Raw genomic sequence first — 109,435 nt, 5'->3', positions numbered from 1 at the left:
AAGAAGCCAGATGGTTAGAACTTCAACAGTTATGACATGTTTTTTTAGGAGCATCAGGAACAGGCTTATAATCATTGCTTTTATTCACACCTTCCTTTCCATTCCTATTTTTCCTAGATGATTTTACCTTGTTTGCATTCTTAACTTCTTTCAGCTTATACTTAAGCTGCTTCTTTGTCATTAAGCCTACGTTTACTTCAGTTGTCTTTTCCTATTTTAGTTTGTCAGAAGTTAATTCCTTCTTAACTTCTGATTTCTCAGTATCAGACTTTACAGCTACAAACTTAACAGGTTTTAACTTTGGCTTTTGTTTAACAACTACAGGCTTAATATCTACAGTTCATTTATCATTCTTATCCTCTCCATAACCTAAGCCCTCTTTCCAGTTTTCACTACTTAACAAATTCTGAGTTGTTCTGCCAGAGTTAGTCCAAGTCCTGATAATCTCTCTTTCCTTTTCTAACTCAACTTTTAGAGATTCATTCATTTTAAGCACTTCATCCCTAACATAGAAAGCATCATCTCTATCTTTCTGAGTTTGATGGAACATGACTAACTCTTTTTCTAAATAATCATTCCTCTTTTTGCAAGCAATATTTACAGAAGTTAATCTTTCACATGTTAAAGTTTGATCTCTATAACTAATGAACATGGTTTTAAGATATCTTCTCAACTCATAATATCATCAGTATGAAAGGCATAAGTAGTTTGAGGTACCTTTAACTCAGCAGCTTCAGAACTGCTTTCAACACTTGCCGTATCAGCATTTGCCATCAGGGCATAATTCTCCTCACTTTTAAAATCTGAGGTGTCTGTCCATCTTTTCTTCTTTGTGACAAGAGCCTTGCCTTTATCACTCTTCACTTTCTTGCAATCAGGAGATATGTGGTCTTTCTCACCACAGTTGTAGCATTTGACATTTGTATAATCTCCTCTGTCAGACTTTCCTCCTCTGCCCTCAGATTTTCTGAAATTCTTCTTATCAGAACTTGTGCCTTTCCTGGAAAACTTCTTTCCCTTCCTGAACTTCCTGTATGCAATCTTTGTGATTCCTTTCACCATAAGAGCACACAGCTTCATCATCTCTTCATCAGCATCCGTCTCAAGCAAGCTTTCAGATTCTGAGTCATCATCACTTTCAGAACTTGATGACTCAGTATCAGACTTTGTGAAGAGAGCTTTACCCTTGTCTTTCCTTGAGGTAGCTGCCTTGGGGGATTCTTCTTCAGCCTTAAGAGCAACTGTCCTTGACTTTCCTCCTTTCCTCTTACTTCTTTGTTCCATCTCAAGTTCATGAGTCTTGAGCATTCCATAAATTTCATCAAGAGTTGTTTCATCAAGATTATAGTTGTCTCTTATTGTTGTTGCCTTCAAATCCCAGCTTTCAGGAAGAGCCAACAGGAATTTTAGGTTTGAATCTTCAAGATCATACTCCTTATCAACCAGTGATAAATCATTCAAGAGTTTGACAAATCTATCATATAAATCAGTCAATGACTCATTAGCCTTTGAGTCAAAGTGTTCATACTCTTGAGTGAGTATTGTCTTCCTGTTCTTCTTGATCGAATCAGTTCCCTGGCATCTTGTTTCCAAGGTATCCCATAACTCCTTTGCAGTCTTGCAGTTTATTACCCTGTTTGACATTACATTATCAATAGCACTATGCAGTAAGTGTCGTACCTTAGCATCCTTAGTAATTGATGTAATATCTTCAGCAGTGTAATCACTCTTCTCCTTTGGTACAGACTTTGCTGCTTCACCTGCAACTGCAACTGCGAGCTTAGTTGGTTTGTGAGGCCCTTCCTTGATTCTATCAAGATATTCTGGATCTGTAACTTCCAGAAACATGGTCATCCTCACCTTCCATATGGGATATTCAGATGGTCTCAATATGGGAACTCTAATAGTCTCATATCGGCTTTGAATTTGTGTCTTTGGAGGTTCTTCAGCTTTGGTGGGCTTAGTTGGAGTTTCTGCTTCAGACATGATTGTGTTTGGATCTTAAACTGTTTGTGTGTTAACAGATAGGCTCTGATACCACTTGTTAGGTCACACACACTGTAGAGGGGGATGAATACAGTGTATAGCACAATCAAATCGAACTCTAATAACTCAAGTAACAGAAAACAAACTTTATTCAAAACAATAAACTCTGTTACAGTATGGAACTGTCCTTTCTCAGTGATGAACAAATATCACGAGAGCTGCTAGGGTTACAATGAATAATCTTCTCGATTATGATAACACTTATAGTGTAAACCCTATGTCTGTGTTTATATACTACACAGTTACAAGATAATCGCTAATTGATATGGAATATAATTCTGCTTCCTAAAATATATCAATCAGATATCTTTTCTTCCAAGTATTCTATTCTTCATAGAATTCCTTCTTCATGCATATCTCTTCTTATGTTTTTCTCGATCTTCTCTTCCTGTGAATCAGCTGTCTTCCTTATCTGAACGTTTCTTTTAAGTCCTGATATTATCTTCTGATAAATATCTTCTGAACCTTAAGTACTGATGACTTAAGTTCTGACTTCAGTATAAGTGCTGATTTCAGTTAAGTACTGATTTGTCCTGTTTAAGTAAGATCTATAAACTAAACATAAATCACATTAGTCATGACATTATCAAATATATCTAACATTATATACACGTATTTTATTGAAGAGAGTTTATAGTTTGAGTTGTAAACTTTATCATTGATTTGTATTGTTCAAATTGTATTGATTAGTTGCTGGATAAGTTGGCTAAGGGAAACAAGGGTTTAATGGTACTTGCTAGAGGAGTTTGTACTACGGGGTAGTATAGTACTTAGAGAGCGGGTTCTTAAACAGGGTTTCAGCAAGCCATTATCAGCAGCTGGGATAAAGGGAGATATATTGTTGTATCTTGTAGTTGTAACCTTCATTGATCAATAATATATTCTCTTACCAAGTTGGTAAGGGACCAGGACGTAGACCATAGGGGCTTAGGGGTAGCTTAGGGGTCGAACCTGGCTAAAATTCTTGTGTGTTCTATTTATTTTTCTGCACATTATTTTATGCATTGCATTTAGTCATCTCAGCTTACTATCATTGTCAAATTATAGTTCTGTTGGTAAAATCTCAGTAAGCTATTATCGGGTAATTTTTAAAAGTAATTCTAGTTAGCCATAATCACATATTCACCCCCCTCTAGGTGTAATTTCATACTTTTACTCGATTAACAAATAATTTGTTAATTCTTAGATTTATTTTTATTAGCTACGCTCCAACCCCTAAAAACTCTACGTGCAATCCACCTTCTACGACAACCAAACCACCAAATCATACCTCCAAAACCCCCTTACTCAAATTATATATAGGATATAATATAATATAATTAGATACTAGTTTTATACCCGTGCAATGCACAGGCTAATTTATAAAAAAATTATATAAAAAAATTTCTTGCAATTTTACACTTACTTTAAAAAAAATTATGTTTCTTAAATTAGCATTATGATTTAATAATTTAATTTTAATATTAGTAATACATATATAAATTATAATTGCACATTCAGATGTTAACCCATAATAATAATAATTTTTAATGATATTATATATTCAAGTATTAATTTTTCTATTATTTTAATTTGTATTTTATTTATTATATATCTTTTTGTTGTTAGTAATTTGAAATCAACAAATATTAAATTTTTATTGTTTCTGCTCAATATAGTGGTATATATACATGACAATTCTTTTATTTTTTCTAAATTAACTATTTTTTAAACTTATTTATAACTAAACTATTGCATTTATGACTGTTACAAAAATAATGATTTGAATATATATAAATATATACATTTTATATGATTTTGTTAGATATTGTGATTTGTGATTAGTATTTTAATATATATATATATATATATATATTAAGAATATATGTATCTAAAATTTATAATATAGAAATCTCATGCCTAACCTTAACTATGATATGATTTCATAACCGGTTATTTTACTTCCTATAATAAAATTTAATTTCATATTAATACAGTGCAAAATAAATTTTAACATGTGAGGCAATATATTTTATATATTATTTGTTATTTATTTTTAATTTCAATCATGCCTATGTATATAAATAATATAAGACTTTGCTATAGTGTTTTCACACCTATTATGATTTTTAATTTTTTTTTGTTTTGTTTTAAAAAAAATAATTAAATATTTATTTGTTGTAATATTTGATGTATTAAATAATTAATGTAATTTATTTATATAGTTTTTAGTTTTTTTATTTATGTATTTATGTATTTATTTGTTCATTATTTGTTGTAATATTTGATGTATTAAATAATTAATGCAATTTATTTATATAGTTTTTAGGTTTTTTATTTATGTATTTATTTTTTATTTATTCATTTGGTTCCATAGTTTTTTGATATTTGTGTAAAAATTTTATCTAAAATAACTACAATTGAATAAATTACATCTTTATTATATGAGTTCATTAGGAAAATTACTTTTAAAAAAATTGCTTTATGTACAACCTAAGCGTGTGTAAAGTGGATAGATATGTTTAGTTTTTAAATGACCTTGTTATTGTTAACCCTGACGACCAAACCATCTAATCTTACCATTTGAAGTGACTTACACTAATTATATACTAAGCGTGTGTGAAGTAGATAGATATGTTTAGTTTTTAAATGATCTTGTTAAAACCATCTAATCATACCATTTGAAGTGCTTTACACTAATTATATATAACACTATTTATCTATTTTTGTAATAATCAAAATTAGGGAATTATCGTTGAACCAAATTATCTCTATTCCAGCAATTATAATATAGTATATATTTGACTGGATTGTGTAATAAACTTTATAAATTAAAATTTTATAATTTAGACCTATAATCATTCAACTATGGTTTTATGGTACTTGTAAATTATTATAGAAAGTAAATTTTAATTCATATTTTAATAATATTATGGTTGGTAAGTTCTTGCACATTGCCTTTATAATTTACCTCACAGAGACAGCCATGCAAATGATATTATTTGGTTGGTGAGTTTTTAATTCATAAAATAACTGAGTCGGTGAAACAGTAAATTACTCGTACAATGTTTAATACTACTATTATCATAATGGTTATTTTCAGTTGAACGATGTTTTTCTATTAAAAAGGAAGTTAATCCAAGATTTGATGGAGTTGTGGAGACGGTCTTTATCTCTAATTAGTTCTAGAATTTTTTTTAATTGTGGTCAATAAAATTCCTTATTACCCGTTGACTCCACTCGTTCAAAGTACGCGTATGTAATTACATAAATCTGGGACGCTATTGACAGAAGCAAATGATTGTTTAACTAAAATCATGTGTATAGACAGCAGTTCTCTTGAAGATTCATGGGAAGACGGTTAAGCTAATGTGAGTGGATTAAGATTATGTTACTTGATAGACTGAGCAAAAGAAATGGTCATAGTGCCCATTGCCCAGCCATCTCAAAAGTATAATAATTTATTTAAAGCCATATATATCTAATACTTTTGCTTATAACTTAAAGCCATATATATCGAATACTTTTTTTGTTTGGAAAAAAATTATGATTGCTATTATTATAATCATCAGTGTCGTAAAAAGCGTAGATCGAACATAAGCGGTGAGATCACCTTCAGGCGCTTAAGCGCTAAATCAGACGCTTAAGCGCTAAATCAGACGCTTAAGCGGTTTTTAAAAACGGATCACTAATTGGATTATGAATAAATAAATAAATATGTATAAATTAAAAATAATGAATATTGTTTTGAATAAAGAGATAACATTCACGTATTATAATAAACCAATAAAATAATTATTCACAAAGTCATAATCAACTTAAAAAAAACAAGTAACATTTAAAAATATAAAATTACACCTTTTTAAAAGTTATTATTTTTTCTAATTATTTTTAATCTCCCATTTAATTGGTCAAAAACCGTTTAAGCGGTCAAAATCCACTTAATTCCGCTTAAAGTGCCTAAACTCGCTTAAACTTTACTAAACGCTTAAATATCCAATTATAAATCAATCCTAGCGCTTTTACTTATGATTCTGCTTAAATTCCCGCTTAAGCATCTTCTTAATGCGCTTTTTTTACTAACACCGATATTCATAGAGGATGTGACTATCAAACTTATTATAGGAAAGGAAAATAAAGAGGCTGCTGCATTGAGCTATTGTCCGCGGCCCAAATTTAAAAGTTCCGTATAACGGAACTTTTAAAAAATAGTAATATCTGATCAAACTGTATAACCAACTTCGATGAGTCCGTATACCTGATCAAATTATTTTAAAAATTCGAGGTTTAAGAGCATCTCCAATATTAAAAAACTCTTAGCTAAAAATATTGGTGGCATATCATAATTATCAATTAAAAAGATTTAGTAAAAAAAATATTCACTCCAATGATAAATTTCTGTTAGTTAAAAATATAGTCAACCTCCTCACGTTGGCCAAATTTGCTGAACATTTAAAAACTGTAACCAAATGCCACATCATAGGTTACCATATCAAAATAAAATATTTCATTTATAACAACTTCAAATAATGATAACATACTATTTTTAAAATATAGCTAATCATGATAGCTAGCTCCACTGAACAAAAATTTCTTAAGGATTGAATAAATTTTAGATAATCAGTATTTCACACTATTTAGCCGATCATTTTAGCCAACAAGCATTGGAGATACTCTAATAGGATTACTTTTTTGTCTAACCCGAATATGTTGAATTGATATTCTGTTGTGTGCAGTGGCGGACGCAGAAATCTTTTTTAGGGGGGTCCGAAAAAAATTTCGTACCAAACTTTCTGCGTAACATCCGAAAAAAATTTCGTGCCAAACTTTCATGCGTAAACTTTTTTATTTTACTTGAAAGTTTGAAAACCATTAATAAAAAAACTATAAGATTTGAAGAATAATTTGTATATATCACCAGTTACCATGATGCATTACCTGTTCTCCAGGATTTATATGGTTTGACTTATATAAAAATGTAAAAATTGAAGAGGTATATAAGGTAATACAGCAAAACACAAATTTAAAAAGCAAAGGTTGGGGAATGGGTTTGATCCTTTGTTTCCGGGGAGAACTACAAGACTAACAACCATCTAGGCTATAGTACCAACATTGAAATTAAACATACAAAATTCAATTATATTTGGAAATTTAGAGGGTCCAGGGACCCTGGACCCCCTAGATCCGCCTCTGGTTGTGTGTTAGTATTATATAATATTATTGTAATTCAATTTGAATCAACCCAACCCAATCTAATATATAAAATAATTGGGTTGAGTTAAAAATATATTTGAAATAAATTGATTATAATTTTACAAATTGGGTCGATGGGTCGAGTCATTTTTTTTTCTTTTCAACCCGACTCATGTTCACCTATATTGACTGTCCATGAACTGAGTAGTGTTAGTGTACATGCAGCAGTATTTTCCCTTATGAATTTCATAAATTTGAATGATTTTTTTTGTCAGAATGAATAAATATTTTCAATTGACTCAATATGTAAAGTGGACTGTACTTCATTTCATAACGAAAAGAAAAGATTATTAGAGCAATTAATTTCTATTTTAATTCCCTGAAATATAGTAATTAATAGTTCCCTAAAATAAAATCAAAATAAAATTATTTTTGCTCTCCTTATATTTTAAAATTAGTATTAGAAATTTTATTTTATTTTTCACCTTGCAATTGTGATCTATTCGTGTCAGCCATTTGCTAATTTCGTATATTTCATCGTCGCCTCGTCGGGTTCTTTGATTGAACTAGGAACTTTTGCCCGCGCTACGCGCGCTCATTGAACTTTAATTTATTTTAAAAATATTTTAAATCATACAATTTCATTAATATATTTTGTTATTAATTTATAATTAATTCAATTTAGATAGGTGTTGATATTTTGTTTATATTTCATTTTATATCGTTCACTTTTTCAGTCAATAAATATTATTTACACAGTTTTTTTAGTTTATAAATATTGTTTAAGTTTTTTTCAGTTAATCAATATTTTTTCACATATATGTTTTTCTACATATATTGCTTAAACATGTGAATTCGAAATCAATTTATGTCAATTACTCCTCTAACTGTATTTCTGTATATAAATTTCAAATAAAAAAAATTAGTTCAATATTACTCGGCGTCGCCTTACGACGACCCCTCGCTGTTTAAAATTTGGAAAATTAGAAAAATGTAAATACTTAATATGAGTTATTTTAAAACCGTTGAATTGAAAACTGCAATGTTACATTTCTATATATATTGCTTAAACATATGAATTTGAAATTAATTTGTGTCAAATATTCTCTAACTGTATTTCTATATATATAACTTAAATATATAAAAAAATTAGTTCTATATTACTCGGCATCGCCTTATTACGACACCTCGTAGTTTAAAATTTGGAAAATTAAAAAATGAAAGTACTCAATATAAGTTATTTTAAAACAGTTGAATTGAAAACTACAATCTTACATTTCTACATATATTGCTTACACATGTGAATTTGAAATCAATTTTTGTCAATTACTCTCTAACTGTATTACTATATATATAACTTAAATATAAAAAAAATAGTGCAATATTACTCCGCGTCGCCTTATGGCGACACCTCGCAGTTTAAAATTTTGAAAATTAAAAGATATAAATACTAATATAAGTTATTTTAAAACTGTTGAATTGAAAACCATAATGTTTTACCTGAATACATATACAAAACATATAAATTAGTGCATTAAAATAAAAGTCATTATTCTGCTAAAGAAATTTTTTTATTCAAAAGTATTTTATTATTATTGTGACGCCTCGTTCGTTTAAACATTATACAATTAAAATATTTTTTTATCAGCACAGACCCATATCAATGCTCTATAATTTGCAAAATGATTCTCCAGTTTTCTAAAAGATTTGTTGGAGGTCTCTTGAACAGTAGATGTCATGGAAATCACAAATTGAATCCAAATAGCTAATGGCAAGATTGCAAGCATATGTGTGTTCTGCAAATGTTTTTAAAAAATGTTAACTAAAAACATAGATATGAAACAATATACTATTCGCATTCACATCCTGATTCTAATCCTAATGCTGAATTTGCCACAATATTCTATGTGAATTGTAATCATGGGGAGTAAAAGATTTTTTTACTCCCCTATGTTTGAGCTGTGATGATTATCAAGTTGTTTTGATAACCATTTTCTTGCTGTGAGTCAAAATCGCCTTCAACATGCTTAAAACCGATATCATGTTTAAACTTTTCACATAAATCTAAGATTACCCGTGCATGAAACATCATACACAAAATAATATTGACGAAATTGTAACAATAACCAAATATCTACATAAACAGATGCAGTATATGCACTTATTTTAGATATTAACCCTATAACCTACTTTAGTTAGATAATAAAGGGAGATGAGAGCTCCAAAAAAATTATGACATTATCAAATGCTAATCAGGTTTGAAAACGACACAGATGACATAGAAGTAATATAAGTATGGTTGAAATACCTAGTCGACACAAATTTTGATTCTTCAACATTTTAATATTACTATAGTCATCTTAAAGTGACACTTCCAATTTTAAACATTATAAAATGAATTCTTCAAAAAAAAGATAATAAAATTAAAAATTTCTTTTCTTGACACAGTTTGATGTAAAAGCAATTTAAAATTACAAAAATTACATTAATTGTCAAAAGGTAAATATATACTATAAAAAAATAAAAATTATATAGTTGTATTCAAAATACGTGAATTTTGGTATACAATTTAGTTCAATATCACCCGGCCTCGCACTTTAAACTTTGAAAAAATAAATATTTATACTCTATATAAGTTATTTTAAAATATGTTATTTGACAACTAATATGTTATATTTGATGTATACAATTTGCAAAAGTATATATTAGTGTATTAAAATTATTTTGCAACGATTTTTTTTGTTAAAAATTCATTTTAATATTACACATAGCCACCTTAAACTCACACCTCCAATTTTAAACATTATAAAATTATTTATTCAAAAAAATATAATAAAATCAAAATATTTATTTTCTCAAGACAGTTTGATGTAAAAAAATTTAGAACTATATAAATTACATTACTTGTCAAAAGGTAAATATATACTATAGACAAATGAAAATTATATAGGTATATTCAAAATAATAGCTAAATTTTGATATAAAATTTAGTTCAATATTAACCGCCATCACGTTAGGCGACACCTCACACTTTAAACTTTGAAAAAAAAATATAAATACTCTATATAAGTTATTTTAAACTATGTTAATTGACAACTTATACTTGATGTATACAATTTACAAAAGCAAAATATTAGTACATTAAAATTATTTCTAACAGAATTTTTCTATAAAAAATTCATTTTAATATTACTAATAACCACCTTAACACCTCCTTTTTTAAGCATTATAAAATTAATTATTGAAAAAAATATTATAAAATTAAAATATTTCTTTTCTCGACATAGTTTGCTGTAAAAAATTTAAAATTACATAAAATATAACAATAATTTTGAAATGCAAATAAATATAATTTTTGAAAATGTAAAATGTGTATGCATATATTTTGAAATGCATAAAAATATCATATAAATATCACACTATCTCTTTTTTAATTTTTTGGAGATTTTCATTAATTCATTCAATATTTGATATTTTAATAACAAAAGATAATTGACCTCAAAATCAATATTACATAAGGTTACATAATTTATCCAAACTTTTCATAGTTTAATATTGCATGTTTATCTATCCAATATTGTTTTGTACATAATTTGAATGAACTTAATAATTTTATTAGTTAAATACAATAAAAAGTATTCATATAAACTAAATTTATTATTTATATACTATGATACTATTTAATCTGATTTTTTCAATAAAATGTAAAAATGTATAAATTTGTACTAAATTTATTATTTATATACTATGCAATTTTTGTAAGTTCTTTTTTTATAAAGTCAATTAATATATTAAAATAGAACACAACAAGCCCGATAATTCAAACCTCACGAAGAAGACATTAATACAATTATTAAACATATCAATTAGTTCAACATAACTCGGTGTCCCACACGTGACAATTTAAAATTTGAAATAAGTTATTTTAAAATATGTTAATTGAAAATCACTATGTTATATTTGATGTATACAATTTATATACAACTTGCAAAAGTAAAATATTAGTGCATTAAAATTATTTTACAACGAAAACTTTTTATTAAAAACTTATTTTAATATTACTGATATCCACCTTAAACTAACACTTCCAATTTTAAACATTATAAAATTAATTCTTCAAAAAATAAGATAATAAAATTAAAATATTTTAAAATTACAAAAATTACATTAATTGTCAAAAGGTAAATATATACTAATAAAAATTATATAGTTATATTCAAAATAGCATACAATTTAGTTCAATATCACCCGATCTCGCATTTTAAACTTTGAAAAAATAAATATATATATACTTTACATAAGTTATTTTAAAATATGTTATTTGACAACTATTATATTATATTTGATGGATACAATTTGAAAAAATATATATTAGTGCATTAAAATTATTTTGCAACAAAAACCTTTTGTTAAAATATTATTTTAATATTATTGATAGCCACCTTAAACTCACACCTCCATTTTTTAACATTATAAAATTAATTATTCAAAAAAAATAATTAATTCAAAATATTTATTTTCTCGATAGAGTTTGATGTAAAAAAAATTAAAATTATATAAATTACATTAATTGTCAAAAGGTAAATATATACTATAGACAAATGAAAAGTATATCAAAATAGCTGAATTTTGATATATACAATTTAGTTCAATATTACTCGTCATGGCAACACCTCACACTTTAAACTTTGGAAAAAAATATATATAAATACTCTACATAAGTTATTTTAAAATATGTTAATATAAAACCACTATGTTATATTTGATGTATACAATTTACATAAGTAAACATTAGTGCATTAAAATTATTTTTCTAACGGAATTTTTTTATTAAAAACTCAATTTAATATTATTTATATTCACCTTACATTGACACCTCCTATTTTAAGCATTATAAAATTAATTCTTAGAAAAAATATTATAAAATTAAAATATTTCTTTTCAAGACATAATTTGCTGTAAAAAAAATTAAAATTACATAAAATATAACAATAATTTTGAAATGCAGATAAATATAATTTTTTTTAAAATGTAAACTGTGTATGCATATATCTTGAAATGCATAAAAATATCACATAAATATCACACTATATCTTTTTTAAATTTTTTGAGATTTTCATTTATTCATTCAATATTTGAGATTTTAATATCAAAAGATAATTGACCTCAAAATTAATATTACATAAGGTTACATAATTTATCCAAACTTTTCATAGTTCAATATTGCACTTTTATCTTCATAATATTTTTTTGTACATAATTTGAATGAACTTAATAATTTTATTAGTTAAATACAATAAAAAGTATGCACATAAACTAAATTTATTATTTATATACTATGATACTTTTTAATCTGATTTTTTTAATAAAATGTAAAAAAGAATAAACTTGTACTAAATTTATTATTTATATACTTTGCAATTTCTGTAACTATACAAACTCCTTTTTTTATAAAGTCAATTGATATATTAAAATTGAACACAGCAAGCCCTGATAGTTCAAACCTCACGAAGAAGATACTAATACAATTATTAAACATATACTAAAGAAGAACCCACTCACTATTTACATTACTATTACAATCTTACATTACTTCGTCATAATTTAGAAAATTGAAGCTCACTAAGCAACAGATTACAAATTAGCAAAAATCACCGACACTAACACTGAAATATGGCATTACATTAAACTTCAATTCATTCCTCTAGCATTAGCTTCCTCCATCATTGCCAATTGCATCAGCACTTCTTTGCATGATACATGATACAGAGTACAATATCACTGCAATTTAATAGTATTAACTGCAGCAGTCCTAGCCAAATGTATTAGCCATGTAGCCAAGAAAAGCTAGCATTGCAGTCCAACACAATGTCGACGTTACCATCAAATTTTTCTCACTCAGGTGAAATATATCACTATATGGGTTGAACTGTGAACCTTTCTTCTCTGGACTTTTGCTGATATGTTATTTATGCAGATTATACGTAGCTTTTATGTTCTAAGAACTTAGAGACATATGTTAGCTTCTATCAAAACAAGGATGATTTCTCACCAGATATGAAGATATGCAAATATGGGAAAAGGAATCTTGAATCTCAGAAGTTTAATGTGGACTGACAGACTTTTGTATATCTTTTCTTGGTAGCTGAAACCAAAATAAAAAACATTGATGCACATTTTATTATAAGGAACTGTGAAAAAACAATTCTTGAGTTATGAGTATAAGAGTGAAGAAACTTTACAGGAACCCAAGATTCATCCTTCTCAATATTTCCATGGTTCTGCTGGTGAGTTTTGTGGCCGATTCTCCTGCAGGAACTCACATTTGTAATATTTTACAAAATTACGTAATGCTCAGAGTTTCTAATTACAAGTTTAGATTGATTAACATACCATCCATGGTATGGCACAAGAATTGAAGAATATGCTATTAAATCTTGGGTTATCAGAGAAGCTTCCATGTCCACCGTGACATCAAGGACCAGATACAAGTCAACTCACTCTATAAAAATAGTTAAAACAAATGGAAAAACATGACAAAATTTACCAATCATGGCCAAGAACAAAGATTTCCCGGAACATGGTCCCCTGAGCTAGCCAATAAAAAGGCCAGAAATCCCAATTGTGCAAGTGCAATGCCATCATCAGCAATACCAAAATAACAACAAAATCTCTCATGACATAACTAACAGACCTCCAAGGATTCTTAACCCAACAATGTTTGGAAATAGTACAAACATATTATCAATACAAAAAGCAACACTAAAATTATATAAAGAAAGGAGTGGAGAGACGAATTAAAAGAAAAACAGAAAAAAGAAGAACTATGATGTACTAACCTGTTTGTTCATTAGCAAATGAAACTCAATTAAAATCTACATGTAACCTGTAAAAAGAAAGAGAAATATGAGATTCTGAGATTTGAAATTTGAGAGAAGAAGAATAACAGACGTATATATATCAATAATTTAACTCAATTTACAAATCAAGGAGTGATAGTTTCTATAGATAAGTATGAAATTCAAAATTTAAAAATATAACAAATAAAGGAGCAAATCATGCATGATTGATTAGTCTAAAATCTTTTTTCATAGATAGCTTGCTTTTTGAATTTTAAATTATAAATGTCGATTAAGAATATTTATACAAACATACCAAATCAATACAAAAAAATAATATTAAAATTACAAAAAAGAAAGAGTAAAAGAAACGACATATCAAATCAATACAAAAAATTATACTAAAATTACAAAAAAAAAGAGAGTAAAAAGTCGAATAAAAAGAAAAAAAAATGAAAATAGAAGAATGTGAGAGATAAATGTCTGATGTAATTTGAAATAGTGGTTTTTGAAGGTAGATATATTTGAATAGATAGTTTTATCGTATTCGTGGCTAAAATTGTGGATTTTGAGTAGCACACATCTAATATTAATTGGGTAATTTGAGTGGATATGAGATAATTAAGGAAATTTGAATTTCAAAAAAAAAACAATTGAATGTGTAAATAAAGAATGGGAGAGAATAAGAAAACCAATAATTATCATTGAATTAGTGTTATAACAGATATGGGAAAATCATGTAAATCTTTCCTTAGATAAGATGTTTAAATTTTAAAATTCAATTTTTTTTTCATGTTTAGTATTTTGATGGGTAAAAAATGGGTAAACTTATATGGATATATCCATGGATATATAGATTTTATATACTTAATATGGGTCATGGGTAAATTTATTTACCCATTGGGTAAATTTTGTGGATATATCCATGGATCTAGTGATTTTATACTTAATATGGGTTATGGGTAAAGAAAATTACCCATTTAGAAAATGGGTAAATTAAGAAGTACACTTTAAGAATATATAGATATATCGATTTGTAACTCTGAATGGATAATTTCGATCAATTAATTAAAATAAAGGTACTGGATGTTAAGAAACTACTATTTTCTTTGTGAATGAAGAAAAAGAAACGTAGAAATAATGGAGCGGAGATAAGATAATAGCAGGAAATGTGAGCAAGAGCTGGAGGTTGCAGGGGATATGATTTTGCTCCTTCCAACATGGGGTTGGATTTTCTATCTCCTAAAAATATTATTTTCACTTTTTAATAAAAATACTAAACTAATTCTTTTAGTCACAAAAAATATATTTAAAAAATGCCCACTTCCGTTCCTAATACATATTCATTTTCAATTTTATTGTCAATTTGACTATGATTTGATTGAAATTTACATGTATAATATAATAGAAAATTAAATAAATTATTGGAAAGTATATTTAGATTATTTTAAAATATAACTTTCAAGTTTTAAAAATATTTAATAGATATTTTTTTAATATTTTGTCAAAAATTGGTTAATTTGATTTATAGAAAATTGAAATAAATAATTAGGGACGGTGTAATAAACATTTTTAACTGTACAATCAAAACTCTTATAAATATACGTAAAATAGTCAGACTACTAGTATAATATATCCAATTTATAATAAATTCTAAATTAATTAAGTTATATAGAACATGAAAGAGTACTTAAATGGAAACTATTAGTTTGATTTGAGCTCATATTTTAAGCACCGAACTTTTAAGTGTATGTGTTTGACTTTCATAGTTTGGCAATGCGACTAGGTATGAACTGTATGAAAATGAGTACTTTTTAGACGGATTTTGTGCTATCAGGCATCTACTTACAAAGGCTAACCATTATACTTACAATTGCGTCTGGGGTACAAATTACAATTCATATCTGGTATGTAGTGTTGGTATCTGTCTCTCTATATACGACAATAGATAAATTTGTCAAATACCGTAACACTAGCGATGTGTCGGTATTTATTCTATCTAACAGTTTTCTGTGAAAAGGAGCAATCACCCATCCAGTTTAATAGATGTGACTTTTTTTGCAAGTACAGTTATGTTGTCGTTACAAGAAAAATGAATATTTCTTATTAGCCAAATTGATAAAAAAATATTTGAAAACGGTAGGAAAAGAGGTTATTTTTGACCGAATTCTGAATAACAACACAGATCGTTTATGATGTTATTTGTGATCAAATTGCATGGTCGGTTAATCTATAATTTCCAACTATTTATTGGTGGTCAAATATAAGTTAGGTCAATGAAGTGTTGATATAGTACTTGAGCTCTTGTACCCTTTGTAATAGGTCAGAAATTCGACTTCTAACATGTACGAATAATATAGGCTACTAGGCTAGTCATAATATACGCATCTCCTCCTTAAAACTTGACAAAAAAGAATCAACACTACAACAAATCAGACCATTTACGATATTTTGAACTAAAATCGTCGTAATTGAAGCATTTACGACGAAATATTTTCGTCGTTTTTCTCGAGTAGTAAGTTCAATTTTTCGTCACAAAATAGAATATCATCACAAGTTAGAAGCAGGGCCAACATCCTCAATAAAATAATAAATAAATTTATGACGAAATATATTGTCGTATGTTATCAATTTACGACTGAAGATATTGACGTATGTTAGGGACTTACGACGCAACTATACGTCATAAGTTTGTAACTTACGACGAAACCACCTTTGATGAATAACCGTCGTAACTTATGACGAAATGATCAAATCGTCGCAACTTCAAATATTTTTCATTTTTGTTTAATTGTGTCTTGCAAAATTTTATTAATAAAATATTAAACTTGCGACAGTTTTGGGTTTCGTCATAAATAATTACGACATTTTATTTTTTTCCGTCGTAAGTTGGGCGCACAATTTTTTTCGTCATAAGTTTGCCGTCATAAATGTCTGAATTTGTTGTAGTGCAGGGTACATGGGCCATGGACTCAAGACTTGGAATTTAATCTAATTATCTGTACTTCCATTTTCTCTTAACAGTATATAGTTAACACACAATTTGAAATTTATCTTAAACTAATGTGACATTATTTATGATAATTGGTTGGTTGGTTATACTTTCCGATCATTTATTAGTGGTCGGAAATAATTTGATCAGTGTCTGTTTTCTTATCATAGATATTTGTAATAAATGATCGAAAATGAGTTTATAAGAAGTGTCCGCTCTCATACAACGTACATTTGCTGCTTATGAAATGAAACGCATAATAATCTCCTCCTTAAAAATCGACAAAAAGGACCAGGGCACACAAAGTGAGACTAAGCATTTAATCTAAATATCTACAATTTTCTCCTAACAAAATACATTTAACACAAATAATTTGGAATTTATTTTAAACTAATATAAAAGTTGTACTTAATTTGAAGCGGTAAGCCAAATTTACTGGGAGAAACAGCAAGTATATATATTGGTTCAAACACTCAACATGCAATGTAACAATTATACATATGCAAGTCAGTGAACCAATTATACGAAAAATTTGACCTTGATTTGCCTCCTCATTTAAGTTTCGTGGGAACAAAACAAATTATATGTGGCATATCCATTATGTCCAACAAGAAACAACCATCCTTTTTTTAGTCATCGCTTGCCTAGACCGTCCACACACGAACCATGCACACCTCACACATTACTCATCATCTACAATATCTCTCTATATATACTTTGTAATTGTAGGCACACACACTATATCTCTCTGTATACTACTTCCTTTTACACTAGACACATTACACATAGCTAGCTTGCTAAAAGAGCTTTGTTAAGAGCTATCATCAGGTGTGTTGTATATTCAAAGCAAGTTAAGAATGGAGTTTTATGAAGATAGGTTTGCGCCGGTAAGTCCCAGTGGACAATACTTGAACAGCTCCGTCTTGTCACTCACCATTGTAGCTGTCTTGGAGTTTGAAGTTCCTATTCATGACTTGCAAACCATTTATCTACTCAAAAATCTGTTTATACCCATCAACCAACGTTTTTCTTCTATCATGGTATTTCTTCTTCACTCTCCTATTCACGTATTATACAGTTTTACATGTTGCTCATGTATGCACACCAAAAATCTCATTCTACATATACTGTAACATGATATGTTGTAACACACGTTTGCTCCTGAGCATCTCCCTGCATATACGTGCATCTTATTTATTTATTTTAGATAATAACGTTTTATGGAAAAGAAAGTTGAACTCGCTTAATCCAGCTTTATAGTAAATTCTTGCGTCAACTGAACGTGACTGTTTGATATTCTGACCTCTTGATTATTATTCCTTATGGTGTTTACATTTGTGAGTCTTTCAAACAAAGCATAAGCATTAGGCTAAACATGTGATATACAAACTTTTGGGGCAGTTGAACTTACAAAGTTTAGGCTAATCATGAACAAAAGTTTGTTGCCAAAGTGATGAAGTCTCAAGAAAGCTATAACCTAAACTTCTTCCAATAAATAAAGCCACATTTTCAAAACAACGAATAAGTTAAAAATGACGCATACAAATTAAATTAAAAGCCTCTACGAATATTAATTAACTAAATCTGAAAATTAAACTTTAATGGTAGAAATTAATTTTTTTTATTAGATATTATTGAGTTGTGTTTTTTTCTTCTATATTTTTGTGTGGTAACATAGGTGGGAGAAAAGAATGGTACAAAGAAATGGAAGAAAGTTGAAGTGAATGTGAAAGACCATGTTAGGGTTCCGATGTTCCCCGCTGGAAAGTCACCGGAATATTACGACAGATATCTCAGTGAATACATTTCGAGGATATCGTTGGAGTCACTTCCAGAACACCAGCCACTATGGGAAGTTCACGTGCTTCCTTTTCCGACTGCAAATGCAGCCGGAAACCTAATCTTCAAGCTTCACCATGCACTTGGCGACGGTTATTCTCTAATAGGAGCTCTTCTTTCGTGCCTCAAAAGAGCCGAAAATCCGGCTCTTCCTTTAACGTTCCCTGCACGCCGATTATCAAAATCTCACGAAGGTGGCGATGTTAAAAGCATTTTGAAGCGTGTGCCTCAAGTTTCATCATGGGTTATGAATACTTTGTTAGATTTTGGATGGAGTGTTTTGAAGAGCAGTGTGCTCAAAGACGACGTGTCCCCGATCCGTTCCGGTGATGTTGGACTCGAGCTTCTTCCCATGGATATAACTACTATGGAGTTTGATTTGGATCATATCAAGCAGATTAAGACCAGCCTTAAAGTGGTAAAAATAACTAAATTGTACTGCTTTTTAAATATAATATTTTGTTAATGATACGATGTGTAACTCATCTTCTAACACCTTAAGATTTTAAATTGACTGAACTTACCGGTTCATCAGTATGAGTTGGGCTTAAGAGGATCATATCATTAACAATTTTTCTTACATGTTATTTAATTTCGTGGTCTGTAAATTTGAACAGACACTAAATGATGTGATCACCGGAGTAATCCTACTCGGAACGAGATTGTACATGGAAGGCGAAGAGCAGAACTCAGGCGACTCGAATTCTACCGCACTGGTGTTACTCAACACCAGAAATGTTGAAGGTTATAAGTCCATAAGCGAAATGGTTAAACCTAAGGCAACAATGCCATGGGGTAATCATTTTTCTTTTCTGCACGTTCCGCTCCCTAAACTAAGTAGCCCTTTTCCCGGTCACGATTCCTCTGCCAAATTTAATCCCCTCGATTTCGTATATGCATCTCACCACATCATCAAACGAAAGAGAAACAATGCAGCTGCTTTACTCACCGGCGGATTGCTGGATCATGTTAGAAAAATCAAAGGCCCCGAGGTATGTGCATACTTAATCACATCTATATTTTACGGTACCAAATCTGGTTTCACCCCTGTTTTTTTTTCAAAAACGTTTTCTGTCACGTATCCTTATTGATAAATGGTTCCGCCCGGTTCCGCCCGGTCCCACCCAATTGTTATAAGTTCTAAGAAAGTGTTCAGTGTTCACTGTTCAGCATTGCATTTTTGGATAAATAGAAAATATAGGTTTATAATTTTTTTTTAAAATTTTGTTTTTCTAAATAAAAGTTCAAATATTCTATTTTTATTCAAACTAAGAATTTTTTTTAAAAAAATTATAGAATTATATTTTATATTCATCTTAAAATATATACCAAACACTCTCTCAGAAAACGATAACCGAAACTGAGAGAGCATATATCAATGGCATACAAGTGTACACATCATATATGTCATAAGAAAAAAAAAAGCATTACGTATCACATATTGTGGGCAAGTAAACGGAGAAGTCTATTTCTCAATAGGACCACAGAAGGTGGGTGTAATGTCAAAGTCGAAATGTACCTTGTACATATTATACACGACATAAATTAGATTATGCAGAATAATTCCCTACAAGTCTCAACCTAATTGTCTAATAATGACAGCTTAATGTTTAATGGAGTCGCTATACTTTGGTTAATTATTTTGGTAATGTGTGACAGACAACATCTAGATACATATACAATACATTGTCGAACTCGAGCATGGGCATCACCAACTTGATTGGACCATTGGAGCAGATGACTCTCAGTGATCATCCCATCTGCGGCTTGTACTTCGCTGTAGCTGGCGTTCCTCAGGTGCTTAAATCTCGCGAGACTGTAACAGCTCGACTTTTCAAACTATTATTCCTAAATTCAGAACTAAAAATTGCGGGATATTACAGGGACCTTGTTCATTTGCAAACAATAGTTCAAACTATTGTTTTATGATTGAATCTTGTTAATTTGCAGAGTCTTGAAATAACGATACTGAGTTACGTGGGAAAGCTGAGAATCGCGATTGCGGTGGAGAAAGATTTTATTGATTTGAAGAAGTTCAAGAGTTGCATCGGGAGCTCTTTCGAAACCATATTCAAAGCTGCGGTTCCTTCTTAAAAGTTGAAGTTGCTTGCATACAATTTGAAAGCCAAAACCTGGGCTTTCAAAAATTATCCAGTTTATAAATTTGTTGTTACTTCATAAAGAGTGAAGTAGTTTTTTTTACAAATATTGATTTGGCATCCAAAATTTGCCTTGAACTATATGTAATCGTAATTTATTTATGTAATTGTAATTTATTTAGTGAGCCAACAACATTGTGTCATTGATACCTATGTAGATGATGCTTAATCTTATATTTTCTTAATTACTTTATTGTTAGTATTCCTATATAAGTTACTGCGTCCTTTTTTACGTTTACGAGAGAATGCATGACCGCATTTTAAAATGCATATAAAGTACTTCCTCCCTTTCAAAATACAATTTCCTTTGACTTTTTATGCGTAGTTTAATGTGAACAAAAAAGAAAGTTTTACAAATCATTTTCAAACTTTCTTTTTTTAATAAAAGTATATCTATTAAATTTTAATTTAAGAAAAGAAATTTTAGAAAAAAATATACAGAACTAAGACTTTTATACACCTTAAAGTACACATAAAAAGTCAAAGGCAGGGGCGTAGCCATAAAAACAATTGATTGTTGTAGAAAAATTGAGAATAACTTGGATTATTCTGAAGTCTTGACAAACAATTTCAGATTGAAACAATTTGGTGGTTATCCAAACATTTCAACCGGATAAAATCAGAATATAAGAACAGAGAATGATGTATTTTGTGTGAATTCAACAAACAACCTTTTTTATTTTTTTTCTATATTAATGACCAAATATGTTGTAAGTATTATATAGGTGTCGAAAAGACATATACTAAGACACGTCCATACATGTCCAAAAAATATGTCCAAAAGACATGTCCTAAGAAACATTCATACATGTCCAAAAGACATGTCCTAAGACACATCCTTTGAGGTATGCGGTTGTGTCTAAAAGACATGTCTTTGCACATTAACACCAACCCCCGCCAATACCGAAAATCATAATAACTCAAACAAGCATGCACTCCGCACTCTCCCGACTTGTTTGATGAAATTTTACAATCACATTGGTCAACTAGTTAATCCAATTACACTAAAATATCTAACAATCCTCCCCCATTTTAGCGTAATCCATGATTAACTAAACAAAATCACTACAAACAACAAATTTATGCATAAATGAAATATCATGTCGATTGAATTTCATATTAGTATATTACACATTCCAGATATTCGAATATCAAGGTATCACAACTGATTGAACCTCTGTTATTCATAATGAATACATGAAGATAATATACAAAAAAACATAAATTTACATTCACAAATGTTCTCACTTGACACTATCATTTACTAGCCTTGTGTCATAATCCTTCATAAGCATAATAAAGTCAAGTCCTAACTTCTTGAAGCGGCTAAACTTCATGCTCACATAGGTAGCTCTTTTATTCTTGCAACTGCATATGCAATTTTTCAAAAGAACTATTAAGAAGATAAACTTCAACCTCCTCAACTTGCAGGTCTGAACACATACCTTGGGATGATACTATTAATGTGTTCCAATCTCTAGATGTTAAGTTTTCCGCATTGAATTCAACATCTAATGTCATATTAGATGGGAATTGGGTATCTCAACATGAGAAGTTTTAGATGGACTTTAATCCCACCCCTACAGCCGATTTGTACACAAGATCTCTTCTCAACCCTTTGGTCAAATGATCGGCTAAATTATGTTGAGTTCTTATAAACTCCACTGATATAACACCATACATGATAAGCTCTCGAATCATGCTGTGTCTAACACCTAAGTATCTAGACTTGCCTTTGTACACTTCTCTATAAGTATTAGCCAAGACAGACTCACTATCACATCTGATAGATATGGGAGATATCGGTTTAGGCCACAATGGAATTTCATAAATCAGATTTCTTAGCCATTCAGCTTCTTTACCAGCAACTGATAATGCTACAAACTCAGATTCCATTGTTGAGTTAGTAATGCAACTCTATTTTTTTTATGCCCAAGAAATAGCACCTCCCCCAAGAAGGAATACCCAACCACTCGTGGAAGAATGATCTTCTTTATCACAAATCCAACTTGCATCTGAATGACCTTCAAGAACCGAAGGAAATCCAGTATAAGTCAAACCATAATCCATGGTTCCTTTTAAGTACTTGAACACTCGGCTTAAAACTTGCCAATGATGTGAACTTGGTTTGCTAGTAAACCTACTAAGTTTACCAACAGCATAGGCTATATCTGGCCTAGTGCTTATCATGGCATACATGAGGCTACCAATCGCTCTTGAGAATTCAAGTTGAGATACTACAACTCCTTTACTAGATACTAGCTTAAGACTAGTATCAATAGGAGTGCTAACTGGAGAACAATTATTAAAGTTAAATCTTTTCAAAAACTTCTCAATATAATGAGATTGAGAAATTGAAATACTATTTTTCGTACGCTTGATCTTTATACCAAGAATCACCTCAGCCTCTCCCAAGTCTTTCATGTCAAAATTAGATGACAAAAATTTCTTGGTTTTATCCACTTGATTTTGGTCAGTACCAAAAATCAACATATCATCTACGTATAAGCAAATTATAACTCCTTTACCAGAAGCATCAAACTTGCTATATACACATTTGTCTGCTTGGTTAAGAAGAAAACTATTAGACAAAACCACACTATCAAATTTTTGATGCCAATCTTTTGGTGCTTGTTTAAGACCATACAAAGATTTCTTCAATTTACACACCTTGTGCTCACTACCAGGCATAACAAACCCTTCCGGTTGTTTCATATAAATCTCCTCATCTAATTCACCATTCAAGAATGCAGTTTTTACATCCATCTGATGAATTACAAGGTTGTGTATAGATGCAAGTGCCATCAACAACCTGATAGTAGAAATCCTAGCAACAGAAACATAAGTATCAAAGTAATCAATCCCTTATTTTTGTCTAAAGCCTTGTATAACCAATCTGGCTTTAAATTTGTCTATGGTACCGTCCACTTTCATTTTTCTTTTGAAGATCCATCTGTTTCCTAATGCTTTACAGCCAGGAGGTAGATCACTCAATTCCCATGTGTTATTATTCATGATAGAATCCATCTCATCCTGAATAGCTTCTTTCCAGAATGCAACATTCCTTGATGTCATTACTTCATTAAATGTTTTTGGATCCTCCTCAATAATAAAACAATATTGGTACTCAGACTCAATCTCAACCTCATCTCTTGAACCTTCAACCAAATAAAGTTGAAAATCAGGTCCAAATGATTTATTTTTTCTAGCTCTAAAACTTCTCCTTTGTTTAGAAGGTCCATGAACATCTTCAGTTTGAACCGGGTTCCATCTGAAAGAATTCTGAATCATGTCTCTTGGTCTAGGTATAGATGTAAATCTATTTTCATCAAAGTCAGCATCCCTTGACTCGATAATCGTATTCACAGATACATAATCATTAGATTCTAATACATAGAACCTATATGCAATTGAATGCTCATCATACCCCACAAAAATACAATCTAAACCTCTTTCACCCAAGTTTCTCCTTTTGGGTTCAGTGAGCCTTACAACTGCTCTACATCCCCAAACTCTCAGAAAACTCAATTTTGGTGGCTCTTTATACCAAAGTTCATAAGGGGTAAATTTATTCCTCTTAGTAGGAATCCTATTTAACAAATAACAGGCTGTTAACATAGCCTCACCCCAAAAACCTTCATTCAAACCCGAATATGATAACATGAAATTAGCCATCTCTTTCAAAGTCCTATTCTTCCTTTCTGCCACACCATTTTGTTGTGATGTATAAGGAGCAGTGGTTTGATGTATTATACCAGTAGATTGAAAGTATACTGGATCATAATACTCACCTCCTCTATCAGTACGCAGATTTTTAATCATAGTACTTTTATGTAGCTCTACTTCTTCTTTATAGATTTTAAATTTATCAAGAGCTTCATCCTTAGTATTCAACAAATAAACATAGCAATATCTAGATGCATCGTTAATAAATGTAATGACATATTTTTTATCTCCCAACGAAGGTGTAGCATGAAAATCACATAAATCGCTATGTATCAGTTCCAACACTTCAGATATTCTGTTTACATCCTTGAAAGGCTTTCTGGTTATCTTAGTTAACATACATGTTTTATATTTCTCATTGTTTATATCAATAGCTGGTATGAGACTCATTTTAGACATATCTTTTATTCTTTTATTATGTACATGTCCCAGTCTAGCATGCCACAATTTAGATTTATTCGAATCATTACTAGCACTATTAGAAGCCATACAAGCAGATTCATCATCAAATGAGACATTAACATTCAACATAAACATGTCATTACATAAATAACCAAAGCCAACAAAAGTACCATGCTTTGACAAGATATACTTGTCACTTTCATACACTTGTTTGTAACCACAATTATTCAATACAACACCAGACAAGAGATTCTTTCGAATTCCAGGAACATACAACACATTATTTAATAATACATATTTTACAGAAGTAACAACAAGCTTTATATTTTCTAGTCCTTTTATTGGTTCAGTTGCAACATTTCCCATCTTTAACATAGATCCATCTTCGATTGGTTGAAAATCTTCAAACCAACGAAGATCTTTACACACATGACTTGTTGCTCCAGAATCAATCCACCATGCAACATTATCATCCTGCACATAAAATGCCTCGGGATTAGTGACACATAATTCTGCCCAGAATTATAATTTTGTACTAAAATCTGACCTTGTTGCTTTTCTGGATCCTTAGATCCACTTGGACCAGCGTTATGCTTGCCTTTACCAACCCGACAATCCTTCTTGAAATGACCAGGTTTGCCACACTTCCAACATGCCAATTTTGGTTTCTTGTTGGAACAGGTATTGTTATTTCCTTTAAACTTCCTCTTCTTACCATTGTCTTTGTTTGAATTCTTAGAAGATCCACCATCTTCAACCATATATACAGAAGAGTTACCGACTTGATTCTTTCCCTTAGAATTATTCTCAATTTCTTGAGCCCTTAAAGCCTCTTCAATTCTGAAATGACTTCCAAGTTCAACCAAAGTCATCTCTTCCTTATTATATTTCAGGGTGTGTTTGAAATCTTTCCACGAGGGTGGCAGTTTGTCTATAACACTAGAAACCGAAATGGATTCATCCATTTTCATGTCGTGTTGAACAAACTGTCCCAAAATCCTTAACAGTTCATTATACTGTTCCATGACCGGTGTAGTATCAACCATTTTATAGTTAATAAAATTACTAACCAGAAACTTTTTGCTAGAAGCATATTCAGCCATGTACTTGGATTCAAGGGAATCCCACAATTCTTATGCAGACTCAACATTTTGGTATATATCAAAAGGAGAATCAGACATACCGTTAAAGATGTAACTCCGACAGATGTAGTCATCATTCTCCCATTTGCAGCGTCTTCTAGTCTGTTCTACAGTTTCCTCTTCAATCATTTCTGGCATTGGAGTACTCAAAACGTACACAACTTTTAATGTGGTTAACAAGAAATGCATCTTCTTTTGCCATCTTCTAAAGTCAGGTCCATCAAACTTGTCTAGTTTTACAAACTTGCTAGTCATGTCTTTTACAGATTCGTTGTTCGCCATCTTCAGAAAACAAATTTGTTTCAATCTTTGTTGTAGAAAAATTGAGGATAACTTGGATTATTCTGAAGTCCTGACAAACAATTTCAGATTGAAACAATTTGGTGGTTATCCAAACTTTTCAACCGAATAAAATCAGAATTTAAGAACAGAGAATGATGTATTTTGTGTGAATTCAACAAACAACCTTTTTTATTTTTTATTCTATATTAATGACCAAATCTGTTGCAAGTATTGTATAGGTGTCCAAAAGACATGTCCTAAGACACATCCATACATGTCCAAAAGACATGTCCTAAGACACATCCATACATGTCCAAAAGACATGTCCTAAGACTAGACCCGACAATTTTGGATACGACATGAATTACACGACACGAAACGACACGAAAATTTAGTGTTTGTGTTTGCATTTTTAGTACACGACACGAAAGTACACGGTCGAGATTTAGTGTCGGTTTTGTGTTTAACCTTCAAGTACACGACACGACACGAAGTATACGACATAAATAAATATTATAATTAAATTTTAATATCTTTTATGAATATATGTAGAATTATAATAAATGTATGCATATTTATTTTTAAAATATTATTTGATTTTATTATATTGTATAGATATGAGATCTAAATATATATTTTTCATATATTTTATAATTTTTTTACCTAAAAATCTTATATTTTAATTTATATTAATATTATATTTAATATATATTAATATTCAATTAGCACGACATACACAACACGAAACGACACGAAACGAAAGTAGACGAACACGAATGTACACGAACGCTAAACATGTCGGTTTTGTGTTTAGCCTTCAAGTACACGAAACACGAAAATTCACGACACGAAAGTATACGACACGAATGAATTGTCAGGTCTAATAAACACCAACCCCGCCAATACCGAAAATCATAATAAACTCAAATAAGCATGCACTCCGCACTCTCCCGACTTGTTTGATGAAATATTACAATCACATTGATCAACTAGTTAATCCAATTACACTAAAATATCTAACATTGACTGGGGCCAAAATTGAACTTATTTGATGATTTTAATATTTAGTGTATAAATTTTATTTTGGTGGGGTCAAAGTATTAATTTTGTGTGTAAATTTCGATCAAAATATGCTTGATATTATAAAATTTATACATGATTTTAAGTTGAGTGAAGTCGGTTAACCCTCTAGCCAAATACTGAGTACGCCCCTGGCCAAAGGGATTGTATTTTGGGACGGAAGAGTATGTTTCAACACATCAACCTTGTTCGCCTTCTAGTATTCTGCATAGAATGTGAAAAAAGACTTCTAGTGTTTGATTACATGCAGAATGATTCTCTTGGAAATCACTTGTTTCGCCAAAATTCCAATATTTCTCTAGATTGGAAAGCAAGGTATAACATCATGCTTGGAATTGCTAGGGGTTGAATAATCTCTACGAAAAATGCAGAGATTGTATCATCCATTGTGATATTAAGCCTCACAACATATTATTGGACAATGGTTTTAATGCCAAAGTTGCCGATTTTGGCTTAGCCGGGTCTTGACAACAGTGAAAGGAACAAGTGGATATCTTGCACCGGAATGGTTTCTAGGCGAGGCCATCACTTTTAAGCTAAGAAGCAAGGATACGGGTGCGGGGATGCAGGTGCGTATTACGGGATACTTGGATTCGGCAAAAAAAATAATATGGGAATTCGGATGCGGGGATACGACATATATATTAATATTATATATATACTTGCTGCTATGAATAATGAAATTTTCTAACAAAATTAGTATTGTTTAAGAAAATTAGATCAAATACTTGATATAAGCATCTAAAATACAAGAATTAAACTAAAATTTTGTTGGTCGTACAAATATTTAAAAAGATGAATTTTAGTTGAGATTTTTCAGCATCCGAGTATCCCAAGAATCCGAATATCCGATAGGGGGTGCTTGGGGAATAGGGCAACGAATCCCTATCCCTGCTTTCTAGCTTTTAAGGCAAATATTTTTAGCTACGGAAAGCTGTTGTTTGAGATTATACCAGAGAGGAGAAATATGGAATTGTTAGATGACGTTAACTATTTTCCAGCTCTAGTTGCAGAGAAATTAAGGGAGAAGAAGCAGTAATGCAATTCTTAGATCAAAATTTGCAAGGTGAAGCAGATCCAAGTGAAGTGCTTAAAGCCTACAGAGTGGCTTGTTGGTGCATTCAAGATAATGAGAAGAATAGGCCGAGTATGGGGATTGTGATTCAGTTTCCAGAGGAAATTTCAGAAGTTGAGATTCCTCCATTTCCTCGATTTCTCCAAGGTTTTAGAAAATAATAGTATCAACACACAATTTAACAGCACAGACGTTTGACACAACTTCTTTCATATAAGGAACGATCCTCTTTCTTGCAGTCCAATGTCTTAAAAAGTTTAAAATTTTACACCTACAAGAAATTTCCAGTGTGTAGCCAAATTAGTTGTTCAATGGGTGTGCACACACACTATTAAGAGAAAATTATATTTTAATCTTTTGCACTGCAGGCTGAATCATTATCCTCTTCTGCAAAATACATTTTCTTGAGCAACTGTAATGGTGTCTTTTACATATTAAACTGTTTTCAGTCTTTACACACAGAACTAGATAATGAGGAAAAAAACATCCCAAAATTTAGTTTGATGAGTAAATATCATATATTGCTGACCAAAATTGCTGTTTATAATTAATATTCACAGATCTTGTGTCAAAAGATATAGCAATGAGTGCACTAACTTGTTCATTCAATTCTTGCAAAACCAGCACAGCCAGGACAAGATAAAAGCAATCCTCTCTCGAACATCTGTTCATGCAGAAGGTGTAAGAAAATTAAATTAAAGATGCCGATCACAGTTATAACTCCTGCATTACAAGGGTCTAGATTACAATAATAAACACAAACACTATAAATTTAATGTCTTGCACACTAAAAGTATGTAAATTAACCAGTTTATAAATTTGTTGTTACTTCATAATGGGTGAAGTAGTTTCTTTAAAATCTTGATTTAGCGTCCGAAATTTTCCTTGAATCAAGTAATTGTAACTTCCTATATACTGAGCCAACAACATTGTGTCATTCATGCCTATGCAGATGATGCTTACTACATGTTAAAAAATAGAGGAATGGATCAACAAAGGGTGAATATAATAAGCATTGATCCCTTTCCTTTGAATAAAATGCCACAAAGTTGCCAAGTCTTGAGGCATCCCAAGATAATTACATCAACTAAGTGGCTGTTAGTCAAAAGTAAGGGACATCTGCTCAAATTTTCTACCTTAAAACCTGCTTGATTGATAATTTTTCAACTGCTCCTCAAGTCAACTTCTTCATTGCACAAATGAAACAGCCTGCAAACTGAAAAAAAACGAGTTTAATATGTCAACTCTTTGCGATAAAATAACAAACCACTTGTAATGTAAAGTATGCACAGTGGGTTTTTTTGACAATTTTGTCAAGATTTTATTGAAATTTACTAGTAAATTACATCATGAATCGTGATCAGTAAGTTATTATCAATTTTAATCGACTCGGCTAAAGAATAGGTGGCTGAGTTGGTTGACTCCAGAAATTGTTCCTTGGACTTTAAGGTTCAACAATGGATATAAATGCCTTCATCAATGAACTGAGTACCACATCTCTTCCAGCATTATACAGCATGTACCTGGTTTCCAAGAAAACATCCTTGTATCTTCTTGTTTTGCTCCTTTTTGTTCTTTTCTTTGAAACACCTCTTTATGAAGGAACCAATGTGATCACCATCGGTCAGACTCTAACCGGCAATGAAACAATATTGTCGGAAAATGGGACATTTGAACTAGGTTTCTTCACACCAGGTAAGTCCCAAAACTATTACATTGGCATATGGTATAAAAGTTTTGCTAATAAAACTGTTGTGTGGGTAGCAAATAGGAACCACCCTGTTTCAAATCCTTACAATTCAGAACTAAAACTTCTCCCAAATGGAAATCTTGTTCTACTAGATGAGTCAAAAATTCAAATTTGGTCCTCAAATTCCACCGCAGAAAAAGATAATTCAACTTCAGCCATCCTATTTGATAATGGAAACTTTGTGACACGAGATAATCAAGATTTCTCTAATATCATATGGCAAAGTTTTGATTACCCAACAGACACTTGGCTTCCGGGTGGTGGAAAAGTTGGATATAACAAGATCAAAAAGGAAAAAATTTCTTTAAGTCCATGGAAAAATGCAGAAGATCCTGCCCCGAGTGTTTTTTCACTTGAGGTGGAACCAAATGGAACAAGTCACAATTTGATATACAATAGGACTATACAGTACTGGTCTACTGGTGAATGGACAGGAACAAATTTTGTCTATGTTCCAGAGATTGACCGTAATTCTTATATCAAAAATCTCAAGTACATATCCAACGTTAATGAGAGCAAATTCACATACGACATTGGTTTTCCTAAAATTCTCACGCGATTTATGATTGATGTGACGGGACAGCTTAGGCAGTTCATATTCCGAGAAGGACAATGGGTTGCATTTTGGGCGCGGCCAGGACAGTGTGACGTTCTGAAATTTTGCGGTGCTTTTGGCACATGCAATGAGTTGAAGGAGCCTCATTGTAATTGTTTGCAAGAGTATGAACCAAAGGTGACAATGAACTGGGCACTGGGCGATTATACTGATGGGTGCATTAGGAGATCATCTTTTAAATGTGGAGTTGGACAAGGAGAGGACACATTTTTATCGATAAAGAATATGCGCTTTTCGTTTAAGGATACAGGAGATGTGCACTCCTTGGATGTTGACAGCGATAAAGAATGCAAGTCTGCTTGCTTGAGAAATTGTTCATGCACTGGCTATGTTTTTGATGGAGGTAAATGTGTAGTTTGGAACGGAGAGGTGTATAATTTCCAAGAATTGGCTTCTGATGACAGCAGAGGTGGAGTTTTTCGCATTCGGATCACAAAATCCAGAAAATCCAGAAAGAATATCGTTTGGATTGTTGTGGGAGCCATTGGCGGGTCGTTCAGTTTGCTTGGCATGGTAGCAATACTTGTACTGTGGCTGAGGAAACGAAAAGTGGGAGAATATGATGGGAAAGCAGGAGATCTGATGTTATTCAAGTACAAAGACATCAGAAAATCTACCAATGACTTCTCGGAAAAGCTGGGCGAAGGTGGGTTTGGCTCAGTTTTTAAAGGGACTTTACCAAACTCAGTCGATATAGCAGTTAAACGGCTGAAGAACTTGAAGCAGGGAGAGAAGCAGTTCCGGGCAGAGGTGAGCACAATCGGGCAAATTCAACATATTAACCTTGTTCGCCTACAAGGATTCTGCATAGAAGGTGAAAAAAGACTTTTAATTTTTGATTTCATGAAGAATGGTTCTCTTGAAAACCATCTGTTTTGCCAAAATTCCAATGTCTGTCTAGATTGGAAAGCAAGGTACAACATTATGATCGGAACTGCTAGAGGGTTAGATTATCTCCACGAAAAATGCAGGGACTGTATCATACATTGTGATATTAAGCCTGATAACATTTTATTGGATGACGGGTTCAATCCCAAAGTTGCAGATTTCGGCCTAGCCAAGCTTCTTGGCCGAGAGTTTAGCCGAGTGTTGACAACAATAAGAGGAACAAGAGGATATCTTGCACCTGAATGGATTTCAGGCGACGCCATCACAGTAAAGGCTGATGTATTTAGCTATGGAAACCTGTTGTTTGAGATCCTATCGGGAAGGAGGAATAGGGATCTGTTAGATGATGGTGACTACTTTCCAGCTCTTGTTGCAGAGAAATTAAGTAAAGGTGAAGAAGTGCTGCACTTGTTAGACCAAAAATTGGAAGGTGATGCAGATTTAAATGAAGTAGCCAGAGCTTGCAAAGTGGCTTGTTGGTGCATTCAAGATGATGAGAAGAATAGACCAACTATGGGGCTTGTTATTCAGATTCTAGAGGGAACTTTAGAAGTTGGGATTCCTCCAATCCCTTGGTTTCTCCAAGGTTTCACCGGGGATGATAAGTCCCGGCCCATAATTTACCAGCACTACACATCTGACACGACTTCATCCAATAGTTAGTTATATGTTTCAAGTTAACATGCTCCTCATAAATACAGCGCTGCAATGTAATTTTGCTTATCTTCATGTTAAACATTCATCTTTCTTTAAGGTTATATAAGAACTTCAGATTGCAGTTTTCAATAATTTATCGGAGATTAAAGGGAAGGCATACTTCTGTTAGATTTCAAATATTTCCGCAGAAGGTCAAAATGTTCAAATGATGAAGATGGTGTTGGAAAATATGGGTATAAGTCCCATATTGGTAAGTCATATTTTGAGCATTATGACTAAAAGATGTGTGAGATATGATGATATTCTCTTAATAATGGAAATTATTATTTTCCATTAGAATTTGGCTCAAATATTATGGCATAAATTAATTTGATTTTGTTTCAGATTAATTGATATGGTGTATGTTTTGATATATTTAATCTGATTCTGTTTCAGATTATTTATGGAATAGAGTAGCTTGCAAGTATTACACCGATTCCATAATTAATGATATTTAATTATGGAAAAGAGTAGCGCACAAGTCTATCTACACCTATATAAACACCTCTAAGGCGTTAGGGTTAGACACACCAAAAACATATTCGCCTTTAAACACAAAACTCTCTCTCTCTCTCGGTGATAGTTTCGTACCCGTTCAAGCTCGCTGAAGGTGCTCGTTATCCGTAACGCCGCCGCTACCTCGTTTTATCCTGGGAGGCTATCGACTCGCACATACGGTGAGAGGCGAAATAGCTTTAAGGAGACAGTTTCAACTGGACTCGAGGATCTCTCTTCTGTTTATATCTTTTCTTCCTCCGTTTGATTTCGTTTACTCACGCACACATTTGTTTGATTATATGTATTAATCGCAGATTGTATTCACAATCTTAAAGCTATTTATTTTATATACATCTGTGACTGATACATCTGTATCTGCTTGTTTTGTTGAGTAACAGATCGATGGAGAACCAAACTGTGAACGATTCGATGAACATGACGGCTGATCCCAACGCACAGATCACTGGATCTGATGGGGTTCACCAGCAGCCGATTAACCCTAACGCACGGATCGTATGATCTGATGGGGGTCAAACGCCTGTTGGACATGTGCCTTCGGGACATGTGCCTGTGGGACACACTGTCATTGGACAGTTTAGTGTTCCTCTTGGACAGATATCGGCAGGATTCACTCCTCCGATCATACCTGCGGCGCCTACTGGTGTGCATACACCTGTAGTACAGACGCACGTACCATCTGTTCCACCTGTGGTGCCTGCTGCACCTGTTATGCCAACTGTGTCTGCTGCACATGCTGAAAAACCTGAGAAGTTCAACGGAACGAACTTCAAACGTTGGCAACAAAAGATGCACTTTTATCTGACCACGTTGCATATGGATCGCTTCCTTAAGGAAGAACCACCGTTGCTCACTGCTGAGAGTAACATGCAGATTGTGTATGCTGCTGATGCTTGGAAACACTCCGACTACATCTGTCGGAACTATGTGTTAAATTGTTTGTCTGACTCGTTGTATAACGTATACAGCGCGAAACCAACAGCTAAGGTCTTATGGGAGTCACTTGACCATAAGTATAAAACCGAGGACGCTGGGGCAAAGAAGTGGATTGTTGGCCGCTTTCTTGATTATAAGATGGCAGACTCTAAGACTGTGGTCAGTCAGGTGCAGGAACTGCAGGTGATCATTCATGACATTCATGCTGAGGGAATGGTCATAAGTGAGTCTTTCCAAGTTGCTGCTGTTATTGAAAAGCTTCCACCTGGATGGAAAGATTTCAAGAACTACCTTAAGCACAAGCGAAATGAGATGTCTATGGAGGATCTTATTGTTAGACTTCGTATTGAAGAAGATAACAGAGGGTCCGAGAAGAAAGTTAATGTTGCCACTGAGAAGGCAAACATGGTGGAGCACGCTCAAAGCTCCAGGCCCAAGAAGACTAATTCTGGTAAAGGGGCAAAGCTGGCACCCAAAGGAGGGATTTCGAAGTCGAAATTTCAGGGGAAGTGCTACAACTGTGATAAAGTTGGTCATAGGTCTTCTGACTGCAAGAAGCCCAAGAAGCCCAACAAGAAGAAAGAAGCAAACATATGGTAGAGAATATCTCCAAGGATATGGGTGATATAGACCTCTGTGCTACGGTCTCTGAAGTGAACCTGGTCGGTTCTAATCCACGTGAATGGTGGATTGATACTGGTGCTACTAGGCATGTTTGCTCAGACAAGGCAATTTTCTCTAGCCTCAAAGCTTCTGATGCTGGTGAGAAGCTCTACATGGGGAATTCAGCAACTTCTACCATTGAGGGTGAAGGCACGGTGATCCTGAAGATGACCTCTGGGAAGAGTCTGACTTTGAAGAATGTACTTTATGTGCCTGATATTCGCAAGAACCTTGTGTCTGGTTCTCTGTTGAGTAAGCATGGCTTTCGCATTGTAATAGAGTCAGATAAAGTAATTTTGTCTAAGAGTGGTATGTTTGTAGGCAAGGGTTATTTAACCGATGGGCTTTTTAAGCTCAATGTAATGTCCGTTAAGGACGATAATGAAATGAATAATTCTTCTGCTTACTTGCTTGAGTCTCCTAATTTATGGCATGCTAGATTAGGACATGTAAATTATGACACTTTACGACGTTTAAGTGCAAAAGAATACATACCTAAACTTACTATCAATTCAAAACATAAGTGTGAGACTTGTGTTGAGGCAAAATTAACGAGATCATCATTTAAACGTGTGGAAAGGAACACCAAAGTGCTAGACCTAATACATAGCGACATATGTGATTTAAAATTCGCTCCAACAAGAGGAGGAAACAAGTATTTTATTACATTCATTGATGATTGTACAAAATACTGCTATGTATATTTGTTGAAAAGCAAAGACGAAGCTATAGATAAATTTAAAATCTATAAGGAAGAAGTTGAGACACAACAGACTGAGAAAATCAAAATGATACGAAGTGATCGTGGAGGTGAATATGTTGAACCATTTGGAGAATTCTGTTCACAACATGGTATAATCCATGAGGTCACTGCACCATACTCCCCTCAGTCAAATGGTGTGGCTGAAAGGAAGAATCGCACTCTGAAAGAAATGATGAATGCGATGTTGTTAAGCTCTGGGCTTCCACAATCGATGTGGGGAGAAGCCATCTTAAGCGCAAATAATATTTTAAATATTACGATGCGCAAGAATAAGGATGTAAGTCCTTATGAAATGTGGAAGAAAAAGAAACCAAGTTACCAACACCTGAAAGTGTGGGGGTGCCTTGCAAAGGTACTGATCCCTACACCGAAGAAGGTGAAGATAGGTCCTAAGACTGTGGATTGTATTTTCATCGGATATCCTCCACATAGTACTGCATATCGGTTTCTTGTTCATGAATCCAAGATTCCTGATATTCAAAAGAATACCATTATGGAATCAAGGAATGCCTCATTCTTTGAGACGATGTTTCCCTGTAATCCAGGAAACCAACAACCTACGACGTCTAAACGATCTCATGAGTCTGTAGATGATGATAATGAGAGTGACGAAAGTGAAGACGAAAATGTGGGGGTAGTGAGAAGGAGCAAAAGATAACGAACGGAGAAATCCTATGGGTCTGATTTTATGACCTATTTGCTCGAAGAAGGTGACCCAAAAACTTATAAGGAGGCGGTTACCTCACCTGATGGGCCTATGTGGAAAGAGGCCATCAAGAATGAAGTTGATTCAATTATGCAAAATCATACTTGGGAATTAGTGGATTTGCCAACTGGTTGCAAACCATTAGGTAGCAAGTGGGTTTTCAAGAAGAAGTTGAAAACTGATGGCACTATTGATAAGTATAAGGCCAGACTTGTGATTAAAGGATACAAGCAACAAAAAGGCCTTGATTATTTTGATACATATTCTCCTGTAACGAGAATAACGTCCATAAGGATGCTGTTTGCTATTGCTGCAATGCGTAATCTAACTGTACATCAAATGGATGTGAAAACAGTCTTCCTAAATGGGGACATAGATGAGGAAATCTATATGGAACAACCCGAAGGGTTTGTTATCCCAGGACAAGAAAGGAAAGTTTGTAGATTGGTGAAATCATTGTATGGTTTGAAACAAGCGCCTATGAAATGGCATGAAAATTTGATGAGGTCGTGCTGGCCAATGGCTTTAAAATCAATGAATGTTATAGTTGTGCCTATTACAAGGATAACGAGAACAACTATGTCAAGGAGAATGACAATGGCTATGTCATGATGACGTTATATGTAGATGATCTACTTATTGCCGGAAGCAATGATAAAGTGATCAAATCTACCAAGGACATGTTGAAATCAAGATTCGACATGAAAGACATGGGACTAGCAAATGTAATTCTGGGAATTCAAATTTCTAGAACATCAGAGGGTCTCGCATTAAGTCAACCATATTATGTTGACAAGATCCTTGAGAAGTTTCTTAAGGATGACTTTGAGAAAGCTAGGACACCTGTGGATATGACTTTGCACCTATCCAAGAACAAAGGTGTAGCTGTTTACCAATTGGAATACTCGAGGATAATTGGTAGTCTGATGTACCTCATGAGTTGTACAAGACCAGACATTGCATACTCAATTAGCAAGTTGAGTAGGTTTACGAGTAATCCGGGAGCTGATCACTGGAAAGCGATCATAAGGGTACTAAGGTACTTGAGGGGAACTCGAGACTATGGACTGCACTATGGCAGATACCCAGCAGTATTAGAAGGATATACTGACGCAAATTGGATATCTAGCAAGAAAGCACTTAAGTCTACGAGTGGCTATGTGTTTACATTAGCTGGAGCGGCAATATCATGGAAATCCTCAAAACAAACGGTGATAACTCATTCCACGATGAGAGCTGAGTTTGTGGCACTAGATAAATGCGCCGAAGAGGCTGAATATCTACGTCAGTTTCTGGAGGATATTCCAAGATGGCCAAAGCCTGTAACTGCAATAGGGATTCACTGTGATAGTCAATCCGCTATTGGCAGAGCACAGAGCACGATGTATAATGGAAAGTCTCATCATATACGACGACGACACAGTTCCATTAGACAATTGATCTCAACCAGAATTATCACTGTTGACTATATACCGTCAAAAGATAATATTGCGGATCCACTAACCAAAGGGTTATTAAGAGAAGTGGTTGAGAAATCATCGAGAGGGATGAGCCTTAAGCCTATTGCTTAACGGCATCATGGTGGACACCCAACCATTGCTGACTGGAGATCCCAAGAACTTGGTTCAATGGGATAACTAAATCATGATGACCAAATCACTGTGGGGGTAACCCCTGGCCTGTTCCTATGATGAGGAAATAGTGAGACCCGTAAGGTACGATGTTAAGCTTTGAGCTTTTAATGATCTTTGATGAATACATGGAGTTCAGGAGTGAACGCATGGAATTCAGTTGAGTAAACGCGGGTTACTCTATAAGATAAAGATCACCTATGTGGGAGAGAAGTGGGGCCGCTTCAAAGGAGAATTGCGAGGCACAATTCTTTAGAAACTTCTACAGAACCAGGACGATGTTCCATGGCCAAAATGGACATACTCATGAGAGCTGGACGAGTCAGAAACGATATAGTGATAAGTATATCATCGTTTACACAAACGGTCGAACAGTTCAAGGACAAGCACGTCTACTGTCTACCAGTAAAGTCGGTATGCTTACTCGAGCGAAGGTTCAAGGAGCATTCTCTACCTATCGTATGCTATATCTGATCGAAGAAACTATCACCAAGTCAAACTCCGTGTCTGTCTGTCTGTCTGTCTGGTGTGTGCTACTAAGATCACCAATCTCACCCATGTGGGGGATTGTTGGAAAATATGGGTATAAGTCCCATATTGGTAAGTCATATTTTGAGCATTATGACTAAAAGATGTGTGAGATATGATGATATTCTCTTAATAATGGAAATTATTATTTTCCATTAGAATTTGGCTCAAATATTATGGCATAAATTAATTTGATTTTGTTTCAGATTAATTGATATGGTGTATGTCTTGATATATTTAATCTGATTCTGTTTCAGATTATTTATGGAATAGAGTAGCTTGCAAGTATTACATCGATTCCATAATTAATGATATTTAATTATGGAAAAGAGTAGCGCACAAGTCTATCTACACCTATATAAACACCTCTAAGGCGTTAGGGTTAGACACACCAAAAACATATTCGCCTTTAAACACAAAACTCTCTCTCTCTCTCGGTGATAGTTTCGTACCCGTTCAAGCTCGCTGAAGGTGCTCGTTATCCGTAACGCCGCCGCTACCTCGTTTTATCCTGGGAGGCTATCGACTCGCACATATGGTGAGAGGCGAAATAGTTTTAAGGAGACAGTTTCAACTGGACTCGAGGATCGCTCTTCTGTTTATATCTTTTCTTCCTCCGTTTGATTTCGTTTACTCACGCACACATTTGTTTGGTTATATGTATTAATCGCAGATTGTATTCACAGATGGAATATCCAATTTGCTTTTCAAGAAGACAATTTCAAGATTAGTAGCCCTCAGTTTCCAGTTACCAGCCAGTATCAGAATATTAAAATATGATCTTTAGAAGTTCATTTCTTTCATACAGTTTTAAATTGTAGATGTTTCTGATTTTGGAAGCGAACTCATACCAGAATGTAGGTGACTTAACCATTGAGGCTACAACCATTAAATTAACAGCATGAACAAATATAAGGGAATATATTAACAAGAAAAAAACTACAAAGGCACAGTCCATACCAAGGAGAGACGATTGACAACACAGGAAGCAAAATATATCCAACTAGTGAACTACTAGAGTATTACAGCATGTCCTGCAAGGTTGAGGTGCATTAGAACATACTGTCACTTGTAAGTCAGTTGCAAATTAAGGATTTTAGTTAAAATTGACAGCAGAAGCAGCGCTTGACTTCTGGTGTTCCTAAATCTGAGTGGCTTGACACCACCTGAAGCCACAAATTTAGCTTGATTATTGTACCAAGAAGAAGTGCTCTCCGAACCAAGCTAGATTATATAATAGAACACATTATCCTTGTAGTTATAATGTTTAGGTATCTTAAGCGCTTTCATGGGTTTTCTTTCTAGCTTACTTGTGGAGGGAAAAGTATGATTAGATCAAATTTAGAGTGTAATGAATTTATCATATAAGAACCATGTTCTGTTCAATGAAGTTGTGTATTGCAGATTGTAGGAGGACATACTAGAAATCTATATTAGAATATACTAGTTGATCACGGCCTAGTTAATTTATTTAAATAGTTTTTAAAAATCATATTAATAAAAGTGTCATGTCAAAATTAGAAAAAATGATAAAAATAGCAGATTTTTGAAAAAAATTAACAAAAATAGTCATTCTGAAAAAAATGGTCAATTTTGGCCGATTGAATACTTCACTGTCAGTTGGGTATCCCAATTTGTATAAGATACTCCACTGGTAGTTGGGTATTTCATATATGGGATACTCCACTGTCATTTGGGTATCTTGTATAAAGTGGATACTCCGCTGACAGTTGGGTATCTCATCGGCAAAAGTTGACCAACTTTTGAGAGATGAGTTATTTTTGTCAATTTTATGTAAAAATAGACTAAATTTGTCATTCACCCTCAAAATTACTAATTTTTACTCAGAAAATCCAACCCAAACTATTGCGTACGATATTCGTGTTATGATTATAATAAAAAGATGATAATTATTATACGATTTCAAAAAATTTATTATTTCATAAAAATATACTATTGAGTCATATGGGAAATAGGATTATTGAGTTAAAATTAATATAAGAATTGCAATTAAAAAATGGGTTAAAAAATACATAGAATATTATAAGTCATATAGAAGTAAAAAAATAATAAAAATTATACATTTAGAGTTATAATGAAATTCAATAAGGGTAAATCAAAATTCGATGAAACCAAACACGTATAATATATACTCTTTATTAATAAGCGAAACCATGTATAATTTGTCCCAAATCTCGGTACTCACTAGAAAATTATACAACTATTTTAAAATTTTATGTAATAAAATCTCAATTGACAAAAATTAACTTTTACTCTCTGTATTTTCCTTAAATTTTTATTTGTTGCTGAACATCCAAGTATCGGTTTACTTTTAAAATAATCGTATAGTAAGTTAACATGTCAGATTTATATAAGTAAATAATTAGGTGCATGCATAACTAGAACTATATTGTGAAATTTTAGAGTTACACTTAACTTCGATTTTTAACTACATATTTTAACAATATTTTATATATTATATTTAGATCTGTATTTTGCACGGATTATGAGTTTCAGTTTTATGCAAATAATAATGTGATACTATTATTTTTAATTTCGGGTTCGTGCTTCACACGGGTTACCAACTAGTATATTGAATTAGCAGTACATAAGGGAATAAAGAACACAAAGCTTCCAAAATGGTGAAATAAAAATAAAACTAAACGTAATAGGTAGAAGCATAAGGAAACAAAAATAAATTTAAACTTAATAGAATCATACGACAGTAGAAGTATAAGATAACAAAAATAAAACCAAATTTTATAGAATTATAATACATGTAGAAGTATAACACATATGGAAGTATAAAGGAATAGATGGTGTAATCAAAAGTTTAGTAGAATTAAAAAACATATAAAAGTAGAAATATTATATATACATGAATGAATAAGTGAAACTAAAAGTTGGTGGTACCAAAAATTTGTGAAACCAAAATTAACAGTACCATTTAAAAGGGTTTCGCTTATTAATAAAGATTATTATTAATTAATTGTTTCCTACTTTCAAAGGACTGGCCATATCTGCTAAACACAACAAGAGTGTTGATGACAAAATGCTAATACTGGTAACACTTTGCCCCCATTGGTGTGTTGGGCTTGCTGAGCAGGCCTAACTCCACATTAGTATGATATTGTCCGCTTTGGGCCGAGTCCGTACGGGTTTGTTTTTGGGTCACTCCCAAAAGACCTCATACTAATTGGAGTTGTCTGGCTGCTTATATTCTAGCAAACTGCCCCTCCCACAAACGATGTGGGACAACTCCTAACAATCTCCCCCTCACACATCGGGCCCGACACCTGTCAATTCTGCCTCATTCAGTGTGATCAGACTCCCCCTCGACCCATACCGAAAGTCCATCTGGCTATCTACTCCCCCTAGGCCCAAATTGGAAGATCCACCTGCCTCTTCCTATGTCCATTCTGAAGTCCACGTGAGATTGTTATGGACCGTCTCAACCTGAAGCTCTGATACCACTTGTTGGGCTTGCTGAGCAGGCTTAACTCCACATTAGTATGATATTGTCCGCTTTGGGCCGAGCCCGCACGGGTTTATTTTTGGGTCACTCCCAAAAGGCCTCATACTAATTGGAGTTGTCTGGTTGCTTATATTCTAGCAAACTGCCTCACCCAGAAACGATGTGGGACAACTCCTAAGATGGTGTACTTATCTTTAATAGTTATCTAAAGCTGAATTTACCATTAGTAATTATATTTCATTGTAAGATAAACACAAAATCGTATTATATGACTTGTGAATAAAATTTCTTTTTATTTATTTATAAGTTATTATATCGTTCAGACAGTTCAACTAATAAATGTAGAATGTATAATAATAGAAAAAGACCAAAAAATAATAGACGTTTGTAGATAATATTAGACTATGAAAGTACCAAGAGTGAAAAAATCATGGATTTGGTTCAGGTTATACAGGGAATCTTAAGTGGAAAATGAAGAAGATGAATGAAAGGTTTGCCAATATAACAAAGTGAATGTACATATCTTGGACCCTTTCCTTAGACTAATATGCCACTCAGTTGAAGTATACCAAGTCTTGAGGCTTACCAACATAATTACCTCAACTGTGAGGCATATTAGTCCTGGGAAAAGACATCTACATAAGTTTCAACCTTAGAACATGCTTGATTGAGATTAAGAGTTGGCTTGACTCCAAGAGTTGTTGGTTGACTCCCAGAGTTGTTGGTTGACGCCAAGATTCATAAATAGATGGTTAAATGCCTTCAGCTCTTCATACCATATCTCTAGCAGTATTCTCTTGTCATTTGTTGTAAGACATTCTTAAACTTAAACATTCTTGGTGTTTGTTTGCTTTCCTTTAAGATGTACTACTTGAAAACCAAGGAAGCATGCTTATATCTTCTTGTTTCGCTCACTTTTGTTCTTTTCTTTGGAACCCGCCTAAATGAAGGAACCAATGTCATCGCCATCGGTCAGACTCTCTCTGGCAACGATACAATATTCTCTAAAGACGGGACATTTGAACTAGGCTTCTTCACACCAGGTAAGTCCCGAAACTACTACATTGGCATATGGTATAAAGATTTTGCTAACAAAACAGTTGTCTGGGTAGCAAATAGAAACCACCCCATTTCCAGTCCTTTTGATTCAGAACTAAAACTCTTCCCAAATGGAAATCTTGCTCTACTAAATGAGTCAAAAATTCAAATTTGGTCCTCAAACTCAACCGCTAAAAAGGAAAATTCGTCTATAGCCATCCTTCTTGATAACGGAAATTTTGTGACTAGAGATAATCAAGATTCCTCTAATATCATATGGCAAAGTTTTGATTACCCAACAGACACTTGGCTTCCAGGTGGTAAGATTGGATATAACAAAATAAAAAACGAAAAGATTTATCTAACTTCGTGGCGAAATGAAGAAAATCCTGCCCCTGGTCTTTTCTCACTTGAGGTGGAAACAAATGGACCAAGTGCCATTTTGCTATACAATATGACTAAACAGTACTTCTCCACCGGTGCATGGTGTTAGAAAATTAGGATTTTAGAGCTTAATTTAATTATGTTCTTGAAGTTAATCCTAAAATCTAATGATTGGAAATTGTTCAATGATATTTGAACTTAAATTTTCATGTATGGTTTTAAAAATTTTCTTAATGAAATCCATATGAAATGAGAGTTGAAAGTAGCTTGGAAAAGCTTGGAAAAATTTGAGAATGTTTGTCCCACACTGAAATAAATAAAGGAGGGTGTGTGCTTTATATGGTATTACCCACATGAGTAGTATACAACTACTAAGGTGTGTGATGGTCCATTGTGTTGTTGTGTGCTTCACGCGCACACACACACGCGCGCCCCACCACGCACCGGACCGGACCGGGTCGGGTCGGGTCGATTAACTTAAGTTCTGATAATAATGTGGGTGTTAATGTGAAAAGCTGTTACAAATAATTTAAATTCAAAAGCTGATCAGTTTTGATTTTTTCATTAATGAATTCAAAATCTGATCAGTTTTGATTTTTTCATTAATGAAGCAGTTTAATTCAGACATTAAGTGTGTGCACAGTTTCATTTTTTCCTCTCCTATAAATAGAGGTTAAAGTGAATGTATGATATACACTACATTCTCTTCTCTTCTCTTCAACCTCTCTGCATTTCTCTCCCACAAGTCCTGAAGTGCTGATATTTTCCGGCGACTGAGGTGCTGGTCGAAGTGGAGCTTTTGTTGCTGCTGTTAACATAAACTCCGAGCTGTTTTATCCTGGTGGAGATATTGTGCGCATCCCAAACGCAGCAGGTAGGGGCAATATTCTCTTCAAGAGCAGCCAGGACTTCGAGCAAGGCCTGGTGACTCAGCTGTGATCATTTTTCTTGGCATTTTGTATCTGTGAACCTTTATTTCAGTCACTGTTAAAAGCTATGGTTTCGGGTACATCTTTCTTTCTCTCTTCGTTATTTCAGTTACTGATTTTGTTTACCTGCATGCTTTGTTTTGTTAACTGTGGTCTTGGCCTAAACTTGCTAAATTCTTTATACACTTGCTTCTATGTTGCTATATTTGTTAGTGAGATTTACAACATTCTTGAAGAGAATATTGGTTATATAGAATTTAGCATAATGGTTAACGAAAGTGAGGTTATCGTTGGTGGTGGTAGCAGTTCGGGTGCAACTGCTGGGGCCATTGATTGGACCACCTATAGTTTCCCACAGGCTGTTGAACTAACCGGTTTACCGGAGAAATTCAACGGTGGCATTGGCTTTTCTCGCTGGCAGAAAAGGATGAAGTTGTGGTTGACTATAAAGGGTCTGTGGCCGGTTGTGGAATATGAGAAACCAGTAGTGGATCAAGAGAAGGCTGACACAGTTAAGGCTTTTGCGAAGTGGGCTGAGAAGGATGGAGTGGCTAGGGCGGCCATTCTGGCGGCACTAACAAACACTTTGTTTGATGTCTATTCTTCTGATGTCTACTCTGCAAAACTCTTATGGGAGAAGCTGGACCAGACACATAATACTGACTCACAAGGTCTAGAAAAGTATTCTGTGGCAAGGTTCCTCGAGTTCAAGCTGGTGGACAATAAGTCCATGACTGAGCAGGTGCATGAGTTCGAGATGATAGTGCATGCTTTGAAGGAGTCTGGAATGAATCTCCCGGAGAAGTTTAAGGTGATGAGTGTGATTGAAAAACTCCCGAAGTCTTGGGAAGAGTTCTCTCTCTCCCTGAAAAGACAGAAAGGAGAGATCACCTGGACCAACCTTATGCTGGACATCTCGGTGCAAGAACAACACAAGTCCAAACAGGGACATATGATGCCAACTGAACACGGTACCTCAAAGGTAAACATAGCAACTGTAGGACAAAAGAGGAAGGCTTTTGCTAAGAAAGCTAATAGTAATAAACTAAGAGTGACAAGGACAAGGCCAAGAAACCCAAGGCAAACAAATCATGCTGGTCTTGTGGGCAGGTTGGGCACTGGAGTAAGGACTGCCCTACGAAGAAAGCGAAGAAAACCGAGGTAGCGCAAGCAAATGTTGTGCTTGGAACCGCAAGTGGGCCTGTAGTGAACATGGTTGTTGGTGAGGCTACGGCTTCTGAAACCGACGTTGACCGAGTCATAGCCTGACTGTGAAGATGGGGAATGCTAGTGTTGCTCAAGTACATGGAGTTGGAAACGTGGATCTGAAGTTCCCTTCAGGACGTATTCTATCTCTGACGAGAGTGCATCATGTTCCCAACATGCGTAGAAATATAATAAGTGGAAGCTGTTTAGTTTCTAGTGGTTTTGAAATTTCGTTTAAGTGTAACTAGGTCATTTAAACTTTGGTGCTCTTAAGAACATGATGAACTTAGAGTTGATTCCAAAATATACCATAGAAAAGAATTCTAAATGTCAAGTATGTGTGTCTGCTAAACAGATAAGGAAACCTTTTCATAACGTTGTTAGGGATTCAGACTTGTTAGATTTAGTACACACTGATATTTGTGAATTTGGTGGTGTGTTGACCAAGGACCAGTTTAGATACTTCATTACTTTTATAGATGCTAGTAGTAGATACTGTTATGTTTATTTACTTAGACATAAGGATGAAGCACTTAGTAAATTCATTATATATAAAACTGAAGTAGAAAAACAAACTAGTAAGCTACTTAAAAGATTGAGATCTGATAGAGGTGGTGAGTATACGAGTAATGCTTTTAATGAATTTTGTGCAAACAATGGTATAGTTCATGAAGTTACTCCACCATACACACCTTAGTCTAATGGGGTTGCTGAGCGAAAGAACAGAACATTTAAAGATATGATTAATAGTATGCTTATTAACTCTGGGTTGCCTAAATACATGTGGGGAGAGGCTCTAAATACGGCTTGCCATATTTTGAATAGAGTCCCTCTGAAACACATGGATAAAACACCCTTGGAGTTATGGAAAGGCAGGATGACTAGTCTTAAGTATCTTCGTGTGTGGGGGTGCCTTGCTAAGGTGCTTGTTCCTGAACACAAGAGAAAGAAACTAGGTCCAAAAACTGTTGACTGTATCTTTCTGGGCTATCTTGAAACCACTACAGCTATGAGATTTTTAGTGTTAAAATCTGACATAGATGGTATAGTGGCAAACACGATAGTTGAATTTCGAGATGCGACATTCTTTGAGGATGTCTACCCTATGAAGACTGGAATACCTGAAACGACTTCTGAGGAAGATCCTTCTCACACATCAAGTTCTATTCCTGATCATGTGGAAAAGATGACAAATGTGGGGGCGGAACCTAGTAGTAGCTCTATTCCTAAGGAACTAGAGGAACCAAGGAGAAGTAAGCGTGCAAAGGTAGTCAAGGATTTTGGAGGTGATTTTATCACTTACAATATCGAGGACGAACCTTTAACTTTCCGGCAAGCTATGGATTCTTCTGAGTCAAGGCACTGGAAGGGCGCTGTCAAGAGTGAAATTGACTCTATTGTTTCTAATGGAACATGGGAGTTGGTTGATCTCCCTCCTGGGTGTTCTACTATTGGGTGCAAATGGGTCTTTAAAAGGAAGTTGAACCCTGACGGCTCAATAGATAAGTACAAAGCTAGATTGGTAGCTAAGGGTTTTAAGCAAAAGGAAGGAATTGATTATTTTGATACATACTCTCCGGTTGCAAGAATGGTAACAATCCGAATGCTTATAGCATTGGCTTCAGTCCATGGTCTTATCATCCATCAGATGGATGTAAAGACGGCTTTTCTTCATGGTGAACTTGAAGAAGAGATTTATATGGATCAGCCTGATGGATTTGTTGCATCAGGCAATGAAAGGAAAGTATGTAAGTTGATCAAGTCCATCTATGGCTTGAAACAAGCTCCCAGAGATTGGCATAAAAAGTTTGATGAAACTATATTGCCTTTCAGTTATAAGATTAATGAAAGTGATAAGTGTGTCTACACTAAAGTTAAAGGTAATGAGTGTGTTATTTTGTGCCTATATGTGGATGACATTTTACTGTTTGGAACCAATATTGAGATTATTAACGAGACTAAAGAATTCTTGAAAAGGCATTTTGAAATGAAGGATATGGGTGAGGCAAGTGTGATTCTTGGAATCAAACTGATTCAGTCCACTGAAGGAATAACCTTGACTCAATCTCATTATATAGAGAAATCTATACTTGAGAAATATGGTTATTCACAGTGTAGAATCGCTAGTACACCTTATGATTCGAAAGTTTCCCTTGTCAAGAATACTTCAGGAGTGCCTGTGTCTCAGTTAAGGTATTCTCAGATTATTGGGAGCTTGCAGTATCTTGCTAACTGTACTAGACCAGATATTTCATATTCTGTGTCTAAATTGGCTAGATATACAAGCTGTCCAAACAGAACTCATTGGGATGCTCTTGATAGAGTACTTAGATATCTAAAAGGCACAATGTACCTTAGTTTACACTACAGGAGATTTCCTGGTGTGCTTGAAGGGTACAGTGATGCAAGTTAGATAGCTAAAAAGTCTGGTTCCAATGGAGTGACTGGATACGTGTTCACCTTGGCTGGTGGAGCAATATCCTGAAAGTCAAGCAGACAGACTATTGTTACTCGGTCTACTTTTGAGGCTGAGTTGTGTGCACTTGATGCCACAGGGACGGAGGCTGAATGGTTACACGGACTTATGTCTACAATACCTGTAGTAAGCAGACCGCTTCCTGCTATTGCTATTCACTGTGATAGTCGAACAACTATCGACAAGATTAGCAGTAAAAAGCATAATGCTAAAACTAAGAGACACATCCAAGTTAGACTCAAGTCTATAAGGGGTTTAGTGACTGATAGGATCATAGCTATAGAGTTCATAGGAACTCAGAATAATATAGCTGATCCTCTTACTAAAGGACTGGAACCTGCAGTGGTCCTTAAGTCAAGGTTGGGGATGGGACTGTCAACCCATCATAATTCATCAACAGTGGGAACCCAATACACATGAGAGGAGATCCCTCGAAGTGTATTCAATGGGTAATAACAAGCTGTAAGGATGAGTTGGTAGTACCTTTGCTACATAGATGATATTATAGTATCTGAGTCTATCCCCTGTAAACCTAGAAGGTACTGACACTGCCAGAAAAGCAAGAGTGGTAAAACTCTGAATGGGATCAAGTCATTTGACGAGATAGAGGCAGTATATCTCTGGAGATGCCCAGCTAAGCGAATGTAATTGTGTGGTCGCAATTAGAGGATAGGGTTAATCCTTGAAGCATTCGACGAACAGGATCGAGACATTACCATTAATGTCTCAAAGCCGTAGATTGGCACCATAACCTTTGACTTGTCGTCGTCTATGGAATATGGTTATACTAAACGGATTAAGATTCAAGGTGAAACATTCCATCTGAGTCCGATAGCCATTGAAGTAGAGGAATTAGGAGGGTTCAAACCCGGAAGGGTACCGACTCTGAAAAACAAGTCATGATGGGAAATTGATCGCATTTCTGTATGGATTTGTGGGGGATTGTTAGAAAATTAGGATTTTAGAGCTTAATTTAATTATGTTCTTGAAGTTAATCCTAAAATCTAATGATTGGAAATTGTTCAATGATATTTGAACTTAAATTTTCATGTATGGTTTTAAGAATTTTCTTAATGAAATCAATATGAAATGAGAGTTGAAAATAGCTTGGAAAAGCTTGGAAAAATTTGAGAATGTTTGTCCCACATTGAAATAAATAAAGGAGGGTGTGTGCTTTATATGGTATTACCCACATGAGTAGTATACAACTACTAAGGTGTGTGATGGTCCATTGTGTTGTTGTGTGCTTCACGCGCACACACACACACACGCGCGCCCCGCACCGCACCGCACCGGGTCGGGTCGAAGGGCGATTTGGGAGAATGTCTCGGCGTCTCGCGTACGCGAGGCGACCTGGGCGAGGATTTTATTTATTTGATAATTATTTTAATTCGAATTTATTTATCGGTGACTGGATTATTGGGCAGGGTACTGAAATAATCTGATCTGTAACAAGTTCTGATATCAGAATCAGAACTTAAGAACTGATGAATAAAATCAGAACTTAACAAGTTCTGATATCAGAACTGATGAATGAAATCAGAACTTAACAAATTCTGATATCAGAATCAGAACTTAAGCTGTTACAAATAATTTAAATTCAAAAGCTGACCAGTTTTGATTTTTTCATTAATAAATTCAAAATCTGATCAGTTTTGATTTTTTCATTAATGAAGCAATTTAATTCAGACATTAAGTGTGTGGACAGTTTCATTTTTTCCTCTCCTATAAATAGAGGTTAAAGTGAATGTATGATATACACTACATTCTCTTCTCTTCTCTTCAACCTCTCTGCATTTCTCTCCCACAAGTCCTGAAGTGCTGATATTTTCCGGCGACTGAGGTGCTGGTCGAAGTGGAGCTTTTGTTGCTGCTGTTAACATAAACTCCGAGCTGTTTTATCCTGGTGGAGATATTGTGCGTATCCCAAACGCAGCAGGTAGGGGCAATATTCTCTTCAAGAGCAGCCAGGAGTTCGAGCAAGGCCTGGTGACTCAGCTGTGATCATTTTTCTTGGCATTTTGTATCTGTGAACCTTTATTTCAGTCACTGTTAAAAGCTATGGTTTCGGGTACATCTTTCTTTCTCTCTTCATTATTTCAGTTACTGATTTTGTTTACCTGCATGTTTTGTTTTGTTAACTGTGGTCTTGGCCTAAACTTGCTAAATTCTTTATACACTTACTTCTATGTTACTATATTTGTTAGTGAGATTTACAACACATGGACAAGAAGAAATTTTGTGTTTGTCCCGGAAACTGAGCGTAACCATCTCAAATTTTAGATATATTTCAAATGTGAACGAGAGCAAGTTCACTTATAACACTGATAATTCGAAAACCCTCACACGGTTTATGATCGACAAGACAGGAGAGTATAGACAGTTCGCTTGGAGAGAAAATTTCCCGGAACGTCGATGGATTGCAAATTGGATGCGTCCAGAACAATGTGAAGTTCCAAACGTTTGTGGTGCTTTTGGGACATGCAATCAATTGAAAACGCCTTTTTGTAACTGTTTGCAAGGGTATGAACCGAGGGTGTCAAAGAATTGGGAGTTGGGAGATTATACTGATGGGTGCATTAGGAATCCTCCTTTAAGATGTGGTGTTGGAGGAGAAGAAGACACGTTTTTATCCATAAAAGCGATGCGAATTTCATTTCAAGATACAGGGGATTCACTGTCATTGGATGTTGGGAACGACAAAGAATGCAAGTCTACTTGCTTAAGAAATTGTTCATGCACTGGTTATGTGTTTGATGGTGATAAATGTGTGGTTTGGATCGGAGAAGTGTATAATCTCCAACAACTGGTTTCTGATGACAACAGAGGTAGAGTTTTCCATGTTCGGATTACAAAATCCAGAAAAGCCAGCAAGATTAATGTTTGGATTGTAGTAGGAAGTGTTGGCGGATTCTTTACTTTGCTTGGCATGGTAACAGTGGCTAAATTACAGCTGAGGAAACGAAATGTGGGAAAATATAATAGGGCAGCTGGGGATTTAATGGTATTCAAGTACAAAGACATCAGAAAATCTACCAAAGCCTTCTCAGAAAAGCTGGGTGAAGGTGGGTTCGGATCAGTTTTTAGAGGGACTTTACCGAACTCCAGAGCGATAGCAGTTAAAAAGCTGAAGGATTTGAAGCAAGGAGAGAAGCAGTTCCGTGCAGAAGTTAGCACAATTGGACAAATTCAACATATTAACCTTGTTCGCCTTCAAGGATTTTGCATAGAAGGTGAAAGAAGACTTCTAGTGTTTGATTACATGAAGAATGGTTCACCCAAAAATTCCGATGTGTTTCTAGATTGGAAAGCCAGGTACAACATTATGATCGGAACTGCTAGAGGCTTGAATTATCTCCACGAAAAATGCAGGGACTGTATCATACATTGTGATATTAAGCCTGATAACATTTTGTTGGATGATGAGTTCAATGCCAAAGTTGCTGATTTTGGCCTGGCCAAGCTTCTTGGCCGAGAGTTTAGCCGAGTGCTGACAACAATAAGAGGAACAAGAGGATATCTTGCACCAGAATGGATTTCAGGTGGGGCCATCACTGTAAAGGCAGATGTTTTTAGCTATGGAAAACTGTTGTTTGAGATCATATCAGGGAGGAGAAATATGGATTTGTTAGATGATGGTGACTATTTCCCAGCTCTAGTTGCAAAAAAAATAAGCAAAGGAGAAGAAGGAGTAATGCAATTCTTAGATGAAAAATTGCAAGGTCAAGCAGATCCAAGTGAAGTGTTTAGAGCCTGCAGAGTGGCTTGCTGGTGCATTCAAGATGATGAGAAGAATAGGCCAAGTATGGGGATTGTGATTCAGTTTCTAGAGGGAATTTCTGAAGTTGAAATTCCTCCATTTCCTCGGTTTCTCCAAGGTTTCACAAAGGATTTTACAGATCACTCCATAGTTTACCAAGACCTCACATCCGAAACAACTTCATCTGATAGTTAGAGATATATATTGCATTTGAAATTCTACTTTAGCAAAGACCAGGTGCGGGGCTTGTCATTCGGATTTTCAGCAGAATTCGAGAAGTTGAGATCCCTCCACTTCCCCGGTTTCTTCAAGATCTTAGAAAATAATAATACCAACCTATAGTTTAACAGCACTACACATTTGACACAACTTCATTCAATTGTCCATGCGTTTTATGCAAAACAACCACAGCCAGGACAGGATAAAGCAATCCTCTTTAGAACATCTGTTAATGCAGATGGTGAAAAAAACAAATTAAAGATAGTGATCACATTTATAGCACTTGCATTACAAAAAATCAGCAAGCTCTAGATTACAATTTACAATAAATACAAACACTAGAAAAACACTGTCCTGCACACTAAGAATAAAAAACTAAAGTATAATGTTGTTTGTGGAGATTGCCTTCTTGATACGAAGAAATTAAGAAAGTAACAGGAGCAATCATTTAATCAGCTGTAAATTTTAATATATATATATATATATATAAACGGGGAATTGGGGAATTGGGATACCCCAACCGCAATGAAGGCATATGAGTGCTACCGTAATGAAGCATTACGATAGCTGTATCCCATCCAACGATGATCGGGGAACAACCACCATTATTACATTTCCAAATCTTATATTACTATATTATTAGTATTCTACTATCTCCTGTCATATGTAAAACAATCCCATACCTTCTTGCATTATATCTTTGTGCTCTTTTCTATGAAACTCGTATTTGTGAAGGATCACATGTCATTTCTGTCGATCAGACTCTTTCCGGAAACCAAACAATATCCTACGAAAATGGGACATTTGAATTGGGTTTCTTCACACCAGGTAAGTCCAAAAACTATTACATAGGCATATGGTATAAAAATTTTGTAGATAAAACTATTATCTGGGTAGCAAACAGAAATCACCCTGTCACCGATTCTTACAGTTCAGAATTAAGGGCTTGCTCCCGAGTTTTTTAACGGGAAGGAAGGAAGTGATTAGTAGGTGAAGTACTTTCATCCCATTTTTGGAGTAAAAGTTTTGGAGTGAAAGATTGTCAAATTTGCATTCATTAACACTTGTTTTCGCTCCTTTTAAAAACTCGGGAGCACGATTGCGGAAGTGAAACCACTTTACTTACCTTTCACTTGTTTTCCTTCTTTTTTAAAACTCGGGAGCAAGGCTCTTACCAAATGGAAATCTCGCTCTACGGAACGAGTCCAAAATACAAATTTGGTCCTCGAATTCCACTGCAAGAAATAATAATTCAACTTTAGCCATCCTCCTTGATAATGGAAATTTTGTGACACGAGATAATCAAGATTCCGCTAATATTATATGGCAAAGTTTTGATTACCCAACAGACACTTGGCTTCCAGGTGGTCAAATAGGATATAACAAAAATGAAAAACGAAAAGATTTATTTAACTTCATGACAAAATCTAGAGAATCCTGCCCCCTGGTCTTTTCTCACTTGAGGTGGAAACAAATGGTACAAGTATCATTTTGGTTTACAGTAGGACTAAACAGTACCTATCAACTGGTGCATGGACGGGAAGTCATTGTGTGCTTGTTACAGAAATTGAGCGTAACCCTTATATCTCAAATTTTAAATACATTTCGAATGTGAATGAGAGCAACTTAACTTATGACACTGAAATTCCCAAAACTCTCACGCGGTTTATGATCGACGTAACGGGGCAGTTTAGACAGTTTGCATGGAAGGAAAATTTCCCAGAACGACAATAGAAATTGAATTTTTGGTGTTCAGATTACAAAATCTGGAAAAGCCAGCAAGATTAGTGTCTGGATTGTTGTGGGAGCCTTTGTGGGTTTTTTTACTTTACTTGGCATGATAACATTGATTTTCCTGCAGCTGATAAAACAGATAGTGGAAAAATATAAAGGGGCGGCAGGGGATCTGATGTTGTTCAAGTACAAAGACATTAGAAAATCAACCAAGGACTTCTCAGAAAAACTGGGTGAAGGCGGGTGTGGCTCGGTTTTCAAAGGGACGTTACCAGACTCCAGAGCCAGAACAATCACTTCAAGGATTCTGCATAGAAAATACAACATGTCAACCTTGTCCGCCTTCAAGGATTCTGCATAGAAAATGAAAAAAGACTTTTGGTATTCGAATACATGAGGAATGGTTCCCTTGAACATCACCTGTTTCACAAAAATTTTAACGTTTTTCTAGATTGGAAAGCAAGGTACAATATATTGATTAGAACTGCTAGAGGATTGAAGCATCTCCATGAGAAATGCAGGGATTGTATCATACATTGTGATATAAACCCTGATAACATTTTGTTGGATGATGAGTTTAATCCCAAAGTTGCTGATTTTGGCCTGGCCGAGAATGTAGCCGAGTGTTGACAACAATAAGAGGAACAAGAGGATATCTTGCACCGGAATGGATTTCAGGCGAGGCCAACACCGCAAAGGCAGATGTTCTTAGCTATGGAGTTGCTAGATGATGGTGAATATTTTCCGGCTCTTGTTGCAGACAAAACAAGCAAAGGGGAAGAAGTATTGATTCAGTTCTTAGATCAAAAATCAAAAGGTAAAGCAGATTCAAATGAAGTGGCAAGAGCTTGCAAAGTAGCTTGTATTCAAGATAATGAGAAGAGTAGGCCTAGTATGGGGCTTGTGATTCAACTACTAGAGGGAACTACAGAAGTTGAAATTCCTCCATTTCCATTTCCATGGTTTCTCTGAGGTTTTACAAAGGATAATGAATATCAAGGCATAGTTCACCAGCCCAATACATTCCGCACAACTTCATCCAGTACCTAGAGTATCTATACATTTTTATCTGCTCTTATATTTTATGCAAAGGCCAAGTAAAGGAAAGTGTGAGGCATATGATCTAGCCTAGATATAAAAGGGAATCTCCAGAAGTTTGGATTTTTTCCAATTCCAGAACTTCATCCATCAGTTAGATGCCTAGATATACCTGAGTGGTGGCCCTAAATATCACTTTAGGTTAAAAATGTTCTAAAATATCACCTTTTTTTTTAATATCACTTTTGAAAAAAATAATCCTAAATGTCACTTCAAAACGGTACATCATGTAACGTTTATGCAACAGATCCAAAACGGTATAACGTGTTCCGTTTTGACACTTTGATTTTTTTTTATCTATGCAAAACGGTAGATAAAGTAGCGTTTTGTTATTTTTATTTTTTTTATATATGCAAAACGGAAGATAAAGTGACGTTTTGGTAGAAAAGCAACAACAAAATATATTTTTAACCTCAAAACGTTACTTCGTGTGACGTTTTTGTACTATTTACAAAACGGTACACGAAAACCCGTTATCAAGTGACATTTTGGTCCTTTATTCTGAAAAGTGATATTTTAGACATTTTTTGCTTGAATCGTGATATTTTGATCCATTTCTCAATATATGTCTAAACATGTTTTATTTTAGCAAAAATTATAACAAATAATTTCCAGTTGTAAGTCTATTTACTTGTGCATGCACTATTGCACAATCAGTTGTCTTTGTTGAGATATATATCTACAGCATTTGATTCAAGTTGTACAAGAAATTTAGACTGTTGGGAGTAAATAACTAGTCCAATTGAAGAGTAACATACTTCCTATTAGATTTTATATTTGCGGCGTAGATTTTACTAGTATGTAACAATATCTAAATGCTAAAGCAACCATTAGGGAATGTGCAACTTTTGCGTAAGCTGGCTCCGACACCTAGTTAACAAAATAAAACTTTTCCCACTGTTGAGACCCTAAATTTTTCGAGACTTCATAACTAACAAGAGAAGATAAATAATACACATTCAAACCAGCATGCTGATCAGCACTAGAAACTACAATAAATTCTTGATTCATAAACACATTAAACTGAACAAGGAAAAATAGTAGTAAGTAGTAACAGGATTTACCATTGTTTGAGAAACTGAGAAGACCACAAGGTCTGAATGTAGCATGTGAAAATGAGTTATGCCAAACCATTAGCGCAACTAGGTAATGGTGATATGGAGTTGATCCAGGACAATATTGAAAGATCATTGATCAAAATTTAATTGCATTAGTTTTTCCAGGACAATGTGATATAAAATGGCAAAATAACTTTGATTGATAAGGATCCGAGTGACTAAGCGGCTGTTTGGGCCTTGGGGCCTCATTAAATCAGCTTAAATGGGGAAAGACCAGTTTCATGTGTTTGGTCTGAGTGTTTGGAAAAATTAATGATTGATCATGTTTGGTGGATTTTGGGTTATTTTCTTGTGACAATTTCTAACAATTAGCTTTTCATTTTAATTCTCCTCACTCAGAGCCTATTTCTTTTGATAATCCCAGATCACCCCGGGACCTTCTCCTTGCAGTTTCCGAACTCAAACTCTTTCTAGGCTGTGATGACGGCCGTGTGCGGTGTAACTGTAGGGTGGAACCTACAAAACAGAACCGGAGGGGGGTGGGGTCCCCGCGGCACCTCCGGCGTGAGGATGAGAAAGGGTTTTGAGGAGAAGAAGGGCAAAGTTGGGATTATGCAGATATATTTGTGAGGAGTACGTATGTGCATGTAAATATATGTGAGAGAGGGAGAGAGAGAGTATGTCCTTGCTGGTTACCTGTAACCTTCCTTCTGTTCTACCTTTTATAGGCCTCCTCCTAGGGTTTAGGGGTTTGTCCCTTTTCATCTGGACCGTAGGTTGGCCTTTTGGACTGTAGGGCATCTAGACGTCTGGGATGCGTCAGAGTACTATCAGATCTGTACCGTAAGAACGTCCTGGATTCCGGGTGCCTGGAAGGTGGTGATGTTGCCACGTGTCCTGGGCTCCCCAAGGTCAACGCTGAATCCGTCAGAGTACTATCAGATCTGGACCGTAGAAACATTTTGGATCTCGGGAACCTGGACGGTGGTGATGCCGCCACGTGTCCTGGGGTCTTATGTTTGGGCCCTGGGCCTCTTCAATTGGGCCTGACTTATTATGGGCTATCATTTGCCCCCCACTCCCTTATGCGGGTTTACCCGGATGGGGGAGTAGAGTAATTGCCCTTGTGCCGCGGCGCATTTGTAAAATCTTGGGGGTTGTTTGATTTGCTGCCCCCAAACCCCGGGGTCAAATTGGGCTGAGATTCCGGGGTTGACTTGGTTAGTCATTGGACTTGAGCTTTAAGGTGGGATTCCTTGAAATACTTTGGAAAATTTTGGGGGTTTGATTTATTGCCCCTTAAGCCCGGGGTCATATGGGGATGAGACTCCGGGGTTGACTTGGTTAGTCATTTGACTTGAGTTCAAGGTGAGAGTCCTTGAAATACTTTGGAAAATTTTGGGGGTTTGATTTATTGCCCCCTAAGCCCGGGGTCACATGGGGATGAGACTCCGGGGTTGACTTGGTTAGTCTTTTGACTTGAGTTCAAGGTGAGAGTCCTTGAAATACTTTGGAAAATTTTGGGGGTTTGATTTATTGCCCCCTAAGCCCGGGGTCACATGGGGATGAGACTCCGGGGTTGACTTGGTTAGTCTTTTGACTTAAGTTCAAATTTTGGGCACGGTTTGGTGGGCAAGTACACTCCTGACATTTGATTTAACTGGACTCTGAAAAGCTGTCGCTGCAAACCCGGGATGCCGGGTGGCTGTTGGGATTCCAACCGGAGTCAGAGATATACACCTGTTATGCGTATCTTTTGAGTGTACAGTTTTTTGTTTCCCCCCCCCCCTTTTTTGCCTAAAAAGACGTGCCGTGACATGATTGCAGTGGTGGTAATAACTGCTGCGGTTATTAATTTGTCGCCAATCAATTGGTGCCACGTGGCCCCGACGGTTTCTTTAACCCAAAAACCGCTTACATCATTCTTCCTTCTATAAATACCACCCTCTCCTTTTCTTTTTTCATTTACGCAAACACTTCTGCATAGAGAGATAAGAGCATTTTACAGAGATTTTTGGAGCATTCGCTGTTGAAGCCGCATTTCCTTCTCCTGCTACTTTGTAAGCATCTTGATTTCTCACCTCTCTCCTTTACTTCTTTTCCATTCGTTATCGTCATGCACGTAACCATTTTGTGAGAGTTTTGCTTCGCTCTTTCGTATTCCTTGTTCGAATTTCATGACTGTCTTGTTCATTCGACCTTTAATCTCTGTAGTTTGTAGATTTTGCATGGCCTTTGCAATGGTTTTGTGCTTGATTTGCGTATTTAACACGGATTTTGGTAGTATTGTATGCGAATAAGTGGGTTTTTGTAGTGTAAATAGTTGTAGAGCCCGGGGCGTGTTCTTGGTATATGCTTTCTGTTGTATATGTATGTATATGCTGCAGATCTTATTTTTGGGATAAGATACGTACATGATTTGTTTCTAAACTTGTTCTGTTTTTTTTTGTCTTGTTTTGTTGTTGGGTTCGGGTTTGGCATTGACTCCGGGGTGCGTTTTCATAGACACGTGTAGTATATGCCAGGTAGTCGTTTTAAGCGTATTGCTACTCTTAGGAATCGGTATCCCGAGCGTCCTGTCGGGTTAGGTGAACTTAACTCCTTTTACCCCTCTTCCTCTTCCAGCTGCAGTTCAGTAGAAATGCCTCCCCGGGTTGACCCGCCTCAACAAGTTTTAGCTCAGACCCTAGTATTAGGTCCCGGGGGTACCTTATCGAATCCGGATGGGTCGTGGGAGGATGTAGATGAATATTTTGTCCAGTGCCGAGTGAACCCCAAGCCCATGAGCTTTTATTACAGAGATTTATCTGAGGCATATGGGGGCCCGGATGGTTTGGGAGGCCGGGAGCCTTATAATGAGGATGAGATAGATAGGAAGTTCTTCACCGCCCCGGGTACTAGGTATGAGTGTGGGGCAGTTCATAGAGAGGTTCAGGAGAAATACACAGACGCCGAGGTAGATGGTGCCCTTAGGCTTGCCTTTAACCTTGATGACACCTACCAGTGGAGATGGCCTGAGGAGCATGAAAGGGTATACCACCGACCGGAGGGGGGATGGGTTGGAATTCCACTTGAGCATCTCCGGGGCATGCGCCTCGGCCTACATCAGTTCACCAAATCCCTATGCCGGGATGTTTATGGTATCCCTTTTACTCAGCTGGCCCCGAACTCGGTGAAATGGATCAGCTGGTTTTTAGCTTGCTGTCATGCCAAAAATTACCTCCCCACCTTCAAACTTTTTCATCATATTTTTAAAATTAAGAGATCCACCGCTCGGCCGATTTACGAGTTCATGTTTAGGATAGAGGATTGTGGGTATCCCTCTGATAAGATGGTGCTCTCGGTTAGTATGTTGACGTCGCTTAAGGGATGGCACCGGGAGTTCATTTTTGTCCGGGGTGGGGATCTGGAGTTCATGCCACTCCATAAACTTGAGATTAAAACAGATAGGTTTCCGGTCCAGCGGCTCGGGCAAGCAGCTCTCACGATGGTTTATGCCTTCTGTGGGGCACTTGGGACGCAGTGGACCCGGGACTATTTTACTAGCAATGAGAACATGAATGTTGCCGGATGTAAGTCTATTGCCTTTGCTTTATTTTGATACTGTATATGTTTATTGATTGCTTGTATCCGGGACTGATTTCTTGCTGTTTTCCTTTTCAGGTATTCCGAAGTTGATTCCCTATCCCCCAAATATGTCTGCCCAACTTAAAGATCTGTCGGCCAAGCTGCGAAGGATTGGGGGAATGACTAGCGTGGATGTTGGGAAGAAGAAGGTTGGAGAGGGTGATGATGCGGCCCGGAAGGCGGCGCCGTCTCGCCCGGGGAGGACGACAATCGTGATCGATGAGCCCCGGTCCGAAGACGTGCAGCAGAGGGATGTGATAAGAGTTCCAATGCCTCGAAAGAGGAAGGGTGTCCCTGCGAGTTCCGGGGATAAAAGTGGCGATGTTTCTGAGGGCCCGGTTTCGAAGAAGGATGCTATTGATCTGGCTCCGGACACTCCGGAGACTCTGAAGGCCTTGCTTGCTAGCTTTACCCCAGAGGCTCGCCGGAGGGAGTTGTTCGAGAATTATGCCAGCACGGCGGAGAGGAAGAAATACAGGAAGGAGCCCCTTGATGACTTCCTGGTCGGGCTTCAGGAGGACATCACTGCTGTAAGCATTTTTCTTGTTTTCTTCTTGTACTCTTGTTTTTGTGTTGCCTAATCATGACTTTTAATGTTTTCAGGCTAACTCCCGGGTTGCTGGACTGGTTTGCATAACCCGGAGCCTTCAGGCGAAGGCTGATGCTGCCGAAGTCTATCAAGTTGAATCTGAGAGGCTATCCCGGGAGATCCAGGAGTTGAAAGAGGCCAGTGCAAGGGAGGCTGCTGCTCATAAGAAGATTATAGATGAGATCCGGGAGAGGTAGGACCGGGCTGAGGCTTCTGTCCGGGAGATGAGGGCTGAAAATCAGAAGTTGAAAGATGATCTTGCCGCCCGGCCCACCCCCGAGGAGGTTCTGGCAGGGTTCCGGGGGACTCCCGCGTATTTCGAAGAGCTGAATGACAAAGCGCTGGAGAAGATCCAGATTTGCTGGAATGTTGCTTCGAAGTATCTCGGCGAGGAGCCTCAAGGTACACTAGACGTCTTCCTGGAGAAGTATATAGAAGAGGAGACCCGATTGGAGCAGGAAAAGGAAGTTGTCCGGGCAATGGAGTCTGGTGTTGGGACGTCCAGCAATGTTCCCTTCTTCTCCGGGTCGCCACTTGCTGAGCAGCCTCCTTTACCAGAGGGCAATCCGGAGCAGCCTCCTTCGCCTCCCGCCGACTCTGCCGCTGAAGCTTAAAGATTCTGCCATGTCTTGGCATGTAATTTTATTTCCTTATTTTTAGCTTAAGTTATTCCGAACTAAGCCTTTTGGCTTTTTAGACGATTGTAATTTGAATCTTGGTTTGCCCCCCGGGGTGTGTTTTTCCGGGGTAGTTTAATGTTATTATGCTCTGTTTCCTTCATATTGATTCGCATGTTTAGAGCTTCAGACTTGGACACATGGGCTGTGTTTTAGTGGACCCCGGGATGGGGTAAAAAATTTTAACTTTACTAAAGTTTTATGAATACTCATGTGGCTGAGCTTTTATAGGACCCCGGGTAGGGGTAATTTTCAACTTGATAGAAAAATATTTTATAAATACACGTTGGTTGTGTTTTGCGGTCCCCGGGATGGGGTAATTACATTTAACTCATGGGTTGAGTTTTTATAGGACCCCGGGCAGGGGTAAATCTCCATTTGATAGAAATTTTTAAATTACACATGGGCTGTGTTTTTGCAGACCCCGGGTTGGGGTAAAAACATTTAACTTTGAGAATTTTTATAAGTACTCATGGGTTGAGTTTTTATAGGACCCCGGTCAGAGGTAAATCTCCATTTGATAGAAATTTTTAAAGTACACATGGGCTGTGTTTTTAAATCTGATTGTCAGTAAATAATCGACATAATGAAATTGATTCGAACTATGGAACGCTTAAAGCAGAGTTTTTCATTCATATTAAGAGCAAAAATTACATTCTGGGGTGAATGAGGACAGTGCTTACATCAAAATATCATAATATAGATGTAGATGCGTTTCCAGGGTGTGCACCTTTTCCTTATTGGTAGAATTTCCTTAGGCGGGTTCCATGCCAGGTGTTGGGGACCTCGGTTCCGCTGAGGTAGCTTAGCTTGTAAGTTCCTGGACGGATCACTTCTTTGACTATATAAGGGCCTTCCCAGTTTGGCTGTAGTTTTCCCTGGTTAGTTGGGTCCGAGGCTTCAGTATCCCGGAGTACTAGATCTCCTACCACATATTCCCGTATTCTGGCTTTCTTCGCAAAGTAAAGCTTTGTTTTTTCCTTGTAGCTTTCCATTTTTTCTACGGCCCGATCTCTTACTTCGTCCAGGAATTCGAGGTTGGTCCTGAGGCCTTCTATGTTGGAGACCTCGTCAAAGTTGGTCACTCTGTGAGAAGGGGATCCGGTCTCTATCGGTAACTGGGCTTCAGTACCGTAGGCGAGCTTGAATGGAGTCTCCCCGGTTCCCGTCCGGGGGGTAGTTCTGTATGACCATAAAACCTTCGGGAGTTCATCCGGCCAGTTCTTTTTAGAGTCTTCCAGTCTCTTTTCCAGGCCTCGGAGTATAATTCTGTTTGTGACCTCAACTTGTCCATTCCCTTGTGGATGGGCAACAAATGCTTTTTTGTGTCTGATCCCGCGTTCTTTTAGATAGGTTTCAAAATCTGAACCCACGAACTGCGGACCATTGTCCGAGATTAAGACCATCGGGATCCCGAACCTCATTACAATCGTGTCTACAAACTTGATGCAGTCTTGTTGGTTAATGGTTCTCATAGCCTTGGCCTCCGCCCACTTAGTCATATAATCTATTGCTACCAGGACATAACGGAGATCCCCTTTCGCTCGAGGGAAAGGACCCATGATGTCAATTCCCCAGACAGCGAATGGGATCGGTGAGAGAACGGATCCCGGGAGGCTTGACCCCTGTTTTGGTACGTTGCTGAACTTCTGGCACTTACTGCATTTTTTGACATAGGCGAATGAATCAGCGTGGATTGTTGGCCAGTAATAGCCTTGTCTGATGACTTTGTAGGCTAGAGCTTTAGCCGCTAGGTAATCCCCGCAGATCCCTTCATGAACCTCCCGGAGGCAGTAATGCGCTTCCTCCGGATCAACGTACTTTAGAGTTGGTGCAGAGAAAGTTCTCCGGTATAACTGATTGTTTTCTAGAAAGAAGCGTGCAGCCTTATACTTGAGGTACCGGGCTTTGTTCTGATCTTCCGGCAGGGTACCGTCCTCGAGGTAGGCTATGTAGGGCGTCATCCAATTCTCCGGGCTGCTAACACAAAATACTTCTTGTCTATCGGTGCTGGGGGCTCCGAGTTCCTCGAAGTAAACCGAACTGCTTAAATCTGAAGTATTCTGGACGAGCTTGGACAGCTCGTCTGCTTTCGCATTTTCCTCTCTGTTTATCTGCAAGATGGTCGAGTCCGGGATGGTTTCCAGGATTGCTCTAACCATTTCCTGATATCGGGCCAATTTAGGATCTTTTGCGACATATTCACCATTGGTTTGTCTTACCACGATCTGAGAATCGCTGTAGATTGTTAACCTCCTTACTCCAAGGGATTTGGCTAGCCTAAGCCCGGAGAGTAGGGCTTCATATTCAGCCTGGTTGTTTGTTGCTTTGAAGGCGAAGGTGATGGCCTGCTGAATTACGAATCCATCCGGGCTGGAGAGGATCAGACCGGCTCCGCACCTTTCGGCTGTGGCCGAGCCATCAACATATAGCGTCCAAAGATCCCGGTTGTTAGATTCTTTTTTTCCTTTGGAATTGGTTTCAGGCGTTTCGGTGGTTTCTGGAAAAGTACATTCCATGACAAACTCGGCCAACGCCTGGGCTTTTATGGTTGTCCTCGGGATGAATTTGATGTTGAATTGGCTCAATTCAATTGCCCAATTGACTAATCTCCCGGAGGCGTCCGGTTTGTGGATGATTTTGCGAAGTGGTTGATTGGTGATTACCCTGATTTCCCTGCCTTGGAAGTATTGTCTTAGCTTTCTGCTCGAGTGTACGAGGGCCAGTGTGAATTTTTCCAGGTTGGGGTACCGGGTTTCGGCATCTTTCAGGACTTGGCTCGCATAATATACCGGGGTCTGTGTGCCATTTTCTTCCCGGATGAGTGCGGAGGATACTGCTCTCTCCCCGGCTGCGATGTATAGGTAAAGGGGCTCCCCGGGCTTTGCTTTTGATAAAATAGGCGGGTTCATCAAATGTCGCTTTACTTCTTCGAACGTTGTTTGACAGTCCGGGGTCCACTCTATTAGCTTTTTGTTTTGGGCCCTTTTCAACAGTTCGAAGAATGGTAGGGCATTTTTCTGCCAACTTTGGAATAAATCTTCGAAGTGCCGCTAGGCATCCTGAGAGCTTTTGGATGTCTTTTTGAGTTCGGGGAACTGTCATTTCCATTATAGCTTTGATCTTCTCCGGGTTGGCCTCTATTCCTCTTTCGCTGACCAGAAAGCCCAAAAACTTCCCGGAAGGGACCCCGAACGTGCATTTCTCCGGATTCAGCTTCATGTTGTACTTTCTCAAGTTTTCGAAATACTCCCGAAGGTCCTGGATGTGTTCTGAGGTTGTGACCGACTTGGTGATCATGTCATCAACGTAAGATTCCATGTTCCTGCCCAGTTGCTCTTTAAAGATGGTATTCATCATTTTTTGGTATGTTGCCCCGGCGTTGATTAACCCAAACGGCATCATAACAAAAGCGTAGACGGCCCGGTGTGTGATGAATGCCGTTTTTGCAATGTCTGCCGGATTCATCTTGACCTGGTTGTAACCCGAGAAGGCATCCATAAAACTTAACATAACATGACCCGAGGTCACGTCTATCAGCTGGTCGATATTGGGCAGGGGGTAAGAGTCTTTAGGACATGCTGAATTGAGGTTTGTATAATCCACGCACATTCGCCACTTGCCGTTGGGTTTTTTGACCAGCACAACGTTTGCTAGCCAGTCCGGATACTTAATTTCACAGATTATGTCTGCCTTTAACAACTTCTCGACTTCGTGGTCGATTGCCTGTTGCCTTTCCGGGGCAAAGTTCCTTCGCTTTTGTTTGATTGGTTTTTGCTTTGGATCTACATCCAGACTGTGCATGGCCACAGATTCATCGATTCCTAGCATGTCTTCCGGGGACCAGGCGAATACGTCAGCGTGTTCTTTTAGTAGGCCGATAAGCTCCTTTTGGAATGTGGTTTCCAATCTTTTTCCGATTTTGATTTTTCGGGTGGGGTTCCCGGGTTCCAAATCTACCTCGATTGTCTGTTGGGCCGGTTCTACCTTCGTCTTCTCCTTGCTCTCTACAAACTTTTGAATCCGGGCGTCAGCGTTGGTTACGCTGTATCCGGAGTCTTCGATCATGTTCACATCCAAACGGGGCCTTTTACTAAGGTGTTCTCGATGCTTCTTTCTGCTTTGTCCCTTGGGCAGGGACATTATTCTCTTCCGGTTTTCCGGTTCCGTTTCTGCCATGACGAGTGCTTGACCATAGCATCTACCAGCCATTTCCCTATCTCCTTTCAGTTCTCCAGTGCCTCCTGGGGTGGGGAACTTGAGTTTCAAGTGGATAGTTGAGGGGATCGCCCTGAGCTTGGTGATAGTGGGCCTACCCAGGATCATATTGTATGAGGAGGTTGCGCTTATCACATAGAATTTCATCATATGGGAGACCACTCGGGGTGCGGTTCCAAATATGATGGGAAGATAGATGATACCCCGGATTGGAATCATGGTGTTCCCGAATCCGTACAAAGGGTCTTCAAGACAGGGATCCATTCTGAGGTGTCCGAGCTCCATCCTGTTAAGCGTGTGCTCGAATACGATATTAGCAGATGAACCATTATCAACTAGAATTCTTTTTACCTCGTTATTTGCAACGTCGAGGATCACCACTAATGCCAAGTTGTGATCCGGATCGAGGCCCTCATAATCAGAATAAGAGAAGCAAATCGGTTCGTCCTCCTGAGTCTGGATCATCATCACATCATTCTCCCGATCCGAGCTCCGCGGTGGAGAGACTGTGCCACCGAAAACAACATTCACCACATTTTTCCCTCTTCCCGTGGCTCTGTCTTTGTCATTCGAGCCCCTTTGAAGATACTGGTTCATGTTTCCTTTCTTGATTTGGTCTTCTATGAACACCTTGAGGGAGAAACAGTTTGCAGTAGTATGGCCATGATCTTCGTGATAGCCACAATGCTTGTCCCGGGCCCTGTTTTCGAGCGGCGCTAGCAAGGGTTTTGGCGGATAATAAAATGGTTTGCCCTTGACTTCACGCAAAACGTCGGCCCGGGGCCTGTTGAGGGGTGTCCACTCTGGTTCCGGCTTGGGTTCCTTCTTGGCCTTTTGTTTCCTTTCGTTTTTTCTTAATTCGGGGAACATTTCCCGGGGTGGGGTTCCCCGGGACTGCTGAATGTAGTTGGCTTGTCTGTCAAGCTTGTATCTCTTGTCTCTCCGGGACGACGAGCGTCGCTCCGGGGACTCGTCATCGTCTTATATTCTTCTGTTCATCTTCATTGATTTGAGGAAATCATTTTCCTTTATGAACTTTGATGCCAACGCGTATGCTGACGCCAGGCTTTGGGGCTCCCTGTGAATCAGGTCTTTGACATAGCCTTCACAAGATATCGGGTGCAAGTTTCTTCGAAAGATGTTTACTGCCTCCTTTTCTTCTAAGTTGGAGAGTTGGTTGATTGCTTCCTGGAATCTTTTGATGAATTCCGGAAGGGGTTCCTTGCTTCTTTGTTGGATTGTTTCTAGGTGACACATCTGCAGCTCGTTCATTCGGTTGGCCCTAAATCTTTTCAAAAATATCTCGCGGAAGTCTCTCCAGGAGTCCACACTCCGGGATGGTATGCGGCTGAACCATTTCTGAGCGCCCCCCCTTCAGTGTTGATGCGAAGAATCGGCATCTAGTCAGGTCGCTGTAATCATAAATATTGGATATTTGCTCAAAATAGTTCAGATGCTCTTCAGGGTCAGCCAGCCCGTCAAAAGAGTCGAAATTGAAATGCTTCAGCCCTGACTCTCTAGGGGTGGCTTCCAGACTCTTTGTGAACGGGGTCGCTGCTGCCCCTACTTCCATGTCGCCCTCCACTTTCCTTTTAAGGTCTCGAAGGGCCCGGGCCATTTGTTCTTGCTTGGACTCCTTCTCCGGTTCTAAGTCTGAGGAAACGTGAATCCGGTGGGCCCTTCTCTTTAGCTTGGCCTCCTCCTCCCGGATCCTCCTTTCTATAGATTCTTGGGCTTTAGCCTCTTCTTCTTTCCGGATTCTCTCCCGGAGGGCAGCTTTTCTTATTTCATCTCTGGCGTCCTCTGGTGGCTTTTTTAAATTCTTCGCAATCCGGTCGAAGACGGATCCCCGAGATTCTCCGGACTGTTCTTTAGACCGCTCTCGCTGATCCCTTGGGCGGGTCTCCGGCTCGGCGTTCTGCTTTTCCTTCCACAAGTCCATAGCCGCCTGTATCTGTTCCGGGGTCATGCTTCCCCATGGGCTTGTGGTGATCCCTGTGTGTTTGTGGGCAGCTTTTTCAATGACTATTCTCTGATCTCCTGGTTGGAGATTTTGAGAGGGAGTCCGGGTTATGGGGAACCCTTCGTCCAGGTCTTCCATGTCTCCATCCCTGGGTTGGGGAGGAGGCGGTAGGAAAGAGGCGGAAACTGCTGCTTTGCTTTTTCTTGTAGTCATGGCTACTTGGAAATGCTATGAATTTACAATAATAAACCTTGTAGAAACGGGTCTGAGAGATGGGTATTAGGGTTCTTACTGGGAGATGGTGTTTCGTGTTTCTCGGAGGTTCATCCCCTCCTTCTAACGCCAATGATAATCCCAGATCACCCCGGGACCTTCTCCTTGCAGGGTCCGAACTCAAACTCCTTCTAGGCTGTGACGACGACTGTGTGCGGTGTAGCTGTAGGGTGGGAACCTACAAAACAGAACCGGAAGGGGGTGGCGTCCCCGCGGCACCTCCGGCGTGAGGATGAGAAAGGGTTTTGAGGAGAAGAAGGGCAAAGTTGGGATTATGCATATATATTTGTGAGGAGTATGTATGTGCATGTAAATATATGTGAGAGAGGGAGAGAGAGAGTATGTCCTTGCTGGTTACCTGTAACCTTCCTTCTGTTCTACCTTTTATAGGCCTCCTCCTAGGGTTTAGGGGTTTGTCCCTTTTCATCTGGACCGTAGGTTGGCCTTTTGGACTGTAGGGCATCTGGACGCCTGGGATGCGTCAGGGTACTATCAGATCTAGACCGTAAGAACGTCCTGGATTCCGGGTGCCTGGAAGGTGGTGATGTTGCCACGTGTCCTGGGCTCCCCAAGGTCAACGCTGAATCCGTCAGAGTACTATCAGATCTGGACCGTAGAAACGTTTTGGATCTCGGGAACCTGGACGGTGGTGATGCCACCACGTGTCCTGGGGTCTTATGTTTGGGCCCTGGGCCTCTTCAATTGGGCCTGACTTATTATGGGCTATCATCTTTCATTTTCATTCTCTCTCACTCACAGCCCATTTCTTGTCTCCCCTGTTTTTCTTAAGCGGTTTCCTAGGATGATGAGAGAAATGATATGTTATCCAAATTTTCTCTCCAAAAACTTCTCCAGATGTTGATGTGCCGTATAATAAATATCAACTTTCCTAAATATAAGAGTAAGTCCAATGCAAGTGATACAATTTCTATAATTTGAAACCAAATGTCAAAAATTTGAATTTCAAAGAAGTTCTATGCTTGGATGCAAATATGCATATATGCATCTTTAGTTCAAAATTTGAAACCAAGGATGTATTTATACATCTAGCCACGTCATCATACTACTGCAAATAAGATGTATGTTGTTGTACTTTAAATGAAACCTAGGGAAAAGTGACAAAATTTAGGTAAATAAGAAAATATTTGGTTTCAAAATGCATCTAGTATTGGAGTTGAAGTTTTGTTTTATCACCAAAAGACACTTTTTGGTGCCAAATTATAACAATAGTTATAGTTATTTTGCATCATACATTGGACTTGCTCTAATATGATACCCAGCATGCATTGTATGCGCCCAGAAATTAAAATATGTAATGTGATTATCACATCATTTGGTGAAAATTTTGGGAAGAATTTTGGGGATTCTAGCACTACTCTGATGATAATTACTTGAGTTGTTTTAGTAATTTGAATTACAATATTGTTGTTTTAAAATTTCATCTTTTACTTTTATATTAGTTGGTAATACATACTTTTATACTCGAGATTAAAAATAATATTACATTATTATTTGCATAAAGTTAAATCTAATAATCCCTGAAAAATACAGATTAAAATAAATTAATAAATATTGTTAATTATGTAATTAAAAAAAATTGAAATCACATGCAATTATAAAATTTTACCATATAATTTTTTTTACTAATACGGCTTATCTAATATAGTTAAAGGAAATCAAATTAAAAATATTTGTTAAAAGAAATCAGATTGTATAATTATCTTATGAATGAAAAATATTTGTTATTTTAGATAATTTAATATTATTTAATAATTATCTTATATTTGGCTTTTTTCAATATAGTTTGTTTAATATTACTTAGTTATTGATAAAAATTATTTTTCCTATTAAAAAAAATAGAACGAACACTAACTATTAAAAAATAAAGTTTAGAGATAAATAGTCATGTTGCTGGGGTATTTGAGCTCTTGTACCTTGGGACACCAGGAGTTCAATTTGTGTTATGTGATTACCAAACTTTGTACATTTGTAATTTTGTGTTGCAATAAAATAGGATTACGCTTATTAATAAAGAGTATAGATTTTAATTATCTTATGAATCAACTAATTATTATTTTAGATAATTTAATATTAATTAATATTATCTTATAATTATTTTATAATCAGATTTTCAATATAGTTTATTTAATATTGCTTAATTATTGATAAAAAAATCCAAACTAAAAGTAAATAGACGCTCGGATAAATACTAACTAATAAAAACAAAGTTTAGATATAATAGAAGTCAATTTGCGTTAGTTAAGTACCAAAATTTGATACTTCGGTACTTTTATGCACCAATAAGACATGATTTCGCTTATTAATAAAGACCATAGATAGATTCAATTAATAAAATTATAAAATTTTGTAATTACTAATTTGCGTTTAAATGTTTTTTATAACTTCTTTATATTCTTTATTAATAAACGAAATCATATTTTATTGCAGCACAAATGTACTAAACTATCCGACGTTGGTAATCACCTAACATACTTTTATTCTTTTCAAACTTTGTTTCCAATAAGTTAGTATCCATCCAAACTTCTATTTAGTTTTATAAATTAAAAGAAAAAACATTTTTAAGCCAATTAATGAATTATATTAAAAAAATTATTAAGTTACTTAAATCAAGTGAAATAACATATGTTTAGGAATTGACTTCTGTAAACTTTATTTTTTTATTAGTTAGTGTGCATTATAGCGCCAGTTTACTTTAAAATTAAAAATATTATTTAAAAATAATTAAATAACAGTAAATGACTTTAGTGACATTTATTAACTTTTAGACCGACAATTATTGATTTAAGATTGTGTTTGTCACAGTCCATCGCAAAATTTATTTACTTTTAAGTTCAAAAAAATAACAGTAACAAATTTATGGGTTGAATTAGTTATATTATTAATATAAAATTAAATACAATAACATTTATTTACTTTTAATTTAAAAAATAATTTTTATCAATAATTAAGTAATATTAAATAAACTACAGTGAAAAAACTAAATAATTATTCAAACGTCTAAATAATTTACAAATTATGATAGACATATCGCTTATACAACATTTTCAACTCATAATTTATTTATTTTTAAAAATAAAGAAGCCCTAAATACTAAAGAGCCGATGGTTCAATTCTACAGTTTACAATACTTACCGCCTTTCACTACATTCTTCATTGATGCGATAGCGTTTTATCACATTATATTTATTTCTTAGTGAATTTTAATTTGGAGTTAAATTTGTTTCAAGTAAAAGGGAAAAAAATTTATAATATCTGAAAAATGAATGCTCAAGTTAAGTTTAAGATTTAAATTGGAATTTGGATGTATTTTAAAATAGTTAAAATGATTTTTTTAGGCACATGCTAAAAAAGTGTGATAGATAAGTTGTAAGAATTTAATTGGTGGAAACTCATTAATAATGATGGATACCCTGCATGCATAAAAATCCACGCCAATCAAATTTTATAACTCATTTATCACACATTTTTAGTACGTATCCATGGCACAAACTAACAAACCGTAATTAAAATATTTGAATCTCAATAAAGTGATGTGTACGAAATTAGGTGCAAGTAGCAGCTGAGTTGTGGGTGAAGTGTATGTAATATGGGTGTACACGGTTTGTCAAACCCGACCAATCTAAACCGAACCGACCCTATTTCAGCCGAACCAAACCGATTTTTTTCAACCCGATATATAGTGGGGTTGAAAAAATGTCAACCCGATTTAATTGGGTTGGATATGGTTTTCGATAATTTTAAACCAATCCAACCCAACCCGATTAAAATATACATGTACATGCTAATAAGTTAATCCAAAATTATGTTTAGGTCATTTACATAGATCCATATATCTCTAACTCTAAATGTAACTTATAACCTCTATGTTCATAGTTCATTTCGTAACAACAATAGATGTTTGATTAGTGTTATATTTTTTGCATTAATGATTCATTCCAATATTTAAAGCGTAAGCAATATTATTAGTACTTTTGATGTCGAAAATTAGATGTTTAAGGCTATTCAATATGGAGGATTGTAATATTGTTTTGAACTATTTTCAAGTGTTTTAAACTTTGAAACCTTATGTTTTATTATAATTTTTTATATTAATTTTGTATATTTAATAAACCGATCAAACCGATCCAAACCGATCCAAACCGAACCTAACCGAAGTATACAAATTGGTTTGGGTTACAAATTTAAACGGTTTGGATTGGGTTGAAATTTTGAAAACCCGAACTAGTTGGTTGGGTTGCTAAATTCTCCCAACCCGCCCAACCCGATCCGTGTACACCCCTAGTATGTAATAATGCAACACACACACTACACAAGGCACACGCTTCCAATTTCACATTTTCCAACGCGATCTTACATCCTGTCAACCCACGAATCCCCCTCGTGAATCTCTCCATTCCCTATATCCGATCCCCTCTCAAATCATTCAATCTTTATCGATTTCAAATATTCAAATTCATTACACATTCTTATTAGTTTGATCAAATATCGTTTTGTTTTATTAATGGGTTCATCTGGATTTTTTGTTATCTGCCTACTCCATTCAACACTTTCTGTATCTTGCGGTGCACTTATAATGTTTTATCTGGACGAAATATCCACATTCGGTCACGGCACCGAAACAGCCACCAAACTAATGGGATCAACACCGCATGATCAGCTGTTAAAACAAATCTCAGACTCGTTCGCAGGGCTGCTTCTTGTTTCTATGGGATTTTTACTGTTCATGGTTGCATTTGTTAAGGACAGGGAGTTTCAGAATTTCTTCGCAAAAGGTTGCGTTGTTGTTCATATCTCAATGGCTCTTTGGAGAGTGTTTGTTGAACGGAGGCTTGAAGAATTGGCTTATGCTTGGCCGAGGCAGCTGGTTGGTGATTTTCTGTTAGCGCTTTCTTGGGTTTTCTTTCTTGCTTACTCTTGGAGGGAAAAGTATGATTAGGGTTAAGTTTAAGAGTGTAAATGCATTTTTTTCGTGTAAGAACAAATCTGTTCGAAGATGTTGTACATTGCACATTTTGATGAATAAATCGTGTTTTGCGTCTCGCTTTCTACATTTTTTTTTCATAATTAACCGCAGTCGCTATCTTTCAGGTGCGTACTGGATAAACCCTATGAACTCATGTAATAGCGTGTAAACCACGTGAATCAAGTAAACCTCATTTAAGTTCTTCTCCCGTGAGATTTGAATAAGTGACCAAGAGGATAATTCTCCCCTTTTTAACCAGTTAAGTCAAACATTGCGGGTCATTCTACATATTTTGATCTAAGTGATCGGTAAGTGATCGGGAAATTATTGACGAGCATCCTTCCCCGGCCACCAACTCCCGTAATGAAACATTGTTACAGCCGCGATAGCACATTCCGGTCGGTGCTTGTCATCACAAGGAAGGGGGGCTAATTTCCATTATTGTTGTGCTTGAGGTCAATGTTACATTCTTACTATGCAATCTGCATTGTGAAAATGGATTAGTGACCCAACGAAGATGTTAGATTTTTTATTGGGAAATGATCAAATTTTACATAGTCACTTACATATTTGTAATGTGAAGGTAACTATATTTTTTTAAAAAAAACTATATCAACACATAGGTTTCTTCATCTTGATTACTAGTGTCAGTAATTGTTGTCGTCTCGTGTTGTCCAGTCCATTCAAGGACCAGCAACATGTGCTGTACAATAAGAAGTGTGTTGATGATAGTTTAATACCCATTGGGTAACACTTCACCCCCCACTCATAGTGAAGTAACTTGATTGCATTTACTTGGTACTTGCCAGGATCATTGTTGTAAAAATCGAGAATATAACGTAATCGATTGAGCAACCGATTTAAGATAAATTAAAAATCGGGAATTAGTCATAAGGATTAGTCGGAATAAAAATCGGATGTATTTTAATATTTAAATATTATTTAATATATTATAATGATTATATACTTTATTTATTAACAATTATACATTTAATATATCATAAAGTCAATAAGAAGTCATATTTATATAATTATAGTATTTTAGTTTTATTAAATTATTATATATTTTATTTTTTTTGAAGAAATTAAATTATTATATATACTCGTACAAAGAATATTTTATAAGAATTAATAGGATTTCAAAAATCAAATCGATCGGGTATCCTATAAAGAATTAATCAATTAAATCGGAAATTTTTAAAACACGGAATAGTATTAATAAACAAGTAATTATCTCTTTTTAATGAAATACTACATGTCTAATTATCATATGTCAAATTATACTTGCAACTGTCCCAGAGGTCGATAATACAAGCATGAGTACCAAAAATATGGTGCTCACCAATTTTTTTTTACCAAAATGAAATATTTCTTACATTTGGTGTTGAAATGAACCCCACTGATACCTGGTGTGTACATTGTAAGAATAGATACACCGTGACAAAAAATGTGAAGTGTGATTCACCTTGCATACAAATACTATTCCGTCCCTAAAAATAGTTCTTATTTGTGTTGGTCACGTTTATCGATGTACACTTTTGATTGTTAATATCTTTAATTTTGTATTAGTATTAAATATAAAAACTTCATTGTATTAAAGTACTCGTAAATACGAATTCAACAAAATCACTCATGACTATATTTGATCTTATAGATTAGACGTAAATTAATTATCAATCACTTATGATGAATAGTGTCAAAAATCAATATAGGAAAACTTGTTATCGGACGGAGGGAGTAATATAAATGGCACCAACTCATTTTGTACATAGGAGTCCAGGAGATGGTGAAATAATAATATTACATGGGATTCGTATAAGGGTTGAAACAGGGAATCTTCAGGGGGGGACAATGTAAAAAAAGAAAAGAAAAGTTTGGCCAAAAAAAGGAGGGGGATGGGGATAGGGTGATTTAAAGTTTATACACACAAGTGAATCCAAAGACAAGGGCTCAATAGATTGATTGCATTTTGGGGTCCAAAACTCCAAATTCACGTACCTGTACTGTATGTACTCCATTGGTCATCATATGGGAGACTCTTTCAACTGCTCCTTTATTATTGTAATAAAAGTAAATGTACCCCGTTTTATCCCTCTCTCACAACATTTATTGTTACTGCATTTATTTGTATCTGCATAACATGAATGTGCTACGCTCCTCCTCCACCTCATGTCATAATGTTTTCCAAATGTTATAAAAATAGTTCTACATGTGTCAACCATTTCTTTACACTTTTATTTTTGAGATGTCTCATCCAATTCTTTATATTTTAAAACTTACCAATAATAGTTAATGGGTCTCACAATTTTCTCATTTTTTCTTCATTTTCACATTAATTTTACTCCACTATCTCCCTTTTATATATTAAAAATCAATAGGTTCCACTACTTCACTCACTTTTCTTTCACTTTTTCACTACTTTATACATATTTCTTAGCCTCCGTATCCAAACCATTAGAATTTATATTAATATATAAAAATTTTCTTCATCTGAGAGTTTATTTTTAAATCGAATAATGTATCACGAACGTCCATTTTTAAGACTCAATCGAAAACCCATTTTTTTGGTCAAAATTGAATTACGGGTACGTTTATTTTTGGGATATTAATTTACTTTTCGTGCCCATGATAATTTGTGAGAGTATTAGCGGTGGCAGAGAGTCGAACATGAGTTTTCTCCCAGCATGGTAACATAAACTCTAATACCATGTTAAGTAATAACGAATCAGTCATTCTAAAATCTCAAAATATGAGAGAAATGATCTATTTAAAATTTTATATTAGTATTTTTCTTTTTATTTTATAGTAGATAGCCTGCAGCCGCTATCTTTTGAGTACGCACTGTAATAGCCTGCAAAACACGTGAACCAACGTAAATCGTATTTTAAGCAACATATTCTTTACTTAGAAGGCATAATCTTATATTAGTATTTTAACATGCAATTAGTCATGATTTTTTGCAAAATGGATCTAAAGTCTGAGGATACCTGGTAAAAAAATTATGTAACGATTCCAATTTAATGTTTCGAAGAAAATTTAAGCTACTTCTTGGGTAATCATCATCTTGAAAAAATAGGAACGTTCATAAAGTAAATAGAGCGTGTTTAATTAACATAGTTTAAAGGTCAAACATTGTCTGTAAATTTATTCTTACGCAAACTATGGGGCTAAACTTGATCAATGTTTGAAGACCCATGTCAATTTCTCTGTTTTTGATTTGTAGTGTTGACTTGTTGCCGTCGGAGTTGAATATGAATTTATACACTAATTAATTATACGACGGGTCGTTGGTAGAAATTCTTTATATAACCTTAAATTTCAAAGCATAATAAAATATGTTTTGTGTTAAGATTTTTCTTCTTTTTTTACAGGAGGCTTTTGAGTTGATATCAATCAAGTGAAATGAGCTCTAATCACTCTAATCACAATTGGTGGTAACTAATTAAATCTAATCCATGGATATCTTAAGCAACAAATCTTTAATCTACAAGGGAGATAAACATTGCCTAAACTTCGTTCAAGAAAATAGCACTACCTAGTAAAAAAAGAGAAATGCTAGGTTTCTTAAAAAATGTTTTTAAAACAGTTACGAATAATTAGTTGTCATCATGATATTGGATGTTAATTTATAAAAGAGGTGGATATCATCCTAAACCAAGCACAATCCACAAATCATAATTCATAATTTATCTGAACACCATTATCTACATACCTAAATTAACTAAAATCTTCATTGATAATCACAATTAGGGATAACAACAAGAGGACAAGAATTGAGTTTCCTATGCTTCTTGAATATTGACTTCAGCTAGTAGTCTATTAGGCTATGTTCAAAATTTGGAAAATTCTAAAAAAATTAAGAAGTAGCCTTTAATTTTATCCAGATAATTACTTTTCCTGGTTTTTTTATTTGTCCTTTAATTTTTGTACAAATTTCAATATGTTTTGAACGACTAGTTATAAATATAATTTTATTTGCAACAAGAAAATTTTACAAACGATCATTCCAATTAATCGGTCAAAACACATTAAAATGTGTGTAAAATACAAAACGATAAATAAAAAAATAGAAAGAATATATATTAAACCTTACCCTGCTACACAGTTACTATCTTTTCTAATAAAAGTATGAAATTATAATATATCTATACATTCTCACAAATCAAAACGTGTCATCTTTGGGAAAAAGAGAAGATTGTGACATAACCCTATTTTTCGTTTCAAAGTGCATATGATGGTTATGAAAATTGATCGATTTATAAAAACCGCCGAATACTATTATTTAACCGGTTGATAAATTGTCGATATATTATTTAACTAGTTTAATAAACCGCGCTTCGCAGCGGCCTTCTAAAATAATGTTCCTGTTTTTTTCTTTCTTGTATTTCTTATCAGATTTTTTTCATTATGAAATTATGAATAATAAATAAATATAAGATTTTCTGGCAAACAAACATATAAGATTTTATAGAAATTTTAGGAGAATATTACGAACGATGATAATATATTTAGAAGAATATAAGGTAATTGTAGTTTTTGATATTTATTAACTCAAAAAATTGAGAAAATTAGAAAAATAGAATAAGACGAATTAAAAACGAAATTTATGAGAATATCAAGATGATAAGTTGATTTAAATAGAAAATAGAAGTTTTATGAGAATATAATGATAAGTTGATTTGAAAAATCTTTAATGCAAGATTTTATAGAAATTTTAGGAAAATATTACGATCGATAATAATATATTTAAAAGAATATAAGGTAATTGTAGTTTTTGATATTTATTAACTCAAAAAATTGAGAAAATTAGAAAAATAGAATGAGACGATTTGAGAGGCGCCACTTAAACGCTCCCGTCTTTTCCTTTATATAAGTATATTGATATTGATGATTGATGATTAATTGATTGATGATTGATTACCTGATCAATCATACATTAATAACTTGATTAGATAATTTCAATTTCCGAAATATATATTCCCTCCGTCCTGTAATACATTTTCTATATTGACTTTGGACACTATTCATGTTAAGCGATTAACTATTAATTTACGTCCAATCTATAAGATCAAATATAGTTATGAGTGATCTCGTTGGATTCGTATTTATAAGTATTTTAATACAATGAAGTTTTTATATTTAATATTAATACGAAATTAAAGATATTAACAATTAAAAATGTGCATTGACAAACGTGTATAACACAAAAAAACGTTTTTAGGGCCGAACGGATGGAGTAACTAGAATTGACAGAAAATAATTTAATACCATTTATCTTTTCGGTCACTTTATTTTACTAGGAGAAAACACAATAATGCACGTGTTGAAGGGTTGAGTGTGGTCTCATATCTTAAATATCATCTTACCATGCCAATACAAAACATAACATACATAAAAAAACACAGTTCATCAAACACTACCCAAAATCCCAATCCCATTAAAAAATAAAAAAAAAAAAAGGAAAAAAAACCCAAGTATAAAAAATAAAAATCCACCAAAAACCAATCACAAATCACCATGGCACAAGCTTACACAAACCAAGAACCTCCATGTTCCATAACAAATAATCAAACACTGTTCATTCGAATCATGAGCAAACGCAGAACATGGGCTTTTCTCTTCATCTCCGTTTACTCACTCCTCTTATCATCTTCTTGGAACCTCCTCAAATCTGTACTTTCTTGGTACCACTCATCTGTTTCAGCTTCTTCCAATTCTTTTGCTGCACTCTATGCTTCATTGGCTTTAGGTGGTATTTTTGGCCTTGTTGCAATGGCTGCTGCTCTGGCTGTGGCAGTTCCGGCCACCTTGATGACGTGGATAACTGTGCTTGTTTTGTTGACTTTTTGTGGGAAGCCTAGAAAGGCTTTGGTTGTTGAAGGCAACAAGTTGAGTGGCGAAATTTCGAGGGTTGTGTTGAGAGTTTTGATTAGAGAAGGCAAGTTTGTAGCTGCTGTTTGTGCTGTTTTGGGTTTTTTTGCTTTAGTTAGGAATATTAAACACCCTTGATCAACCTCTAGAATTATTATTACATGTCCTTTTTTTTGTGTAATTTAGTAGGATTTTGACTATATCAATTTAACTAATATTTCGAATTATACTAATTAATTTGTTAGAGAAAATTGGGCCTGAGGATGTGCTCAGGCAAGTTATTGGAGTTCACATTTTTTTCCATAAAAAAATTTAATGACAAATTTGTAAATATAAACACAATCCAACCCCCTGTATTTAAAAAATATCCTGATATTACATTTATTTCCTTTTAATTTCAGGCAAATCGTCTCCTGAGTTCATCGTCACGCACATTAATCTCAATTTTTTATGCTTAAATTCACGCACATATCATAAGTCAAACTCTTGACAGAAAAACTAATATCTCGATCACTATACTAATTTTTTGTTAGTTATGCTAATTTGTTTACATAAATTCGATGAATAACTCACTCACAATACATTTTTTGACAAACTATACATTTTCGTATATGAATTGTATCGAGATTAAATATTAGAGTAAATCGAATTAAGGGATTCAGTGATTTTTTGTTTTGTCATAGATTTTCTCAACCTTGCTAATAAAGGTTCAATAATAGAAGCGTTTCGAATTGTTAGATGTTTTCGAAATTAATTGAGGTTCGTTTTTTTACCGCATCGTGAATAGAATTGGATTCGGAAAATTAAAGAGCAGATCGAATGATGTAACGCAGCAGCAAAGTGCGTGCACCATGGATGGACCACAATGGCGTTATGTGTGTTGTAATATAGTGGAGAGCATCATTAGATTGTCCTGTCTTTGACGAACATACTTGGCATTATTTTTTGTAATTTGCAAGTATGTCTCCATTTGTTATTTTCATCCATTTACTTTTTCTGAATAAATAAAGTTAAATAATTTAACTTAAATTTGTATCAAAACAATAAAATGAACAAGTAATTTGAGACAATTTTTTTGGGACATAAATTACCGCCTTTTTCGAGTGACCATGAAATTAACACCTGAAATCTGTTTATAAATTTGTTAAACCACAGTTTGTTTTGCTTTAGATATTCAGGTTTCTAAAAAATGGTTTTTAAGATTATTGTTCGAAAAAGTAAAGTTGGTTCTGAGATTGAATTAGTACTATATATTTAAAATTTCTTTAGACACCGAAGTTGACTGGAAACTCGGAAGTAGTTAAAGCACTATTCTACTATGCACTGTTGCCCTGCTGAAAGAAATAAGCTTTCAAATGTCAATATCAAGAATCCCTAGTTGAACCGCTACTTGCCAGCAGATTGTGTATCTACTGTCTCACTTACTGCACCTGTGTTGTCCTGGAAAGACACTGCATATCACGGTATTTTTTCAATAAACCAAATTTACACAACAGCACTTGCATCTCTGCATCGAATGCAGAAACATAATAATACTTGTGTGGCCTTATATTTGTCTTTTCATTAGAAATAAAATGTATCTTACATTTATTCTTACTATTAAAGATGGTTAAGTCTGACAATCATCCAAAATGATATCAATCATTTTCTTATATCTATTCTTATATGGAAGCAAGTAATATGTCTTCAGTCTTCTAAAGCTGCCATCTTATTCTCAGCACCAAAAAGTATCCGGAAAATCAACTGCAGAAACAATATCTTCTTTCCACTTGGAGCTCTGCGGTTCAAGGCTAATCCGGCGATGTTCATAATTTACAGTAATAAACTTTAATGAGAGTTTAGGAATATGGGGATTGTCGGGAGAGTAATAGTTTGATGACTAGAATTTAAAAGTTTAACTAACATAAATAGTTGATGCATATATGGATTAGAGAAGTAGTGCCCTCAATTGAGTGGTTTGAACAGTAGTAGTAGTGCAAGAACAATAGATGAGTTTAGGAGAGTGTATAGATATCCGTGCTGATCAAGTTTTTGAACTAAAGCAAGCTAGTTGAGAAAGTTCAGGGTTTTCAAATTTCAAGTTTTACATGTATAATTAAGCTGGGTTGAAAATTTAATGGTTGGCTTCAGAGCTCTGAGCTTATGGGTCCGTGTGGGAAGGAAAGCAGAGTGATAAGTTTAGGAAGATAGTGAGAGATAGTCATGAGCAGCAACAATAGGTGATGGTGGTTGTTGAGATGAAAGCCTGGCAAGATGGGGATTCTAATTCTCTTTAGTCGCCCTTTGTCCATGTTTACATAATATTAAACTGTTGTGGCCCTTTTACTATTTTTCAAAAAAAAAAACTGACAAAACTTATATTAATATACATATTTAGTAGGATATGAGACCCTGCTACACCATTCAATTCTAATATGACATCTAAATTTGAACTTAATTAAGAAAAGCGAAGTGATCGATATCTAGATTGCAATATTTGGAAAGGTAGTCCTTGAAGCAGAAGGTATAACAGTGAGTGTACAGAGCACTATTTAGGCCTTGGTGTATAAATTACATATGGGCTGAAGAAGAGACTTCTCTTTGTCCCTTACCGCATCTCAACCAAATGTTTTTAGCTTATTTTTTTGTACTATGCACTAACTTTTAATTTTGGACTGCTGATAAATTATTGTGACCATTGTAACATGTTAAATTCTTCCGCTGATTCTAGTGACTCACTTTTGCAGACTGTTCTAACAAGAAAGAATACGATCACAGGAATTGAGTACAGAGATGATCCCACCATATTTGGATGGGAGTTGATTAATGAGCCCAGGTGCATCACGGATGCTTCAGGGGACACACTTCAAGTAAGCAACAGAATTTCCTGATAGAATAGCCATGACTAACTGTAGGAACCAGGTGTGTAGCATTGATATGATGTTTACAATCCAGAAGTCGTTGTATGTTGCGAACCTCCTGTAATGTATAGATTTTGTTTAACATCAGCAAGATTTCCTAGAGTAACATTAAAAATACTTCCAGATGATGCCTGATCTTCCACTAGCTTTAGGAAAGATATGCTAATACTAGTGATGTTGCTTAGATATTTGGGGGTTTATGTGACTACCCACTGTCAACCAATTTTTTGTGCTAAGTCTTTGTCTCTAGAAACTTTCAGTTCCTGAAAATCACAGAGTATTTCAAATAAGTTACTTCTAGGTTGTGCTACATATTCATATATATATGTGTGTTTTAAGAGAATCAGGAGTTGCGGGAAGCTGCTCCGGGTGCCAGTAGAGTCACCAGAGAATTACCAAAAATGTAGGGTCATTAGAGAAAGATCTTGCTGGTATGAATTTGGCTGTGACTTGTGAGGTTCAACTCGTCCAATCAAATGGCATTAGAGTTATGTAGAATAAAATAATTAGGTTAATTTAGTTCAAGCAAAGGTTGTCGTTTAATTAATTTGAAACATTAAGCATTATGGCCTCGAATTGTATCTGTGCTACATGCATGTTTTTCTGTTCTCTACCTACATAATTAATGTTGAAAAGCAATATTGAGAGGTCTATTGGTGCGAAAATGAATTTGTTTCATGTCATGGAATCACAGGAATGGATAGAAGAGATGTCATCTTTTGTGAAAGCAATTGACAAGAAGCATCTATTAACTGTAGGCCTTGAAGGATTTTATGGTCCTAAAAGTCCAAAAAGATCATCTCAGAATCCAGAATTTTGGGCAGCGGACCTTGGGACTGATTTTATTCGCAACTCAATGCCTTCGACCATAGACTTTGCCTCTGTTCATATCTATCCTGACCACTGGTAACTGTATACATAATTTTCATTTTAATTTGCACCTGCACCATGTTAACCAGAGACCGATGTGAACATCATTTACAGATAATAAATTTTAACGATAAGAGCTTGTTGGACATGAGAAACTGAAATTTTAGCCCCTGGCATTTTGGGGCATAATTTTTTTATTAGTCTTTATATTTATTAAACCTTTCAAAAGAAAATTCAGAGTGCAATTGAGCATGCCCTGGTTATGTAGTTCAGTTTAAATTGGCATTAATATTCAAATTTGAGTTGTACCTATTATAACTGGTGTGGTGTTTTTCCTTTTGTAGGACTCACGTGCAAGATTTAGAGTACAAACTAAATTTTGTTTCAAGATGGATGCGTTCCCATATTGAAGATGGCGACAAAGAACTCAAGAAACCTGTCATGTTCACTGAATTTGGATTATCTAGTCAAAACAAGGGTTTCAACCCAGCTCAACGAGATAGATTTTACAAAATTGTTTTTGATCTTATATACAAGTCTGCGAAGAAGAAAGGATCTGGAGCTGGGTCTTTTGCCTGGCAGTTCTTTGTTGGAGGAATGGAAGAGTACAATGATGAATTCGGTATTGTCCCCTGGGAGAGGCCATCCACATATAAGCTAATTATTGAACAATCTTGTAGACTGGCAAGAATTGAAGGAGCATCCCCTTGGCAAACTGAGTCCATCAAGCAATTATGTTCACATTGATTGTAAGTAAAAGATGTTCCACTTATGTGTTTTAAAGATCATCAAAAGGAAAAGTGATGTTGGGTATTATTAATTTTGTACCACTTCTTCATATATGTAGAGGTAGATATATTTAACACAAATTGTTCAAACAGAGAAGAATCATATGCTCAGGAATTATATCTGTAATCCCTGGAAAGTATATGTTATATACTTGTTCATGTTTAGAGTTTGATTTCATTGTAGTTCACATTATCTTGTTATTAAGATGACTGTTTTGTGTACTTTAGTCTTGGTAGGAGCAAATATAGTTTCCTTAAACTGATTGTTGCTCACTTGAAGTTCACACACTCAGTCCTACACATGGACGCACATATAAATCATCATGCGACAGGAAACTTGATTACTTGAATGTCCAGGTAAAGCTCACCAGACATCAAAGCATGCCTCCGGTCCAAAGTGCGTATTGAACTACAAGAAGCTTAGATATGGTAGTTTTACGTTTACCTACCATATCTAACATCTGTATCTTACAGGTAACACTGGTTCGGTGGCTCTTATCACCTGAGATCATCGGACGATAAACCGAAACAACTTAGTTACACCATCTTCTCTTGCAATACAATGGGTAGAAAGACACCAAGAACTTTTGCAAAGCAAAATACAGACAACTATGTTGTAGAAGGCTACAAGCCTCCAGCCTAAATGTAGTAAGAACTCGTATCAATTTATAAAAACTTCGATGAACCCGGATACTTGAATCTTGATGCACCATAAAAATCAAACAAGATGCAGTAGAAAAAATGCCAACCAATACAAGAAGCAAGAGCAAATCATACACCAAAATTAAACAACCACAATCACAGCAACACTAACTTGGATTATACATCTACCAGAACATAAACAAAAACAACAAAAGAAAAACACGAAACAAAGCAATAACACAAAGCCTGTAGTTCATTATACATCTAACAAATTCATCCAGGCAATACATCAAACACCTTCAAGTCTTTAAAATTAAAACAAACAGCAAACAATATATCATATCTCTATCAACTCTCACTCAGACATTTCATCAAACACTTTACTCCCTACCCACATTTCGCCAATCTCGGCGAAACCCTGACCCCAATCTCCCCTTTGCCCTTACTCTTCACCTTCTTAGCCTTCAATTTCACCTTCTCAGCCTCCAAATCCTCCGATCTCCCTCTCCGAGACCTCGTAGAGACACGAAAAGATCCTTCACCATCCTTCTTCATCCCACACTCCTCCGCCACTTTCTCGAAATCATCCCCCAGCTTCCTCACCGCACCGCGCTTCACATTCTCTTCTCCATCACTCTCTTCCTCTTCATCCACTAAAAACCTCCTCTTCCTCTTCACCATAAACGGCGCCGGCGGGGCCTCCGGCGTCATCTCCACCACCTCCCCCGACTTCTTCGCTGGCTTTTTCTCCGACTTCTTCGCCGATTTTTCCGGCACATTTTCCGGGGACATTTTCGCCGACTTTTTCTCCAACCGCTCATTCTCTGCTCTAATTGCGCTCATGTTACCTTCAATACGTCCTTGAAAACGGAGGCGCTTGACATTCAAGCCGCCCATGGACCAGTGGGCCTCCTCGGCCCACGACATAAGCGAGTCGAAAACAGGTGTTGGCGGATCGACTCGCTCGTGATTAAATCTTACATCAGTATAGAATCGGGGACGGGGGAGACCACTGCCGTAAAATTTTCCCGGGCCTAGGGCGACAACCATTGTTGAACTGAATTAGGGTTTTTGTTTTGTAGATCTGTGTGTATTTGTGTGTAATGGTGGCGATTGTATTGCAAGATGAGTGATTAATTGAAGAATTGATAGTTGGTTTATATAGATGGGTTTTGGCGGGAAGTTAAAGTTCCCGCTTGAATTTGTGAGCGGGAGATTTTTCATTTTATTGTTGTTTTGGCTCCAAAATTTATTTTGACTTAACTATTTTATCGGATTATAAATATATATTTTTTATATGTAAATCCTTGTCAAATTTGATTTTGATTTATTTAATTTTGAGTATAAACTATAAAAAATTAAAAAGTGTATTTTGCAATACTAAATGAAAATCGTGTTCTTTAAAAAAATTCCTTTAATAATATTCTATTAGTTTGGTAATTTTAGTATGTATACTTCATATCATAATTTTAATATTTAATTGAAAATATAACTCTATTTCTAAGAAATAATTCAAGTCCTTTGTCTATTTTCACTTTTGAGGAGGAGATATAGTGTCTCTCGGAAAATTATAAAATAAGTAACTTATTATTTAAAATTAATAAGTGACTTAAAAGTGATAAGTAGATTATTAACTATAAGTTATGTAAGTTATAAGGTATATAAGTATTTGGTTAATTTTACTTATAAGTCAATTTTTTTTTTAAATTGAATGAACTAAAATAAATATTTTTAAAATATTATTATCTTAATTCATGACTTTTAAATTAACTTGACATTTAAAAACATATATTTAAAAATTAAAATTAATAAAAAAGTGATAAATCAAATTAAGTTGAGAAAAAATATGTCTTTACTAACATTTAATTTATCAACTTATAAGTTGTAAATTCAACTTAGAAATTAGGTCGATAAAACGTTCGAGATAAATAATTACGGACTTATAAGCTGACCCATAAAAATTTTTATGCTCATTCTATACTGGCTTGCTCTGTCTTACAGTCTACCAGACAACGGGTTTCAAACAAAAGGCGTTGTTCTCTGGGCCCGATAGTGGCGTTGCACTGAAATTACCGGTCTGCTTCTTCGAGTTTTCTTGTAGGCCCATTTTTCTTCCCCAGCAAGTCTCGTTTAAATTTCCACCTTTTTTGTTAGATGAAATTTTTTTGTTGCGTTGTATTTCAATATATATTTAAAATATTATCAAATTATATCTAAATAAATTTAAACAATTGCTTAATTATGTTTATTATCATTATTCTTTTTTTACTAGATTCCCCTTCATTTTTGTTTTGTTTGATAAATATCCTTGTTGAGAATATTTTACCTTTTAATTGAGTTTTTTGTAGTCTGTGAAATTTTAGCCTTGACATATTTTGTGTTCTTTTACGAGAGTTTTTGGATAAACCCGTATTTTTATAATAATGAAACGATGTTAATTTTAGCTTAGAAAATCTTGACTTAATTATTGTAAATATGTTCATTAATGTTAATTATTATTGTACATATGAGGTAACTTATAATTAATGAATTATTTTTGTATTATGTAAAAAATTATAAGCTTCCTAAGATATACTCGCTATTTTTCATTCCATTTATCACTTCATTTCTTTTAACATTGAAATTGCTCATACAAGGGGAAAAGTAGTTGTTGACGGAGGAATTTGGTATCAACATAGTTTGAGGTTCGTCGCCGGAATCAAGATCTACGATGGTGGTTCTTCGCCTGAAAAGTGAGCGGAGTGTGGTGGTTGTGATAAATTGGGGGCTGAGATTGCTTAGGGTTGGTGGTGGCTCCTTATGGCTCTCGCTTCCGACCCCTCACAATTTGCCTACGTATCCCTATTTATAGGGAATCAAGCCCACGTAGTTCTTGGGGAATAAGAAATCTAATGGGTTTAGACTTCTTATTCCCAGGCCCGGTCCAGAATCCATCTTCCGCTAGCTTTAGGAATGTCCAACTATGAGGCCCAACCGCGAAGGCCCAAGGCTCGTTTGTAATCGCAGGACTTCACGGATAATGCATCTCCCTGCGCAAGGATAACATTCCGCTACAGCTATCTCCCTTGAATTACGAACGCAGGTATAGCCACGGTTCACCCCAAATGCCAGACGCGTCCCTGTCCCCCGAATGAGGATAACCCACCAGATAGCAGGACAGGTGATCCCAAGCTCTTGGGTGCAAAGTGCAGGATGACTCCAAAGTTCTCCAATGAGGACACCCATTGAATACAAGAACAGAGTTCCCAAAGCACACACCAAAGTTAACCCCGCATCCCCAACGAGGACACCCGTTGAATACAGGAGGAGGCCTTCAATCATCAGGCATACCCCTGGAGGCCTTCAAGCTTTTCACGGACATCCCCCTCCTTGACCGTCTCAAGGAGGGAATTCTTCAAAGAGTACCTGCAACAAATATATTAGTGAAAATAATTCTCCATTGCTCCTTCCACGCTTGTCTTGCTTTAAACTTACTCATGATCATGCATTCTTCACACATAGGACGCGTCCTGAACGATTGGGCGCGTCCTGACGCTACGAACTCCACATATTACTATATCTTCCAAGTATCTCTATTTGCTTTGTCTTGAATGAGAACAAGCTCAACCATCCCAAAGTGTGCATCTCCAGGAGGCAGGACGCGTCCTCCCCTTGTAAAATACACATATTTTCCTTGCTTGGCAACCTTATTACCTGTACAGCTCATCCCATTATTTTTACTTATCAGGGCGCGTCCTGCACCTTGGGCGCGTACTGCGCCTTGGGCGCGTCCTCCTCCTTTCAATATCTTCCTGCTCATCTCTTTACATGACAACCCAAAATACAGCCTACACAATCATGGACGCATCCTACATATACAGGGCGCGTCTTCGCTTCATACAATGTAGACCAAAACCTAATTATTCATCTTCTTGCCCCAATTCAATTCCAATTGACCCGTATTTGACCCGAGATGATCCAATACCAAATTTTGGCTATAACAACTACCCCCCGAATTCCATATAAAGTTGGAAACAAAATTGGAATTCTAATATCTACATCCAAGCAAAAATTTGTATCATCCTCCACTCGTATGAGTATGCGTCTTCTACATCTTCCTCTATGAGGGCGCATTCTCAATTAAGGCCGCGTCTTCGGAATCTTATCCTCCTTATTGACCATGACGGCGCGCTCTCACTCTTTGCCGCGTTCACAATTGTCATTCACATTTCTTCCCGCCTTCACCTATGAATACCCCTTCTCTTCCTGATAACTTTAACCTTGGTTTGTCTAGAGAGGTTTACCACTTATGTACCATATCTCTAAGCTTACATGAGCTAACTCGGTATAAGAAACAAGAGAATTTGTACAAAAGTGTGCATCTCACATACCTTGGAAAAGCACAATCCATTAACAAAGGTTTGAGGGTTCTCTAACTTTTTCATCCCAATATTGGTCTCCCATGAGCGCGCCTTAAACTGAAAGGGTCATCATATGAGGGCGCACTCTAAGGAAAGCGCGGCCAGAATAAAACACTAGCTCTCTGATCTTCAAGTAATAAATAACCTTTGACGCAAGGAGGACATGCCTTGTTGGTGATAGTGATCCTTCCACCGATGACACAATACCATTCTATATTTAATTTCCTGCTTCTTTCCAAATCATGACTCCAAACCGCTGATCTCATCTTTTCCACAAATAGCGTGATTCATTTATTCAAATCAAAGTCAAAACTTTTACAATCTTCTTCAATCATCTATTTTTAGAGGGCGCGCCCTTTAAAGAGGCGACGTCTTCCTCAAATAATTAACATCATTAGAGGGTGCGTCCTCTTTACGAGGAGCGTCTTGCTCGATGAGAGGAGCGTCCACGTCGACAAGAGTATCATTCTTGGAGGGCGCGTCCTCTATGAGAGGAGCGTCCACCTCCACAAGGGGAATCACCCTTGGAAGGCGCGTCTTCTCTAAGAGGAGCGTCTACTTCGACAAGCTAACATCCTTGGAGGGCGCGTCCTCTCTAAGAGGAGCGACTTATCTCGACAAGGTCTTCATCCTTGGAGGGCGCGTCCTCTGTCAGAGACGCATCCTCCTCGACAAGGGTATTCATCCTTGGAGGGCGCGTCCTCTGTCAGAGACGCATCCACCTCGACAAGGGAAATCATCCTTGGAGGGCGCGTCCTCTGTCGGAGACGCATCCACCTCGACAAGGGAAATCATCCTTGGAGGGCGCGTCCTCTGTCGGAGACGCATCCACCTCGACAAGGGAAATCATTCTTTAAGGGAGCTACCTCTGTAAGAGGTGCGTCTATCTCGACAAGCTAACATCCTTGGAGGGCGCGTCCTCTCTAAGAGGAGCGGCTTATCTCGACAAGGTCTTCATCCTTGGAGGGTGTGTCCTCTCTAAGAGGAGTGGCTTATCTCGACAAGGTCTTCATCCTTGGAGGGCGCGTCCTCTCTAAGAGGAGCGTCTTATCTCGACAAGGGTATTCATCCTTGGAGGGCGCGTCTTCTGTCAGAGACGCATCCACCTCGACAAGGGAAATCATCCTTGGAGGGCGCGTCCTCTGTCGGAGACGCATCCACCTCGACAAGGGAAATCATTCTTTAAGGGAGCTACCTCTGTAAGAGGCGCGTCTACCTCGACAAGCTAACGTCCTTGGAGGGTGCGTCCTCTGTAAGAGGAGCATCTACCTCGACAAGGGTCTTCTACAAAATCTTCATGTAACAAAACTAAATCAAAGATCAATATTTTTAGAAGGCTTTTATCTTCAACAAAGCTCAAGCGATGCAGAAACTATCTCTTGTTGAAACATCTCCCAACGAGCATCTCACGAAGTGGCATCTGATAAAGGGTATCTCACTCTCAGAGACATTTTCTTAAAGTTGAGCGTTTCCTTAAACATGAGTATTTTTCCGACCTTAAGCATCTCTCTTATTTTTAGGAAAAGCCATGTACCTTACTCATGTGGCAATATGTAACACCACAGAACTAATGAGAGGTAACCTACCCCCCGAGCGTGCACCTTGTCAAAAGTACTTTGTAGCCTCATCTTCCTCATCTGAACTAATGCAACTCCCACATTCCCTTTTTGCTAAAGACAACCAGATGACCTTGGTAGTCATATCGAAAGAAGAAGCCTTAACATATGAGCCAAATATGCTTAGGGTGCGTCCTGAAAACTCACTCAGATTATTGAGGATGTGAGGGCGCGTCGCTGAAACTAAACTCTCGACATACTAGGAAGATCATTGTACTTCATTTGCTTCTGTATAAATCATGTATGTAATATCGAGGAAGATCACATGGGTATTTCAATAAAGGCGCGCCTTGAGAGAGATAGCCTTGGAGAGTTTACTTATAACTGTTGAGGATATAACATTATATCCTTAGATGAAGGAGCTCATTCATGTCCTGGGGCCTCACCTTGACAATTAAGGGGCGCGTCCTAGGATTCATGGTACCTCTACTCAGATAGATTCTTTTCTCTTGAAGTTCCAATATTAAGATTCTCCTTGTGGTCAATAAAGTTCACCTCACCATCAATATTTTTTTTTGAGGGCGCGCCTTAAGGAAAGGGCGCGTCTTGAAAGATGAGGAATTAGTTCCAGTCGAGCCATTCTTCAAGTAGTGACTATAACTCATCTGATTATCATGACATCTTCATTGAAAACTTCCATAGACTTTTTCTTCTGAGGGCGCGCCCTGGGAGGGCAATTCTCCACTGAATATTTCACATGCAGAGGGCGCGCCTTAATATATTGTGACGCAGCACTTGGTAACTCATGAGATTTTTTCCTGATAAGATTTCTTACCTACAATAAACACAATTAATATGGAACTTGGAATGTTACCTGGAGGACGCGTCCTAGAGGGACGGACGTGTCCAGTCGGTGAATTTTCCTGGAATTTGCTGAAAATCATATGGGCCCCAAATATTTTAATCAAGGCGCGTCCTAAGAGTTTGTGGGGGATTTTCTCCATGCCAAATCTCTTTCCCAATCCTCTTCCTGCACAAGTCCCAAAAATAAGTAATGGAAAATACAACGAAACTAGTTGAGTGTTACCTTGATGGATCTTGTTAAAGGCGATGACTAGCTCATGATAGTAATGCCTTCTTCTTGGAGTGTTCTCCTCCCGATCGTCCTCAGATTTGCGCCTGATTAAGTCTTCTGAACTGAATAGTGTTCTCAAATCTTCTAAATCAAATAGAATTATTCAGTCTTCTCGTTGGAGTAGGATTCTCCAATCTTCTAAATGGAATAGGATTCTCCAATCTTCTAATTAGAACATGATTCTCCCATCTTCTAGATAGAATAGAATTCTTCAATCTTCTAAATAGAATAGGATTCTTCAATCTTCTATACCAAATAGGTTTCTCCCAATCTTCTTAATGGAATGGGTTTCTTGCAATCTTCTAAGACAAATAGGATTTTTTGGTAAAAATTCGTAGCTGCTGTTTTCCTCTGTTTCCGGGCTGCTCAACTTGGATTGTCCTATCCATATCATCTCTGAATTAAAGAGAATTCAATAAGCTTCGCGTAGGCTGTAAGATCGTTCAAATCTGACTTACGGAACTCGAGATACGGCCCAAACAATGTAAGCAAATCGCTTAACCCACCAAATCCGAATTTTTCATCCAACTTTGCTCCTTTGTGGCCATGGTTATAAACTTCAACCCTCATGGCTGGAAATCATCATCCATGGATCTCCCTCGTGGCCGTGGATATTACATTCAAATCTCCTTCGACCCCCCTGGCCAAAAATATTTATTTTATGGATCTCCTTCGTGGCCGTTGTACGCAACTCCTCCGTGGCTATCCTTCAATTCTTGCGTCAAAGAACCTTCATCGTGACGAGACATCTCTTCCTCCTGAGATTATGATCTTGATGAGCACCCCTCCTTCTAGCGCCAATTTGTTGACGGAGGAATTTGGTATCAACATAGTTTGAGGTTCGTCGCCGGAATCAAGATCTACGATGGTGGTTCTTCGCCTGAAAAGTGAGCGGAGTGTGGTGGTTGTGATAAATTGGGGGCTGAGATTGCTTAGGGTTGGTGGTGGCTCCTTATGGCTCTCGCTTCCGACCCCTCACAATTTGCCTACGTATCCCTATTTATAGGGAATCAAGCCCACGTAGTTCTTGGGGAATAAGAAATCTAATGGGTTTAGACTTCTTATTCCCAGGCCCGGTCCAGAATCCATCTTCCGCTAGCTTTAGGAATGTCCAACTATGAGGCCCAACCGCGAAGGCCCAAGGCTCGTTTGTAATCGCAGGACTTCACGGATAATGCATCTCCCTGCGCAAGGATAACATTCCGCTACAGCTATCTCCCTTGAATTACGAACGCAGGTATAGCCACGGTTCACCCCAAATGCCAGACGCGTCCCTGTCCCCCGAATGAGGATAACCCACCAGATAGCAGGACAGGTGATCCCAAGCTCTTGGGTGCAAAGTGCAGGATGACTCCAAAGTTCTCCAATGAGGACACCCATTGAATACAAGAACAGAGTTCCCAAAGCACACACCAAAGTTAACCCCGCATCCCCAACGAGGACACCCGTTGAATACAGGAGGAGGCCTTCAATCATCAGGCATACCCCTGGAGGCCTTCAAGCTTTTCACGGACATCCCCCTCCTTGACCGTCTCAAGGAGGGAATTCTTCAAAGAGTACCTGCAACAAATATATTAGTGAAAATAATTCTCCATTGCTCCTTCCACGCTTGTCTTGCTTTAAACTTACTCATGATCATGCATTCTTCACACATAGGACGCGTCCTGAACGATTGGGCGCGTCCTGACGCTACGAACTCCACATATTACTATATCTTCCAAGTATCTCTATTTGCTTTGTCTTGAATGAGAACAAGCTCAACCATCCCAAAGTGTGCATCTCCAGGAGGCAGGACGCGTCCTCCCCTTGTAAAATACACATATTTTCCTTGCTTGGCAACCTTATTACCTGTACAGCTCATCCCATTATTTTTACTTATCAGGGCGCGTCCTGCACCTTGGGCGCGTACTGCGCCTTGGGCGCGTCCTCCTCCTTTCAATATCTTCCTGCTCATCTCTTTACATGACAACCCAAAATACAGCCTACACAATCATGGACGCATCCTACATATACAGGGCGCGTCTTCGCTTCATACAATGTAGACCAAAACCTAATTATTCATCTTCTTGCCCCAATTCAATTCCAATTGACCCGTATTTGACCCGAGATGATCCAATACCAAATTTTGGCTATAACAGTAGTCAAAATTGGAACCTAAATGTGTTTGTTTTATAATTAAATCGGACTCGTTTTTATAAATTATTGCTTACTTTATAAAAATCAACAATAAGAATTATTAAGTGAAGAAAAATATCAAAGCGTTGGAAAGTGTGGAGATCAAATAAATCAAGGGGCGTTTGGATAGTGTCGCAAAACGGAATAAAATTATGAAAGGTAAACAAGCAGAAAGGAAAAGAATTACACTGAATTGTTTTATTTGTTTGGTTTAGATCCGGAAACAAATGAAAACTTATGTGATTGTATATATATATATATTCTAATATTGAGTAATCTCTAAAAGACAAATATAATATATTAGCATTATAATTAACTAACATAATTATTTATTAAATAATATCATTAATTTTTTTAATAAATAACATATAAATTCTATCGAATTTATTTTTAATTTATAAAACTAAATAATATATTATTTTTAATTTTTAAAAATAATTGGTATATTGACCTTGTTTTTGTGACCCAAAAATAAAATTATAATTGAAATGAAAATGAAAATACAAAAGTGGGAAAAGGAATTTAAATACCGACTAACTAGGGTGGGGGTAATGGGATTTGAAGAATAATATTTTGTCCAAAGGGACGTTATAGTTTATGAAAAAGATAAGAAATATTACATTTATCACAACCAAAGTGCTTGATAAATCATTATATTGAGTTGTACAAATAATTTAAATCATCAAGTATGCTATATTCACTTACTTATTTAAAAAAAAAAAACTTTTATTAATAATTATATAAAATAAAGTTATAAGAATGTTGAAATCATGTTATCATTATAATTTTTTATTTTAATCCTTGTAAATTTTATTATAAATAATATTTTATCATACAAAATTATGCATAGATTTTATCATTAATGAATGTTGTTTATACTGATACATTTTCCTTGCATTTTAATTGAAATAACATGTAAAGACCATACTTCAATTTACACTTAAATTATATTTTTTATATCAATTTTAATTATTTTTCATATATTTTCGAAATTTTTTCTTAAAACTTAATTTTCTAAATTTTATATTTTTATTATAGATGTTAATAAGCTCAGAACATGTTTGTCCAAATTTATATAAATATATCGTTTCAATTCGAAAAAAATTATTTGATTGTAGTTTAAAACTTATTCAACATTAATTATAATAGTATATTTTGGACCCAAACAAAATTAGATTCAAATAAATAAAAATCCAAAAAGACCCGAACTTGATTTAATCCGATTATTTTATATTATAATTTATTTGATTATAATCAATTTTGAACCGAAACGAAATCTACACAATTCGAACCAAAATCGGTTAAAATTATAATTAACATAATTTAGACCCAAACCCGAATCAAATCTGATTGAAATCGGATTTTATCAAAATATATCATAGTCAAGAGTAGAGATGCACAAAAAGTCCGGGTCCGAAAATCTGGCTCGGCCCGATCCGGTCAAAGTCCGGCCCGGTCCCGGTCCGGGCTTAGGGCCTTGACGGGCCCTATATTTTTAGGCAAAGCCCGGCCTGGCCCGGCCCGGTTAAAAGCCCGGGCTTCGGCCTGGACCGATTAAAAACCCGAAAAACCCCGGTTAAAATCTGATTATTCAGATATATATTTTCTTATATATTTATGAATTCACATTTATTATAAATATAAATAATATTTTAAACACATATATATTTACATGTTTGTGATTAATAATATTATTTATATATTTCATTGCATAAATAATGAAAGAAGATATAATAAATACATTATATATATTTGGATAATAATGATAAAACATATTTATACATAAATTTATTTTTTGCCGAACCTAAATATTTTCAACGAAATAATGTTTTCATAAAATATTCCATGTAAACTAATAAATTTTTACGATGATCTAGTTTCTAACATATGTAGTTTTCAGAATCTCTAATAAAACTCGATCTAATTTAAATTAGAAAAAGTCCGGCCTGATCCGATCCGGGCCGAAAAAAGTCCGGTTAGGCCCGCCTCAAGGGCCCAAACCGGGCTCTGATATTTTCGGAAAGCCCGGCCCGACCCCGTCAAAATTAAAGCCCGAAAAATCCGGTCCAGTCAAAACCCGGGGCTTTTTAAGGTCCTGTCAAAACCCGGTGAACCTTTTGTGCATGTATAACAAAGAGTAGATCCGCTCCCAAATTGATCAAATTACCGGTTTTGCCTAAAACATTGGCGGGTGTACAATAAGCAAAACTTCACTCCCTGCGCACGATAGCTTAGTTTCCAATTAGGGCGCGAATTAAGCTTCCTCAGTCTGTATTACCCCTTTTGCAAAGTCTCTTCTCCCCTTTTCTCTCTCTACATTTCTATCGTACACTACACACCTCACTCTCTCTCTCTCTCTCTCTCCTGTATAAATAGCTACAATTACATAGATAGACACACCTCTGTTTAGAAGCGTCAAAATCCGATCAAAATGGAGAACACGACGACGATGGACATCGAAATCTCAGCAGTTAATTCAGACTCCGTGGCTTCTGATTCAAAGGAAATTATACACAATGAGGTAATTACACTCTCTCACTCACTAAAAACCCTATCTTTATTAAAACAATCATTTTATTTCAATTGCTTAGTTAATTGTTCGTGATCGCTTGTTTTAAACCTAATTTAACGCTTTTGCTTGTTTGGATTATGGATTTCTGCTGTCTTTTATTGATTTTCGCTTCGTTATTGTCTTGATTGGCTCGAGTTTGATTGTTTTTCATTTCTAGGGTTTTTGGTGTATATGTTTATGATCATTAGTTTTAAGTGTAAGTTTTTATGAGTAGTGATTGTAGCAAATCGTGATAAGTGCAAAAAAAGAATTTCGAGGAGGCAATTGCATAGGCTCGAGTTCGACTGCAAAGTAATTTAGGATACAAACTGTGCTTATAGTGAAAATTATTAATAGTGACAGTATTCATAGATATGCGCAAATATATGTAATTAATTTAAGGTGCTTCTGATTTTTACGTTAGACATTTTCACTCAATCACTTTCTCATGCTTTGAAACTGAGATCTCAATTTTTTAATAGGAGCACACTGGAACAGAACTTGGGAGCTTATCTACTAGCATTGCAGGGTCATCATCTGCTACTCCTAATTCGGCTTCTATTCATGATTCTAGTGCTGATATGTCATGCCTCGGTGATGAAAACGATGGAGGTGATAACGATGATGAAGATGGATCTTATGTTTCTGATTATGATGACAATGATGATTATATGTTCGAAAATGATGACGATGATGATGACGATAATGATAATGATTACCTGAATATGCAAGCACAATTTGACAATGTGGATTTGCCTCCTGGGGTTGAAGCTTCAGTATCTTGGATTAAAGATAGCACTTTAAGCATGAATTTTAGCAAGGCCTCTGCGGTTCCCCTTTCTGGATCAGGGTCAGAGGGAAAGACGTCTCTTGCTTTAGTCTCAGATATAACAAAGTTCATTTATAAGGATGTAGGTTCAAGCAGTTCAACATTGCATGTAGGGTCTAGCTCCGATGTTAAGAAGGAAGGAGTTGAAGAACATGAAGATGCTATGAAAGATGAAGCAGAAAAAGAAGATGATGTTATGAAGAACTACGAGTGTTTTAAAAGATTTGATACTGTAAATGATTTCGTAGATCATCACTATAGCGCATTTGGCTTTAAAGGGCAACAGGTGCATCTTTAGCATTACAATACATCTCATCTTTTTCTTATCTTAGTGCAGAGCACTCATTATTATTATAGTTAAAATTATTTTTTCTGCTTTTATGTATACAATTTATAGTCATGCTTATTTATTTTTTATATATCTTCACTGTAGCCACCTAAGGCTTGGACAAAGAAAATTCATGATGAGTGGAAAATGTTGGAGAACGCTTTACCTGGTGAGTACTTACTTTTGTCCAGATATTCAGGTTCATGCAGGCAACATAAATTGATGTATAAAATTGAAAAAAGGGAACTTGCTAAAAGCAGCAGTTTATCTCTTTAATTTGAGTCTTACACAGATAATTAAATGATTTCTTTTTTACTAATTAAGTAACATAATTAAATGATTTCAGCTTGTACCTGAAATTTGAAATTATGTTACATAACTTGCAAGATACCATAAATAAGTTCTGGAATTGCAGATAGCCATCTCATATGAACATTTACTCAAGTTGATTGGTATACATTCTCTTGTTTCTATTATACCCTGAGATACTGCGGTACCTTAATATTTATTTTCATGCGAATTGATTATCTTGCCCTTAATGTCTCAACTTGGTTATCTTGCACACGAGAGTATCAGAGGCACATACTGGTCGATCTTTATTTTCGTCTTCCAATCTGTAAAAGTCGGGGACGTATACTGTAAAACATGCTTTGTTATTATGTGTTACTGTTACAGTATTGTTTTATATTCTATAACATAAGATTTTTTTTAATCATAGCAGATCCTTCAATTCTTGATCCTTACTGCTTGCAATTTTTTTCTTTCAGAGACGATATATGTTAGAGTCTATGAAACTAGGATGGATCTTCTGAGGGCTATCATTATAGGGCCAGCAGGGACTCCCTACCATGATGGCCTTTTCGTCTTTGATGTTCTTTTCCCCCCTACGTACCCAGATATTCCACCAGTATGTACTTTTTACTGTGCATATATACACATTTCGAGATTTGTATATTTATAATATTTTTCTTCCAATTTGTAAACGTTGTTCTCTTGAATTCTAGATGGTATACTACTATTCTGGTGGCCTTCGATTGAATCCAAACTTGTATGATTGCGGAAAAGTCTGCCTCAGTCTTTTAAACACGTGGAATGGTGAAGGGAATGAGAAATGGATACCAAACTCATCTACAATGCTACAGGTCTTGGTGTCTATCCAAGCTTTGATACTGAACGAGGAACCCTTTTTTAATGAGCCTGGGTATGATGGTATGTATACTGGAGAGAATGGGAGAAAGAAATCTAAGGAGTACACTGAAAATGCCTTCATCATGTCACTAAAAACGATGATGTATACACTTAGGAGGCCCCCAAAGGTGATCTGTTTTCTTTCCTTTCGTCATATTTCTGTTATCGTAATATGTGATTCTGTTTCTTTATGAACATGATAAAGTTTATTCAATCATTTGTCTATCCATTGGTTACTTGTCGTAAAAGTAGTTTGCTATAATTTTTTCTGACCTTTAAAAACATGTTATGAATACTTTGAGGGGCCTGTGGTTTAGGATTTCAACCTGCTTAACAGGAATCAAAATGTTATTTCCTTATGTTAGTGTTTGATTGAGGGGTTTACGTGAAAACTGTTTCCATTATTCAGGTAACTCACTCCCCACATGCCTCATTGGATTCTGAATCATTTTGGTTACCATCCCCCCCCCCCACCCAATTCCCACCTCTCATGAAGAATCTAGACACCCCTTAAGAACAAATTTGTTACATGTGCTAAGCTAAGTTTAAATCTTAGTGATCAGTTAAAAATCATGCTTTAAGAGCTCAGTTCAGATTGACAACTATACAAGTCTGGAAGTTAAATATATTTAAGCTTTAGTTCGACACGTACTCATGAGAGCAAAATAAAACATGTTAGGACTAAATTTTTGGAGTAATTATTGTAAACTAATATACCATTTTAACGTAGATAGTTTTGATTGGTGAATGTGTTGGTTTTGATTGGAGAATGGGGAATGTAGTTTCTATGAAAGATGTATTATTCTTAAAGAGTTATGCCAGAGTTCGCATGCTTCTTGTTTGTATATACTGCACTAGTGCACTGCAGTCTTATGCAAATGATGTCAATTGTCACACTTTATACTACATATTTTCTGATGGAAATTTACACCTAGTTGATGAAATGGTGAATGATCTGGCCGTGGATCCTTTACATGGACTAGTAGATTCCAGGCTGCCTAACATGATTCATTTGCAAAAACTCACTTTGGTCCTTATTTTAGTCCGTCTGACTTTCGGCACACAACTTAAAGTGCTTTGACAATATGCTTAAATTTATTAGTTTTTTTCTGAACTAGATTCCTTCAAACAGCTTATTCGAAAACAATTCTTCCATCAAGTATACATCTTTATTTACAAAAAAAAATATAATTTAAAAAATAATGAATTTGACTGTGGTCAGAGCAATTTGAAATGTGTGCAAAAAGTCAAGCACCTAATATTAGCATAAAACAATACATGCTAAGTTATAAAAATTGTAATGCAGCATTTCGAGGACTTTGTTTCTGGCTATTTCCGCACCAATGCGCGTCGCATCTTATTGGCCTGCAAAGCTTACATGGAAGGAGCTGCTGTTGGATCACCCGCGAACAAAGATCAGGCGGAAAGCTCACCACAGTTTAAGGACGCTGTAGCCAGAATGATGAATGGCCTTGTTATGATCTTCTTAAAAAATGGATCAAAGGATTGTGAGGAGTTTAGGCGTTCAGAGCCTTCAGGCTGATGGTTATTATGAACTCATTACGACGAGACAAATGCTTTCTATATCTTCAGGACGTCAAAAACTTTTTGCTGGCTAATCTAAGGTTTTACTGCACAGTGCAGAGTAGCATTTTGTGTAGAGAGGAAAGGGTAAATATTATGAAAACAATTGGCTATATAGATCTTTGCTCTAATTGGAAGTACTTAGACTTTTGCATAATAGAAGCTCCTAGTTATCAATAATGTCTTCTATATATTATTCGGATAATGACACTCGTATTGACACCCGTCTTGTATATATTTATGTTCGGGCCCTGCCTCGAGTTTCTCGAAAATGTTCATTTCATTTTTGACCTCACTTGTTTTTCATGAGGTGTAGATCAGGGGTACAAAACTAATAGAATTAATAAGATGTGTGTATATGTGTAAGTAAGAAGAAGATGAAGACATGAAATGAAATGTGAAATGTTGCTCATTCAACTAACCGACTAAAAGTTTGTTACAGAAATTGAATATATAGTCTAATCTGTTTAGTCAAACTAGTCAACAGACTAAAAGTTTGTTACAAAAATTGAATATATAGTCTAATCTGTTTAGTCAAACTAGTCAACATAAATAATTATACTGGTCCATAACATATTAGGCCCAATTGCATGACAAGACTACTATTTATCGGAGAACATATTGCCTTTTCTATAGAAGCTTTATACTGCATCTTTGATATACCACTGGCTAGTGCATTATGTACTTTAATATCAAAAGAATCTTCAATACTTTCTTTATTTGTAATACTCCCCCCACAGGTAGGAATTACATAAGGATTGTGTAATCCTAACTTGAAACAAATGAACCAATGAGTTTCACCATCAAGAGCTTTAGTAAAAATATCTGCCAACTGAAATTTTGATGCAATCTTCTGAGACACAATGACTTTAGCTTGAACCTTTTCTCGAACAAAGTGACAATCTAATTCTATATGCCTTATTCTGGCATGCTGGACTGAATTGAGAGTAATATCAATGGCTGCCTGGTTATCACAAAAATGGGAACAACGTAATCAATGTTAACAGTACTATCATCCAACAAAGATTTCAACCACATAACTTCTGTGGTAACTGTGGCGCCCTCCAAACCCGGGTCAGAAGTTTGAGATCCACAACACATACACAATATATAAACCTGTATAATATATATTATTTGCAATGACCCTGATTTATATAACCACGAATCGCAACAGGTTAAAGTATGAAAACAAGCCACAATCTTAAACTGTATTACAACATACCAAATTCCAACTAATTTTAGCTTACAATTGATAATAAAATCATTCTTACAATCTGATTATCTCTCTACCGCATGAAGCTTTTGCTAACTCGATTCAACTCAACTGGAACTTTAGCCTGCACTTTGGACTGAGGAACTTCACTATCATCCATATTCTTTTCAACTGTAAGATATATAAAAGAATCGCAAGGGTGAGCTAACTAGCTCAACAAGTCTCAATAGGGATAACTGAGATTAAGCAATAATTAAATGAAATGATTCAGAGGAATCAAGTTTCTTTTTTAACTAATCAATAGAATTGGATATTCATTTTAATTTTTTTTTTAAAAAACCAAGGTTAGGCTGCTGATCAGTCACGCACTAACCCCGAGCGAAGCACACAACTCTGCTCTACGAACTGGATCCAAGGCACACATCGGCCTAATTCGACCACGAATCTGGCCTGACCACGAATCTGGTCCATATAAAGAAAACTATCCAATTCTAAAACAATTTAGTGTAATAAACAATATAATTCAGTAAGCAAGATCATAATCAATAGCGATAAAGCATTAGTATAAAAGTGTAATGCAATTCTTGAGTATCACAAGGGTATATCAGGGTATGTATAAGAAACGGTTTCCAGCTTGTAAAGGATCAGGTATTCGACTAGTAATGATTTTTCAAGGTATAGTTCTTTAATGTTATAAAGAATGGTTGGAGTATAAAAGTTTCTGGTTTTCAAACAATTTTGTTCCAGTATTTGGTGTTGGTAGTTATACATTTGGGGAGTAGTATCATATTTGTGTGGTTTGGTGTCTGAGGATCAACAAAGGATGATTTATAAAGAATAAGACTTATGACTCAAGATCAAGAAAAATCAGGGTTCAAGGTTAAATAGTTTAAAGCATTTGCATCATAAAATAGGAGTTATGTTGAATAATAGTGACATAAACAGTTTGAAAATATTGGCAATATATCTTGAAGAAAAGTTCAGAGGTACTTGTCTCACAGGGCTTTACAATTGTTACCGATCAACTCTGAGCCGACTCTGCCGCTCAGGCTTTAACGTCCAACCACTAGACCACATTAGATTCGACTTTGACGCTCAGGTTTTTTGTTGAAACTCTATTGAGCTCGTCGACTGACTACTAGGTCATCTCTAGTCCATCGTTCACTTTCAGGTTCCAGATTATAACCTACAGGGTCGAAATACCCTACGTTAGACGTCTAGGTATGTTTGACACATCCTCGATACTAATTTTTACCCAACGATATTCAAACCCGACTTGTAATTATATGAATTATTATAATATAACAACACACCCAACAGTCAGGGTTCACATTCTCGAGAAATCGGTTTGGTGTTCGTTTTCCGAAAATACGTATACTTGTAATTTCACAAAATCAGGGTTATGGATTTTAACAAATTATTTCATCACATCGTGCAATCAAGTTCCATATAGAACACATATATATCTATGTAACCATTCGACGTCCCGATAATCGTTGGATACGCTCCCGTATTTTTGTAGGTAAATTTCCCGAAAATCGGGCAACGTCTCCTCTATTTATTGGACTACCCGTCGATACATCAATCGACGTCAAACCAACAACAATCAAATTCACAACCACAATTCCGACCACCAGTTCAACCCAACAATCAATCCAATCACAATTCGTCAACTAAATTACGTACTCGACTTTAATGTAAAATCAAATTCTCGTTTCAAAGATAATTTCACGGACTAATTTATTTATTTTAAAATATTAGGACTCAGAATAAACATCACAGTCCACCGTCAGCTCACGAATGTTCATCGCTGACGGCGGTGAAATTCGCGGGTACCCGATTAATTTTGGGTTTCCTACGCGGACTCTACCGATTTATAATAATAATTTATTCCTGCGCGAATTAATTATTTTACTTCACAAAACTTAATCAATTAATCCCTGCAGAAACAGAATAAGAATAAAAATTCATTTCCACCACACACGTGTATAACACGCGCTATACACAAAAACACAACCACGACGGGGAAAGCACAGGGGACAGGCGGCACACGGCAGAGCAACACAGAACAAAAGAGAAGAAACCCACACTACCCAACTACAGGCAGGCATATATGTACATATATATATAACTGTTGAGTCAAGTAATCGGGCAAGAGCAAGATACTGGAAAAACTCAGGCGCGGCGGACTTGCCGGAAACAGAGGCGGCGAAAATAATTTCCACCGAATAAGGAGCAGGGAACGGGAATATAGAGGGAAAGAGGAGAGAGATATCAGAGAAATCGGGAGAGAGATTGATATTGTTGTCTCCTGTTGAAGCAAGGAGGTGAAGAACAAAAATATAAATGGTGATCTGTACTGTTGCCACGCGTCCAAGATAAGGGACACGTACCTTATTCATAATCGTATATCTCATTTTTAACACCGTTTTGTGAATTTTTAACGATACGTAGCACGTGCAAATTTCATCAAAATAATACAAAAATATAATTTTAAAGTTTTATAAATATTCTGAAACTACTAAAACGAGAAATTCGCAAAGTTTAAAATATTTTGCATTACGTGATATACATGTCATTGACAATTAACGACTGAGCTGCATTTAAAATGAATTCAGAAAATCGCGAAAATAATCTTATAATATTATAAATATCCCGAAGTAAATAAAAACGTAATTTTCATAATTTTAACACAATTTTTGAAATGCCACTTATACCCGCTTTTATCAATAAAACGAAACAACGCGCGGGTAAAATTAATCCAAAAAATTTCCAAAATAATTTTAAAATTCTCGGAATATTTCAAACTTCAATAAATATGAGTTTCATAATTTTTGAAGAATTTTAGAATTAAATATGGATTTTGCAAATAAAAGCAATCAGAAAATCATACTGGGCTAAATAATTAATGAAATATTGATTTCTAAATTTTATAAAATCCCAAAAATAATTATTGTAATTATTGAAGCATAAAAACAATTTTTGAGACATTCCATATATTTATGCAAATAAATTTACACTAAATCCACTTTTTGAAAATGAGAACAATTCAATACGACTCCATAATTAATCCCGTGGACAACCCGGTACACCATAATTCACACATAGATAATAACCAAACAACACATAGCGGTTAAAAACTAATACACGTATTTTATTTATGTAATAATTTCCATAATCACATATTTGAATAATTCAAAACTACACGAGTCGTTATATCCTTCCCCCCTTAAAAAGATTCTGCCCTCAGAATCTGGTTTAACTAAACAAGTGAGGATATTTGTCAAGCATATCTGACTCTAATTTCCAAGTAGATTCTACTACTCGAGGTTTCAAACGTACTTACTATGGATATACTCTCATTTTAAGAACTCGCCTTTAACGATCAAGAATTTGGATCGATCACTATATGCAGAATAAGCTTAGACAAGAGCTCATTGGCTCCTAACCAATCGCTTAATTTGAATCTGATATTTATCGCCTTAACATTGACACGCAGAACACATTATATGTACATACTGCTATAACAGTAATATCAACTCATGAACAACTTTATCTATATTTATCAATACCTCGAATGGTCTACTAAATTTAGGACTTAACTTGTCCTTTCTACTTAGACTTATCCAATCTCTTTCAAGACGAAACTTTTACTAACACTACTGGTCCTATTTCTATATTCATACTATCTCTTGATACAATTTCGCCTTATTTCTCTGTCTACTCCAAGATGCTTCAATCAATATTACTACGCTCTTGGTGTGCTGAATTAACTTAAAATTTGACAACTTTCTTCCTCCCACTTTATCTCAATAAAAATGGGGACCTACACTTGCGTTCACATGAAGCTTGGTAAAACGGTATTCCAAAGCTGACATTGCTGATAAATGATCATTCCAGTGTTTTCTTGAAACTCAACCTCTCAACATAACTTACATTTCCTCAATCACTTTCGTACTTTGACTCTCCATTTAAGGATGATAGGCGGTGCTCATTTTCAGCTTTAGCTTCCAATCATTTAAACATCTTCTATTCATTTCTATCCATTAAGGTTGAAAAGTAATCTCATATATTCACGTCTTATCACCTTTAAGTATTTGAACTTCAGATTTCATTTTTTCCAATTCGTTTATTAACTCCTCGGTGGTCTTAATTATATCCAATTCTAAGGCATCTGTTACCATACGACTTTGCTTAGGTAGTTGTTAATGGATTAATTCAGAATCTTTTGTTAACCTTAGTCAAAATTTTATTCTTGAAGACTCAACGTATAGTTCCCTGAATAGCTGAAGATGTTATCAATAAATACAATTCACTTATCTAAGTACTCCTTATACACCACGTTCCTTAATTCTTTATAGTCTACCTGATACACTTGTTATTTCACATAATATCACCAGAGCTTGCAATGCTCCTAACTCACTATAATCGTAATCTCTGATATGTTCATAGGTCAGTTTTTAAGTTAATTCCCGAGATATAATATACTTCTTGAATTAGGTCTCGTAAGTAATTAATTCTTTGTAGGGTCACTTATTCTTATTTGTTGTTTTGTCCAACTACCGATAATCAGTACATAATCTCATAATTTCATTCCTTTTTTTTCCTCAACATCACTGGTACACTTTACCACTTGCTTTTCGTAAAACCACTCCTTGGTCTGCCTTGTCCACTAGGCCTCCGATACTTCGCCTTAGTTCTTTGACATGTTCAACACTTCCCAGTATATTTTGAAATTCCCTTCTTATACCCGGTTATCACCGTTTTTCTGTAAATTTCCATATATTTTGGCATCTCTTCAATAGATTAAATACTTTATACTGTGAATTCTCTGTGGAATCTCATTTCTTAATTATTCTACTTGTAGCTTCCAGGTGCTGAAAGAGAACCTGGGGATATCGTGATCGTTCTCCTGAGCGCATAAATTTCCTCTTACTAACTGCTAACGTCGCGATCTATTATCTTCTCTTGACATCTCCTTATCTTTCCCTTAACAACTTCGACCGAAAGGTCATACTATCCATCCTTGCTCCTTTTCGGATTATAAACTCTGACTCCCAATTCCAACTTCTAAAATTCTATAGAAAATTCTTCTGGTACAGTTTCCATGTTCGTTTTCTCCTTTTTGCTTATCGCTTTCCTCTATCTTTGCTTTTCCTCGTGAATACATATTTCAACCTCTTATTGTCCGTATAGATCTTACATCTTTCTCCATACATATTATGTTTCCCAATCTTTCAAAGCGAATATTATTACTGTTAATCCCAAATTATAAGTATGATACTTCTGCTCATAAGGTTTCGGTTGTCTGGATGCATATACAATAACTTTATTGTGCTGCATCAATACACATCCTATTTCCTAATGAGAAGCATTACTATAAATTACCAAACCTCCTTGATACTTTTAAATTGATAAAACAGGTGTTGTAACTATTCTTTTATTTAACTCCGCAAAACTTTCCTTCACCCTTCTCCACTTCATAAAACTTCTTGCTTTTCTTGATTAGCTTCATCAAAGGTATTGCAACTTTCAAGAAATCTTGCACAAATTTTCAGTATAACCGGTCCATGGTAAAGCTTCTTACTTTTGTTGGTGCTTTTGGCCTTTTGTTATTCATAGTAACTTTAATTTCTATTGGATCTCCTTTGGTCTCCTCCTCACTGATTACTTATGCTTTCTATCATCAAAACTTTCACCTTGCAAACTTTACATACAACTTCTTTCTTTTTCGACTCCTCAGTTGTCATTAAATACTTCGCATGGTCCTCCATTGACTTTAAGTAACACAAGTACGACTCATCCAGATATTCCTTAAAGATTCCGTCCATCGAGTTCAAATATTACTGGTATATTGGTTAATCTAAATGACAATACGAGAACGATATTCAGTTCTGAAAATTATCTTTGATATATCCATAGGTTTAATCTTCAATTGGTGAAATACCAAGTCTTAAATTAGTATTATAAAAGTACTTTTCTTCTTTCGTTTGATCAAACGAATCATTGGGTCGAGGTAATAGATACTTGCTCTTGATAGTAAACTTGTTGAGCTTTTGCTAGTCGATGCATAATCTCATACTTTCATTTTTCTTATTAATTATTAATGTCGGTGCACCTTATGGGATACACTGGGTCTAATCGCTTCTTCCTCTAACATCTCTTGCATCTGCTTTGCTAACTTCCTCATTTTAACTGGTGCTATTTTGTGTAAGGCCTTGGTCACTGGCTTCATTTCAGGTGCTAAGTTAATCGTGAGCTTCACTTCTCTATCTGGAGGAAATGTTGATAACTCATTTGGAAACATATCTTGAAACTCTTTAATTGCTATAAAATCTTCAAATTTTGTTTGCTTCTGACTTTTATTTATCTCATGAGCACCATTATGCTCACATGTTGATCACCGTAATCATCGTTAACAAATTCTCTACTCTCCTTCTTCCTTTATATCTCATCATATTCTCTCTTAATGTCTTCAGGACTATTTCTTCATCACGACGGTTTGTCTGGGCATCATGCTTCCATAGTTAATCCATTCCTTAGAATAATGTCAAGTCCTCTTGTCTCAAATGATATCAATTCTTCACAACTTATTGCCAGAAATCTCAATTCCATCATTGGTATTCACTTATGTAACAATTACACGTTCTTGACTTGCTAGTCCTTTAATCATAATCTCATCAATTCAACAGAGTAATTTATTTCATCAACAAAACCTTGAGAGGTAAACAATTAAGTTTCTCTCACATCTTTTAATACTTTAACGCATAAGGTATTTACCATAATCATCCATATTGTCACGTCCGTAATCTGAACAACATATTTCATAGGAAAATCGCATATTCTTGTTCTCGAAGACGCATTCCTTATTGGAGTAGATTCCCTTGGCTCTTAGTGGATCCTTTACTGGGGCTAGTGATTGCAATCCTTGCCATATGCCCTTGTTTCCTTTCCATATATGAGAGGTAGATGGAACTTCGTCTGCTTGGTTCATAATACGTTGATTTCTGTTTGAAAACCTCTTGCAAAGAACGACAGTACAACGAAACGACTAGAAGAATTCAAAATTCAACAAAAATTAGAGTTGAAAAGAAAGAAGAAGTAAGGATTTGAATATGAATGAGACACCACATTGGTACTTAAGATGGCCAGTCTTTCATACCATATGGCATACAACACATGATTAGGTGGCGTCCCACCCGACTCTTCGTCATTCCGACAAAGTGTCTCACCATAACACTGTTTGTCCCAATCAGAAAGCAAAACTTGAGGGAAACAATTAAATTTGAAAGGAATGCAATATCCTCCTTTTCGATGTCATAGCAAAGAGTTTATTTAATAAAAGAAGTTCATACTTATTTAAGAATAAAAAAGGAATATACGCTATAATATTGAAGGCAAGAACGATATTATTGGTCACCATCCATATTTTATTTGTATTCATCTTTCGAGCTCGTTCGATCATATCCCAATTGCGTCATATAAAAACTTTAGAAAGTCCGCTGAAATGTCTTCGCAAATCAAACATTATAATGAATTCTTACTTGCTAAGTTTTGCGTCTTTAACATCGCACTTACACGTATAATACTTTAACAATTCGATCATAATGGCGTTCCTACCAGGTAACTTCGAGTTTCCTCTTTTAATTTAGAATAACCACGTACCATTCGACATAACGTTCCTTTTGTTAATAATATTCTGCTTTTAGAGAGGTCTGAAAATCTTTTCAATCTTCTTCGATCACGCTCCGGCTTCTGTTAAATCAATAAATTCTTCGAACTCTGACAGTCCTAGTAATTGTATGTATAGTTACTCCGTACGCTGATTATGTTGTAAATTTTATCAAACAATACTTGCACCTTACTGTTAGGAATAATCAACTTCTTCATAATCATAGGTTACTTCGTTCTCGGAATTAGCAATACTAAGTCTGAAACAGCATCCTTCCAGGTAATCCGGGCTTTCTAACAAACAAGAAACTCAAGTAGTAACTTGATAACCAATGTTTAAAAATCATTTTATTCGAAAAGGCTTTTAGAAATTTATAAAGGAAAATCTTTTTCGAAAACTTGTTTAAAAAGTTTGGAAAATCACAAACCCGGTTGTCCTTACTATATGAGTTGGTTGTTGTCCTTCCGACCTATAACAAGGTACCAAATTAATGGAACAATCATATAAAGGTCCATTCACTTCAATCTACCTTCTCTCCTTTATTGGATCCATTTTCCTTCCTTAATCGACGATCACTTCAAGTGTCGTTACATGTTATTGTATTCGTAGCTTCACATCAAAATTTCCATCCTAGCAAAGCTCCCGTCATTAACTTTGCAGTCGTTAAGTAGAACAGGTTATTCAATAGTCAACAAGTCTATTTTATAGAACAAAATTTGCTCATATCACATCACATCAATACTTTACATATCGTATTTATCATAGCACCATCATTTAATTTTACAAAGATTTCAGATTTATACTTTTTTTTCTACTTTTTCAAAATTCATCTAATTCATCCCACAACTGGTCACGGGTGGCCTAGTCACGAATGGCTTCTTTTAATCTGGTAGCAGCTATCCTCCGAAACACTTAAATCTTTTTTTCTAAACTTTTTCTCACCTTTATTTATATCTCAAGTACTCACCATTTACTGCAGCTCTCGAATCCATGCTCGTAGGTACAATTGCTTCATAGGACAAGTTTTAAACTGAGGGTATAAAATAGGGTGTAGGGTAAACTGAAGAGATACACTCACAACCGAATGTCTAGAAAGCAAGAATACACAGATGGAGGTTCTTAAATAGGTAGTCTCATATCAAGAGGTGGTGGAATAGCGTAGAATAGCTTGAAGAGGTATAACTGTTACAACAGAAGATAATACTATTAATATTAACGGAAGAATAAGGTGCAATTCAAATCTGGGAGAAGATGACGACCCTTGAACAGAAAGCTCCAAACGATCATATGATATAGGGAAATCAGGATCTGCCATTGCCGTTGTCTGGAAATCACGTCTCAAGCTAAGAATCCCGAATCGCAACTCGAACCGTGCCGGAGACCTACTATATAGTCGCACTCATTCTCACGACGTCTTATCTTTCTATTTCCTATTCCTAATCCTAACCCTCTATCAATCCCGACAATCTAGGCTTGTTTCAGTGACTTATAACCTGTAGCTCTGATACCAACCTGTGGCGCCCTCCAAACCCGGGTCAGAGGTCCACAACACATACACAATATATAAACCTGTATAAG

The 109,435-nt window shown here is 35.7% G+C and overlaps 8 protein-coding genes and 2 pseudogenes across 8 annotated transcripts; 9 read left to right on the top strand and 1 right to left on the bottom strand.

The window, feature by feature from the left end:
- Positions 1–13,030: 13,030 nt before the first annotated feature.
- LOC141713815 (omega-3 fatty acid desaturase, endoplasmic reticulum-like) lies at positions 13,031–13,935 on the bottom strand (annotated as a pseudogene).
- A 3,843-nt stretch (positions 13,936–17,778) lies between these two features.
- On the top strand, positions 17,779–21,243 carry LOC141710558 (wax ester synthase/diacylglycerol acyltransferase 11-like). The gene is made up of 5 exons (XM_074513121.1): positions 17,779–18,089; positions 18,728–19,306; positions 19,506–19,880; positions 20,548–20,685; positions 20,839–21,243. Exons 1-5 carry the CDS (start codon positions 17,907–17,909, stop codon positions 20,980–20,982), a joined length of 1,419 nt encoding a protein of 472 aa, XP_074369222.1. The 5' UTR covers positions 17,779–17,906; the 3' UTR covers positions 20,983–21,243.
- Positions 21,244–30,262: 9,019 nt separating this feature from the next.
- Positions 30,263–32,798, top strand: LOC141710557 (G-type lectin S-receptor-like serine/threonine-protein kinase At2g19130). Its single transcript, XM_074513120.1, has one exon. The coding sequence runs from the start codon at positions 30,272–30,274 to the stop codon at positions 32,669–32,671; it is 2,400 nt and encodes a 799-aa protein (XP_074369221.1). The 5' UTR covers positions 30,263–30,271; the 3' UTR covers positions 32,672–32,798.
- A 9,986-nt stretch (positions 32,799–42,784) lies between these two features.
- On the top strand, positions 42,785–43,453 carry LOC141713814 (G-type lectin S-receptor-like serine/threonine-protein kinase At4g27290). Its single transcript, XM_074517386.1, has one exon. The coding sequence runs from the start codon at positions 42,785–42,787 to the stop codon at positions 43,451–43,453; it is 669 nt and encodes a 222-aa protein (XP_074373487.1).
- Positions 43,454–50,230: 6,777 nt separating this feature from the next.
- On the top strand, positions 50,231–52,230 carry LOC141710556 (G-type lectin S-receptor-like serine/threonine-protein kinase At2g19130). The gene has a single exon (XM_074513119.1). The coding sequence runs from the start codon at positions 50,309–50,311 to the stop codon at positions 51,908–51,910; it is 1,602 nt and encodes a 533-aa protein (XP_074369220.1). The 5' UTR covers positions 50,231–50,308; the 3' UTR covers positions 51,911–52,230.
- A 1,329-nt stretch (positions 52,231–53,559) lies between these two features.
- On the top strand, positions 53,560–54,767 carry LOC141710555 (G-type lectin S-receptor-like serine/threonine-protein kinase At2g19130; annotated as a pseudogene).
- A 16,757-nt stretch (positions 54,768–71,524) lies between these two features.
- LOC141710554 (uncharacterized) lies at positions 71,525–72,338 on the top strand. The gene has a single exon (XM_074513118.1). The coding sequence runs from the start codon at positions 71,694–71,696 to the stop codon at positions 72,126–72,128; it is 435 nt and encodes a 144-aa protein (XP_074369219.1). The 5' UTR covers positions 71,525–71,693; the 3' UTR covers positions 72,129–72,338.
- Positions 72,339–77,672: 5,334 nt separating this feature from the next.
- On the top strand, positions 77,673–78,164 carry LOC141713813 (uncharacterized). The gene has a single exon (XM_074517385.1). The coding sequence runs from the start codon at positions 77,673–77,675 to the stop codon at positions 78,162–78,164; it is 492 nt and encodes a 163-aa protein (XP_074373486.1).
- Positions 78,165–79,370: 1,206 nt separating this feature from the next.
- Positions 79,371–82,735, top strand: LOC141711562 (mannan endo-1,4-beta-mannosidase 2-like). The gene is made up of 4 exons (XM_074514104.1): positions 79,371–79,489; positions 80,753–80,875; positions 81,621–81,832; positions 82,141–82,735. The coding sequence occupies exons 3-4, from the start codon at positions 81,636–81,638 to the stop codon at positions 82,541–82,543; spliced, it is 600 nt and encodes a 199-aa protein (XP_074370205.1). The 5' UTR covers positions 79,371–79,489; positions 80,753–80,875; positions 81,621–81,635; the 3' UTR covers positions 82,544–82,735.
- An 11,965-nt stretch (positions 82,736–94,700) lies between these two features.
- Positions 94,701–99,196, top strand: LOC141711560 (putative ubiquitin-conjugating enzyme E2 38). The gene is made up of 6 exons (XM_074514103.1): positions 94,701–95,013; positions 95,526–96,158; positions 96,306–96,369; positions 96,968–97,107; positions 97,205–97,516; positions 98,695–99,196. Exons 1-6 carry the CDS (start codon positions 94,924–94,926, stop codon positions 98,929–98,931), a joined length of 1,476 nt encoding a protein of 491 aa, XP_074370204.1. The 5' UTR covers positions 94,701–94,923; the 3' UTR covers positions 98,932–99,196.
- The last annotated feature ends 10,239 nt before the right edge of the window (positions 99,197–109,435 follow it).

This window comes from Apium graveolens, chromosome 3, assembly GCF_009905375.1.
Source record: "Apium graveolens cultivar Ventura chromosome 3, ASM990537v1, whole genome shotgun sequence".
NCBI lineage: Eukaryota > Viridiplantae > Streptophyta > Magnoliopsida > Apiales > Apiaceae > Apium > Apium graveolens.
The sequence above is the reverse complement of the archived record's forward strand: the minus strand, read 5'-3'. Positions and strand labels throughout refer to the sequence as shown.

Excerpts from the sequence above, each read along its gene's own strand:
- LOC141710558 (XM_074513121.1), top strand. The coding sequence starts at position 17,907 with ATGGAGTTTTATGAAGATAGGTTTGCGCCGGTAAGTCCCAGTGGACAA. Across the intron at positions 19,307-19,505 it reads TTAAGACCAGCCTTAAAGTG|ACACTAAATGATGTGATCAC; the intron begins GTAAAAATAACT and ends AAATTTGAACAG. Across the intron at positions 19,881-20,547 it reads GAAAAATCAAAGGCCCCGAG|ACAACATCTAGATACATATA; the intron begins GTATGTGCATAC and ends AATGTGTGACAG.
- LOC141710557 (XM_074513120.1), top strand. The coding sequence starts at position 30,272 with ATGTACCTGGTTTCCAAGAAAACATCCTTGTATCTTCTTGTTTTGCTC.
- LOC141713814 (XM_074517386.1), top strand. The coding sequence starts at position 42,785 with ATGTACTACTTGAAAACCAAGGAAGCATGCTTATATCTTCTTGTTTCG.
- LOC141710556 (XM_074513119.1), top strand. The coding sequence starts at position 50,309 with ATGATCGACAAGACAGGAGAGTATAGACAGTTCGCTTGGAGAGAAAAT.
- LOC141710554 (XM_074513118.1), top strand. The coding sequence starts at position 71,694 with ATGGGTTCATCTGGATTTTTTGTTATCTGCCTACTCCATTCAACACTT.
- LOC141713813 (XM_074517385.1), top strand. The coding sequence starts at position 77,673 with ATGGCACAAGCTTACACAAACCAAGAACCTCCATGTTCCATAACAAAT.
- LOC141711562 (XM_074514104.1), top strand. The coding sequence starts at position 81,636 with ATGTCATCTTTTGTGAAAGCAATTGACAAGAAGCATCTATTAACTGTA. Across the intron at positions 81,833-82,140 it reads CATATCTATCCTGACCACTG|GACTCACGTGCAAGATTTAG; the intron begins GTAACTGTATAC and ends TTCCTTTTGTAG.
- LOC141711560 (XM_074514103.1), top strand. The coding sequence starts at position 94,924 with ATGGAGAACACGACGACGATGGACATCGAAATCTCAGCAGTTAATTCA. Across the intron at positions 95,014-95,525 it reads AGGAAATTATACACAATGAG|GAGCACACTGGAACAGAACT; the intron begins GTAATTACACTC and ends ATTTTTTAATAG. Across the intron at positions 97,517-98,694 it reads CACTTAGGAGGCCCCCAAAG|CATTTCGAGGACTTTGTTTC; the intron begins GTGATCTGTTTT and ends ATTGTAATGCAG.